Here is a 144179-nt window from a genome sequence, read left to right on the forward strand (position 1 = left end):
CCCATGGGAAATCCTTTTGCAAGACTTGTATAAAAATCCTTTTTTCTCTGTATTAAATGCTGTCCTTCACTGAAGACTCTACAGACATCAGAGTTGATGGCTGATACCCTCTAGAAGTCAGTACTTTGTGCTGCGGAGAATAATATTAATTGTTCTAATGAAAGGGGTTCTCCCCCCAGCCAGCTGTAATAATATGGTAGTGGTAGACGTAACTTTCATTTCCAGCTGAGTAGCTCATTTTTAGGAAGCCAAAGTGGATTAGACCATCAGTCATTGTTACATGGTTGAGGTACCCACAAAAATTCAGGTTTTGGGAAAATAAACTCTTCCTAAAACTTAGAGAAATCTCATGGAAACCTTCACAGGGAGGATGTTCGGTCAACTGGTCCTTTTCTCTGCTGATGCATCAGATAGGAGAGAGAGGTTTAGGTTCCTGGTTCAGAGTGAGGAGTAATGAAAACTGCTCTGAAGCAAATGGAAGAGGATCTTGAAACTGGGCTTCTCTTTTCAAATGTTTGCATTCCTCTGCTCCACTGCCTACTTCTGCAACAGGCAGAAAAACTAACAAATGATTCACTAAGTGTTAGAGACCCAAAAGTACAAAACAGTACTGATTTTCAGAGCGAACTTGTTAGTAGGTGTCTTTTGCTAATATATAAAACCTGAAGGAATTCAGGCTGTGTGAATGTTCAAGAATTCCCCTTCACCCCAGTGCCTCCCAGGGGAAATGCGGGGAAGCTCTAGAGTAAATGCTTAAATGGCTGGATTGCACCTAATACAAAATCTGAGTTGAATACTCCTAATAATATCTTAATAATAATCTTGATCTAATTGAACATGTGTTCAAACTGAAATTCAATTCTTGCCCATGCTTTAGTTCCTAAAATGACAGGCAAAATATATTAAAACATGTTTATCTGAGCTGCATACCTTAAGAAGCATTCATGGACATTGAGCTTTGGTATGGAGTGTCCTCTCAAATGAGAGTTCGGTTTCAAAAATGTTGCTGATGAAAAAAGGAAAAAGGAAAAAAGCTAATTCACTGCACTTTCACAGCTGCACTGAATGTGGCCTGGGAGTACTCACACCATGCTAAGTACTGGTGAGGAGCAGTGGTGAAAGTGGTGCCTGTGCACCGCAGTTACTGTGGTCTGGCAGATTCTGCTTTCCAGTCATATTGCTACAAAGCAGTATGTGGAAGAGTGGCTGTGCCTCTGCTCTCTGCTTCCTGCTGCAGTCCAGCTGAAAGTCAGGTTCTGGTCTACCTGGCATGATACCTCCCCAGCAACGTTTGCATGAATATATATATTTTTCTCTTTCCCACCCTCATTAAGCTGCTTTGGTCCTTAAAACATAATTTTTAGCCCAATGTTAGTCCTCTGTTTGGAAAAGCTAGATAATGCAGCAAAATGGCAACTCCAATAAATAATGCATTTTATATTATTAAAACTGTTTATAATCTGGAGTTCAGTGGGATATGTCTGTGAATCACAGAGAAAACAGTTTTGAAAAGCATCTTAGTTTTTTAACATGTAAGAAGCAGAGCTGCAAGACTGGAGACCAAAAAGGCTAGGTTTCACTTTTTCTCTAAAGTTATCATGTCTGAAAGAATTTATACTGAAATTGGAGTTGGCAGGAGGATTTAGGAAGAGGCAGACAAGTATTTCAGTAACTTGCCAATCTTCTGTAAAATGCTTCAATGTCTAGGTAGCCGGTCAGTTCCTCTTCATGGCTATATGGCTGAATGTTAAGATTATGTGCATGTTGAATACTATTGGGAATTACATTCTTCCAGCCTAATTAATTGTTACGTTCCAGTCTTGTGGCTAATACAATATATTTTATATTAATCCTTTTTTCTCCTCCTACTGCATATGTACGAATCAGAGTAGTTTCTAATATGAAGTCCATCACACTTTGCATAGTGCAGCTTTGCTTAGCAAGTTGCATTTTTTTATTATCTGTCCTGGAGGATCTGCTGTCTGGTTAAATTGAAATGAAAATAAATTTGGATATATTTGGAATGGAACATCTGGAGTTGCTGAATGTTTTAGATACTAAATGAGTTAGGTTCACTTTATTTTTAATAAATGCAGACTGGGAACATTTCAGTGACAAAGAAAATGAGACAGAACGAAAGGCAAAAATGAAGTAGGAGTAGTTTTCCCTCACAGAGTCCACTTTACAACACTGTGTTTCACTTACACAGCCTTCTCAGAGGATCAGCCTTCTCCAGTCTGTGTTAGTGACCAAAAGTAAAGGAGTAACTGAAGTATAACGGGGGGGGGATGCAATGGAAGAAAAATCCTCAACGTTTTTTGTGAAATAATAGATAGAGTAAGGTTTGTGGAAGAGCTAATATATTTTATTGGGTTGACAGATACAGAAAGAATTAAACCGCTAAGCTTTAATAATGCAAAATCTTCTTCAGTTCTGAAATAGAAGTGTCAATCTCCATCCTTAAGACCTTAATAACTACAACAGTACTACTGTAACAAATGCCTGGTGTTACTACAATATTTTAATTCATTTGTGTTTGAAAGGTCATAAGTAAAAAGCTGATAACGGAATGACTAGCTTTGTCCTTTTAATTTCTTTAAAGAGCTAGAACTTAACTAGTTAAACTTCACTTTCCAGTTTCACATGCCTCCCATCTTCTACAAGACTAGTTTTAATTTTGATGTTACAATTACATTCAATGCTCATTGTCATTACATAAAGATTTCGTATACTTCATTCTGTTTCGCCACCCATCCTTGGGTTCAGGAGCTGCTGCACCAGCTTCATGAGTTCTTTTGCCCTTCAACTAAAGCACATTACTATCCTCAAAAGAAAGGTATTTCTAAATATAGAAACCTAATTTAGATTCTGCTGTGACAACCAGTGGTCCATTTCTTTTTTATTACAGTGATGAGGTATTTATTTCTGAAGTCCACAGGTACGTTACTTAAGTGATCTTTTAGCCTGAAGGCACAGAAAAAGTTGCTAGTAAGGGGGAAGGCACAATTCTTGTAAACGTACTTGAGTCTGAGAGATCTTCCATAGCTAGAGTATCTCTGTTCCATCTCCCTACACTGGATATGTATTCTCTTCTATCATTAAATCCACTATTAAAGCCACCTAATACAAAGCGTCTTCTACTGAAATAAGCTCAAAATTGTGGATATATTTTTCTTTATCCCCTTTCTTTTCAAGATTAGCCCATTTACAGGGAAAGTCAGGTATAACTCAGATATAGAGGAACTTAACAGAGAACCTGTTTCAGAGACTGAATAGTTACTGGGAGAGAGAAATGAAACATCTCTATACAGGTATACCAGAGTGATTTTTTCAGGAGGACAGGTAGTTCTAAAAGGAGCTATGCTTCTTTCTCAAAAAGTTCTTACCTTTTATATTAATTGGAAAACATCCCTACTTCTTCTTTTTGTACCGTTGAGAACAGACCGGGGGTGGGGAGGTTATGTTTTTTGCTTTTTATAGTCTTTGTGATTCACAGCTGGGATTTTTGACCAGAAATGGGTCATTCATTTTATAGATTCTCCTGGAGTAATTCAACGTATGGTGTTACAGCACTATGAAATGGGGGGGAAGAAGCATCCTAGAGATTTAGTGCTTGCCCTGTTGTCTAGCTCCATTTGTGGGTCTTGGTCTGAAAGAGCTGTCTTTCAGAGAAACATAAAAACCTGTCAGTGAGACTTACTTTTTTTGTTCCCTCAATACATAGCTAATGTAAAGCTTTTTCTTGTTACTTTGGGGGTGGGGAAGGGAGTAAAGTTCTTAAAATTATTTTACAGATATGCGAATATAAAAACCAAAGGGAGGCTTCATTTTTAAACTTCTATTCATTGCTTGCTTTATATCTTGAATGAGCACAGCTTGAGGGTATCTTAAATAGGGGTAAAAAAAACCCCAAACTTCTGAATAGCCTAGATTGGATGCCATTATCTGATTTAGTGATAGTTTTGTATCAGTTCCACCTGGCTTGTTGGGCCAAAAAATAATAATTTAATTTTAAAAGTCAATTAAGTTATGTTACAAAAAATTGAACATGATAAGGAGAATTAAAAGAAAAAAATATTACAAGAGCTGTACTAAGTTGAAAGGCAAAAAACCCCCACCCAAAATCCATGTTCTTCATCCTCACATAAGCATGCGATATCTTGCGAATGGCAAAAATACTTAGTAGTGGTACAGTCCATGAGAGAGAGAACAGTGTCAAACAAAATGGCATATGGGGAGAATGCTAAGGGTGCCTGGGTGATTTCTGCTTTGACACTGTTGAGAACAGGTAGTACTTTTAGAAATAAAGAACTGCTCCTTCCAGTCGTTTTGGGGAGGGAGAGAAGGGTCCCAAAGGAGGGTTGTTTTCAGTGATGGAGAGAAGGTCATCATCATCATGGCTTGACTTCACGAACGAAGATTTGGGAAGGGTTTTACCCACGCTTACTACAAGTGCGCTGATGACTAAAAAGGCCAATGTGGGATAGGCAAATCCGGTTGCAAAAAGCACAGTGAAAGGTCTCCTTGGGTGGTATAGGAGGGGCGCGATTCTTTCTACGTTGTCTTTTCTCCTTGAGACTAATTCTGCATGTGTTCTCAAAGGAGACAACGGCATTATGTACGGTGTGTCTCCAGGTCTCCCGACTGGAGGCCAAGGTGGACCACTGGTGGTAGTCAATATGGCCAAGGCTGAGGTATTGTTTCAGGGAGTCCTTATATCTCTTCTTTGGGGCACTTCTCTTGTGGTAACCGGTGGTGAGTTCACCATAAACACAATCTTAGGGAGGTGGTGATCCTTCATCCTAGAGATGTGTCCTGCCCCGATTTCAGCAATAAGGCCTTGATACTGGTGACCCCTGCCTGTTCAAGGACAGTAACGTTTGACACATAGTCAGTCCAATGGATGTTTAGAATTGTATGGAGGCAGCTCTGATGGAAGCATTCGAGGAGTCGCAGGTGATGGTGGTAGGTAACCCATGATTCAGACCCATATAAAAGAGTAGACAGTACAATGGCCCTATAGACGGTAATCTTTGTACTTCAGGTGTTTATTGCACCAGACTTTTATGGAGTTTTCCAAAGGCTCTATACACCTTTGCTATTCTGTTGTCTATCTCTTTGTCGATAGTGCCATCCGAGGAAATAATGCTTCCCAGATAGCTGAACTGCTGAACTGACTTAAGCTCTGACTCGCCAATGGTAATGTGGGGATGATGATAATCTTCTTGTGGTACGAGTTGGTAGAGAACTTCTGTCTTCTTCAAGCTGACTTCCAGCCCAAAAAGCTCAGCCGCCTCCGCAAAGCAAGATGTTAAGCGCTGCAGAGCTGCTTCTGTGTGGGCGACAAGGGTGGCATCATCAGCAAAAAGCAGTTCACGGACAAGGTGATTTAGGGTCTTAGTGTGGGCCTTCAGTCGCCTTAGAGTGAATAGGCTCCCATCGGTAGGATATCGAATACAAATGCCATTTTGTTCATTGAGGTCTACCGTAGCCCTTTGGAGCATCATGCTGAAGAATATTGTGAATAAAGTTGGTGTGAGAACGCAACCTTGTTTCACACCATTGGTTATTGGGAAGGGCTCAGAGAGCGCATCATCATATCTGACTTGGCCTTGCTGATCCTCATGTAACAGAATAATCATTTTGAGGAACTTGGGGGGACAACCTAATCGTTCCAAGATCAGCTACAGGCCATTTCTGGTCACAGTGTGAAAAGCTTTGGTGAGGTCAACGAAAGTTACATAGAGCCCCTTATTCTGTTCTCTACACTTTTCTTGCAGTTGTCTGAGAACAAATACCGTGTCTGTGGTACTTCTGTTAGCTCTAAAACCACACTGACTTTCAGGTAGAAGTTCTTCTGTGATAGCGGGTACTAATCTGTTCAAAAGTATTCTTGCAAGAATTTTTCCAGCAATGGAGAGCAGAGTTATACCTCGGTAGCTTGAGCAGTCTGACTTTACACCTTTTTTCTTATACAGAGTGATGAAGATTGCGTCACGAAAATTTGATGGTAGTTTACCTTGTTCCCAACAGCGCACAACTAGCTCGTGAAATTTAGCATGAAGTGCTTGGCCTCTATGCTTCCAGATTTCGGGTGGGATTCCGTCGACCCCAGCTGCCTTGCCTGTTTTCACCTGCTGTATAGCCTTAAGAGTCTCTCCCATCGTAGGGGCTATATCCAATTCATTTTTCACTGGATGTTGTAAAACATGTTGGATTCCTTCGCCTTGGACTACACGGTTAGCACTAAAGAGTGTTTGAAAATGTTCAGACCAATGATTCAGGATGGAGATTTTATCTGTAAGAAGCATCTGGCCATCTGCACTAAGTAAGGGGCTTTGAACCTGAAATTTGGGTCCATGCACTGCTTTCAGGGCCTCATAGAATCCTCTGTGGTCACCCAAATCTGCACATAATTGAGTCTTTTCTGCTAGGTTGAGCCACCACTTGTTCTGGATGTCTCGAAGTTTTTGTTGGAGTTTACTACATGCAAGACGAAAGGCTGCTTTTCTTACATGGCAAAATGGCTGAGCGAGGTGTGCTTGATGGGCAGATCTCTTCTTTGTCAGCAATTCCTGGACCTCCTGATTGTTATTGTCAAACCAGTCTTTGTTTTTCTTTAAGGAAAACCCAAAGGATTCTACGGAGGACTGCAGGATGCTATTTTTAATATGTTGCCAAAGCGCTTCAGGAGAAGAACCTGTAAGTCTTCAAGCCTAGTTTGAAGGTTAGCCTGAAAGCTGTCCCTCACTGCAGCTATTTGAAGACTATTAACATTGAGCCTCCTCCTTGGAATGCCACCCTTCTTAGGTTTGGGCTTGAAGTGGAGGTTAAGTTTGCAATGCACAAGGCGGGTGCTCTGTTTGACATTCTGCACTAGGCATCACTCAGGTGGGACAGACAGTGCAAACATCTCTCTGGCGCACTAAGACATAATCAATAAGGTGCCAATGTTTAGATCGAGGATGCATCCAGGTTGTCTTCAGGCTGTCTTTCTGCTGGAAAATAGTGTTGGTGATGGTAAGCTGCTGCTCTGCACAAAACTCTAGCAAGAGACGACCATTATCATTGCAGCTACCAACACTGTGCTTGCCTAGTACTCCTTTCCAGTCTTCAAAGTTCTTACCTACGTAGGCATTGAAGTCACCGAGAATTATGATCTTACCATCTATAGGAACCTTTTGAGTGAGGCAACGCAGGTCGGAGTAGAATTTGTCTTTTTCTGCAGGGTCAGCTTGCAGAGTTGGAGCATATATGCTGAAAAGAACAACATGTTGCTTATTGCGTAGTGGAAGACGTAAGGAAGTAATACGATCGGAATGACCTGTCGGCAGATTTTCAAGTTTAGAGATGATGGAGTTTTTAATCATGAAGCCAGCTCCAGAAAGATGACTTTCCGTTTTGGATTTGCCTGACCAGTAGAGTGTATAGCTGGCACCATGTTCTTGAAGGCTACCTTCCTCATGAAGGCGAACTTCACTGAGAGCAGCAATATCGATGTTGAGTCATGACAGTTCATGGGCAACTAGCGCAGAACGGCGCTCAGGACGCCCACTGTTCACTGTATCAAGCACGGTTCTGATGTTCCAACTACCTTTGTAGGCAGGTGTATGCCTTTGTCTCTTTGTCTTTAATTGACCGCAACAGAAGATGCCCGTTGGCCACGGCTAGCCAACCAGGTGGAGTGGGAGATGAGCTTTGGTTAGGCCCCCTTTTCTAGACCTCTCTCCATATGGAGCAAGCAGTGCTCTCCTTGAAAAAAGGCTGCTTGGTCATTCAGGATGCTGCCGAACAAGCCTGTCATCTCCTGGGTCAGTCTTGAGCAACCAATGTGCTGAACCGCCTGCATGCAGGGCTGGGTCTGCGACTTCCAGTGCACCTTACCACCTGCCGTTACATACCTCGCCTGTCGCTACAGGGCTTTGCAAGTGTGGGTAAACCCTTCAGGCCTGCTTAGTGGATTTTTTAGGTGAGGCGCAGCGTGCACGGAACTGGCCCCACCCTTTACACCTGAGGTTTATCTGCCACGGCCTAGATAGCTAGAACAGTGACAGCAAAGTCCTCAGGTCGTAGGTTTGGTTAGAGTATCCTTCTCTTAGATGGATGGCCTTACAGGGCTAAACGAGCTCCATCTGCCCGGGTTTGACATTAGAGTTGTCCTTCTCCTAGGATGGTTGCCCGAAGGCTAGTGAGCCCATCCTGCCCATGGACACACTTTGTCTGACCCTTTCAGTTGAGACCTGTCTGGCATGGGAGACAATACCGGAGGCATTTGCCACCACCAGCATAGCTCCCAACCTCACAAGGGCACGCAAGCTCTTTCCCACGACAAGGGGGTGTCCATGAAAGAGGAGGTAGTGAGGTGCAAAGAAACCTGACTCCTCAGTTTATCATTTAGTACTCAAGCACTTCACAAGGTAGAGCTGCAGTTTTCACACCAGTTGGGTGGTTGGTTTTCTGGCCCAATTACAAACAAAGCAGTAAGTCGTCTTGGTAGGAAAACAGGAATGTTGCATGTGGTTTCTAGGTGTATTTCCAGCTTCCAAGGGAGACATATGGTGGTAGTACACAGAGCTTTCTATTCTTGTTTATCCATTGCCAGCTGTTGTGCCTGTTGGCTCCTTCCTGTCCTTCTGGTGTTTTTTTTTTTTTCCTGCCTCCTGCGCCTTCTCCTCAGTTTACATCTTCCTTTTCCTTTACTGCAGGGTGCTGGCAATGGGGGACACTTTCTGTTCTTATCAACGAGGCCGTGGCCCTCACTTGTGAAGAGCAGAAAGTAAACAGCCCTTTGCTTGCAAGCACTTTGGAGTTAAACATCTGTGAACTCTTTATCTTTTTTTTTTAATTATTGTTATTTATTTGAGGCTTCTAACTGTGCCAGATTTGGATAGATTTCCATGGGAATAGCCAAAGTAGACATATTTGACACATCAAGTTTGTTATAAAAGCCCTGAACTTTTAGTAGAGGTCAACAAAGCCAGCACAGGACCCTTTCCAGAGGGTTGGGAAGTAAATCTTGTTTCTTGAGGATCAGTAACTAGTGTTTGATTTGAATGTAATTTATGGACAGTATTTGAACTTCATTTTTAGACCAAATTGTGCTTCTAACCACAGCTGAACTTTCAAAAGTCAAGCAGTTGATTAGTTGTTACGTAACTGGTGAGTATATCAAGGGAGTTTAGCGTGCACCCTTTTTGAAGGGAAGGGCTTGAAAGAGATGAGATTTAGTAATCAAGAGAGCAGTGGCAGAAACCTGAAAATGACAGATTTCATAAAGATTACTAAATACAGTATGCATGAAATCACTAATACAGTTCAAAAGTGAAGAAGAAAAAAAAAAGTAGAAAAGGGGGAAGGTTCAAGATGTAACTGGTGATGTGGCTGGAACTTTAATCAGATCAAAGAATTAAGGCTCATGTGGCTTTGGAATTGCAGATTTCTTGGTGGACCTTTTGATGTTCCTGACTGGGAAAATAAGGAAGAATGAGAAAGCTGAGAAAGATCCTGAAGGGATTTGAGTGGGAGTGGGAAGGAAGGACTCAATCATTAGCCTGATTTTCTACTGTGGTGGATTACACATGTGCGTACCATACAGGAATAGACAGTTGTTCTGATGCTCTTCAGTGGCATTACGTTCCCTGGAGGAGAGAGCCCTGAGGAGATCACTCTTACAGCTAAGCTCTGCTCCCCAAGTACCTGTAAAAAATTGCCTGTAGAGAAGAAGGCTTGTTCAATGTCTGGGAACTTGAGTGTAAGGAAAAAACTTTGACCAACCTTTGCAACTTTGATTAAAGCTTTACCTCTGTCACGTAAACCTTTGTTTCTGTCTCAGCATATGAAGCAATGCCAGTGTGTAGAAGACTAGTAATAATTGAGAAGGAAAAGAGCTCCAAGATTAAGGAAAATGATTGTCAAGCATTGCAGCTAGGGAAAAGGTTTCACTGGATAATGGGATGTGGTTACTGAGAAACAACAGAAATGTTGTGTATGCATATTGAGAGCCTGGACAACAAAATGGAGAAATCCAAGCTTCTGATAGAGGTTGGGATATAAAACATTTGAGTATCAGAAGCACAGTAGAATGTTCTTAATAACTTGACTAGATGTAATTAAAGCATTTTATGCTGTTCAGAAATAACCAAACAAAAGCAAAAGTTGTGCAGTAGTAATTATATGGTAGGCTAGAAAAGAATATCTTGGTGTAAAAATGACAGACTGGCTCAAAATCAGTTTGGAGGAAGATGACAGAAGGAGTAAGAATCCTTTGTTAGCCTCAGGGTTAGACTCGAATAGGGATAGGGATCTCTGTAATGTTGTTAGATAAATAGTGCTTGTTATGAGATGGTTTACTTTCCCAGGTAGAGATTAGAAAAGAAATGATAGAGCCAAGGTATTCCTGGATGTGATTGCTGGCAAGTTTCTTCCTTAAACTATTCACTGAACCAACAGGAAATCAGAGTTGCTTCAGACTTCAATTTGAAAAGCAATGAGGATATTCTAGAAAATAATTTTGGATTGAGGATTCAGTTTAACTTTATGCTTAATCAGCTGCTGAAAGAGCTAGCTTCGCTCTTTCTGCCCCTGTCTAGCTGATCCTAGCAGTCGCACAGCCAAGGCATGAGTTACATCAGCAAGGTGACTCTAGAGAACATGAGTCAGTCTGGGTGGGCGGGTGAGCTCTGATGCATTAGGCTGGCAGAGGAGGAAGAGTTGAGTGCTTGGGGCTGGTGAGGCATTCAGGGCCTCCCCATTCAGTGGCAGTTTGCAGTTAATCACGTAAAGTGGAACTTCAAATTGCAGCCTTAGTTACCCTGAGCTGATTGAGTTTGAAATAGTGAGAAAAAGTATAGGAAAGTTGGTTTGGAATTTAGGTTTTGAATCTTAGTGGCAAATTTAAGTAAGCTGATCACAGGTTTAAGGAGCCAGAGGACTCTATTTTTTAAACTCACAGATACGTAAAACTTGTCTGGAAACTGAATCAAAAGTAAGTCAGCTCTGCAGACCAAAATGTATGAATAGCCAGCCTGAAGATAGACAGATAGTAAGATTAATGCAGGAATTCTGTAAGCAGTGTGTGTATGTGCGAGAAGACTTAATTCTGATTTCTTTGTTTCTAAATATTGAATTTGATCTTGCAAATGATGTGAAAACTAATAAAAAGAAGCTTTTGTATGCTGAGAAAGGTAGAGAATAACAATAATACACAACTAAAACGTTAAATATTTTTTACTTTATTTTCAATCAGGATGATAATAAGCTACAAAGGATAAGGGAAGATGTATAGTAAGAGAATGGAAATTGCTACAACCAGAAGGAACTTAAGGATTGTAAAATATTTAGACCAAGAGAAAATTCCATCTCAAAATTAGGAAAGAATTAGTGCTGATTGTAACTATTTTAGCTAATCTTTCCTTAAGGGTGGTACCTATGATTGGAGGAGGTACCTATGATTGGATTGCATTGCCAACATAAAGAGGGGGAAAGGAAGAATTATGCAACCAATTAAAGACTGTCAGTCTGCCCTCAAAATATGTAAAACTTTGGGAGGCATTCAAAAAATAAAATCAAGGACTTGGGAGATGAAAGCCAATGAAGTAAAACACAATATACCTACTTCAAAGAGCAAGTTTTTGTGACCTAATACATGTCTTTGAAAATAAGTATTTTCCTAGACAGCAAAGGCCAGTGTGTGGCCTTCAGGTCAGGCATCTGTCAAAACCTTTCCCAAGGTCTGCAGGCAGCTCTTCCCGTTCAGCTCCATCAGAGGAAACCTGCAGGCTGGGATTAATGTGGGTGGGGGATGCTGGTACCCCAGAGCTCTCAAGAGTGCCGTGATACTGCTGCCAGGGAACAAGGTCTTTAAACTCTTCCTTTTGCATTATTGGTACCTAAAGGACCAATGGCTTGTAGCTGTTGAGAGAAGCCATGAAGTAGGTGCTGTTGGGCAGAGAAGCTGGGCAGAGAGGCAGATGGCATAATAAAAGCAGACTTAAATGTGACATTAATTTGGACATGTGTTTCTCACTGCTGTTTTATTTGGGAGAGGTAAGTGACCCTGCGGATACTCTAGAATCATAAGACTGAAAAAGACCGTGAGATCATCTAATCTAAATTGAGACCGTTAAAATTTGTTGTTGGGTCTGCTATAGAGATGAAGAAATTATTCCTTGCAGCATTCTGTTTTCATAGCTGCAGACACACCCAGCTGTTTTCCCCTCCCAGTCTCTTCAGTGTGTATTCATCCATGGTATTTTCCAAAAGTGCTCATTTTATTGCTCCCTTTTGAGCATGTACCTGTCTTGAGGAACAATTTTCAAAATTCTGCTCACTTTAGACTACTCCAAATGAGGCTTTTGAATACTGAACACAGGTTGTACTAACATTCACACATCCCAGTTGCGTTTTTATAGCATGATACTAGTAACATAGCAGTTTATAAATTGAACCTAGCTTCTGTGTTTTTCTGTGGAATTTCTCCTTGGCCAGTTATTCACCATTCAGTATGTCTGCTGTTGACTTCCGCCTACGTGCAGTGTTTTGCATGTCTTTCTTTTCAGACCACTTACCCAGTTTGTCTTTTTGTCCTCGAATACGATTTGCAGTCTCACCAAGCTGGTTGGTTGTCAATTTAATAAATGTAGTCTCTGTTCTGTCATGCGGGTCACTAATGAAAATAGTGAGTAAGAGCAGACCCAGTGTAGGATGGCTTTGGAACTGCATTCTAGATATGTATTTTGACAGTGATCTGGTGATGATTTCTGAATATTTTGGGGCTTTTTTGTTTTGTGTAGTTCTTTTTTCCTTGATATGCATCCACATTAGTTTCATTTGGGTCTAATCTGTTTAACTTGTGTACATGAGTATCATAAGAGGAAGCGCCAAAAAACTTTTGAGTCAGGATATATAGACCTGCTTCTCAAGTCTGCTCTTCTATGTTATAAAGGAAATTTGCTTTGACATAATGTATTATTTTCAAATTCATTGTGGCTTTTACTCATCACCTTATTTTCTTTTAAGCCTTTACAAATAGACTGGTTATATCTACTGCGTGTTTCCTCCCCTTCCCCTTGATCATGGGCTATTCTAGTCATCCATCAGCACTTCAAAAATCTACATCATGGACCCACTTGAACAAAAAGGCTGGTTGGCTTTGTTCTGAGGCAAGAAAATGCAATTAAAAATTACAATTACTTTTGTAATGCATTCCACAGTATGTCAAGTGACGAACAATCAGAGGAAGATGGGGATTAGTGGTGTGAACAGTAAATTGGGTAGGAACTGTCTTATTTTAGCTATGTGGTGTTGAAATAGGTGGAGCAGTGTAGTGGTGAAATACATCTGTCTATCCATCATTTTGAGAATGACTTGCTTAGTACTTTCACTAAAATGTGTGGACTAATTGTTTAAATTTGATTAAATCTGTAGATGGTACAGAACAGGAGGAGCCCTTAACACAGAAGATGAGGGGGGTTTATGCAACTCAAATGCCCCTGAAAAATTAAGTAATAAAACTGGAACAGATCTCAACTCCATATGAAGTGGTGGATTTAGAAGCAGATGGCAAATGTAGACAAGAGCTTATAGAATCATAGAATCAACTAGGTTGGAAAAGACATTTAAGATCATAAAGTCCCACCTTTACCCCAGGACTGCTTTAGTAAATTGAACGCATGTAAAGGTTAGACACTAAAGCGTCCAGCCAGGTCACTAAACCATGTCACTTAAGGCTTCATCTACATGGTTTTTAAACGCTTCCAGGGACAGTGACTCTGCCACTTCCCTGGGCAGCCTCTTCCAATGCCTGATCACCCTCTCAGTGAATAAATTTTTTGTAATATCCAATCTAAACCTCCCCGGGCACAGTGTGGGGCCATTACTTCTTGTCCTATCACTTGTTACTTGGGAGAAGAGACCAACCACCTCCTTGCTCCATTCCTCATTTCAGGCAGTTGTAGAGGGTGATAAGGTTCCCCCTGAGCCTTCTCTTCTCCAAACTAAACACCCCCAGTTTACAGTGGAAGCACTGGCATGGAGAAGTTTCGGCCCTTCTGGCAAGTCAGAAAGAGGATTGTGCACCTGCTGTTTTACGTCAAGATGATCACAGGTATGACGCTGGGACACGCAAAATGTATCTTCCTGGAATAGAGGAGGCGTTCTAGAGTCCCCCTACAGCTGCCTCCAAGAGTGCTTTTAAACTGACACACATAATTCTGGTCAGCCATCCTGGAGAAAGACAAATTCAAACTGAACAGGATATGGGGGTTGATGATGAGGATAACCACAGTGCGGAAGTACAATCCAACATGAGAGACTAAGTGGGAGTAGGTAATGGAGGCTAGTAACATTGTCTTGTATGCTAGTATGGGAAAAATGAGGAGAAGTGTAATCAGTGCTATAAATAGCTCTTGGAGGTAAATATTGTCTGATATACTACACAAATAGATCCAGAAGATCCTGAATTCACTATACAGGCCTAGGGCACAAATTTGGAAGTGCAGGGGTGCATTTCTTCTTTCTAATATAACAGTAAGTTTGAACTTGGGGAAAGAAACGCATTTCACATCTAGTGGGAAACTTCTAAGTGGGGTATATTTGTGTCACCTTTCAGGGACCCTAGGAAAGAAGATGAACAAGATCTGAATAATTTTGGTTTTTATCTTTAAACTCATAGCTGTCATAGTTTGAAGATGAGTGAATTTATAAAAAGCAGAAAACTTTATGTCGGAGAGAAGTACTTTCAACACCATCTGTCCTGTGTTTTCCAGAAAGGAAAAAAATGTGTTTGTCCACCAAGGTTGCTACTGAACAAGCATGTAGGAAAGCAGATGTGAGAATCTAAAAATAACACTGCAGGGGGAATCCATTACGATATCTAGGTTAGTTTCTAATTCGTTTACTTGATAGACTGATGGTGTTTCAACATCATTTCAGCATTATCCTGATGCTGGGATATATTGACTAAAACCCCGTCTGTTCCATCAGACTTTTTATTATTAAGTGTGAACTTCTAACCTCGACTTCTTAGTGGCTTATGCCTGTGCGGTTTTTGTCTTTGAGAAGTTTTCCCAAACCTTTTGTACTACAGAGTCAGGAATCAAACCAATGTATTAGCAGCTGTATCTCCGTGTGGGATGTCTTGACAGTCACAATATGATTTTGAAACAATCATAGCAGGAAAATAGACTGCTCAAGAAGGTTAGAAGGTATTTCTGTATATAGTCTGAAACTAGATTGTATCTCTCCCTGTTTACAGGACACACAAAGGTGAGGTGAACAGTCTGGTATTTTTATTTGAGAAGTACACACTAGCATGTTGTCTCAGTAAGGTGGAGCTTTTTACAAAGATCATTAAAACGCAATGCAGTGATGATACTTAATATTTAAGTTTTAGTGTTTGGAAACAGGAAAATACTACTTCTAAGGTAAGATACTCTTATGCTTAAAGTGTACATGTTCAGGATATGAACAGGGTATATCACAAAACACAGAGAAATGTCCAAGTATGTCCTCACTCCCAACACGCTGGGACTAGGAGAGCACAGAAGCACTGAATCCAGAATGAGTAATCCTTTCCCTCCCTGAATAGCCTTTCCCTATTAAGGGAATCCAGAGATAGCCAGATAGAAAGCCTGCAGAACTGGCAGATGGGGTTCCTTATCTTTTGGAGACAGTGAACTCAGAGAAGGAGAAAGGAATAGAAGTTGTAGCCTTTGACTGTTCACCAAAAAAAGTCTCCCATTCTGAATATATTGCAAATTGTGCTTATTCCACAGCTCTTATTCCGCCTGACAAACAGTAAAGCACACTGCTATCAGTAAAAGGGAATAAATGTAAAGACTGGAGGAAGGCCTTGAGGAGTCTTTTACTTCTCAAAAATGGAATCCACATTTATGTGTAACAACTTCATTCATATGATAATTGAAGCAGGTATTTCCCTCTTTCAGCTTCCGAAGAAGGTGTTCTAAAATACTGCTCTCTGTTCTTGGGGTTTTTTTCCCAAGATTTTTGTACTTGACCTTTTGTATGGTTTTGAGACTTTTATTATGCTAGGTAGCTTCAAACAGCAGCTCCTATTCTTTTTCTCCTGATCCCAGCGCTGTTTCAAGAGCCAGTTCCACTCCCTGTAGAGACTTTCTACTTAACTGAGTTGTTACAGCCTACTCAAGTGACCATTTCATAGCATGATGTTAAGAATATGTTGCTTTCCCTGAGTGTGGTGTCAGGTATACGCAGAGCATTTGATACTACAAGAGTCGCTTGGATACTGTCGTAGGGCTGTGGGAATGGAAAATATCGGCACGGATGCATTCTCACCACTGCCATAACAGAGGAAGTGATGCCTGGCATGAGACTCCCTCGGAACCGCACCCTGTTTCTCCTCAGATGGAGCCAGTGGCTTGTTTCCAGGAGGCGGCCCTGGACTGCAGGGCCTGCCAGCAGCCTGAGCAATCAAGGAGCCTGAACTGTGGTGGGAAACCAAGCTTTCTGTGGTGAGGAGGCACCCGAGTTGTTCTGGAGGAGAGCAAATAGAAAAGCGCAAAATAAAATGCAATCCATTTAAGAGGAGGGAGGCTGACTAAGGTGGTGAATAAAATGCCTTAGACAAAGGAAAGAGAAGAGGGGAGTGGCAGTGAAGAACTGAGAAATAAACAGAAGAATTGGGGGGAAAAATAGTGTTTTGGAAATTAAAGTTAACAAGGATGTAGGGGGTGAGATGGAAAAAAGTGAGGCAGGTGACAGGTACTTATGCTCTGGGGAATACAACCAGAAAGGGATCTTGCAAAAGCTAGATCCGGGTGACTCTCAGGAAGTGAGACAAGCTTCAGTGAGGTAAATGGGAATGTAGTATGAGAGGGACAGGAAGTAGTGGGAGGTTGAAAGGTGGAGTCCTGTTCTTTAATGGACTTCAGTTAGTTGGAAGTATGTGAGGGAGGCAGTGTCAGGTGCTGAATCAGAAGAGCAGCAATTCAGTGGATGTAAGAAGCCTAAAGCTGATGTTCTCAGTCAGGTTGTTTTTCTGGAGTTGAGGCTGGGTAAATGAATTTTACATCCAGTCAGTTTGGGGAAAAGAATGCAAGAGTATTGTGAATGTTGGCAATAGGGTTGGAAGAAAAGAATAAAGCCAAGAAGCGAGTTGGAGGGAGTTTGGCATTATTGTGATGGAAACTAAGAAGGCTGAAGAAGTGTGAATACTGAAAAACATGGATGGCACCCAAGTTAAAAAGGGTTTGATGAATGTTGCAGAAGGAGTGTGGGTAAGAACATTATGAACTTGAAGCTGTTGTGCTTGCCTTGTGGAAGACAGAATCCAGTCCTAAGGTTAATGACTGTTGTAGCACATTGTTGCGACACTTGGAAACTCATATGAAAGTCCAGAATTCCATTGTGCAGTGAATTGCGGAACTAACACAAAATGAAAAGGGTTCCTTTCTCCACTGAGGTAAAATCTGAAAGTAAGTCAAGGGCAGGTGACACACAAAGACAGGCAGATGGGAAGTAGGAGGCATTGCTCATGAGGCTTCCATAAAGCATTGGCCAAGCCATTGTCAAGGTTTCAGAGGTCAGTACAGCAGAGCAGAGTTTTAAGGAAAAAATGGAAAGATGTCAGTGGATCAGTTTTACCAGTGTTGCCAGTAAGCTGTTCCTGAAATTGATAAATGAGCGACAGCAGGATTGGGAGCTGCTGTTTCTGAAACCGCAGTTTGATGTGACAGGACTGCTGAGGGACAGAGTGCAAAGAGTGGACACTGTAGGCTAGTGATGTTTGTGGCAGCATTTTGAATGGATCTGAACATGTATGCATTTATTAAGGCCAGAGTAAAGTAGCCTTCAGTAATCAGAACGCAGGATGAGTGTAGGGTGGTGCTCTGAACTGTGGGGATAAGTACAAACCCATATGTTTCGTAAGCTTTATAAGAAAGATCTGCAAACAGTTCATGTAACTTGGACCCAGAAGTGAGAGAGAGCAGCTCACACTTAAAGATGACACTGATATTACTGGACTTGAGTAAGTGGCAGGGTCACATCATTTTTGCTCAGCTAACGAAAGGAGAGGGCATAGGAAAATACATCTGTCATAGTGATGTTAGGCTTGAGATGACGGGCATGCACAAAGGGATGCCTGAGAGACTGCTCAATATTTTGTGTTTAAACATAAATCTGGAGTTAGAGCACTGTTCTGTAGGTTCTAAGTACAGGGATTTGTATCTGTAAATGGCATGCTGCAGAGGCTAAATAGAGAGAAAAATGTCAGTGGCAGGCTGCTAACAGAAGCTGAATTAGGGGAAGATGTAGAATGGGCTAGGAAGAAAATAAATTGTAAAATATACTGTTTGTATTACTGCAATTGTAAAATACACTGTTTAGGTAGCTGAAACCTGAAAGAATGACTTGAATTTGTACAAAGGATGGGCTGGTTTTTGGCTTTTGGTGGGTTATATTTTTTTTTGGGGGGGGGGGTGGTGCTGTTTGTTCTGTGTTTTTTTTTTTTTTTTTTTAAACAGAAGGATTGAAAGCAACTTCCTGTGAAATTGTCAGCATTCAAAATTTGTAGTTTCTGAAGTCTGCAGATCATTTAAGCACTAGCAGAAAACTCATGCAAAATAAGAGAACTCATGGAATACTACCGCCTACAGTGATGCATTATTTTTTATTTTTAGTGCCTACTTCTTTCTTTTACCATGATTATTGGTCTCCTGTTGCAGCAGGGACACCAATTCAGCCACGAAAGTAGTTCAAGTTTACTATCAGAGCTTATTCCCAGAGCTGTGAATTACAATACTGGTATGATGAAGTAGATGGGGATGAAGTAATGGAGAAAATTGCACAGTCACATTGATGCACGCAGCATTAAACCCCATGGTGCCTGCCCAGGAAAGGACAAAAGTTATTTTGAAACTTGACTGAAAATATTGCAAAGATAGAAACTATATTTTAAATTGGATTAATTTGAAATATACTTTAAGATCAGTTAGTGCTAATATGCAACTGTATTAATTGTACTGTTGCTCGTGTTCCTCCATATTGAACTCAGCTGCCCAATACTGTTGTCTTCAGCTTCTCAATTTAGAAAAATTACTAAAGATAGCCTGGTGAGGTTTTTACACGTCTGGAAGTGAGATTTATCCACCTCCATAACCAAAACATAGAGTTTAAATGAAGAATTTGCCCAATGAACCTAAAAATGACAGTTTATTTTACATGTTGCAGCCTTAGTAGTAATGGTTGTTTCACACACATTAATTCCTCCTTTGGACTTCGGCTTCTGCACTTAAGTACACCATTTGAACTCAGCTGGTTTGTACAAATATGTAATCAGAAAACTTATTTCTCCACTAATGTGAGACTGGTGTAGCTCTCCTCTTACACTGTATTATTTCTGCAGGAGTATCGCTATGAAACAGTTCTGCTTGCTAAGCAAATGTAGGGTGGCACACACAGGAAGAAGATAAGTAGAAAAATGCTAATTTAAATGATGAAGACCGGTTTAAATAACTTTCATTTGTTTTGAAGTTTAAATATTTACTCATTCGCAATATTTACATGTGCTCTTTCCTTGCCGGCAGTGTCACATAGATGGGTTCCTCGGGCGAGGTGCAGGGAAGTAGCGTGGTTTGCAGTTACACGGGTTTACTGCCGCCAAGAAACAAAAGGAGGGTTAGAGCAGAACTTTCACCACCACCCCCTTCCCAGCCGTGTGTGCTTCAGTTTCCTGATGTCCTTGTGGTGTTTCTGGCAGCAGCGCCGTGCCAGTAGTCTCCCCTACGGGCAGTGACTCAGGGCCTCGGTGCTGGCAGGCAGCCAGCCTGCAGGCACAAGGGCTGCAGCTGGCCCTGGCCCCAGCCAGCCCTGCTGGGCACCAGCAAACGCCTCTGTGTCAGAGCGCTTGGGTGAAAAACCTGCCCAGTGTTCTAAAAGGGAAAAAGAAGAGGAAAAAAGAGCAGCTTTCGCAGAACCATGCCAGCACAACCCGGCGTGCCTTCCGCCACAAAGCAAACAAAACCCCAACCGAATACCTCCAGCAGAGGAAGGCAAAGCCATATGCCACCTGGAATTTTTCATGCGGTTGCTAAAAATACAAAACCCACAGTATTGCCATCCTCGCATGCATGGCCTGAGCCTGGGCTGGGTGTGCTGCTGTGGCACACCAGAGGAATGCTTTGCTGTAGTTGAAGTTACAGTTGCGATTTTAGGAAGGGAATGTTTACATTTTCCCGTTGATATTCATGATTATCTGTAGTTCTCGCGATTATCTGCAAAATAGGGCACACTGTGTAATACATGTATCCTGTGGCAGCGAGCCAAGACAGTAATTGAAGGTCAGGGATTGTTTGCCGAGTGCAATTCAGTGTGCTGCCCGATTCCATAGGGGACTGGCAGTGCCAAAGAACAAAGGCAGCTCTGTTCTGCAAGCTTATAGTATGGCTGGTTTGACAGAGTTCAGGCCTGATTATGAGATGAAGCAAGCAGTAGTTGGATACAGTGCTAAAATAATGCGACTATTAAATAAGCCACTTTAAAGTGTAGTATTTTGCAAATGTCATAACAAGGCTTTGGTAGGAATATTTTACATAGGCTTTGGGACTCTTAAGGCTCTCATTTTTAAAGTTCTAGTTCAAAACTGAGTGTTAGTGCCTTTACATGGCAAATCTGTGTTTTTCTAAGAATGCACACATATATATTGTGGTAAATTTAGCAAGCCATAATGATGTAAACTTCCCTTTATGTTACCGTAGCATACTTACATTAGCAGTTGTACCAATAGCAACTTCATTATTTTTTTTATACTCTCTAAGGCGTTTCCCACTTAGCGGATTTTTACTGAAATTGACTTTAAGTGAAACCCTTGGAAACAGAGTTGCTGGGTTAGTATTCCACACATAGCTGCTGCCACTTGAGAGTTTTCAGCAAAATCCCTCTGTGGTAATGAATAGCTGGTGCTGCAGTGGGTATTAATATTCTTTGTTACTAAGTCGCAGTCTATTAATAAAGCTTTGTCCAAACGGGCAAACTTGCCTGTCCTCCAGACAGTCTTGTGATTTGTATTTTAACAGCGTCTGTCTTGGGTATTATTAAGGCTTGCCTGCTTTGACAGTTGCACTACATTCCACGCAGCTATCACAGCACCATTAGTTTAATAGTATATGCTGTGCTCTGTAATAGGCATAATTTCTCCATTTGCCCTTCCTGAAATAACTATTAGTATTTGGACTCTTACTTGAGAAAAATGGTAAAACAAGAAACAAAACCCCTGAAACCATGTGAGAGGTGTGTGAATTCGGTGGCAGTAGTAGCAAGGATGTCTTTGGGATGTTCAGTACTTCTTGGAGGTAATCTAAAATGTGCTTAAATTTAGATATTGATATATAATGTGTAAAATTTAGGTATTAAGTTAAATAAGAAGATCACACAAGTGCAGAATTAAGTTTGGAAAAGACACTTTATTTCTTGACTACTCAGTAAAGTCTGACTTGAGGGTATTTCCTTGTGTCAGCTCTTACTGGTAGGTCAGGTTTTCTTTCTTAGAGGTGCTGAGGCCGCTGAAGAACCGAGTCTGTGAAGGAGTCCCCCCTCACGCGACAGGCTGCCCTGCTGCTGTTTGGTGGCAGAGAATGGGCAGTACTTCGGCACAGTTTTCGAAGTAAAGGCAGTGCAAACTGTGGCCCAAACATGGGATAAGGATGCATTTTAGTTTCTGCTGCTCCATGACCTGTCTTGGTATTGGTGAAAGTGGACAAGGCATTATTCCCCCCTACCCCAGAGAAGAAGCAATTGGAAAGAAGTCAGGTCAAAGTGGTGTCACTAGGTGTTGAATTCTTTCTCTGGAGATGAGGAAATGCAGCCCAGCCGTGGCCGGGTGGGGGCAGGGGCTGTGTTTTAAAGGGAGCAGCGGGGGTTAGTGAGGCTTGTGCTCTGCTGGCAGGAGAAGGCAGCTTTTCTCTGGGTGGCCTTGAGGGCAAGAGGATTTGGTGAGGGGCTGTGCAGGGGTGTCGGAGACGAAAGTAGCAACTGTCCAGCCTGGCTGGTCAGGAATAGATGGAGACTGCTGAGGGCACCGCCGCCTCCCCGCAGCCTTGCAGCCATATAAGGCTGCTCAGCTGCCTCAGCTCGCCAGGCTTCAAGACCACTTAAAAGGGAAAATCAATACAACAAACAGCCTCTGCCAGTGTCCCTTCAGAACAAGACTCAGTTCTGCAGTTCCGTGGCTTGAGCGTAGGCTGAGAAGCATACGAAACCCATGTACAGCTAGCCTGGTTCCTGACCTGCTGTGTGCATGCAGTGTCACGACCTGTTGTGAAAGAAATCCAGTTGCTGGAGACAAGTCCATGGTGGATAGAGAACCTTGCAGTTCAACTTCAATTTTTAACTGTACTTAAGTATTTTATTATTTCAGGGCTCAGTATTTTATAGCATTCCAGTACACCTTTAAGCTTACATCATTTGGAATAATTCAAGATGAGAACAGAGGGGTAGTCATCTATTGATTCCCCATTATACTCATGCTTTCTTGGCAAACTACAGACTTTGTATTTTTTTTCTTTTCCATGAAGTAAAAAAATGTACAGCTGTTTATGTCTAAGGGTTCGGAGAAAAAAAAGCCTCTATTGCAACCCCCTCTTGAGAACTTTTTATTCGTTTTTTTTTCTTCTTCTGTCAATGTTTGTGTATGTGAGCTAAACTCAGGGAATGCTGTACAGGTGTTCTTCCTATATTTCTGTTTGGAGACCATTTTCTAACTAGATAGTGCACCGTGCACTTCCCTAACCTTAACACCCTCCCCAGCCCCGCCCCTGACAAGTCAGGTGAATTTATGTTTTTATCTAAACTGTAAACAAACAGTTGTTGCCACAATAACTTCTGGTCAACGATGGGAAAACATGTTTTATGTGGTATTTTTTTGATCATCAAGGATAAAATAGATGGTACTCTGAAAACTAGAAAATTGTGCTTGAGAACGTTTTGCATCAGTTGACGGGCTGTAATACTTGCTGATCAGGGCGAGGCGTGCTTTGCTGTTCGTGAAAGGCTTTTGGCTGAGCAGCCGTTGCGGGCTTTTAACCGTGCCTGGCGGCGAAGGGGGAGAGCGAGGCAGCCCTGGGCGCCCGGCTCGGCTCTGAGGTCAGCCCTGACGTTCCCTTTCCGTTTTGGTGTTTTGGTTTTTTTCGGAGGGGTGGGGGTGGAGGTGGCGGTGTGTGTGATACATGAATGCGGACAGATTCCTAGCCCTCGTTTGCTGACTTCAAAACGCTCACCCGAGGGAGGGATGGGGAAAGGCTTTCAAGGGGCAGCCCTGCCACGCTGCGGGCGCTTCGGGCCGTGAACTAGGCTGCAGGCTCCGCGCCCTGGCCGCGCTGCTGGAGGCGGGAGGCTGTCGGCCCCTGGGAGTCCCGGCCCCGCGCCCGGGCCACTGCCACACGTGGCCCGCGGCTCCGCCCCGCAGGACGTGGCTGCCCGCCCGCCCCCCTGCCTGCCGAGCGCCGCCCCTTCCCGCGGCGTGCTCCTCTCTCTCTGCTCCCGGCGGCTCGGCTCGGTGCGTTCCGGCTCCTCCCGCCCCGGCTGAGCGCTGCCATGGCCGGCCCTGCGCACCGCGCGACCGCACTTATGTAAGCGGCGGCAGCGCGCCATGACCCAGCAGCGGGGACGCGTCGGGGCCTCCGCAGCGGGCCCAGCTGCGCGGTAGCCCGCGCCGGCCCTACAAAGGGCGGAGGGCGAGCATTTCTCCTTCTCCTCCCCCGGCCCCGCCGTCCCCGCCCCCGGCGCGGCCGCCCGGTCAGACCCGGAAGCGGCGCGGCGAGAACCATTTTCCTTGTGAGTTCAAAGGCTGAGGCGGGCGCGGAGGTCCCGCGGGCCGTGCAGCCGAGCGAGGTGAGTACCGGGGGGGGCGGGAATAGGCTGGGGTCGGTGAATCCGCCGCCGTAACTTGGAGGCGGCGGGCGCCTCCGCGACTTCCTCCGCGCCTCCCCGCCCCCCGCCCCCGCGGACATATTTAACTTTTTGAGGGGTGCCCGTGGTCTTCATTTCTTCTCCAGGGCTGCTGGGGCGCAGCGGGGTGCGCCCCAGGCTCATGGGGCTGTCGAGTCCTTCCTCCCCCGCTCCCTTCACCGCGATGTGCGGAGGGGTGCACGTGACGGGCGGGCTTCCGCGGGCGCGCACGCGGCAGGCGGCGGCTTTGTGCTCAGCTCGGAGGCGGGTGAACGTGGGCCAGAGGCGCCGTGAGTACCGGACACGTCTCTGTCCCCGCCGGGGAGCTGGGCAGAGGTGGCCCGCGCTCTCGGGGAAAGCCAGCGGGGGGAGCGGAGATGAAGGAATCGATTTCCCGCTCCCATTGCCTGGCGAGGTTACATTTCTGCCGTCGGCAGCAGCTGTTCAACTTCAGGGGCTCGTTGTCCAGCCGTTAAAGGTGAGGCGGAGCGCGGCGCCGGACGGCGCCTCCGCCGGGCGTGTGTGTTGGGGGCCCGGCTTGTCGGGCCGTGCCGCCTTCCTGTGAGGCCGCTCACCCCCACCCCCGTTCCGCCGATTGCTGCGTGCGGGCTCCACCACCCCTTCTGGGGAAGGCCTGGGAGAGTCCCGCCCGGAGTAACGCCTTGGCTGGGAACGAGCTCTTCCGTAGGGAGTGCGAGAAAACTCGACGCTCGATTTTTATGTCAAATCTGCTTTGTCTTCCGCTCTTTTCCACTCGGTAATTCTGTCTTTGAGTACAAACCATGGCAACAAACAGGCCTTGGAAGGGAGCGCCAGATATTTTGAATCATTAAGTGTCATGATGAAAAGGTGCCAGTTTTTGCGCTATTGCAGACTATCCAGCGAGGCTAAAGAACAATATGTGGAAAAGTTTGCTGAATAGGAGGTAAAAAGTATGTTTACAGGATCTTGTCGGTTTATTTTTTGGTTTAAAGAGGAAAACCCATAAAATGTTATGGGGTGTAGCGTAAGACTAGCTTTCTTGAATACGCTTTTATATTTGTAGTTCGTTTTACGGCGTAAATTTCACTAGAGGCTTTTTTTTTTTTTTTTTTTTTCTTTTTTTTAATGGAGCAAAGGGGGCGGCTGTGCATAGGGAAATGCGCGGCTGGGGCGCGGGGTGCGCAGCCGAGCAGGCTGAAGGCTCCCTCCTGGGAGGCAGTGATACGTGCAGGGTGAGCCGGACGGCAGCTGCGGGCTTAGCTGTAACACGAGTACTTGCTGCAGTGAGCCTCGGGGGTGTCACGGCCTGGCAGCGCCAGCCTGCAGCAGCCACGGTGCGGTGGCCCCCGAAGCCCTGGCCGATGCCAAGGAACTGCCTGCTCAGGCTCACACGGCGCGGGCGGCTCACCACATCCCCAGCTGCTTCATCGCATTAGGCAGAGGTAAAAACGCACTGTGAGCTTGTTCAGTGCTGCTTCCTCGAGAAAGTGGGGCCTGTGGTTGCCATGGGGGTTTTGAAACAATAAATAAATAGATGAGTTGTGTTTCTGGGCGTTAGGAAAAGCAGTCCTTGAGTAATCTGCTCTATTTGCGAATATATGGTGAGTGCCATTGGATACCTTTGAGATTGTTTGCTGTGACATGATGGTACTTAATATTTTCTGAAAAATTGTTGAATTATTCAGAAGGTCCAAAACCAACTCTTCTTGGTCTCAGTGCTAGGCGCTTGTCATAGGCAGGTTGTTTCTTGTATGAGCTGTGATGGCAGTATCATGGGGATGTGGATGGCAATGGGGGCAAAGTAAGAAATGGTTTATTCAGTATTAGGGAACTTGGAGGCAAAGCAAAGTGTGTGTGTGTGTGTGTTCACAGAGCTGCCTTTGGCCAAGCAGGCAGATCTGGTGGAAAAAAAGTGGGATTTTTTCCAAGCAGCTGCTTAGAAGAGTGCTTAAGTCAGATGTCACTTAAAATTGGGTCCTTTGCTTAATTGTGGTCTTCAGGGAGTTGAGTTAATGTGGATGGTAAAAGGAAGCTTTATGCGAGTTTGAAAGGGAGATTTTTGTTTGAAGAGGTTCAGTTTTTCCTGGTTTCAGCCAGTAAGCTTTATTCTCCCAGGAGCTGTCTTCCACTTTTGGAATGGAAAGAGGGAGCGTCTTCCTCTGAAAGTCTGTAAGGAGCTTGTTGGACCTTCTTACATCTATTTTCATGTTGTTACATGCCTCATATGCTTGCCTTTAGTAGCTGACTCCTGCCTGTTGTGCTCTTAGTCTGTTTTTCTTTGTGCATATGTGATGTGTGGTGTGAAGTTTGGTCATGTCTTTCATATTAAAATTTTTCAAATCCCTCTCCTGTCCTTGGTGGCCTGCCTATCTCCTAGAGCTGATGGAGTCTGGACTTTGCTTTCCCAGAAAGGCCTGCTTTTATTAAAGGGTGGGGTTTTGTTGTTCTTTGATAGTAGAAATATTTTCTAATAGTGCCTGAAAAATCTGAACTTGTGTGCAGCTGAGCAGATATCCGCAGATGAGGAGGTGTGTGACATGGCAGTTTTGCTTTATTTATTTACATATTTTTCCTCTGTGCTTGTGGGATAGCCCGCATCCTCCACATGCATATTTTGGGGGCGTTGGCCTGTCTAGAGGCTTAGATCTATGAAAGCAAGTGAGAAGGCATTACGTTTCTCTTCTCAGAATAATCACACTCACGGATCTATATTTGGAACTAGTTCTTTTAATACCAGCAGTAAGATAAACCAATGGCTCATGCGTACCTTCATCTGTAGAGCTGTCTATTCAGACTGAATGATAACATGTCCTGTTGTTTGTAGTCAGAAACATGTTTCTTGACCTGAATAATAGCCCAGAAAGTTAGAAAGGGAAAAAGTAGAATGGTGCTTCTGAAGCTGTGGGGCAAGTTCAGAACCGAAAGACGCTACAACATCGACTTCTTTAAAGGAAAGGTTGTCTGCTTTTGGATTCATACACCCAGTGCTTGGCAATTTCATGATGCGAACTCCACCCTCTCAACTCAAACCATTAGCAATACAAGATCCATTGTAGAAAACTGATGCAAGAGCAAAGGCCCTTTCATAACTATTAGAGGTTAAATAATTATTCACTCTTTAGACTCTGTAGTTAGCATACTATCATAATCTCCTCCCCCCTCCAGTGCTTTCATCTAGTTACCCTATTGAGATGGCTGGCTGGCTGGCTGATAGAGTGTGGGGTTATTTTTTCCTTGCTTATGTGAGAAAAGGTAACAGCTGAAGTGAAACCTTGAATGAAATGGAAACAAGAATGCAGCACATTACATCTGAGCATTTGTAAAGTTGGATAGATTTGTTAAAGTATTACGTATCTCCAATGAAGTATTCTCTCATTTGTTTAGTAAGTGCCACAGCTGAAGCTCAAGAGATTTGGGTTAGATTTAGCCTAATTGCAAGGCAACACCTTTGTAAAATAGGTAATGAAGTCTGATAAAACCTTGAGTGCATTTCTGACAAGCTGCCTGCAGGCTGGCTGGGGGCAGGTCACTGCCGCTGCTGCCCTGCTTAGGTGGATTTTGTCAAGTTACGGGATTGCTTTGTGCCTCAGTTTCCCCACCTTTAAACAGGCAGTGTTGATCCTATCCTCTCCTTGTAAGTCCTTGGGGTCTGTTGCTGTGGGGAGTTGCATGTGAGCTAGTGATGTCCTTTTGCCGATAGCATCTTACATGTGTTGGTGTAGCATTTGCACAGTGCTTCATGGTGTTTGACCTGCCCTTTAAAATTCTCCTCTTTGCCTTTTCCTCCTGCATTTTAAATTTAGAATCTATCTCAAAGGGCTTTTTTCCTTTCCCGTTTTCCCTCATTACTGTTTTTTTGTTTCGTCCTGTAGAATAACTTTCCTCTATTTCGTCTGTCCCTCCATGTTTGTTTTCCCCCTTATATCCTGCATGTTCTTTCTGCTAGTCATTTCTTTTGTTCACCCGTGCCTTCCTCTTGCTGTTCTTGTGTGTCTTCAGAGCGGCTTTTTCTCTCCTCTCCATCCTCTGGGATTTCCTTTTCACCTGACTCATCCCCTCGGTAGATCCCCACTCAGTCACGTTCTCCTTGCGCTTCTGTTACAGGAAACCCAACCAGCAGGGGAGGGGCCCGCCTGTTCGTCCCCTGTCGGGGCAGACCCACTGAAGTCATGGCTCCCTTCCCACTCGCCTACCGCATCCCACAGCACTTGGGCGAGGCTGGGCGGGGGGGAGGAGGGTTTGGGCAAAGACTGCCTGCATGGGGGCGTCGAGGAGCCCGTTATTCCCTGCTCCACTTTCTCCATGCCGGGTTTTTGCAGCGGGGCCAGGAGGTTTCCTGCTTCCTCCCACGTGCTGGGGAGGCGGCGAGGGGCCAGTTGTCCAACTGGAACGTTGGCAGGAAACCTCTCGGCCCCGCTGCAAAAGCCCCTGGACCGAGCGCTGTCGCCTCCAGAGCGGTTGCGCCGGAGCAGCCGGTTGCTGCAGGGAGGCGCGGCAGCGGGGGCGGCACAGCAGTCAGAGCAGGGAAATGAGACGGGTGACTCCAGGCAAGGTGAACGATTTTAGAACAGGAAGGGGGGGAGCGTTTCACATCTGCAGTCTGCTTCCACTTCAGTGTCCTTACTGTAATTACCACTGCGCTAGCTAGTCCTGCAGGCAGAGAGAGAGCTAAGCTGCATGTTTAAGATCTAATCATGCTCCTGTACTTGGAGCTTCTGTGGTAAATGCTCTTGCTCAAGCACAATGAGGGAAAGGAAAATATATGGTGTAGTTCCCTTTTCTAGTTGGTTTTCCACCAACGGCACAAAAGAAAAACGACAAAACCCTAAACCTTCCTTTCTTATATAATTAGTAATTGTTATTCTGTTTTAACTTGTTTTGATGGAATAATTACATCAGTATTTATTTAGTCCTTGGGTTTTGATGTGCTGAGTTGTTTTTTTTTAAATCAGTTAATTTTAATTTTTTTTCCCTAATAGACATTCAAGCCTTTGGTTGGAAAAAGTGTATACAATTCAATTACTGCAGTAGAATTCCTTGTGGACAAACAGCTGGATTTTATAACTGATGATAGTGCCTTTCAGCCCTATCAGGTAAGAAATGTATTACTGTATAAGTACTTTACATTTGACTTAGTTAAAATCCATGTATTATTTTTAAGTGCGTTTTACGGTCAAATTCTGTTATGCGAATAATGTCCTATTGATTATTGGCAGAGGTTATTGCTCATTTTGTGGAATATTATATCCCATACTGTATCTGAATCTAGTGAATCTGATCGTGTCAAGGAGAACCGTGCAACTGATGTTATTGAACCACCTTGAAGTAGAATACCTGACTCCTTTAAAGATTAAGCAGTACCATTAGTTGTAGAGCAGATGAAAGATAGTATCCACCCTTCTGAAGCTGGGTTTTCATTTCTAGGTCTTTGCAGTAATAAAGTGGTATCTGACTTACTAGGGGTTTTTTGAGAATGAATAGCAGAAAACGTGAATTTTTACAAAGAAAGAAAAGGACCTTCTTTTCCTGTTGTTTCTAAGCATGCTAAAATTTCCAGTAGCCTTGATTTTTAATGCCTTTTTCATTAATTAGAAACATGCTAATATATTAGTGGGTGCATTTGAAGAGCAAGAGATTATTCCCCCCTCTCCCCCACCTCTTCAGAAGGAGGTCTAAAAATCTTTTTTCTGACATTAGAAAAACATTTGATACATTTGAGCTTGTGCGGAAACCGATTTCAACTTGAATAGCCATAAATTCTTTCTTATGGCTTGGATGGTACGCTGCGGTGGTACAGAAATAGTACTTCGAGACTTGGAATAACAGATGGCCCTGAATAAATGCTATGTAATTTTGTCCTGACACCCCTTCTTCCCTTCTGCTTCATGAAGATGTTGGTTCTTTCCCCAGTACCAAATATAGAGCTAGAAAAAGAGAAGTGACTGAGAGAGAATCCTGGGCAAAGGAGAGGGAGGTTCAGTTTGTGGAAGGGCTGGTGCTCTTGTGTGTCTCTGGTGGGGAAGCCAAATGAATTCAACGCTTTTTGTCAGAGTGAGGTTACATATTGTGGCTCTAGCTGCTCAAACAGCTTGGCTCTGCCGCAAAGGACAGTTCCCACTCTTGGACCCAACACTAGGTGCCTTCAGCCTTTTAAGCCAGCACAACCTTGCTTTTTAAAAACAGGGGTGGGAGAAAGCTTGTGATGTTAGTGAGCTGAGCTGGGGATTAGTCTGGGTGCAGCAAGTGCTGTGGCTTCCTCTAGGGAGGGGGTTAGGATTGATGCAACGCAGAATGGGATATCCTCCTTTAGCAGCAGTGACCTCTTAAATCAGCTGTGCTGTGAAGTGTAAATTCACCCTCAGAGTCCGGCCGCAATCTTCCAGATGCATTTTAAAAAGCGAATACTTGTGCTAGCGTCTGTCCTTTGCCTGAAATTTATCAAGACCATGTATCTTGATAAAATTTGTTCCAGTAACAGTAATCAATCTCTTCTTGGCAATCTCCTTTTGGTTCAATGCAAGATGAGCTGAGTAAAACAAATTGAATATATGAGAAGGTCTGCCTTTTGTAAAACAATCCTGTTGCTAGGCCTGGCTGGCAGTAACATAGGTGTGCTATATGCATTTTAGGCCCTCCACTTCAAGGAGTATTTACTGATGTAGTATGAGACATAGAAGCACCTTAATTTGGGAGGTGCCTACAAACTGAAGGTGTCATTTTTGAAAATGTGTCATGTGAACAACTGGCTTTATAATGTCTTGGTAAATAATACTGTATTTAACAGCATTAGCACTTCAGTTTTAAAGGAGGTGTTGACCAGATTCTGGTACAAAGCAGTAGCTTAAGAAAAATAGTTCCAGGTATAAGCCTGGCTTCCCTAACTCTTGGCCTCCATTTTTGACATGTTGAGAGCAACTTTGTGTGAAATGAGGTTGCATCCCGCTCTCATTGACCAAACAAGTACCTATTAATGCCTAAGATGGAGGCTAGTGTTCCTTATCAAATCAGTTTGGTGACAAGAGAGACCTAAATTGTCTGTTCGTTTTAACATTAGGAGGAGGTTGTTGACAGAGATTCCTTTAAAGTACTAAAGCATCCAAAATTTGCATCTTAACTGGATATTGCACACATATTGAATGTAGAAACAATAAAATTGAGCTCCCTGACGAATAGTGCGAATATTTCTTTATTTGAAGGGTTATAAGCAGTTTTAGAAATACCTCATATAGACATGTTTGCAATGCTAGCAGTGTCTCATTGCAAAGTTCTACAAGTTGATTTTACAGATAAGACCTTTACTGAGTGATAATGTCCTTAAGAGAACAGAAACTTTTTTAAACATGTTAACTGAATTATGTACCAGCAGTGTGTTAAATGGAAATACTAATTTGATCATTATAAGACTGTTTTCTCCTGAAAGATACCTGAAATGGGAGGATCATCTGCATTCATTTGTTTTGCTTGTTATTTTTTTGTTAATGCTGGAAATCATATTCCTAGCCTTCGCTCAATTAATGTAAGGTAGTTTTTGCATGTACCTTTTTTTCTTGAAAACTTTCCTTTTCTTTGCCAACAAAACAGGTCCTGGATAATTTTTTTGTAAACTTCTGTGAAAGTCTGCATTTCTAAAAAGAAAGAAGAATTTCGTTTTGCTCTCTTGTTTGGTCTGGAATACAGCTAACCTGCTTTAGAGCATAAGACAGAACTAAGGAACCATTCTTTGCAGAAATGAATTAACTTTGAGTGTTTCTAAATGTGTTTAGTTTTTGATGTAAGCTCTCATGGCTGCACATTTTCAATATGAAGTGATCTAAACACGTTTTTTTACTGCATTTTGCTGTTAGTGCCTAAAATTCCAGTACCTTTCTGCCAAGACAAACAAAGATGAATATGTGTGGGAAGATTCCATTTCACTTCAGATACAATTCTTAACTACTGAGTAAGTTTTCCATTGTTGCATATCCTTGTAATACTAGTAATGGGCAGCAGACGAGCATTTGGTATGAATTCTGCTCAGATGAGTTCTCGTCAAAAATGCAGTGCTGTTTAACATGACTATTGAGCTGAAGGGCTTCATGAATTAGGTGGTGCTATCATTAAAAGGTGACAGCTGCTCAAGGCAAAGAAAAGAGCACACTTGGCATCCTTCTAGTCTTGGCAGGAAAAACAAAGTTTGAATAGGCAAAGAACTAAATTACTGTCATTACCAGAAGTGGTTCTTCCAGAACAAGAGTAAAGAGACCTTGGCAGGACTCACTGGAGAATCCTGAACCATGGATTCCCATGCCATATCTGCTCTTTGCATAAACAAACATGTTTCAGTTGTTAAGAGATTGAACAACCTTCACAAGAGCTAGATGAATATCATTATTCAAAGTAGGGTATGGAGCTGCACTGTATGAGCCTTTTCCCATTTTTCATCGCAAGGTTTTCTATAGCAAGTATTAAACTTGTCAGTAAGTTTATTCTTTACAGATAAATTTTACCTGATTTTACTTTTCCTTACATGTGTACTGCTTTGAATCCCGCCCTTCTCTGTAAAAATTCCTTGGATCCTGTATGTGTGGTACCTGTAACACCAACCTACAATTTGTTTCCGGTAGCTTTTATCTCTGTTGCTTCATAGAGGATACAAATGGTGTTATTCTCACCCTGGAACTTGTGTATGACTGGAAGTGACTCATTCATGAATCTGGACTGGTCAGACCATTTAGTCATGTAGTTCTTTTTATGGTGGTGACAAGGGGATCTTGAGGGTAAAGGAGACAGGAACATTTGCCATAGTACTTTGCTTTGCAGTGAAATGAAAATTCTGTTCCTTTGCAGGCAATGATAGACAAAATTTACAACATGCTTTTTCTATGTCAGATTAGTATCTGTAGAAGATGTAGTCTTGAAATGGGATGTGTAAGTCAAATCCTTATATTTTTCTACTTTGCATTCACAATATATTATGCATATTTTGCCAGTAAAAATTGACCTGTAGTGGGGTTTGTAGTGGCTCTCGTTACAGACTGAAAATGAACACACTTTCAAATGCATCTGTTAATACAATATTTTAAGCAAAACTACAGGAAGCCTTCACAAATACAGCTGTGACCTAACTCAAATAATTAGAACTGAAATGGTTTCTGTAATAACAAGTTACTTGTACTATTATGACAGCTCTTGTGTTTGTTATGATCCATGTAAGTTAAGCAGCAGCAAAGCTGATCATACTTTAATTTGTTTAAGCATTGTAGTTTACTTGAAGGACTATAGATGGGGATGTAAAGTGTTAAAGATCAGCATATGGTACATGTGACCTCATCAGCGTGATGTTTTTGTCTGGGTGGTGTTTGTCAGTACCAGTCATGAGCACTGTTGGGCTGAAATGTGTGATTCTGCTGTTCCTGGCTGAAGCAGCCGGAGTCAACTGCATTATACTTTGAACAAGCAAATAAAGAATAACAAAGTGTTTTATGTTATGTTTTCCCATTATAAAATACACTTATGGAAAGTGTATTTATTTCCACTTTATGGAAAGACCCAGAGAGACTCTGCTTTCCTCAAGCAGTCAGTGAATTTCAGCTGTGTCTCTGGGTCAGGCAGAGCAGGGTGTGTGATGTGCATATATTTCCAAATATATAACCTAATACATACACACGCATTTATTTCATATTTGTGTGATAATATATTTCTAAAGGATTTGTGACCGTACAGCACTGGAACAAATGTGCACAGCTGAGACAGGGCAAAGAATTCAGATTTTGCTTCACAATCATGAAACTTCCTGCAAAGAGGGCTATTTGACCACTCAAGGAAGAAAGTGGAAGTGTCTCCGCAGTCTTCAAAAAGTCCTCCTGCATACTGGGTTTAAAAAAAAAAAAAAAAACAAAAAAACCCCCTGCTATGAATGAATCAGACCCATGTTTCAGTTCTTCTATATTCACATTCTCCTTTGGAACAACGTTTTTAAGACAAGGCCTATTGCCTTAGCATTTCAAAATGGTGAGGCCTGTCTGCCTACGTCTTTGCTGAAGGTTGCAGATGTAATGATAGGGCACTGAGAAATCCCCTGTGGGAGGTATTAGATGCAGGATATGTACTTTGCTCTCTTTCTAAACATGTATTGCATGTCTGAGATCTGACAGGTCAAATGTCTTAACACACCTTAACGTTGTCAAAGTAGTAATAATAAACTTTCTCACTAATCAGGAAATAGGCACCTCAGATTAACAATCTAATACTGTGCTAATCTTACTTGATCTGTTAGAAATTCAAGTTCTACATGCCATGAAGTAAGGATTGACAAAAGAGCAACTCTGATACTCTCATTTTCTGTTATGGGCAGATATTAGGCATTTCAGGCCTGTATGGTTTTGAGTTTCATGAGTTGTTTGCTCATGAAGAGCAAGTTGATTGTGTAGCAGGGCTTGTGTAGTAGTGACATGTGCCCATAAAAAAATACTCTTAAACATCTTGAAACAGAGAAATAATATTTCTCTGCCTGTACTTTGAGCACCCAATAATCATATCTGCACTTATCTTTTGGACTTCTCTTACTTTAAACTTAAGGCTTAAAAATAGCAACTGCAGCTGAAAATTGCTTTTCCTGTAAACTTGTACCTCCAGTGATCAGGCAGGCAGGAGCTTTTGGGTTGGTCCCACCCTTTGAGGTTGACAGAAGCAGCTCGGGAACTCCTGGTGAGGGCCAGCTGGCAGCCATGGCTGTCTTGTGCTCCTTTCCTGCTTTCATTTCTTCCACAGCTAACAGGGGTGCACACAACTTTCTGTATCTTTAACTCTTCTCAAAATCATATTTAAGAGCAGCCTGTTTTTTCCCATGTCTCTGGTGTCTGGACCACCCATAAGCAGTCCAGCTGGCTTCTCTGGCAGTGTCGTAGAGTGATGGTCTAAACAGCTTGTTACTGACACATCTATGTTTTAAGTGCATGGTTCCAGCATGGGGGGAAGCAAAAGGCTGAGTCCAGCTAGGAGTGGGTCAGGTGACTCATACCAGTTCTCACTCACAGCTACACATGTGGGACAGAAAGAGTTTCATTGGAATGCTCATGGAGAGAGGGAGGAGGGGTTGGCACCCTCCTTTTGTAAAAGTCAGGGGGAGATGTACATCATCTCTCCCAAGCCTGTATTTGTGTCTCCCTTTGAAAAAGAGCTGCTTCCCTGAAGACTTTATCTGTCTTTACTTTCAAAATAAGTGGAATAAAATTGTACCTTGATTTTTTTTTTTTTTTTTAAAGAAATAAAGGTGTTAGTTACTTTTTTTGGATCTCTCAACAAGGTTTGATGCAGGAGTGTAGTTCTTCCAGATCTGACAAGCCTGAGGGAAATCGGCAGCATGGAGGGAAGGCCATCAGTCAGCAGACGGGTGGCATAGCTGCTACAAATAGTATGGCTCTTCCAGGTAGTAGGAACTGCTGAGGGCTGTGGGAAGGTAGATGAGGAGGAAGAGAAATGAGTTGTGAGGTTCACTGGTGGTAAGTCAAATCCATGGGACAACAGGTTTCCTTCCACTCTTGTAGAGGAGCTTGCTTTACTCTTCCTGCAACTTTTTGAAAATCATGGTCATTTAAATGGTTTGACCACAATTCTACTGTAGGGGGTAATGTTAAAATAAATAATATAAAAGAGTTAGGCATTCAAAACAGAACAGACAGAACAAAACTTGTTTCTTCTTTGAAGGTGAAGATTGAATTCTTTTCACTGAAGTATGTTAATACTTCTCAAAAGCAGTCTTGGGATTACTGAACTGACAAACCCATCCAGGGTGAAACCCCACAGTCATTGTATGGGAGTGCTTACCCAGGAAAAGAGTAGGCCTTCCTGCATTTCAGGTAGGGGGCAAACTGAGTTTCATTGAAATGTGTTCTTAACAGAATTAAGCTTTAGCTTCAGGTGATAAACACAATAGCTTGTTTGATGAAGCGCTCATGGGTTTGTTTGCTTTTGTTCCTTCCTGTGATACAATATTCCTTTGTTCAGGGCTGCTACTCTATAAAATATTCGTACAAAATGGATTTTTGAAATGACACATAATAGAAGTACTAATTTGTAGTCTAGTGTATTGTGAGATCTGCTACACAAACTCGAGCAAGCTACAGTTTGTAGAGTAGAGGTTGAGAGCTGTAGCAGTTCCAGGTGTGCATATGGCATTCATTTTCCAGGCCAAACATCTGGGGAGACACTCAAGTAATTTTATCCAAACTTGAATTTTTTAAAATCAAAAGTATGAATCTTACTTTCTTAGACATTGGAATAACATTACTGATGAAAAGTGTAGTATATGTTTTGATACAGAGATCTTGGTGTACAGAGCATTTCCTGATCAATCTTACTTTCTTTTTAGGAGTATACTATGTAATTAAATTATTTAAAAGGTTTTTTGGCTACCATTGTTTGTAAATACTGATCCTTCCCCTTCAATCTAGCAGACATTTCCTGTCTTTTGAATGGAATTAAAATAAACTATTCCTGTTCTTCCCCTGTATCCCCCTCGTTTGTGTGTGTCTGCCAGCATTACAGGGAGTAGTATTTTAGTGTTTTTACTGAGCAAGTGAGTTTGGAGCATAGTAATTTCTGTGCATTACAAACTATTCTGTATTTTATTACTTTAACTGTGAATTGTAAGCATAGTTTAGAAATCATGTTTCAGCCATAGAGGCTGGGGTGTTTGCTCAGTGTGAATGTTTTCTTCCTTTTTGCTATCTTCTTTTCACCACTCTATGCCACTTTGGTATACAACAAATAAAGGCAGATTTCAGGATGCATAAGACTTGGTGGCTAATGCATGGTGCTTGACACGCTCAGGCTTCCCCCCTTCCAAGTGGTGTAGTTCAGTCTTGAATTATGTTTTCAATAGGAATTTGTTGGTTCTATGTGCTAGTAGATTTATCGATGGAAAAATATTGCTAAATAAGTGAGCATAGTGTCAATTTTAAACACTGAATGACTTTCCTAAGTTTACCCCAAGGAGCTTATTGCAGCAACAACTGAAATATCCCTGTTTCCTGATTAGCAGTGAATCTTTCCTCTTCACGAGACCATTATTCATCTATTCTATAAATGGCACAGCCACTGTTTTCTCTGGAGTTGTTGAGAACTGTGGTGTTAATCCAAATATGATATACATCCCAGCTGGGAAGACCTCTTGTTATTTATAGGGAAAATTCCTAAAATGGCTCCAGCAGGTCAGAACAGCGCTCTTAGCAGGAAAAAAAAAAAAAAGCACACAATGATGGCTGTGTTGCTTTTGATACTGTCTTGGAGGAGAGGCAGCATTTCCACGTTTGCCCAGTGATGGGCTCACTGTCATATGCGTAGTCAGACAGTTGGAGAGTCTCTTCACTGTATCCCTGAAACAGAGAAGTTGTTCTTCTGAAGAAAATTCTGCAAGAAAAATGTGCCAGTAGTTTTTCCAACCCAGATGTATTGCTTCTGTGCAGTGTTGCCTTAAATCCCATTTAGAAATAAACTTTGAAAAGTTCGTGCAAATACAGTGGTACTCGTTTAAACCATGAGAGAACCATGGTTTATTCTGAACTACTTTCATATTATTTGCATGTGGGCCAACAATCTAAGAAACATGTTTTCAAGCAAACCCTGGAAAACCACTTGAAAATAAAACATTAATGTAGTAGTAATTAAGTGAGCCAGACTCCACTGAAGCTGGCTTTCAAGAATGTTTTGAAGATATCTGATGTATTTTTTGCTCTTGACAAAAGAACTGGTTAAGATACTTTCATTGTTGGGAAGGATTTGTATTCTGCTTGTAATCCTTACGAGTTGTAGGGGCAAAGAAGCTGCACAGTTTTATGTTCCCAGAGCTCCTATTTCGTAAATAGGGTTGAGGATATTTGCAGAAGGGACTGGGTAGCTCCGTGGCTGCTGGTAATCTGAGTTGGTGGTAGTTCAGATTACAGAGCAGAGTCATTCACAAGAGTGAGATGCTGTGATGCACATTTCTAAGAGGTGGTGTTGATTCTAGGAGCTGTTGTCAGTCTGCCACGTATTGGATAGTGGTTTGCAATTTTCTTCTGCAGATTTGAATTGAGAGCTTTGCTCTTTAATACAGTAAGCTCTTAGTTATCAGTAGCCTTGTCAAAGAACACTGTTGCTGAGTAATGCAGCTGATAAAAGATTTGATGGAGGTAACTACCATGAGATAAGAGATGAGCTATCTGGTCTGTCGGGTTTTTTTGCGGTGGCAGTAAACAGCTTTCCAGCTCTGCTAGTTGAAGCTGCTGCAAGTAATTTTTGCTGTCCCTGATGAAAGAAGGATGGGTTCTGTAAAATGGTCAGTCTGAGCAAGAACTGATTTCTTGGCTTGATTTCTTGGGACGTTCGACTGCCCTTCTAGCAGCACAGTAGTTCAGACAACTGGTAATCAACAGAATGTACTTTTTTTGCTTAGATACCTCCATCCATTCAGCATGTCCTTCAGCTGCTGTGGTTTTGGGAGTTGTTGGATACCTTCTGAAAGCTGTTCACAATTCACAGGGTGTCTGGATTTCAGTTTAAAAGATATTTCTCCAATCTACTGAGCTACTCTTCTTGTTGGCATCAACTTCACTCTGCTAATTGCTTGCTTCAGGAAATGTCTGCACTTTGAGGTTTCTTTTTCCCATAGTGGCATTGAGTTGCTTGTTAAGTGACTCAAAGGCTTTTTCTAGTATCACCACGTGACTTGGAAGTTACTGACTGAGTGGGGTAGGGCCTGTACTCCTCCCTGTTTCTCCTAGGACCAGATAAAACAAAATGCAAAATTAGGACAAAGTTGCGTATTTCTGAGAAGATGGTGATAAATGTAAGGAACCTGCAGTGAGGAAGGGGAAGGAAATGTGATTCAGTGGAAAACAGAAAACCAAATGTATGGCTGTGTCATCAAAATGAGGTCACTTGACTTTCATTTGTTTGTATGTGGAGAATGTAAGTAATACAAATGTGCTCTTAAGTAGAAACTGACAGCCCACTAGGTTTGTCCGTAGGAGCTGCTTGTTTGGGAAGTCTTTAGATCAGATGTTAGAAGATATGTTTGGCACTCCAAGAGATTACGCTTTTCTGACCCAGATTGTCCCAGCCGCTTGAAGAGAGGGTGATGTAACCCATGAGCATATGGGTCATCTGTTTTTTTTCTCTTTAATCTCTATTTTCAAATGCAAACGTATTGTAGAAGTCAGCAAAGCAGGTTTTAGGTTGTTTTGTCACAATGTCTGCCTGGCCCAGGTTTGCTTCTTTAAGCCCCAAATCATGACTTGAAGAGGTGTATGCAGGCCTGCTCCCCTAATTCTCAAACATGATAATTAAAACTTTAAAATCAGCATCAACTCCTTAATTGTTGAACAGGGAAATGAGGAAGTAGGAGTGTGAGAGAAATATTAGGTATAGGGAGGAGTGGGGAACAAAATACAAATTGTTGATAGTTTTTCCTGAGAGATGTTAAGCTGAATGACAGCTGGAAAATCACTAAATTTTTAGTCTTCATCTTTTTTACCCTGTCGTTATACCTTTCTACTTACAGAAACAGTTGGAGCTATCATACACTGAAAATAACCTTTAATCTTAAGTGTTTGTGGTCCAAAATATCTATAAACATTTGGCCTTGTCAGAACAATGCATTAAGAGACCCTTGTTGGGAAGGGATTCATTATCCCTGTTGTCTGGCTTGGCCTCTGCGCCTAGGGAGAGCGTCTCTGCCCGCCCCTGCTTTTGCCTGTGTGGCGTGCCTCTGTGCACGTGTGAGCAGGGCTGACCTCAGCTCGACTTTGTTTCTGGTTTAGGGGTCAGGGTTGTGCCTTCAAGCTTGACTTAACTGGTTCAGATGTAGCCCAGCAGCTGCCGGGTTTGAATGAGGTAAATCGTGACTGTGCGCTCAGAACAGCAGAAAATAGGTCAAGTGTGGGTTGGGTTTACATAGAAAGCACTAGCGTTGCCTGGTAAGCCTAAGCCTCTTCTCTCAGCTCAGACAAAGCTGTTCAAGGTAACCTGGGAAGTTACGATCTCCCAAAAAACTTTCTAGCCTTCTGTAACCTCAGTGTTTCTGGCTGGTGTTGCAGGGGCACACTGTGGATCAGGTCACTGTTCGACCTGGAACAGTCCCCTCTGGAAAAGCATTTCTTTATGCACTTCTGTGGAGTTGCACAGCCCCACAGCCTTCAGTGCCTCACTGAACTCCTGCCCTACCAGCTGCAGTGGTGTGGTGGCAGGGGTAGCCTTTCACTTGTCAGAAAGGAATAAGGAATAAGGAATATGCTGTTTATTAGTGGTCTGTGTATGTGTCTGTGAAGCAATAGAAGATCTCTATATTTTAGTCTTGGCTAAATTTGGTGATTTTCCTGGAGGGTTTTGACGTGGTCTGTGTGGCATTGGCAGCACCTGCCCGTTGATACTTTTGAGGATGTCAGTTGCTGTCAATTTTTCTGTGTTTTAGTTAGATTCTCATCTTTTGCCACTGGAAAAAAAAAAAATAAAGGTGTTGTAGCATGGCAGAGATACACTGCCAATTAATGGATCTTGTTAAGATCTTTGGTATTCTGCCTATCCATATCTTATGTCAGTGTTCTGTTTCATGTGTTGTTTTGTTTTTTTTTCTCCTGCTCATTCTGATGTCAGGCAGGACAATATTAAGATTGAAGGTTTGTTGAAAAGGTATAATCAGTGAAAGAGATTATGGGTCAGTGGTACAATCAGATATGTCAGGTAACACAATCAGTGAAAAAGAAAAGAGGAAGAAAAAAGAAATAGATGGTTAGTTATCAAGGAATGAAAATAAGGAGAAAATTATACTGACCTTTTAAATGAGGGGTAAAAATCATTTACATGTTTCAGGCTGGGTGCAGGTAAGGTATTTAATTTTTCTTTTTCTGGCGGGAGTAAGTAGTCTTCTAAATGATGGCATTAGAGGTCTAGCGTGAATTCTGAGCAGTCTAGATTTCAAAACCAGTACTTTCTTCTGCCACTATTCACTGAAGACTGTTGTGACAGTCACTTGGCATGTGTTGATTTACCTTGTTCGTTGTTTTTCAGAGCGTAATTTGAAATTTTATTTCTATGCAACTGAAGTTCCATGCAGTTGTAAAAACGATTTGGTGGGAAAAAAAAGGGAAAAGGGGGTTCTCAGTTTTTTACAGAAACTGATATCAAGATATTAATGAAACAAGAAAACTGAAGGTTTTCTTCTTTTGATACCTTGATGTCTGAATTCTTCATTTGCACTGTTTTGAATTTAAATGTGGTCCCTCTACCGTTAAAGTACTGACAAAATGCCTGTTTCCTTGTGCAGCACATGCTGTGTAAGTACTGTAAACAGGACTGTCAAGTCACTTATGTACTAGTTTTCATGTAATTCATGTCCTAAATTATCAGAAAACCTCTAAGCAGCCAGAGGAAGCTATAGTTAATTAAGCCACACAGATGGTGAGGACTAATGTGGTATTGACCTTTGCGAGGACTGCAAAATCTACTTAGTCTTTCCCTGTAAAACACTAGCTGAAATGAGTTCCTACTGATACTAAAAAGATGTCCGTGATGCATTGAAGCCAAATGCAGAGACACCACGGCCAAGGAAGGCACTTTACCAAATAAATGCTTGCAGGTTCCTAATGTATGGCATGTGGTATGTGGAAGCTTGGTCTTGCAGGCTGTTATTTAAGCCTTGTTAGTGCCAAAAACTGCTCTTTTTCCAGGACCGGTTTTCCTGGAATGCATATTGTCGGTTCTCCACTGAAAATGTAGAGTTCACAGCTGACTGGAGTTTCTACACCCTCCTTTTAGCAGCATGCAGGCTGTGTGATGGGGGTGGGAGTGGCTACTCGAATCCTCTTCGTAGTTTTAGTTCTGTGTTCCACGGTTTCATCTCTTGATTTAATGAACTCACTGCCTCTCAAGTCTATGAAGAATGACTTGGAGAAGTATTTTAAAATACTGAGGAAACAACTTGTTTCATCAGTTCAAGTGTTGTTAGGAAGGTAGAGAGCTGTGGAAATCTGCAGGCCTCCACAGGCATGCCCAGCTGCCCAAAATGAAAAAGGAGCTTGTGGTCATTTCAGCCTTTCAGAAGTCTCTTTGTATGGTCTTTGGGCAACATGCAGGTTTGGCTCATCCAAGAATGCCTCTTAGTATCTTGGACAGTATTTTGTTTGTGGATGGGGCTTAACTAGGAGAATTCTGTGTGTATTTGGATTTTGACTTGTTTTTCTGTGGGCACTGTCTTAAAAATTCCAAGGCATTTTTAAGCATTATAAGTGATCTGCACTCGTTCACCTATGGCTTTGAATGATAAATTATGTTTGTCCTGATAAGCTCTCTGAAAACACTTCTCTGAACAAGGATTTCCACTTCCTTGTTAGAGCAGTTTGTTATCTTAACCTGATGGTATGGTCTGTGCTTTCCAACCTGCTCTGTCATTTTACACCAGTAGAAAGAACAGATATAAAAACTTAATTCTTCAGAAACAATTCTTCGGAAAAAAAAAATTCATTCTTTATCCTTCTTAGGAATTCCTAGGTGTTGAGTAAGTCCCCAGCAGGTGGGAATTACCACCTAGAGAGACATGCAGCTGACTCAAGTATTGTTTTGATAATGAAACTGAAAATCAACTCCAGTTCCTCTTCTGGTCTGTAAAGAAGGAAGAGTACAGCAAGGATCTAAAAAACTTGACATTGATTGGAAAGCTTCTGATAGTCACATTGTTTCATGTGACTGTCTTCCAGAAGGGCAGGAAGGATTATCTTGACCATATCTTTCCAGCCCATATTCCTTTTGTCTGTTTCCCACTGTTGCATATAGTAATTTGTGGAGCAAGGGGCACTGCCGTATGAAGTATGTAAAGAGATGCCTACAGTAAATTTGAAGAAGAAAATTGCAATCCCATTTAGTTGCATTCTGATTTGCATTCTATAAGGATTTCAAACCAGCATTAGCATCTTCCTGGAAGCAGTATTCCAGGACTTGTGGAAAAACTAGTCTAGGAGAGGGTACTGTACTCTACTTTTGTGAGTAGAACTACTTTCAAATGAGGAAAAAGACTAGAGGAAAATCCTACAGGGCATTTAATTCTTCTGTCTGTTAGTCTGCCAATCTTGATACGCTTTCTCCTTCTTCTTGGTTGAAGTAATTGCCAAGGTTCAAATCCGTAGACAGAGTTGTTGTTTCTTGAGCAATATAAACACAGGGTAAGGGAAAGGCCTGGGCATTGCAGTCATCTGTTTGACTTTAGTGCTAAGACAGGGGAGAAACTGCGAGTCATCAGCCTTGCTTCTTACCCCATCTCCCTGTTTTTGCCAAAGTTTGTGGTGTGTGCTAAACCATTGTGCAATTAATTTCCTGGATGTTAGGTGTTCAGATTTAAGATTAATTGTGGAAAAGGGTCAGTCATGGCACACACATTTTTTCATAGATATATGTAATATATACACAAAAAAACAGAGTTTCTCAGAGTTCAGGAACCTTTGGGTGTTTTTGGTATCTTGATGCTGAGCTTCAGTTGTCAGTTATGTTTTGCTTTGCTGTACTGATTTCTATTGAGCTACATATAGCATGTTCATGTCTAGAAGCAGAATACTTTTTATTTATTTATTTTAATTTTTTTTTGTTGTTGTTTGTGATTGATGGTAAATGTTGTATTTCATGTGTTTATTTAGAAAACCCTGGGTTCTCTTTGATACCCTCTACGTAATCATGGTCATACCTGCAGTTTGCGTATTGGATCTTCAACCTCACTTGTGCGTTTTATAGTTCATCTTTGAGTGACAGTAAGAGTAATAGGTCTGACTCCATGGTACCTAATCAATATGTATAGTCTTAAAATTAAAATACAAATTTTCTTCGATGGGACTGAAGGAACTAGTCAAAATGCACAAGATCTGCGTGTTAACTGCATTTCTAAGTCAGCCAGGCTTCCAGTCTGGCAGTGCTTCAGTCTGCTACTTAGATCTAATACATGTGAATCTGAGAGGGGAAATTTTTGGTACAGAAATCTCATATGGCTGCCATGGAAGAGAGTGCAAAAGAAGGACAGAAAAATGAACATCACATAGCTCCAGTTCCTGGATCTTTTGGGTTCCCTTGGCAAATCATTCTCTCTTTCCAGTGGTGGTATTGGTTCTGTATGTAGGATCAATGCAAAAATAGATTTGCACAGGAAAATAGAACCCTTTGTAGATTGCCTCATTGCTAGTCTGCCATCTTGGAGTAAATTTTAGTGTTGACCCTCATGTGCCTCTGATAATGCTAGCAACATACTTACGTGGTTGTTGTTTTTAACTTGGTGGTAGAGGTCTTGTTGATCTTTACTTCTACTTTGTTGTACTTTGCATGTATTAAAAAGATAATGTTGACCGTTTCTTTTGATTCCGATGCCATAACGCCTTCACAAGCATAAGGCGAGAGAGCAATTTTCTCTAATAACTGAAGCATTGATGCATTCTCCATAATGGAGCACAGCAAATCTTCAAGAGTCAGGAAGTGAATTTTGAATTTGAAATAGATGTCCTGTGATCAGTGGGTTAGCAGAAATAATCTCATCCAGATGAATAGAGAGAAATTGCTCATGTCACTTGAGAGCTTGTCAGCAGCGCACCATTCCCTGTGTTGCTTGTATCTTTGTATTCTGTGGCGGGAGCTCTTCATAATAATTGTGAAACATCAAGGAACTTGTTGGAGATCAAGGAAAGAAACTGCTTGATCTCAGCTGCAGTACTGATAAAACATTTTACATTTTGTATGTGGAGAACAAATCTGATTATTTTAGGTGTCTGAAGTTCTCTTGGTACAAATGAATGTTCCTGCAGCTCATGGATTTCCAAGGCCATCTTCTGCATAAGTTGTTGCCAGGCTGTGGTGCAGCTTTATTTCTCTGTTACAGCCTCAAAAGCAGAACTAGCAAGTTTGCTCTGAAATAGAGAAATAGATATTATAAGAGTCTAGAGATGAACAATGATTGAAGCTGTGCTTTCAAGGATATGAACCAGATTTTGTACCTAGTTTTTCCTCTTTACAAGGACAGTGCCATCAAACAGGTCTTAATTTCCCAGATGATGTCCTGCTTGAATAGTCAAAAAGAATCTTTTCCAGGAGAACTGTCAAAAAAGGTGTGTGTCTTATTTGAAATTGCTTAATTTATAAAGGCCTAAATTTTTGAAAATGTAGTAGTAGTGGTGTTTCAGAATATTTGTTTCTCTTAAAATGCAGCTCTCTTATGCGTTATCTTTGTGGGTTTTATATCTATGTTTATGCATAATATGTCCATATTAAGTTTTACAGATATGAAAAACAGGATTTTGTTTGTTTGGGTTTTTGGTTTTGTTTTTAAGATTAATTTAACCATTATTTAAGTAGTTCTTTCTGCATATCTGTAAACATTGAAGTCTTTGGAGGGCAATTTTACCTTCTAGTAAGACAGTATTTATGAAAATGTGATCCTATTAATAGCTTACAAGTCTGGCCACATGCGGGAGCTGACATACCGTGTTCCATGGAATAACTTCTAGCACTATGTTACACTTCAAAGTTTTTTCTAAAAATAACACAGGTATTTGTAGGCAATAAGTAAAATTAGCACCAAACTACTTAATATTGTACTCTAAAATACATCTAGGAAATTAAACAGAAATGTTACAAGTAAACATAACATATGGTTCTTTTTTTAATCTCTACTTTAGGACGACGTAGACAGTCTAAACCCAGTTCTCAGGGATAACCCGCAGTTACATGAGGAGGTAAAAGCCTGGGTAAAGGAGCAAAAGGTTCAGGAGATTTTTATGCAAGGTAATTATGTGGGATATTGTCTTATTTTTATACTGTGTTAGTTAGTTTAAGGCCATTAGTTCTGTGGGATTCGTCCCATAGCATCTGTGCTATAATGGAGAATATATTTCTTACTTGGAAGTTACCTTTTTTGAAGTATTTGTTAATACAAGAAAACAAGATCATGTAAGAAGCTGTGCGTGACTTCTTCACTGTTCCTAACTTGTTTGATATTTCAGTGATTACAATAAAAGCTGAATATCATTAGTCTGAAAGTAGGTATTTTATGAAGTTTGTTGTGAAAATGTATGAATGGCAACCACACGCCTTTTAGCATGTTTAAAACTGCTGTTTTCTGCTAGCATTACTATCATGTGTGATAACTTCTCAGATACCTGCCTGTACTTGTTCTGTCACAGATGAAGAATACTTTCAGATCCCCACCCCACACCCTCACCCCGATTGAAAAATGCCTTTCAAATAAGTTACAATTTTGGAACTTGATTCCAGTGCTGCAGGGTGGCAGCAAATGCAGACGTCATTTTTTACACTGTAGAGACAAGTTACATGAAAAACTAGTATGAATTAGAATAAATTATTTTGATTCAACCTTGCTGACAGTAGAAATACTGTATGCGTTCACAGTATATTCATTTACTTCCTGCAGAGCTGACAGGCAGCTCTACAGAGGCATTCCTAGAAAAGGGAGGCAGAAACTGTCCTCTGTGGGTCTGGGTTAAAATCCCCAGGCAAGCAGTAAAGCAAGTTTTAGGACAAAAAATTCTTGAACAGGCATTCCGTAAATTAAGATTAGGAGGGGAACAGCAAATAATGCAGTATTCTAAGGATGGTGCTAAGGTTTGCTTGCCGTCTGGTTTTTTTTTTGATGAAACTAAGATTAGAAGACCAAAGGAATATGGTAAGTATAATACTGAAGTTACAGTAAAAAACTTGTCTTCTGTGGAGTTTCTAATTTGACTAGATGCAATTATTATGAAGGGCCACAGAGAAAGGATGGTGAAAAAAGCAATGTGTGGAATTGTGTAAGCTGGTATGTTGGTGTTAATAACTTTATATTTTATCTCAGTATCCTCAGATACAACATGAGTTAATAGTCTGTTTATGAAATTTACATCAACTGGACTGAGAGGTGATGTGAAATCAAATTAGGGCTATATGAAAAGGAAACTGAAATTCAGCTTGCTTATTGTATTTTGTTATAATAACAATAATAAGATAATTATAAAAGCCTGTTTGTACACTGGTTGCAGAATCAATACTTGAGCAAAGCCCCAGAGTCATCTAAATGAAACTGCCAGCCATCATCCACAAAACTCATTTACATCCTGTCATTCCAGGAACTGTATTTTTGTCTTTGTATAGATGGTTCTATATCATTTCTCAAACAGATGTTTGAATGCTTAGAAATGCACAAATTAGGAATATTTTAGATGAAGAGATGAATCTAATCCGAACATGCTTTGCAGACTAGCTGTCTTGTCTAAGGAGAAGCTGTAGTTAAATCTGTTTGCTCACCTGTGTGACACAGTGTGGCCTGAGGAGAGATGTGCTTCCTCTGGCAGTGATGCGTCTTTCACTGCAGGGGCCTTTTCAGTGCCACCACCTCAGCCCCACAGGATGGTGGTCAGCCAGCAGAGCCTGCTGTCATGTTCTCCTGGGGCATAATCTGCCCTTCGGCATGGAGACTTTGTGTTTGGCACAAACCGGTCAGTGGCTTGCAGACAGCATTCTAGCAGTGCCAGCTGCTGTAATCTAGTGATGTTATCCTTCTCCCTTCCCTTCTCTGGTTTTCTTCACCTTCTCCGTTTTTATAGTTTTCCAGTTCCCTACAATTAAAGCGACATTTTCAGTTGTACCGTGTCTAGACGCATCTGTTAAGGTTGTCACTATATTCTCCTACTTCATCCTCTACAGTATTTTTAGGATCCAGCCTTTTGCTTGTTGTCTGGGATGCTGCAGACTTCATCTCATATCTTAGTATTTTCTACTTTGTGCAAAAAAGTTAAAAAGCAGTTTATCAAAAGAAAGAGGAGAGTTGGATACAAGCATTAACACTGAGTTCTGAATGTTTGAAAAGAATTAGAGGAGGGGCGTATTTGTCAAAACCAGTCCAATTTAAAAGAATGAGACTAAAGAAAAAACTTGGCCCTTGTAACCTTTTCTTTGGCCAGCAGTCACAGCAGCATGCTTTGCAGTAGAGATTGTAGGTTTGGCAGGGAAGTAGTTTACTCCTTGTTTTAAGAAAACAAACTCCTCCCAAACTTGGCCAAGTTGAATGCTTTTGGGACAAATAAAACCAGTTCAAGGAACATAGTAAGGTGTCTTTGATTTTTAACAATTAAAATCTTTGACTTTTTTCTCTTCTTGTTATATTTATTATCCCTGCCATCTCTGAGGCTGCATGTGCAATAATCCTCTTGGAACACTGAGTGTGCTTCAGCCCTGAATATATTTCCTCATAGTACTGCACAGGCTGTTTCAACAATGTGTAGCTGAGCATGATTCACCCTGGGACTGGGGACAAAGCCAGGCTTTTCCTGTAATGGCTGCTTGTGGCTGGGCTGGGCTGGACCTGAACTGTCCTGTGTTGTATGACCACAGTTTAATTTTTCCCCTTCTTTCTGACATCCCAGCAGCATGTAAGAAAAAAAAAAATCACCACTGCTTTTAAAGGTAGATAAAGTCTCTTATGAAAATAGATAGGATACCAGCTGGGATGAAGGGCAGACACAGATTAGAACAAGGAGTAAGAGGAAAGAAGCTGGCTCTGGGTCAGTGCAGAAGAGTAAGAAAAGCTGGAAGCTGATGAAGAAGGAAGGATGGAACTTATAAGCTGAGAAGACTGGGAAAGGACTTGGAAGCCAGTGGCCTGGAATTGTAAATGCTAAAATGAGACAAGAAGCTGGGGAGAGGCTGGTCCTGGTTATGCAAGAGACTGAAAATCATTGTGTAGTTAACAGTAGGGTACAAGAGAGGAGGAGCTGGGATAGAAAAATAGGAATGGGAAATTTGCACAAAGAGACACAGGCAGAATTTAGTGAGGCTGTCTGAATAAGGTAGAGCTTTGGGACAGCCGTGAAAAGTTCAAGACATGGAGAATGCGGGTGGGTCAGGCAGCCAGAAGTGTGGGAGCTGAGCTGGAGGTGTTTTGTGGGGGGCATGTGGAGTAAGGGTTGGAGAGAAGCCATCAGGAAATGCGTCCCCATGGGAACCCTGTCTGGTCCAAGATTAGGAATGTGAGACATAAGCTTGTAGATTCTTCCTCTTTTTCTGCCTGTACTTATTGGTGATTGGCAGTGCCTGTGCTGGCACATTTCTGACCCTTGTTTGTGCAGCTGGAGACATGCTCTGGGGATGAGTTAATGCCAGTAGCTTACACAGTTCAGCAGATCTCAAGGTTTCAGTTCAGTAGTGAATGATGTGGATGTGGGTGAAAGAAGGGTGCTACTGCATGTTGTTTCTGTGCCCAGCTGTTCCAAAACCTAGATAATCCCATGCAAAAGGTAGTTCAGAAGGCCATGCTGAAGTTCCAGAATTAAACCCTAAGACCAGTTGGAAACAGCTAAATCATTACCGCTTTTACACTTCTCTTGATCTCTCAAATACTGACATTAATAACAGTCATTATGATCACACACCTTTTCATGCAGGCAGTATAATGGACCCAGTCATGTGAATACGAATATTTTACTAGAGAAAGCTGTCACCTGTGAGGTCCCTGGCATGTTTGCTGCAGATGATTGAGCTTGTTCAATGTACTGGGCAGAAGAGGCTTTGGAAAAAATGGTCTTTAGGAAAGACAGGGGAATTCTGTCCTTGTCTGTGCAGTTGAGCAACTAAGCCCTCTTAAATCGTTCAAGTTAGGCTTTTTGTAGGTTGTCACTGACTGGTTTTGCTTCCGTTCCTGCGTGCCTGACCTGGGGTTTGATTGTGGAAGTAGTGAAACCCACGCAGTTGGAACTGATCTTGGTGGCATTGCTGCTTGCTCATACCAAATGCTATACAAATGCTTAAGTGTGATGAAATGTAGGGTTCTCGTGATCAAGTGAGTCACTGAACATGAGTAAAATTGTTGGATCTCAATTTCTGAGTCTTCAGACCAACTATCAAATAACTTGTTAATTATATAGTATATACTTACGTCCCCACTTTCAAGGGCTTTTGGAGGTGAATTAAACTGATCTTTGCAAAGGGACAGTGTATGGGATTTATTTGAAGTTGATGTACCTGAAAAGGGGAGCTGAAGTCTTCATAGTGTGTGTGGGTTTGAGTGTTCTGTGTGGCCATAGCAGGGATAGGATCGTTCCACTGCCTTTCTGACTGCTGTAATGGAGACAAGCTCTGTGGTCACTTATGGGAAAGACTTGGCAGATGCAGAGCCTAACCACCAAGATGTAAATCTTCTCGCCAGCAAAGCAACTGGGCATGTGACTGGCCTGTTAAATAGCCTCTGTATAACCTGCTACTGCCACAGTCTAGCCTTTCAGATTACTTTTCTGTGGTTGCTGTTAGTGGGTAAGACTTTTCCTATCATTTGTCATCATGGTTGCAGAAAGATTTAGCTAGATAAGAAAACTGTATGTTGAAAATGTTAGCAGAATTGTCCTTAAAGCATACATAAATGTACCATTTGCATTTCAAAATGTCTTCCTGAATGCAGGTAAAGTCCCCAGCCAGTCCTGCACCAGAATTACCTGTAGTTTGCTGCCCATGACATGCATGCTGTGTTTGCTATGAACCTAAACTCTGGGAAATCCATTTGTTTTTGTTTTTGTTTTTTTTTTTTTTTAATCTGAATTCCTCAATGGCTTTTTTATTTCTCCCCCTTCTAAAGGTCCGTACTCCTTAAATGGTTATAGGGTGAGAGTGTACAGACAGGATTCTGCCACGCAGTGGTTTACTGGTATCATTACTCATCATGATCTCTTCACCCGCACTATGGTTGTTATGAATGACCAGGTGAGTTTGGTATGTGATAACTTGGAAAACAAGCTTCAAGTAAACTACATGTTGTGAGTTCTCGGTATGGTTTTGTGGTACTCTGAAATCCACTGAGTTGTTCAGTTCCGTCAGGATAAGTCTATTACTGAGCTGAAACTACAGCATGACATTGCATTGGGCTAGCAGTTAAAACCATCCTGAAGTATCATGTTTGTGCAATGATGTGATTAATACCAGTCCTACAGTGTTACTTTTCTCTGTTGTTGCTATTAGGCTAGTGAAGTCTTTGAAGTGAAGCGGTCTAGATTTAAGAACTGGTCTTCCCTGTCAGCTCTGTTGAGAATTTCTTTTTTTAATGCTGAAGTCTTTTAGCGCTGCAATAGCAATTACTTCTTTCAAGCAACTGAAATACCCACTGTCTGCAATTTATTAAACTACGCATTTATGGTAATTTACTGTAGTGGGTTTTAGTTGTGTTTCTAAAGTTGCTGTTACAAAATGAATTAATACTGGTATTTTTAGTGGCAGAAATGAATTCTGTTTCAAAGGACCAGAGTAATTATTCAATGGTAATATAGAAAATGACCCATCTGCCTTAAAGTAACTGCCAAAATCACGTGTGACAATAAAAATTTAAGACTAGTCTAATGCTCGTACATTCTTTCCCATAATTTGCTCTAATTCATTTTCCCCAAATACTATTTTTTTCACTTAGTGACACATTGATCGAAGTTCTGGTTGGCATTTCCATTTTTCTGAAATATCCCTCACTAGTTAGCACTCTGCCAGACCTAGAGTTCTTCTTTATGTTCATTTTGGTTCCTTTCAGCATTTTTGCTTCTGTTGGAAGCATTATTTTCATGTGTTTCTGCAGTATTTTGATATATATATATACACACACAATATTTTATAGTATATTAATTTTATAAAATATTTGCATATTATAATTGCTGCTTAATGATTACTCAAGCTCAGTGTCTTAATTTCAAATCTGCAGGTTAGTGAAGGAGTGGAAGAAGTGGTGGTGGGGTGCTTTTTCGGGGGGGGGTTGGGGAAGAATGAATTTTTGCAGTTATGTTACCTTTGGTTTTACTCTATTCCCAGCCTTTTGTTGAGAGTTGTATGTCAGTTCGGCATGTCAGGATTAAGTGGGCTTTTCTGTGATTAGTCTTTAGCACACAAAATAGACTGGTGAACACTAATACAGAAAATACAGATTGGGCAGTGTCTGAACATCTGCTGATTACTATTCTTTTTTATTTTTTATTAAACCAGGTGTTAGAACCTCAGAATGTTGATCCTTCTATGGTTCAGATGACCTTTCTAGATGATGTTGTTCACTCTTTGTTGAAAGGTGAAAATATTGGCATCACTTCACGCCGACGGTCTCGTTCCAACCAGAACAGCAACACAGTCCACGTAGATACATTTATCTTTTTACCTAAGTATTTTTGTGTATTGCAAATACTAAAAATACATGTTAAAAGTTGCTAATTAAGATTGCATTAAGTCCATTAATCACGGAATTATTTTTAGGGTCATTATACACGTGCACAAGCAAATAGTCCCAGACCAGCAATGAATTCTCAAACTGCAGCACCAAAACAGAATTCTCACCAGCACCAGCAACAGAGGAATGCTCGGCCAAATAAGAGGAAAGGCTCTGATAGCAGCATGCCTGATGAAGAGAAGATGAAAGAAGATAGATATGATTATATAGGTCGAGGAGGTAAAAGCAGTTATTGAAAAGGGAGGGAGAGCTTCTTAAAACCATATTAAACTGAAATGTGATAGACATGTTTTTATCTTTCACAGAAAACCCCAAAACCAAAAATAAACACTTCCTTAGTAAAAGAAGAAAACCTGAAGAGGATGAAAAAAAACTAAATATGAAGAGGCTGAGGACAGACAATATCTCGGATTACTCTGAGAGCAGTGACTCAGAAATTTCAAATAAAAGATTAACAGATTCATCCTCAGAGCAAAATTCAGAAAATGAGTTAAAAAGCAAGAACACTTCAAAGATAAATGGAGAAGAAGGAAAATCCCAAACTATTGAGGGGGTAGAACAGACACTAACGGATAGGCAGTCTCCATGGGATGAAATACAGGAAGATAAAAACCATGAAGAGACAGAAAGACTGAAGTCATCCATCTTAGATCAGCAAGAAAAATCTTCACTCCATGCAGTAGAGCAGCCAACACCTTATGAGCAGAATGCCAAGGATCCACATGTTCAAGAGTGCAATGCTGAAAAACATCACACAGCGGAATTTAAGAATGAGCAGTTCTTACCCAGGCCTCCTACTCCAAAATGTGTTGTTGATGCTACTAATAAAAACAGCTCTGAAAAGGAAAACCAGGATGATGCTGCAAGTACCTTTGGTGTGCAAACTGTTCAGAAAATAGAATCTCACAGCAGCGATTTAAAACAACAGTTTGCAAATGCAAATTTCCTTGAAGCAAGAAAACAGGAAGCTGATCAAAGTTGGGCTAACAGTGTTGTTAAAACAGATTTGGTACAACCTGGAGTTGTAAAAACGCTATCAGTAAACGAACACTTAAATCCTGAAAAAGAAAAAGCTCAATATGGTTCGTTTATGTCTTCATTAAATGTAGCTTCTCTAGCAGAAGAGACTAAACTGCATAAACAAAATCCAATCCCTGATTCTGTGAAGTCAAAACCTAGTGCTACAGTTGATCATCCTAAAACAAAGTCACCTGATGTTAAGCCTAAATTCACCCAGTCTTCTGATACTGTGAAGTCTAAGGTTAGTTCCCAAAACAGCCATGCTACTGGATTAACAAGGTCAGCCAATAAAACTGATCATGATTTGCCTAGGTCTAGCTTTCATCCAGTTCCAGCTAGAGTTAGTGCTCTAGAAGCTACTAAAAGTCCTCTTATCATTGACAAGAATGAACATTTCACAGTGTACAGGGACCCCACTCTGATTGGACAAGAAACAGGAACTAATCACATTTCACCTTATTTGCATCAGCATAATTATCCTTTGCATTCCTCATCCCACCGAACCTGTTTAAATCCAAATGCTCATCATCCTGCATTAACTGGTTCATCCCATCTGCTAGCTGGGTCTTCAGCTCAGGCTCCCTTGTCCGCTATTAACACTCACCCCCTTAGTACTGCATCTCACCATTCTGTTCATCACCCTCATCTACTTCCTGCAGTGTTACCTGGAGTGCCTGCTGCCTCCTTGCTGGGTGGCCATCCACGACTAGAGACTGCTCATGCTAGCAGCTTAAGCCATTTGGCATTAGCACACCAGCAGCAGCAACAGATGTTACAACACCAGTCTCCACATCTTCTTGGACAAGCTCATCCTTCTGCTTCCTATAATCAGCTAGGGCTTTATCCAATTATTTGGCAGTATCCAAATGGAACACATGCTTACTCAGGACTTGGTCTGCCCTCCTCCAAATGGGTCCACCCAGAAACTCCTGTTAATGCAGAGGCTTCCTTGAGAAGGGTAAGTTGAGCTCATTTCTTAATGACATAATTGGCTGGGGCTGATGTCTCCCTACAGTGGTTTTCTAGGTACAGGTTCAGTAGTTTGTGTCACATTGAGTGCACAGTGATGGTGGGTTTTTTAAGTAGGCAGAGAACTAGGGATGGAAATCCACTAGTAACTACTGTCTTGCAGTGGATGTGAGACGTGAATAGGGAGTTCTTCCAGAGATTAATTTCCTAAGTGTTTTAAAGAAAGACAAAATATTTGGTTTTAGTGTATGACCAGGCAAGGTCAGCCAGCTGGTTTGGGACCTCAGGTCCACAGGGTAAATATTTGCTATGTCAAACTATGAAAGTCATTGTGTAAGCTAAATACTAGGAGGGGTAGAACAGTCATCTTCATAGTGAAGTTTTGTGTATGCTCACTAAATAATGGAGAAAGGCTGAAATGGAAAATACTAAATACAGTGGGAAGTTCTGAAGAGAAATACTAGCATTCATAAATATTTCTTGTGCTGTTACACCCATTTCTCTTGTCTTTACACTTACCTGTGTACCTTCTCTTAGCATATTTTTTTCCCCTCTTCTGTTCTTGGTGACACACATCCCTACCTTCCTGTCTGCTTTCTGCTCTTCTGTATTCAAGTCAGGGTGATTCCTCTGTCTGTATGCTGGGTATAACCACTCAAGTCTCAGACGAAATGGTTTGTGTTTTTCAGCCTAGTGCCCAGTGTGGCAGCAGAGTGGTGTTCTGCAGGCAGACATGGCCTTTACAGAAAAACTTTGCTAGCTCCTGGAGGCTTGGCATTGTCATTGCAGGCACTTAGAGAAACAGTGTAAGATGAAGCATCTGTAGTGCAGACAGAAACTTCGGAGGGCTTTACTGCCAGCTCCAACCAAACCTCCACTGAGCATGTGCATACTGATCTTCAGAGGCTTACAACTTGGCCTAATTTGGGCAGATTCTCACAGGACCACAAAAGGCATGTCGTTGACAGTTGTTCTTCTGCCAGATTGTAAGCCTTTGTGTCAAAGCTTGAAGTTCCTGAATGGTTATAAAGATTTTTTCTTTTTCATCATGGCGAAAGCTATTCTTCCCCAGCCTCATTCTTTAGAAAAGCCATACCATTGTGGCTAAGTCTTTCCCAGTCAGTCAGTTTGAGTTGGCCTTGTAATATGAAGTCAGTTTGATCTAAAATGTGATAAAGTCACATGCAGCAGAGAAGAAAAGCCTAAGAGAAAACTATAGGTGGATTTATCTTTTCATCTTGCTGCCTGCTCTACCCCATGCTGAAGTCCATTTTAAAGAAGTTAGGATTGACTGTTTTCACTTTGGCTGCCTGAAGTATGCAGCCCTGCATACCGAAGCACGTAGCTTTTTAATTATGTTGATATGTGGCAGTTGTCTTGTGGTGGCTTGTCTTCTCGCTCTCACACTGAAGGCCTTTTTTAAATATGTCTTAGAAACCCATAATGGGCGTTTCCAAAGTTGGTTTGCATGGATGCCACAACTGCAGAAAGGAATATGTGCTTCAGCTGCAACAGCAGTAGCAGCCATGAGGGGTGAGCCATGTCTGTGTGCTGAAGGAAGCATGCCCCCAAGCCCACCTTTTCCTCCCATCCACAGGTGGCTGTGGCAGCTCCAGTCTTTGGGCTGGGCTATAGATGGTTGCACATGGGGTCACAAGCTGTTTGGGCAATGCTTGGAGCTCAAGCAGCTGTTCCCTAGCTCCTCTACGGAGAAGGTGATGGGCCTCTATTGTATAATACTTTAACACAGCTTACAGGCTATTCGTGGGAACTCGCCACAGCGTGGGAACTCCTGGTCTAGGAAACGTGTGCACTAAAACTGCAAGTGCAAACCCAGGTGGTTGCTTTGAATATTCAGAAGTATAGAAATCAGAATTTCAGAGTTGTAGCACCTGCGTGTCTATTCTGTGGTGTGTGCGCGTGTCATGAGAGCTCTTGGCTCCCCTCCTGCTGCAGCAGCTCTCAACTGGGAGTCGTCAAGACTGGGGAGGAGAGAGATGGACTTGTGGGGAGCAGAGGAGGGGAAGAAGTTCTGGGCAGTGCCAGGTGTTAGGGGTGGAACAGCACTTTGTGGCGCATGAGAGCTCCACTCACTCTTGTCCCAGCTTCTTCTTGGCTTGTCCCTAGCACCTGAGCACCACTCCAACGGGGTAGGTACCCTGCCTCTTCACTCCTCCGTGCATGTTTCTTGTGAGCAGGTCTCAAGAGGGGAGATACAGAAAGCTGCTCTTACCTTTTCTGCAGAGTTGTTACACAAGTTTCTGAGCAGATAGAGAAATAGAAACCTACCCGAGTTGTCAATTACAAAACAGTTTCATAAATTAAAACTATCATATTGTGTGTAAAGGAGAAGGTCAGTATTGCCCACCTTTTGAGTATTTAGGTACACAGCAGAAAATAGTGTACTGTGTGTTTGCAGTGCTGCAAAGTATGGCAGGCATGTACATTTATGGTTTTAATAGTGTGCTGCTACTGAAATTATGCTAAATAAAAATGTGTGGCAAAGTAAAGCAGATTAATTAGGATTATTATACTTAAATCATTTGTTTGGAGGGAGGAGAGGAATTATCCAGGGAAGAGATAGTTCTGTCCCGTATCATTGAGATTTGTTATAAAGCTGGAGATGAAATTGTTTTCCAGAAATACTACTAAACCATGTTTGTCTTTCGAAAGAAGTACTTCTTGAAATTCACTGAAGAGCTAATGGTCTGTTTGCCAGTAACTGAAGTCAAGTGCCATCTGACTACCACTGGTTTTCTAATTTTGATGGGCTTGAGGTGCCATTCAAGAATTAACTATTCGTGCTGAATACTGAAACAGTTCTAAGAATACTTCTGAAATTTGTTAACTATTTTCTGTGTCACAAGTCCAGCAGAAGTGTAGTCAGATGTTCCAGTCGATCAAAAAGTGACTTAAAATGTTAAATTTTATTTATTGTGCATGATTTGATGCTGAAATACATTACTTCCCTGTGGTCATTGATAGGACTTAATACAGTAACTCTTGTGGTCCCATGATCATTTTGAAATCTGATTCTAGTTTTTTTGTTTGGTTGGTGTTAACAGAGTTCTCCCAGCCCATGGTTACACCAGCCCACCCCAGTGACCTCAGCTGACAGCCTTGGTTTACTGAGTCACATTCCTGTGCGACCATCCAGTGCAGATCCTCTTCGGCCTCTCAAACTGACAGCGCATTCTAGCCCACCATTGTCCAAAAGTATCGTAGAGCATCACAAAGAGTAAGTTTGCTATTCAGTTCTGTGTGAGAGGGTACATTTCAGCAGCTGATGTTGTCTTCTAGCTGCCCCTTAGTTTATTTGTGGGTGACTCTTGATAGCTTCTCAGTGTGCTGCAAAATAGACTGCCCTGTTGACTTGAAATGGTACTTGAGTTCATGAGTCATCTGAAGACTTGAAAATTGCACCTAGTATAAGGAGAAGTTTATTTTGTGTTAATAGATAACTTTGTTCAGAGCATGGGAAGAAACGGTCTTTGTTTAGTATGTTGCACTGCATTCAGACTAACCTGTGTCTGCTTAACCTTTTTAAAACAGAGAACTGGAGAGGAAAGCATTTATTGAACCATTACGTTCTGTTACAACTGCACCAGTAAAAACAGAGTTAGAGCAAAGCAGAACACAGACAGCAAAGGAGAGCCATGTGCACAGGCATTTTGCAGATGCAATGTTGAACCAGCTGCCAAGGCCACCACAAGAGACTGGGGAGCGACTGAGCAAATACAAAGAAGAACACAGAAGGATACTACAAGAAAGTATTGAAGTTGCTCCTTTTACAGCTAAAATAAAAGCACTTGAGGGAGAGAGAGAGAACTACTCCAGGGTAACGTCCTCCTTATCTTCAAGTCCCAAAAGCCATTCAGTAAAGTATGACAAAGATGCTGAACGCTCTGTGTCAGAACTGTATAAAATGAAGCATTCGGTTCCACAGAGTTTGCCACAGAGTAACTATTTCACCACCTTGTCTAACAGTGTTGTAAATGAACCGCCAAGATCCTACCCATCAAAGGAAGCTTCAAGTGCATATGTTGATAAGCAAAGTAATTGTCCTTCAACAGCAGCTAGTCCCCAGACCCTCCCCTCTTACATTTCTTCCCTTTCAAAACCCCCACCTTTAATTAAGCACCAACCAGAAAGTGAAGGCTCTGTGAGCAAGATACCCGAGCAGCTTTCACAGTCAATGCAGTCTCACTCTATAAATTCTTTTAGAAGTGACAGCAGGAGCCCTACTCAGTTGTCAGTCTCTTCTTCAAATACACTCCGGAGTATGCCTGCCTTGCATAGAGCCCCTGTGTTTCACCCACCTGTGCATCAGAACCTGGAGAAGAAGGAAAGTAGCTATAGCAGTCTTTCACCTCCAACCCTAACCCCTGTTCAACCCGTTAATGCTGGTGGTAGCAAAATACAGGAGTTGCAGAAACCACCAACTTTAGTACCTGAGCCTAAGGAAGCTCAAACTGTTTACAAGGGTGCTTCTGAACAGAATTTGTCAGAAATATGGAAGTCAAATAATGCCCTGAAGAATGAAAAAGTGGATTGGCATGTTGAAAGAATGAGTGGAAAATCACAGTCCGCTACAGCATCTGTTATTGTGCGTCCTCCTTCTAGCACGAAATACGAGAGTGTACCAGTAATGCAGTCTGCTTCCAAAGATCGAGTTAGTGAGAGATCGTCAGCTGTGACAAATCAAGCAGATTGCCTGAAAACAGCGGAAGCCAGGGAGACTGGAAGAATAATTCTGCCAAATATGAACTCAGACAGTGCTCGCACACAGTATGAAAAGAAATTTCCAGCTGTCTCGCAAGGCAACATTCCTCATGCTGTCACCCCTACCACAACTATGATCTGCAGTACCAAAACGGATGTCACCACATCAGCAGCAACAGCTACCAGCGTGTCAAGCTGGGGTAGTTCAGAAGTGACTTACTCCTTATCGAACACGGTTTTGGCCTGTGCACCGCTGGAGTGTACTGCCTCGAGAGCAGCAAGTCAGGCGGTGGCACAGACCCAGGAATGCAAGGTCAGCACTCCACCTCTGGTTACACCCACTGCTGGCAAGACGGGCAGCACTGCTCAACCCAGCTCAGGATTCTCCACCTCCACCGACTTTGTTCATTTGAAAAAGCATAAGGCAGCGTTGGCTGCAGCTCAGTTTAAAAGTAGTAACACCAGTGAGACTGAGTCCAACTCTGTGAAAAATCAGACATTTTCAACCTCTCTCTCCCTAGACAGTGCTATCGTCTGTAATACAATAAACAAAGCGAACTCTGTAGGCAGTGGGCAGACTTCCCAGACGAGTCAGCCAAACTACCACACTAAACTGAAAAAGGCTTGGCTAACAAGGCATTCTGAGGAAGATAAAAACACTAATAAAAAAGAGAATTCAGGGAACAGTGTTTCAGAAATTATTAAGCCATGTACTGTCAATTTAATAGCCTCTACATCAAATGATTTGCAAAATAACATAGATAGCAAAATCTTGGCAGATAAGTTTGCTAAGGAAGATAAGCACCCTAGGAGAAAAGCAAAACGAGCTTATGAGTCTGGCTCTGAAAGTGGAGACTCTGATGAAAGTGAGAGCAAGTCAGAGCAAAGGACTAAACGGCAGCCCAAGCCAACTTACAAGAAGAAACAAAATGATTTGCAGAAAAAAAAAGGTGATACAGAAGAAGAAGTAAAACCGAATGGTGTTCTTAGCAGGAGCGCCAAAGAAAAAAGCAAGCTGAAGTTACAGAGCGGCGGTAACAGCAGTGAGTATATTAAGCTGATTTGAAAGAGACATGCTAATGTGAAGTCTTAACAGTGTTTGTTATACATTATAGCTGGGAAAAAAGTTAAGAAGCATGCTTGTGTGAATGCGTAAGTCCAGATTTATCTGTCTCGAGGCCATTTGAAATATCCTGGTTTAAGAAATTCAGCGTTTTGTATATATGGGTTAACAAACTGGTTCTTGGCCTACAGTTCAGTAAATTGGTTTATGCTGTCCCTCAGAATTGAACAGACTGGTGCATATGGTTGTGCCACTACCATTGAGATACATATATGTGGTGGTTTGTTGAGGTTTTTTTAAGATCTGATGTGTTTATTTTTGGAGCACTACTGGAGGCAAAGATTCTCTATTGTTGAACTTTAATACATCCTTTGATCAGGAAGCCAGAGGCAGTTCCTTGAGAGCCTGATGCCACTCTGTTATGGTTTGGTTAATTTCATGAAAGATTTGAGGGAGAACCATTGCACGCTTTTAACTAGTATGTGTATTACATTGTGTTAACATCCTTCTTGTTTAAGCAATAAATAAATTTAGGGAAATACGTTCAATTTAAATGTAATACTGTAGCATGTAGCAGATTGTAACTAGATTTGTCTGAAAAGAGAAACTGGTCTGCCAGCATGAGAGATTTTATTTTAAGAACTTAGATTATTTTTTTATCCCGATTTATTCTTCTCCAAGGACTATTCTCTTGTCTTTGTTCTTTTGAGAATGTCTACCATTAAATTACTTTTCACAGGAATTTTGAAGTACAAGTAGTAAGAAAAGGAGTACTGGTTCCTCTAATCGCATTCTCTGGCTTTTCACTGCCTAGTTTATAGTAACTTTTCTGGTATTTGAGAGTACTTTATCCCTAAGTTGTACTGGGTGCTGGAAGTGTTGCAGTCTGTCTGAGATATTCTGGCTTAGGTCCAGTGATAGTACTATTACTTTTCCTCCTCCCAGCTAAAGGGAAGATCAAGGAGAACATGGCTATAAGATCTTTCTCAATTCCAGTTCTAAAACTAAACTAAATACATACATGTAGCATGTTAGGTCTTTGCCCTTTGCATTGTTGCAAAAGATTTTTTTTTTTGTGGGTTTATTGTAGAAGGATTGCGTAACTAAGTTCAGGGAAGGCAATAACTTCTTGTTTTGGCTAGCAGTACCTGACTATAGAAGTGATGTATGATAAAACGTTATGGAACTATTTCATGGAACTTAGGTTGGGAAATGGGTGGGAATGTTGCGAGTCACGCAGCCTGTGTCCTGCACATTAACTGTTTGGGCCGTGGCAGCAGTACGCATATGCTTACCATCCTTTTAAATCTTAACAGACAGGGGGTCTTTCTGTCTATCCTACTTGACCCATTAAATATTTGAACGTAGATACTCCTGTCAGTTTATCTTGGGGGACCTTTGCTGTAATTTCTGAGAGCTGATCAGAGATTTTCTTACTAAAAAGACCTTCCACAAAGATTCATACAAAACATAGTCATCCTCGGGGAGCTTTCAGGAAAGAGTGGGTCCTCACTGGATGGCTGCCTGAGCTCCCTATAGGTGGCTGAAGATAACTGTGCTTCAGGATCTGGAGCTTGATGGCAGTTTCACAGTGTGGGTGGTATCTGGGTACTGCCAGGGTTGAGAACTGCTTTGTCCTGATGCTGTTTCAGAAAGCCCTGGGAGCCTGTGTGTTAGCCAGAGTGCTCAGAGCTCCAGGCTGCAAGGCTCCCTCCTGCAAAGTAAGGCATTTTACAGTCCTGGAAGCCCTGGGGATCTTCCAAGTTCCTGCCCACAGAGCTTGAAGTCTAGCAGCTTCCAGATGACACCCAGAGTCTCTGGTTCCAAGGCAGAAAACTTGGTTTTGGACTAGCAAACCTGCACTTTGGCCTTTTCTATCCTCAAGTTTTAATCCAGTTACAGTGACACTCCTTGGATGAGTTTGGAGTGCATTTTGTAGGCCATGAACTGAGGCATAGGCAGACTGTCATTTTGCAAAGTTTGGACAAGTCATCTCTGGTAAAATACAGATCTGGACCCAGGTACCAAGTCCAAAGTTAACACCCTGACCTCTCTATCATTCTACATCAGATCTCTGTTTACAGGACATGAACTTTCAAGAGCAGTAGTAAATGAAATGACAGATACTTTGTCTATCTGCAGATAAAACTGTACTTTTAAAAGTCATTAAAATGAAAATCTGGTTAAAAACCAACAGGGTTCAGTTTCAAAGTGTGTATGTGAAAACTACACATATTACTCAATAGATTTGCTACTTGTGTTAACTCAGCGTCAGATCTGCTGACTTTCGTATTAAAAATGGAATTGTACTGATTAGCCTTGCAAAGCTAACAAACTTGACAGTAAATGGATTCTGTTCTTCCTAAAGCTGGATACTTTACGTTAAGTTCAGATGGGTACATGTTAATAGAGTGTTCATCTGTAATCATACCTGTAACCCTCAGAAAAAAAAATTTTGAAGAATTGGGATTTTTTTTTAAGCTTCCATCCATTAACTTGTTGCCTTTTTTGCATACATGTTCACTTTAAATAGAATTCAAACCTTTCTTGTCTTGGGGTGTTGTATTTCTTCATTTATTTATTTGTAAGAAGGAAATTCTGAATATGATTTTAGTGGAGTATGTGGTGAACAATACGCTAATATAAGAGAAAATAGAGTGTCCTGGGTATTTCTGGTAGCTCATCAGGTAGTTAAATGTGCTCCTGCCTAATTGGTAGCTATGCTTTTAAACTTTGGCACTGACAAACAGACAAATGGAAGTAATAATGGAATATGTTATGCAGGTAACAAATATACTTTCAAAAATGTTGAATATTGACTGATCTGACTGGGTTCTGTGAATAAGGGCTGCCAGTGTCTCACATGAAACTCTTCTTACTTTTGCAGCTGGTATACCTCGCTCAGTGTTAAAAGATTGGCGCAAAGTAAAGAAGCTGAAGCAGACAGGAGAGTCCTTTTTGCAGGATGATTCTTGCTCTGAAATAGGACCAAATTTGCAAAAGTGCAGAGAATGTAGGTTAATAAGAAGTAAGAAAGGAGAAGAACCATCTCACTCACCAGTATTTTGTAGATTTTACTACTTTCGGCGGTAAGTACTGCTATTTTCCTGATAATGTGGTGTTTTAACTGTTAAAAATAATACTGGCAAAGGACTTGCATGCTTGAAAGCTTGTCTGATTTTTCTGGCTCAGTCTGTCTGATAAAAGACACTGTCTAATTTAAGAATATTTATATCTGTATTTCTTCTTTTGTGGATTGACTTCATTACAGTTTAAAGCTTTATAGCAAAGACATCAGAACATCTGCCCAGTGTACCTTAGGCAAGCAGAAAATACAGCACATCATCATTACACAGGTGTCTGACATTTGAAGTGGGATTTTCAAAAGGCATGCTTCAGTTATTCTGGACAAGTTGTACAACCACTGAGTTGCACTCACCTGTAATTGTTCTGATGCCAGTATATGGTGGGAGTGCTGCTCAGGGTTTTCTGGGAGTTTTCTGAGGACAGAGGAGTTGTGACCTCCTTTTTTCAACATTAATGGCTAATCAAGGGGAACTTGCAAGTCAGGAAGAAAATGTCCCAGGATGCAGCATCACGTGCATGGTGCACGCAGCACAGCTATCAAGACAGAAAAAAACAGCTTTAATTTGCACATGGGCTGTGTTATCACTATATATCCATCTCATTTTGGACAGGCAGTTGTTCCCAAGACTGGGGTTAATATTTTGTAGTGAAGCTTTAGGTACAAGACTTGGTATGGTAGTCCAGGAATCATTTCAAGTTTGGACTTGGAATACCTTCTGTGTAAGAATATTTGCTTCCTAATATGGCAATATTGGAGTTTTGAGGTTTTCAACCCTGTGTAAAGGAGAGAACATGAGTGATGAAAGTTTTGCCAATGTTTTAAAACACAGTTATGGAATTTAAAAATTTGAATGTTTTGAATCTATTGTGGTAAATTTTATAGCAGTTTAATTATTTCCATTGTATTTAGACAACAGGACTTGAATTGTAAACAAAAATTGTATAGCAGTTGGAAATTGTACCAGAAAAATTCTCATTTCTTTTTGTTCATTAAATATATAAGTATCATATTTTGTACTTAGTTCTGAATTCTGGACTATTTTACTGTCATGGCTGTAAAATTCCTTGACTATTATCATAATTGCATATGAATAGTGAAGTATCCTGTATTATGCAAGATGGAATAATTGTCAGTGCTTAAAAATAGGCTAAGTATAGCCAGGGTTAGTGGAATGGTACCAGGTAGGATAAAGAAAAGCCTTCAGTTATTTTAAAGATCAGGAACTAGTGGATGCAAAAAGCATTATCTTGTATTAGTGATTTGTTCTGTTTAGGAAGACTTAAAGTGTTGAACTCCTGTTTTCTGAGCATGAGAGCAGGAGGACAAAAGAACTATTAAGTATGAGTCAGACAGAGTGATTGCTGTCACAGACACTCCAAAAATTAAAGATGGGGAATAGATAGAACCAAAATTTGGCAAAAAAAAAAAAAAAAAAAGAGAAGAGAGAGAGAGAAAAATAAGATAATTTTCCTATCTGCAATTTTAAAGCAGTAGTAAATGTTACAGAGAGAGAGAATTATAAGCAAACTGAATGCAAGATGTGCCTATGAAATTAGTTCTAGTTTTCATGCTGTCTTACTCTTAATTTTAAAACCATTTTTGGCAATAGGATTTATTTTTAAATAAAAAATATGGCAGGATGCTAAAAAGGTAAACTTACTTGTGTTAAGACATAAGCAGTAAGGTAAATTAGCAAGTAAACTGTAAGTCACAGGATGTAATGAAGATGCAGTTGAACTACCTGTTTTCATTTTTAGGTTATCTTTTAGTAAGAATGGAGTGGTTAGGATAGATGGTTTCTCCTCTCCTGATCAATATGATGATGAAGCACTGAGTTTATGGACACATGAAAACTATGAAGATGATGAACTGGACCTAGAAACTTCTAAATACATTCTGGATATCATAGGTGATAAATTTTGTCAGTTAGTAACTTCTGAGAAAACAGCCATGTCCTGGGTGAAAAAAGACGGTAAGTCAGTCTCAAGTGCTCTTAAATGTTCTGCAGTTCTACTCAACTGTTTGCGTTCATTGTGACCTACTCCTTCCTTTTGAGTAGTTCACTTCACTGGACTGTCACATGGGATTTTCCTAGGCTATTTTGTAAGAGAGTATGTTGGTAAGGGGAGGGATCGTCCTCAGTGGGCCAGCCTATTTCCCCCTCCCTGTGGTGACAGCTGTGCTGGTCCAGGACTGGGGCCAGGCTGCTGTTGGGTTTGGAGCAGCCTTGGTTCCCAGCTTGGCCTCCAGCTCTCCAGCCAGAGCAGCGAGCTCCAAGCCAAGGCCCACAGTGAGCCAGGTACTGACTGCTGCCAACAGACAATGTGTTTCTGACGTGTCTCCTTCCCAAAACAAAGGAGAATAATGTGACAGCATGGGTCTCACAGAACATGTGCTAACACTGTCAACCTCCTCCTCACCAAAGCCACAGTTAGTCTATCCTTCTGGTCCATAGCAGATGGGCACAGGTTGGAAACAGGCTGATGGCTCTACTAATTCCAAGCAATAAGAGGAGGAGGTGGGGCAGAAAAGCAGAAGTACTAGCCACGTCTCCAGGACAGACGCTCTCTCTGCTCTTGCAGACCTTTAACTGTCCAGACTCACTAGTTTGGCTGCCCTTGAGTTTAAACATGGCCCATAGGCAGTCAGGTGAAAAACCTAGCTTTCCTCATTGCATGGGGTAAAAGTATATGTTAGAGAACTTTGTCATACTTGCAGCCCACTCATGTTAAGCAGGAATATTCTTTCTATGTTACTTTAGTCTGTGCTTTTTGAATGCTTTAATTTCTTTACAGTGTATCGATAGTAGATTTGATGGAGATGTTGTGTAATGTAACTGAGGGGGTAGATGTTGATGATCTGTTTATGAAGGATCACTTTCCTCCCCTCGCATCCATTTGCATCTGAGGGGAAGATAACGAATGTTTCGTCTATAAAGACTATTCGTACTGTGCTTTGCATTTAAATTTCAGTCATTTTATTCTGCTTATTTTGTATTTCAGCCAAAATTGCATGGAAAAGGGCAGTGAGAGGAGTCCGTGAGATGTGTGATGCATGTGAAGCCACATTATTTAACATTCATTGGGTCTGCCAGAAATGTGGATTTGTGGTCTGCCTAGATTGTTACAAGGCAAAGGAAAGAAAAAGTTCTAGAGGTCAGTTCTTTATGAACTAGAGTATTGTATAGGCTGTTTATTTTCATTTGTTGTAGAGCTGCCGATCCACCAGTGTAACTGACTTTCTGTTAGGTGTTAAATTACTGCTTGTGTGTTTCAGTTCTCTTCGCCTCCTTTTTTGTGGGTCAACGTAGAATCAGTTGTTCAGAAAGCAACTGCTGTGGGGGCTATTTTAGGTCTTTGTCTGCTTTTCAGCCTTTTTGTGTGTATTGTCTTGAATTGCTTGTGCCTTGCCCCTCAAGGTTAAATCATGTTCTTCAGCTGTGAATCTGGCTCTCCATTATACCTCCCTGCTTCATAGTAACTCACTGCTGTTAAGACTTGCCCTGATTTGAGCACTTTTCCGAGTCTGCCCTTCAGAAGTACATAGTTTGTCATATTGGCTTAACAGCCTGCTTTTTATTATAAAAAGAGAAAGAAGAATACTTCACATAGTATTTAAATGAGTATTAGTGGAGGCTTCATGGTCCAGCAGCCTACACACATACTCTGCTTATCCTCTGCTTAAATGGAAATGTCTAGTTTAGACTGTAGTGAAGTATAAGAAGGTTAATTTGCAAACCTATGACTTTTGAGTGACCAAGCCTGTTTGTAATTGAAAGGAGGAATGGCTTGGAATCTTCAGCTGGTCTTTCAGCCCTTGACTATGACATTGGTGCTCAGGCTGCTTGTTGGAAAGGACTGCTTTCCCCTGTGTGGCAGGCATTGTGCCCTGGCATAGTCCTGCGCCAGGAACCAATTCAAGTATAATGCTGTTTTGAAAAGCATTTCCATGTTTGCCATAGCAGCATAATGTCACAGATGTGAAATGTTAGTAAAATAAAGTTTAACATTTAGATGGCAAATCTTTGATAAATAAACTCATCCATTTTGTCCTGGCTGGCAGTGAGAGGCTTCCTACAGTGCAGTTATAGGATGTTCCCAGAGACTTCCATCGAAGCCTGAAGCTTCTAGGGAGCTAATGTCGGTGTTTTCCAAAACCAAGAACAGTTGTTAATGCTTTAAGGCTGAAGACTGTTTCAGCAACTCTTAACTGGCTTAAGTCTGTGAGTGCGTGTATGTGTGCATCCATGTGATGTGGCTTGGGATATATACTGAACATTATTTACTGTGGTGGGAGTATGCAGTCAAGAGGTTTTTTATAGCGTACATGTTAACCAGCCAGGAAAATTTTAGTAAAATGTCTTAAAAGCTTAAAAAAGCGGTATGCAGAAGCAGGCTTCTTTTCGATTTTCTAACAGGGAAGACTTGCTGCTTACTGTTCATCACATTACATGCAAAAGCAGAAGTATGATAGCTTCCCTCTCTGTGGCTTTATTTCTAATGATGCTGTAGGATTCATGTGAACTGTCTCTCTCTTTTGGCAGTCTCTTACAAAGTTCAGAACCACCCACCCATTTCTATATAATAGCACCTTACATTACACCATTTTTCCTGGAACCGATACTTGTTTTTACAGTTGCTAAATGTAACAGAGAATACACTGTTTTTTCCCTGCTTCAGCAGAAATGTTAGAGGTTTGAATATTTCATATTCAGATACTTACCAATGATTTCTCTCATTACTACATGGATGAATATGCATTCATTGTTATCTTCACACAGTTCGTGGCACCATCAAGTGGAATGCCTTGTTATGGCGTTTCAGTGATAATATATGTTAAGTAGGTATATGCTGTTTTGGTTTTTTATTTGATTTATGTTTGTGACCAGTCATATGTTTCAATGTTTTAAGAGTTTCAAAACCTACAGAATAGCTAACAAATCTAATACAAACCAGAAAAGAACGTTTGGTACGTTACGCATCTATTGCAGTGGAAGAAAATAATGCTTTAACTGTGCTAAATGCTTCCTGTAGTGTACTTCTTAGTTTACATTGCTACAGCTGAGCAAATTAATAAAAAGGTTTGAAGAGTCTCTTGAAAAACTAACGATTCAGTGGATAGGGGACTGGGGATTGGGAGAGAAACTGTGTTTCTGTTTCTGCCCCAAAATCACATAGCAGATTGGTGACCAGTGGCTTGGCCAGACACTTTTTTCTGTCATTCTTCCTCTGGTCTTATCTTTACATTCCATATTTTTCTGGTAGAGCCGTCTTCCTGAAACTTCGTAGGAAGTCTCTCTCTCCTACCAGTTAGGCCCTCTCTGCTGCCACAAACACTTTTTAACTTGTGCTTTCCTAGTTGCTTTAATCTGACATGAATCTGTGATGCAAATTCTGTCTCCTTTGTGCCACCATTAACACTGGTGCAGCTGCATGGTAGGCTAAATCAGAGAATTGATTCAGTTTAAAAGTCCATCTTTTTTGCTTGTTTGGCCCTCTGGTTGAAGACATTCACTTTCAGTTGGAGCATGGATTATGTCAAATTAAATGAAGTATACAGTAGCAGCCTAATTGAGTCTCTTTCCTGTATTAGAATTCATCAAGGGAGTCTCACTGCCTCAGCAGCAACTGTAAAGGACTTCAGCTTATGCTAAATTGGCAATGCATTAAGTGTAATGAATGGAATATACTTTGAAGCTGAGGTTATTCACAAGGATCTGTGCTACAGATGCAGCTATTTCAGATTTCAGTATTGCTAAAACTCTGTTTTTGTTGTGAAAAGTAGCTGTTGTATGCAAATCTTTGTTACGCAAGGTATAAGGACAGAAGATTTACAGTATGTATAGAAAACTGTTTCTAACTAAAAACTGAAAAATGTTAGTGCTGTCTTGTGTAACACTAAAGAAAAACAACTGGCAATGCTGTTTTGCAGATAAGGAGTTATATGCTTGGATGAAGTGTGTGAAGGGACAGCCTCATGATCACAAACACCTGATGCCAACACAGATTATTCCAGGCTCTGGTAAGACCACCTGCAAACAAGCAGGATGTGGTTTTTCCCAGGCCTTTTCTGTGAAGAAAGGCCAGAGTTGTTTCTTGAAACTTCCCATTTTCCATTTAAAAATCTGCAAATTCTGTCAAGTCATTGCAGGAAGGCAAGTGACTCTGAGCAGTTACCAGCAAGGGGCACTGATTGTGAAGAGAGAAAGAGTGCGCTGACATATACCTGAAGGGATTTTGGAAATAGGCAGTGAAGAAATGCAGGGTGTTTGTTGGGACTGTTTTGTACCTTTTCAGAGCAGAAGAAAAGACCAAGAATGTACTTAATAAATCGGACCTTGGCTGTTAAATGAAAATCTTAAAATAGTATTGCCAAGGAGCATTATGTGGCAACAGATTTTTGGCAATCTGCTTTTCACTGCTTTTTGTCCCGCTCACCCACCCACCAAAAAGGAAAGATTCATGTGTGGTTTTTGTTGGACATCTAATTGAACATCTTAAAATGCAATGAAGCAGCTTATGATAAATGAGAAACTAAGAAACAAAAGAAACAAAAAAAAGAAACTACATGCAGCTAAATTCAGAATTTTTCTTACAGCCAAGTAAGTTTTATGAAGAACTGAAGGTAGGTGTAGTTGTTTTTAGTGCAGCTTCACTTGTGATCTCTGTCAGCATTGATGCACAGAATAGAAAATTCAAATGTGCTCTTAAACTTGTTAAGTGAATTCCCAAGCTATTTTAAGCTGGAAATACAGACCCAGTCTTTTTTTTTTTTTTAATGGGTTTCTGCGTGTTAGTGCAGGAAGAAATGAAGGTTGGTTAGATTCCATAATAAATTCAAATTGTGACATTCCCCTGAACAGGTTCCAGACTGAAACTGTTTTAAATTGTGAAGTGAACCACTTACCTGGAAACAGCACAGGGAAGACTGCCTACGTAACCTCAGTTTTCTTCTTCTGTGCATACCCATTACCAAACAGCCTTAAATTGCATAATCACATACTAATTTCTTTGTCAAAACATGGCTCACTTCAGTCTGTAGTTTGACAGTTTCATTAAATGAAGCAATGATGCACCCATTGAACAATGAGGAGTAAATAATGAGTGACTGACTTGCTTGGTGTGCACCATGCAATAGGAATGCAGAGTGAAGGTTAGATTATTCAGAAGAGTAGTGTGCAATTATTTAATGAAAGACCTTGTCTCTTTCTGCACAACCTTTAAGGTAAACTGGACAGTACTTTTATGATATTTTTGAGTGTTAAATTCAGCAATTCTACAAGTCTGTATTTTAAAAAGGTTTAGAGATGGCATTTTGGCATCATGGTGTGTACTGTAAAGAGGGTGACAAAATGACTGAGAGCTGCTGATGGTTTTCTTCTTGTCTTCTAGTTTTGACAGATCTTTTGGATGCTATGCACAATATTAGAGAAAAATTTGAAATCAAATCCCATTGTCAGTGTACCAGCAAGCAGAGCACACAAGCTGGCAAGCTTCCTGCGATGAATGGTGTGTCTCAGGTGAGTCTAAAATATGTGTATACATTGCAGTTTATTCAGGTGTTCCTATTCTTGTGGATTTTTGGTTTTGAGTGACAGAAATTGTATTTTAATTTGCATATATGATGGTTAAATACTAGCACCTTGTCTTTGAAATATGTTAAGGGAAAGTTACATATTTAAAAATAAATTTGTTCCTTACAGGTTTTGCAGAATGTCCTAAACCACAGTAATAAAATTTCTCTGTGCATGCCTGAGTCTCAACAGCAGAATACTCCTCAAAAGTCTGAGACAAATGGTAATGCAAGTCCAAGGAGTGATGTAAGCACAGACAGCAAGTTAACACCACCTGAATCGCAGTCACCACTGCATTGGTTAGCTGATCTTGCAGAGCAGAAAGCCAGAGAAGAAAAGAAAGGTATATGTTTGAAACTCTCATGTCATATATCCATGACTTTAGGGGCACCAGTGATAGATAATTGAATTAGGAAAAAAAATCACAGTTTTCTGTTCAACAGAAGAAGAGATGATGTTCTTTTCCCCCTTAATTTTAATCTTGAAACTGCAATGCCTTCTCCTGGTGACGTCAGAGTCATCTTACCAGAAGAACCACTATTGGAATGCTTGTGTGATGTGGCAGTATTTTCCAGCTACAGGATCTCTCATTTGTGACAGATACTCAGCTGCATGTCTGAAATGCTGAGGGTGGCGTTTTCAGGGTCACACTGTTTCACTGTATTTTGAAGGATCTAGTTCATTCTCTGGTATGTTTTCAGGTGAATGAAGTGCTAGTGCTACAGTATATTACCACCACCACTATAATATACAGGATACTGGTGGTGTTACTATGCCTGCATGGTAATACAACAGTGTAAACTTCAAATGATAATTTTTGTTTTAGAGAACAAAGAATGTCCTTCTGGAAAACATTCAAAGGAAGAGAAAGACCAGGATAATTTGGAGTCCCAAAACTGTAAAAGCTCTCCTCCTGCATCCCAGAACAATGAGCAGGGCTCAACGTTACGGGATTTATTAACTACAACAGCAGGCAAACTCCGTCTAGGTTCTACAGATGCTGGTATTGCTTTTGCTCCAGTTTACTCTACAGGAACAACAGTAAGTGTTGACAAGATGCATGATTTTTATATCAGGATTTGCAAGTCTCTGTCATTTATTTTGGTACATTGTAGTTAAAATAATAGCTGTATTGCTTTAAAAGCTCATTTATAATTAAAACATTGTGTGTGTGTGCACACTTGGCATTAATATTTATATTTGTTACATATAGTGATAATGGATTCATACAACATCTGTGAAGTTAGGTAAAGCCTTAACCTGTGAAGTAAAGGAAGATTCCTATATATTGAGCTTTGTAATAACTGTATATTTCTAACTTTTTCTGTGTAAGGATGCATGCAGTTTTCTACAAAGGAAGTAGATAACTGCAGAGTTCTAATTGGTAATGAAATGTTGTTATTCTACTGCCAAAGGAAGTGCATTAACTTTATTTGTTTTTACATTGTTTAATCATACATTTGTTTGCTATGATAGAGTGGCAAGAGTGGAAGGACTATGCCAAACATTCTTGATGACATAATTGCTTCAGTAGTAGAAAACAAGATTCCACCAAATAGAGCACCAAAGATAAATGTAAAATCTGAAATAAAAGATGAGCCAAAGGATGATAAAAAATGTATTCAGGATGACTGCAGTAAACGGTACAGTGACATTCAGTATTCATGGATCTGTGATAAACATGTTTTGTGGCTCAGAGACCATAAAAACAGCAACAACTGGAAGCTCTTCAAAGAGTGCTGGAAACAAGGAAGGGTAGGTATTGAGTCATTTGGTCTATGAAATGACCTCAGTATAAACTCTGGGAGAGCTGTGTTTAAAGGATAAAGTTTGCCTAACTCCATGTCTGAAAATGTATTGTTAGCATTGGGCAAAGGCTTGTCGGGTGTAGCCTGTATATGGACCTTATGTAGTTTAAACTTCAGTTAACTGCTGGTAATGAGAAATTACTGTTATGGAGATTGAAAATGCAAAAATATGTGTGTATAACATCATGGGTATGGTTGTTTTTTGAGGAAGTGTTAACAGATCAGCAGGGTCTTCAGTGTGTGTTTCAGCTGTATTTGTATTCCAGGTTAGTTGAAGGATAAGAATTAATTTTTAAATTCTATTTAATTTTTACAGCCTGTTCTAGTGTCCGGTATGCATAAGAAAATGAACTTCAGCCTGTGGAAAGCTGAGTCCATTAGTCTAGATTTTGGAAACCAGCAAGCTGATATCTTGAATTGCAAAGACAGTATTATTTCAAACACCAACGTCAAGGAGTTCTGGGATGGTTTTGAAGATGTTTCAAGTACGTTACTTTGAATGTATTTTATTCTGTTGATTCTGAACACAGTGTTAGAAATAGTTAAAAACATCCTTTGTGGATCTGGAGGCTTCAAAGAAACTTTAAAAAAAGTTTTAAAGAAGATTTGAAGAGAAAGATCTAGGTAGTCTGTTTCCAGAGAACGTGACGGAAACGTTGATTTTGGTCCTTTGCAGAAGTGAAAGGTGGATTAATATACTAGTTAGGTCCAACTAAAATGTCATTGTGCCTTGAGTAGTTGAGTTTGTTATGTATCATTCTCAAGTCTCAAAATTAATTAGCTCGCATTTCACGGAGAACTGAAACACCTACAAGTGAATTAGTTTCGAGTAATTTCTATGTTACTTGCAGAACGGCAGAAAATAAAAAATGGGGAGACAGCTCTACTAAAACTGAAAGATTGGCCTTCTGGTGAAGATTTCAAGGCTATGATGCCAGCAAGGTATTTGAGTTTAATATTAGATACTCTTAAATCAACCTCCATGTTGGTTTTTTTTTCTCTCTATGTAATGACAGAAATTCAATTACTTTCTTCTTTCTTTTCTCCTCCAGATATGAGGACTTACTAAAAAGTTTACCCTTGCCTGAATATTGTAGTCCAGAAGGAAAACTAAACTTGGCTTCTCATCTGCCAGGATTTTTTGTCCGTCCAGATTTGGGACCCAGACTATGCAGTGCATACGGTGAGTATGCCCTAGAATTGTTGCAGTTTACCTCTTCCCTGAAAAGTGTAGAATGTTACTATGCTTGATAGAAATCTGAGCTTACTTGGAGATAATAATTCACTGACTGTAGGAGAAATACTTGAGTGACTTGCATATTAACCGTACATGCACCTCAGACATGAGAGTTTTATTTGTTTCTAAATTTCTTTCTATCTTTCTTGTGCTGTTACTGTCTTCTGAAGCATATGAATTGTTAGCCTGTCTTTAGTAATGCTGTATGGCAAAATACTTCCTGAAGTGCTACTGTACTCATGATTCTGATCATACGTAAATCTCAGTGTATTTTTCATAATTTGCATTTGTATTGTGTGCCGTACACTCAGGAACCTGTTTCGAAAAGATTGTTTCTCTCAGACCTTTTCCAGCTGCTCCTTCTTTTCCAAACACATTTGTTCAGTTCTGTTTCACAAATTGTTGCAATAGGACAATAAATTAGTTGTAATTTGTGATGTGATGGATTTGATTTAAAAAGTTCTCCAGATGTCCTTTAAATAAACATACTAACAATAGTGATCAAGGCATGGGTCTGAAGAACTGACTCATTGGTGATACTTCCATGTAATACTGCTGCAAGGCAAGCAGAACAAGGTTCTGAACAAGGTTCTGAAATGTTCTTTTGACTTAAGCGTGTATGTTTTCACCTCTTAGAACTGGAATTTATTTTCCTCTTTGCTTGGGGATTTCTTCGGATTAAGAGCTCTGATTGCAGCCAGGCATAAAAGTGACAAATTTGAATTGATTCAATAACCATGTGTATTCACTGTACTTATATTCTGCCCTGAACAACTTGAAAGGCTGGGAAGGAATGCAGTCATCAGGGAATGTCATTGACTGTTCTGCTGAAATGTGCTTTGTTCGGACACAACTGCTATGTAGGGACAGTTAACCTGGGCTAAAAGATATCTCAAGGTCTCTGCTAAAAGTAGCAAGTGAAACAGAAGCATGTTTGTATATTTCAGTATTTTCACATTAAATCCTGCCTGTACATAAGATGCTTTTCTGTGATGTTTATTGTACTTTTAGAAATCTTTTCTCAGTTGTTGTTGCGTATTTCTATTTGAAGGTGAATATACAATATAACAAATCTTAATTTTACCCTGTTACATAGGTGTGGCTGCTACTAAAGACCATGATATAGGAACCACAAATCTGCATATTGAAGTTTCTGATGTCGTGAACATCCTTGTTTATGTTGGCATAGCAAAAGGAAATGGAGTACTTTCCAAATCAGGTAAACACACACTTTGTAAGAGGTGTAGGTGGACTGAATGATCTGCCACTTTTAAAATTGATGCTGTTCTTCTGAAGTAGATGAAAGATATGTCCATAAGTACTTAAACCTGAAAGTTTCTTTCTTTCAAGAATTTGCACACACATTAATTTTTCATAAAATACACTGCAGTTCATGAATTATGATACGGCATTTCAAACTCCTTTCACTTTTTTTTGCCATTACCTATAATTGATGTACTATTCCTGTACTAGTACTGGCAGAGCTAATGAAAGTGCAAGATGAAGAATTTTCTCTGGAAGCTGTGGTAGTTCTAACAGTTATGTCAGGATGATGTATTTGCCAGAGCTTGTGTTTATTCTGCTGCCTCTGGATGCACTGTGTTTGCTCTATTGGATTTGGACTGTAATGTAATTTTTCAGCACCAGAGAGCTGAAATTGGTATATGTTGCTTGTCTGTATGAGGTTTATTGCTTATGTGAAACAGTCTTTAAATCACTAAAATAGCTTTGTTTCTCTCCCCTTATTCTTTCATCCTCTTATTCCATAATTAGCAAATGTAGATTTTGGGTGTGACTAATACAGCTGCAGTAAGGTTTGCTGTGTTTAATTTGCTTTGTTTTCAATTGTGTGTGCACTGAGTTAATTGCAGCCAAACTTGAGCATACTGGGAGAGCTCTGGCCTCTTGACTAGCTGCTGCAGAGCAGCACGTAAAACACTGCTTTTGCTGACTGTAGGAAGATGCCTTTTTCATCTGTAATTTTTTGGTGCCAGCCTTGCTTGTTTATTTCAGGTGGGGAAAATGTGTTTGTCAAATCAAAAATATGTAAAAAAGTTACCTTAAAAATAATTTTTTTTTTTTTTTTAACTTTTTGGCATTCATATTCTGTACGAACACCAAACCTGGGAGCTTCTGTTGTATTGAGGAAACTTTGATCTGCTCAATCTCACATAAAAAATTTGAAAAGAAGGTGTTTAGTTCAAGTTCTTGCTCTGTCTCACTTAAACAGAACATTTTTGTTGAATCATAGGAGTTTTGAAGAAGTTGGAAGAGGAAGATTTGGATGATCTTTTAAGGAAGCGGTTGAAAGATTCAAGTGAATTACCTGGTGCTTTATGGCACATTTATGCTGGCAAAGATGCTGACAAGATAAGGGAGTTCCTGCAAAAGGTTAGATTCATAATATGTATTTTCTAAGTAACTGGTAAATCAAAGAGGGCTGGCAAAAACTACAAACCCCTGTGCTTAGGGAAAGGAGGAAAGGAAGCAAAATGTTTTCTAGCACTTAAATTATAATTGACCTGCCACATCATCAACAAATAAATGGTATAACATGGTACATATTCACTTCTCAAGAGTTACAGGTAGCCTGCAAACTCTGGAGGCTCAGGAGATCAAAGAACATGCCTTGGCTCTTAGCGAAGATGGAAACGGTGGGGGATAATGCACCCAAGGGCAGCAGACTTGTTCAGCGTTAGCTACAGTGCAGATCTTCCTTTGGCAGCCTTCCTTAGAACCACAGCAGAACCTTTCAGGTCATTACCATGTAGGACGAATATCCATTGATGGCATTAAATTTAGCGATACCATCATAGAAGCTGTTTTCTGTACCCTGTCTTCAGCATGCTTTCATGTTCTAGAAGGCAGTCCTGATGGACGAGAGAAATACTAAAATATCACTGAAGTGGTCCCACAAGGAAAAGAAGTCTTCACTGTCTTCTGCTGTGGGAAAAAAAATCAGATACATTTTAATGGGCTAGACCAAAGGGGTCCATAAACAAGCCAGAGGCCAAAGGTCTCTACTGTGAGCAGGAAGAGCCCGAGAAATTTAGCACTAAAAATTCTCTTGGACAATGAGGCACTGTTTCAGTCCCAGGGCAGCTGTCCTCTGGTAACTCGATCATTTCTCTTTGGCAAGCTGAACTGGGGGGAAAATTGAGCATTAGTAAATAAAATAAAGCTAATTCCAGGAGATGATGAATTACACAGCGAGGCTTTTCTGTTCATTCACAAAGTACATGCTCATAAAGTAGATGGTGGCTCTTCTTTTTTTTTTTTTCTTTTTCCCCTTTGGAAAAGAGAGTTGTGAACCGAATCATAAATGCAATGGAATAGGTGGACAGATGGGGGTACTATTCAGAGTTTCTTTCAGAGCAATTAGGGGATACTGTGGAACTCTTTGAGAGCAGCAGGTTCAAAGCCGAAGCACTTAAGATGCTATATAGTACAAAGTTTGTCATTTGCTGCCACTTGTATTTGTGGTGTGGTGTTTTTGAAATAGTGAATTGGAGATTAGTTGATGACTAGACCTTTGGACCACTTCACCTGCTGATAAGAGAAAATCTCAGTATCTTATTAGTACAGAAGAAAGGTGATAACACAACAGTTTCAAGCTCTGCATCATAATAAGTATATTTAATATAAATATGCATAAAAATATAAGATAATTGGCCCCTGTGTCATGACAGGTGGATTAGTGATGTGGTTTTTATCTTCAGTCACTAGGACTGGCAATTAGCAGTAGATTAAGGGTAATATTTGTTCCTCTGTGGTTAGCTTGATGACAAATGGTTGTTGCAGTTAAGTCTACGGCTGTCAGCAAGTTGTTGTGTTTTTTTTGTTTTTTTTTTTTTTTTTAATGTCCGTTTTTTTTTTTATGGATTCCTTGACGGGATGGTAGGAAAATAGCTTCTTGTCACAGAGTGGTTGAGATTGAAAGGGGACCTCTTGAAGTCCTTTAGTCCAGCCCCTTTCTCAAGCAGAGTTGCCCAGCACCATATGACCCTTAGTTCTGTCCGCTGGGCTTTTTTTCCCTGAGCTGGTGTTGTGTGTCAGTGTCAAAACTGAAGGTTGTGAGCTTGAGGAATTGACAGCATAGGAACTCTTGAGGTCAGATTTTATTTTCTTTATGGAAGAAGTCACACAAAGCATGTTGCTTATTAATAGATTGTTGTGCCGAGTTCTTCAGAGTTTTACACTTTAGAATGGAAGTCCTGTAGATGTCTTCAGCTTAGTGGGACTTCCCAGTCTTTTGAGGTTCCTTTGAATCCCTAACTAAAGTCTCATTTGGGTATTGGGAACACAGTAGTTAAGTGTTGCTTCGTGAAGTTAGGTATGCTTACAACTCATCAGCAAAAAAGTTCAGCTTCTTCTGAAAGCAACTTGGGATCTTTTCTCTACTTACAGATAGCAAAAGAGCAAGGCCTAGACCTTTTACCAGAGCATGATCCAATACGTGATCAGAGTTGGTATGTGAACAAAAAGCTTCGCCAAAGACTGCTTGAAGAATATGGAGTGAAAACGTGTACGGTTATTCAGTTTCTTGGTGATGCTATTATTCTACCAGCAGGAGCACTGCATCAGGTAACGTACATTTGTTTAAAGGCACAGGATTAAATAACCATAAATACAATAAAATAACTTTTTTCAAGGACATAACTACACCTGTACTGAAATTAGATTTTATTTTCTTACTGGTTAGTGTATAGGTATTTATAATAAGGTACATCTGTTTGCATAGATGACCAGCCAGTACTAACCTAGAGCAACTTGAGTACTTGAAATTATATTGTTCCTTTTTTCCTTTAAAATGAAAAATGAGCACACTATTACTCACCACTTTTTTCCACATTTCATTAGCAGATTTCTAAATAAACTGGTATAGTTAGGGCAAAGTCAGGTTAGTATTTTTTTTAATTCTAAACTGAAAGTTAACCTAAACACAGGGGAAGCAGGGAGAGCAACCCAAGCAGATAAAAATATCTGGATATCATGTGTCATTGTTTCTGCCTTCATCCATAGGAGAATTGTAGAAACAGGATGTAACGAGATGTTTCTGTAACAGGATTTGGAGGTTGTTTTCGCACTCCACATTAAGTTACTTTTTACACAAAAGGTACATCAATCACCAGGAGTCATCGCTGACCCTTCAGCTTTCCTCACCTTCAGAAAGTGTGATACCACCTTTGCAGCAGCCGGGAGGGTTTGATTCTTAGTTACGTAAGAAGAAGTACTGCCAGTAGGGCAGTTCTCAAGAAGCAGTATGAATATGTGGCAAGCTTCATCCTCCCCTAGCACATAGGGTTTGTTTACTTCATTTTAGAATCATAGAATCATAGAATAGTTAGGGTTGGAAAGGACCTTAAGATCATCTAGTTCCAACCCCCCTGCCATGGACAGGGGCACCTCCCACTAAACTATGCCACTCAAGGCCTCATCCAACCTGACCTTGAACACCACCAGGGATGGAGCATTCACAACCTCCCTGGGCAACCCATTCCAGTGCCTCACCACCCTAACAGTAAAGAATTTCTTCCTTATATCCAATCTAAACTTCCCCTGGTTAAGTTTCAACCCGTTACCCCTTGTTATGTCACTACAGTCCCTAAGGAAGAGTCCATCCCCAGCATCCTTGTAGGCCCCCTTCAGATACTGGAAGGCTGCTATGAGGTCTCCACGCCTTCTCTTCTCCAGGCTGAGCAGCCCCAACTTTCTCAGCCTATCTTCACTCCCCTGATCATCCTCGTGAACCTCCTCTGGACTTGTTCCAACAGTTCCATGTCCTTTTTATGTTGAGGATGCCAGAACTGTACCGAATACTCCAAGTGAGGTCTCACGAGAGCAGAGTAGAGGGGCAGGATCACCTCCTTCGACCTGCTGGTCATGCTCCTCTTGATCTATTTTTTACTCATAGTCTGCAGACTGCTTGGTGAAAAGAGGAAGAAAATATGATTGTTCAGATATGATTTGGAGGCAGTTCTAGATTTATTTCTTTCTTCACTCCATGAGCCCTTCCCTGTTTCAACAGGAAATAGAGCCTGCTTTCTTGCTGTCTTGCCAGCTTTCAAGCACCACTAATTAGGTAGCTGACTATCAAGGAATGAGGAGCATCCCCACCCTGTAGTAGGAGCTGTAAACCATCTTGCTGTTAAAGATTTATCGTTGATCTCCACCTGGGTTCAAGGAGGGCCAGGCCTTTCTGAAGAAGATGCTGCTTGGTTTCGATCTGCAGATAAGCTTCCATCTGCTGTCTTTTCTGAGCAGAGAGGAAGCGATGGCTTATCATGTCACCATGACCAGAGCAGTAGGGTTTTCTCTGGGAAAAAAAATTACAGGGTTGTAGTAATGACAGGTGTTACGTCCCTCACTGTCTGCTGGCTGTGTCAGTTGTTGGGGCATTGAAAGCAACAGATACCTTAGAAAACTAGACTTCTTTGTCATTGCAGTGAGTCTTTAGATGGTTTCACATGGTCGTATGTTAACCCTGGGTGATCTGTTTGGAGTTGTTTTCTGGCAAAAGAAAGAAAAAAAAAACGAAAATAAAAAAAAAACCCAAAACAACCCAGGTGACCAGGTCTTGGTTTGTTGTAGATTGCCTTTCCCTGTACCATGTCTCCAGGGCATGACATGGCTTCACAAAGAACGTTTGGCATTGATGTTATTCTTGGCTGCTCTTAGGCTAAATCAGTTAGGACACCCAGAGTCATGTGTTTTGTCCTCTAGCAGCCTTACTCTGTTCTCTTGAAACACGGGAGATATCCCAGATACAAGAGTGAAAAAGGAGCCCACAGAAAATAACAAACATACTGGGAAATCCGTTTGTGTAGCATGTGGCATATAAAGGTATAAAGAAGGTAAAACATGAAGTAGGAAGACCGTTCCAGGCTTTCCTGCAGTTCATAGGTTTAAGAACCAAAAATAAGATCACTCCTATCTTTATCTCTTTGGCTTTAAACTCCAGGTTGCTTTTGAAGTGGTAATATTCTAGCTTCTGGCACCAAAGGAATAATAACATGGTGGTTTTAAATGTTAGTGGGTGAAGCTGAGACCCTTTTCATCTTCAGTAAGAAGTTCCTGTGAATCTGCCACGTAGGAGGAAATGAAAGCATCGTGTTCTTTCATGTACTTGTATAGTACTTTCTATATAGAGATGCATAAATACTGACCTTAAGGATCAGCACCAGCACTTCGTATATACAAAGCACATTTAAACACTTAAAAATAAGTCTGCACAAGAATGCATTCCAGGTTAAGTTTACATGTTAAGTGTTTCAGATTTACATGCACGTCATGAATATTTAATAATTAAAATTGGATGAGAGTTGATACTAAATTTGGTGGTAAGTTAACATTTTTATTTTTACTTGCTTGTCGTTAATGTTGTGGAGCAGAGAAAATTAGGCTGAGGGATGGAATTAGGGAGCCCAGCAGCCTGTGGTCACTGCATACTGGAGCTCAGACACTTCCATCCTGGAGCCAGTTAAGATTGTTGTCACACTGCTGCTTCTGACGTGCTGGTCTAGAATTTTATTGCTCTCACATGGAGGAGATTGTGTGCATTTCTTAGATAGATACACTGATTTATTTTTTTTTCTTCAGCTGCTATGGATTCATGCCTTTTAAAGTAACTTGTTCGTAGTATTTTATGGTAGCGTAAAGCATTCCTCTTGCTTCCCAGGTTTCCCCTTCTTCCCTGTGTACTTCCAGACAGCAGTCACATGCCCTGTGTGATCATTTCAACAGGCAAACTGTTGCAGTGGTGGAGTGGGAGGAGAGCCTCTCCTGTGAGCTGTGATAGTCAGAGTAGCCTTGTCAGTACCTCTTGTGGAAAGAAGTGCTCTCTGGGGGGAAACCAGAAATAGATGCAGCATTGGACTGGTTTCCTCTGCAGATGCTTCCCTGAATGTACTCTGCCTGGTGCACTGGAAGATTTTCTCCCCTTTCTAGTTGGCTGTACAAGTAGGGGAGTTCAGCTTTACATCTGGGCCTTGTTCTCTCTCTGGCGCTTGTAACAGCAAACCCTTAGCTCTGCTTGGAAACGTACCCAGCTAAAAAAAGGGGTTTTTTTTACTGTTACTCTGAACTATTTGCTCTTTCTCCTGCTCCACTCTGGGTCATCCCATATCACAGTTGTCCTCTAGGGATGCCTTTTCTGATTTTAATTTGGTGACTCTAAATCTGCAAAGTATTTTAGTGATAAATTAAAAGCTAGAGGTACTTGAGTTGGTGATTGAAATGTGTTGTTCAGGCTACATGTGAAACCTGTTCATAGTAGAACAGGTTATTACAATGTTGTAGTGGTATTATCTTGACTTAACAGCAGGATTATGTATTGTAAAATAACATGCTGGAGGTAACGTGACCTCCTGGTGATGTTGTGATAAGGATGTAGGATAAAGGTCTGGGAGTTGCATATGCAGAGCTGCTGGGCTGAGCATGATCCCAGAGCTAAGCCATGCAGGAAATGGCTGATATCAGTGTGTTAAGGACAGGAGGGAGACAGCTGCAGCTCCTCACCGCACAGCCATGAGGATGATGTCCCTTTCCTCCCTGCCCACTCACCTTTCCCTGTCCTGGCCCAAGTTTGAGGCTGTTCCAGCTCTCCACTGCTGGAACACTTCTGTGTGGGATGGGCTGGGGAGAAGCTGTTACTTCTGTTCAGCTGGAACTGGCACAATCGTGAGAGTGCTGTAATCCTCACCCTACAAACCTCAGGGGAATCATTGCTAAACATACTTATTTGTGTGTGTCATTGTATCAGCTTGTATTATAACTATTATAAATAGAAGTGCCTGTGGGCTGTCAGCTCGGCATTCCCATGTTAAGTACCAGACCGGCTGGGTAAAATCTGTCTTCGCTGCAAAGACTTGCACACTGGTAAGACAGGCCCTGGAAGGGAAGGAGGTTTATAGCACAGCAAAATGAAAGAGGACAGCAAATATTGCACACTCTGCAGTGGGGGGGTGGGAATTGGTAAAACCTTGTCTCAGTCAGGAGAAAGTCAAGAGAGTGGTGTGGGATTTGCTGGGGGTAGAAAGGAAAACTAGGGCGGGTGGAGACTTGAAGCAGGCAAGAAGCCTGAGAGGGAGGAGTGGGCTGGAGCTGGCTGCACAGGGCAGGGGTGTTTCAGCCAAGCTCTAGGAAATCCTCCGAGCGCTGGCGCTTCTGCTGCTGTTCTCCTGCTCCTGGCTTCCTGCCCTTGGGTTGTGTGGCACTAGCAAACCCTCTTCCTCTCAGGAAGCATTTCTGTTGTGATTGATTCACAGGGGGGAATGGCTCTGCTTTGTCCTTGATGACTGCAAGGCCGCAGAAACTCCATATGCAACACTTGTGTAGAGCTAGGGATTACCTCTGGGATATCACCTGTAATGGGGCAGATTACCTTTTAAATGCAGACTCAGTGTTTTTGAAGAGGAAAGTGTGTTTCAAATGAAGTGCTGCATGCTCAGCTGTGTAGACCCCAGTGGTTTTCTGAAGGTGTCCTGGGTTCAACAGTAGCAGTCATTTTTTCTCCTTCTTAGTAGCTGGTGCAGTGCTGTGGTTTTGACTTTCGGCCTGGGGACAGTACTGATAAAACCGATGTTTTCAGCTACTGGTCACAATGTTTGGTCTGACCAAGGACTTTGTGAGTCTCATGCTCTGCCAGGGAGGAGGGAAAGCCAGGAGGAAGCAGGGACAGGACACCTGACCCAAACTAGCCAAAGAGGTATTCCATACCACAGCACGTCATGCCCGGGGATATAACTGGGAGTTACCCGGAAGGGCACTCTCTGTTCGGTTGGGCTCGTTTGGCAGATGGTATCGTATTCTCTTCCCTTGTTATTTCCCTTATCACTGTTATTATTGATGGTAGCAGCAGTGATTTGTGTTATACCTTAGTTACTGGACTGTTCTTATATCAACCCGTGGGAGTTACATTCTTTTGAGTCTCCTCCCCATCCCTCCCGGGGAGGGGTGGGGTTGGGGGGAGTAGAAACTGCATGGCTGACTTGCCGACTGGCTTAAACCACGACAGAAGGTCAGGTATCACAATAGAAATTCTTGAGTATGCACTAAAAAAATCCAGCATTTGCTAGGCTCAAGCTTAAAATAGACAGATCTTCACCAGTGCTGAGCAGGGTGGGACTGTGCGTTTGCTGGGATGGCAAGGTCTCTCCAGCCTCTGTAAGAGGCAGAATTGATGTTGCACAATTTCATGAGCAGTTGTTAGAATTCGGGGAGATAAGGTTTTTGACGTGTAATTTGTAAGTGTTTAGGGATGAAAACCTGATGCTGTACATTTCTGAAGAGGACAAACAGGAGTTGGTAGTGAGGTCACAACCAAGAAGTGGCTTTTTCTTTCCCCTGTCCTCCAGGTATGACCTGTGTGGCTTGAGGTGGTGTCCATTTCTCTCAGTGGTTGCCTCTTACCAGTAAGAAAGTGTGCTTATAGAAAACAAAACCTGCTCCTTCCCCCCTTATGAACCTGCCCTCTGTTCAAATACTTTATTTTTAATTTCCAATGGCAGTTCCTTCTCAGCAGACATGGCAGTTGTGTCTGGCAGAGTGCAGGCTTCCAGCATGCCTCCGTGGCCCGAGGAGCTAGGTCCTGCAGGGCAAGGCTGCTGTGGAGTCAGTCTGTGCAGTGTTTTGGGCATGGCTGTGCAGTAGTACATGGCAGCAGTGCCTGTGCAGCTGGTAAAAGGGTGGAATACAACACATCAGAGTATGTTGAATGAATGTCGGAGCTGACTACAGGAAGAAGTGCCGAAGCACAGGCAGATGTGCATTGTTCAGAGTGTACCTTTTGCCAGAAACTAGCTTATCTCAGATGAATACACTTAATTGCTCTTTACATAAGATGTATAGAGACACCCTTCAGTCTGATAAGCCTGTGGTTTAAGAGATCTCAAGGCCCACTCTTATCCTGGGTATCTCTGCCAAAGAATAACTCCAAAGTTCTAATTATCAGTCTCTTTCTCTTGTTATTTTGGATAGGTGCAAAATTTTCACAGCTGCGTTCAAGTAACTGAAGACTTTGTGTCTCCAGAACATCTTGTACAGTCGTTTCACTTAACGCAGGAGCTGAGGCTGTCAAAGGAAGAAATCAATTACGATGATAAACTGCAGGTAGGAAATGAATTCTGCTCTGGAAGCTGTTGGGAATGCAGGGCATGCTCAGGCTCATTGAAATGCGGAGCAGTGCGTGGAGCTACTTCCTTGCTGCTGTTCACACAGAATAACAATGAGCAGCAGCATGAATGCAGGGGTGTAAATGACTCTCCCTTGAGCTGCTGATTTTATTTATGCTGTGTTATGTTTTGAAATTTGTAAGAAGGTGTTTCCTTTAGCAATGGCTTGATGTAGCCTTCCTGGTTTTTCCATCCACTATGATAAGGGCTCAGTCCTAAATGTAGTCACTTTGCAGAGTTCCTTCATGGAAGGCCGTACTAAAATCTGTCTAATGTTCTTGCAGGTTAAAAATATCTTGTATCATGCAGTTAAGGAAATGGTGAGAGCTTTGAAGATTCACGAAGGTGAACTGGAAGACATGGATGAAAACTGAGCGCATTCTGCTTTTTTGTGGTAACATCAGCTGGAGGTTATTTTCTCTAATAGGTGAACAGTATGCACACTAATTCAAGCTTCACAAACCATCAGTGCCAAGAAAAAATAGTCATCGTATTTACTTGTTACTGACACTGCAATGGTATAGCTTCATATCACAGCCACTGTGATTACATGTTAGACTTGCAAACGATTCAGCAGCGTTCTGCTGTCCTGTATTATAATGTACATGAAGTTTGTGAAATGTTAAAGATTTAAGATGATGTATTTATTTTTGGAAAAAAACCCACAAAATTCTATGCTATATTGTTGATCAGATGTAAATGTGACTTGTACAGTTTGCTAAAATAATTCAGATATTTTTCACTACATTGAGACAGTTACTGTGACAGTAGGACACAAACACCAGCTATTGCCTGCATTTGGGATCTTGCTGAGTCCGCACAGCAGTCATGTCATAATCTGAAAATTACTGCCAAATAATTGTAAACTTTGTAAAATATAAAGTATATAAAGTAGATATTAAATACAAACACTTCAGTATTTTATTGAAGCTATTCAGTGTACAATTAAACGTTTTCAAAAGGTGTAATTTATTTAAAAAATTGTCTCATTTTGGTAAAATTTATGTGAACTTTTAAAGCTAAATATTAAACTTAATATGCTATGTAAATATATACATATATACATTCAATGATGTATTTTTTTAAAACATTGGCTTGCTTTAATTTGTTAAAAGTGCAAGTGTTACACATGCTTTGTACATTGAAGTTGAAAAGGGTTTTACATTTTCCATTAAAATGACTTTATCAAACCTTGTCTCCTGGTACTCCCTATTTACGTTTGTGTCCCGTGTGTGACAGCATGAGTCGCTCGCTCCCAGTGCCGCATGTCCTGTAGGAACGCTCGCAGTGTGCTGCCCTGGTTCTGTGCACCGCGCTGCCCTCTCCGGGTTTGAGGCGAAACTGCGAGGGAAAGTGCTGAGCACTGCTCCGTAAGGATAAGACAAACGTCATTTACGTTCTGCCTTTAATAACCCAGTGTTTACTTTGCGTGAAGGGGGAAAGGAGTTTCTATAGAACAATTTTTTACAGCATCTTGGCTTTTCACAGTTGAAGTAATACCACAAAGTAATGCATGGGGCTTTTTAAATTGCATCTGGTTTAATAATGCTAAATGTGAGAGCATAGTTCCGGCTCTTGGAGTTAGCTTGAAAATTTGAAATATACATGGATTTAAATTATTAGAACTACGCAAATGTTTAGATTTGATACCAAATGTTAGGTGCAGCCATTAGCTTGTGATGTGTCCAAAAGCGTGTAGTCACCTGGTGACTGCTTCCACTCTGACAAGATCTGAGTGGGTTCTGGGTCACAAAAAACCCAAAACAACCCAACAAAACCCCTCCTATCTAAGAAACAGTGAAACACAAAAGTAATTGCTGGTTCCAAATGTGAAGTTCTTTTTAGTTTGTTTGAAAACATGGGATTTATTTGCAGTTGTAAAGAAACACTTTGGGGTTAATGTTGCTGTGCTTGGCAGTTGATTCTCAACTTTGTAACTGGTTCCATGCAGCATCTTCCTTTAGGCTGTGTGTGGCACAGGGTTGGAGCATTGGCTGACAATGCAAAAGCTGCCAATGTATGTTTGCTGAATGACAAGTGGGCTTCAGTTGCCATGTACCTTTTGTTTGTTTTCAGTTCAGGATTTGTAAACGAATGAATTTTTCTCAACTGCTGTCTCTTTCCCGCTGAACTGAGTTTTAGTGAGGTGCTTTTTAACATCTGTGAAATTTCTTGAGGCTGCTGTACTTGCATTCCTGCCACAGATGGTTGTATACCCCCTTGTTCTTTTGCACAAAGAGCAGTTGTGCAGGCCCAGGCCATATCTGTCATCACAGCTGCCTCCTTGTGCTGGAGCATCTTTGTAGCTGAAGGGAATGGGTTGGTTTCCCCTGGGGTACACCGCGGGAGAATCATGTTGCAGTGTCTTGTCCTGGCCAAAACCTGGGGCTCCAAGCTCTGCCTCTTCTCAAAGGCGTGCAGGTACTTCACTGCCAGTGACTGAATAGGAGGCAGCATGCACTGCTTCCAGGGTGGAGCTTTGGCACCATCCTTGTGGCTCCCGTAGGGCACAGGCAGCTACCCATCCCCCATCACCGGTGAGATTGAAGAGGTTCTTCCCTTCTCAGGTGGTAGCTGAAGGAGTCACTGAGCAGAGAATAATTCAGATTTCCAAGTGTGAGTTCTTCCTTTGTGACCTTTTTCCTGCCACCTTTGCTGATGAATCCTTAAGTGTATGTCAGAGTTGTTAATTGCAAAAGCATGTGGGTGAAATGTGAAGCAGCTTGAATCCTCACGAAGAAAAGCCTCAGGGATTGCAGGGATTTTAAGACAAAGTGTCTCATTTTGGAGAAGCAAAACTGATGGGCTCAAGCAGCGTGGCTCAGTGTGTTACACTGTCGCTCAGGTAAGTAGATCTTTCACTGCTTTCGCAGCAAAGATGAATTAATGTATTAGTTCAAAGTGCATGAATAGAAGTTGTCCGTAGTCACTATAGAGTTTTAACTATCCATTTGTCCAGTAGAGTTTATAGTAAATAATACGGTAGTTACATCAGATGAACAGTTTTAAAGTGTTGTGGTTCATGGGTATGTCTGGTGGATTTGCAATGCATGGAAGCAAAACCTGATGGGTTCTGCAGATCGCCTTGGGAATTGCTGCTCTTCTGTATGGGGTGGCTTCATAAGCTGCCTGCCTCCGTGACGGTGTTTCCCAGTAACTGACAGGAGGGGAAGAAGCCAAAAGCGAGTGAACAAGGAAAACGTGGCACAAGCTGAGTGTGATGGGGAGTGCTGTAAAGCGGTTATTGCATCAACTTGGAAAGACTGCGTGCTGCAGACATTAGCAGCCCACAAGGAGTTACAGGGAGCAGCTACTCCAAGTGCTACTAAGAGAGGACAAACATTCTGGGGTTTTTAAGTATGTAGTGTAGCAAACTCCGCTTACTCAGTATCTGGTTCCATCACAATGAAGCAAAGCTCCCCACTCCACTACAGGAAATCAGAGCAGGAAGTGGGGCTGGTGTTGTGCTCACTGCCTGCACGACTGAGATTTTCATTGCTCATGTCTGAGACTAAAGAGGAGTTTGTGGGGAGGTGTTTTGTTTTCAGGTTAGTTTTCCCTTTAACCATTTCAATGCCCTGTGAGGTGTTACTGGACATGTTTTTCCCATTTTTCTTTCTTAAAGACTCTGTAGGAGGTTTCCTGGTCTACAGTCTCAACTGTTTTATTGTAGTCAAGAGGATTTGATGGGATCAGCTGAAGCTGTCTGAAGTGCAGGAACACTGTCAACTGTTAGAACAAGAATATGACATACAGCATCATATTTTGCCACCTCCCTATTGAGACCAAGCTGTCTTCATCTGCTACGCTGTCCGTGAAGCTGGTTTTGTCCATCCTTTGAAAGCTCATTTCTCAAAGGCACCAAAACTGCAAGCCCTGCCCTTCACCACCACTTCCCTTGCCCCTTTCCACCTCATCGTCATCATCTCCATACACTGCACTGCCATTCAGTAAACGACCTAACAGTTTTCTTCCTATTGTAACTGCAGAGATAACTAACAAAGAGTAAGTGAACGGCACAGAATAAAGCGGGGCTGCAAGGACCTGGAGAATTTCAGCATGGATGGGTGGTGGTGTATATGGTTTAGCTGAAACAGATGTTACCGAATTGCTGGAATTGCCGGCAGTGAAACCGTGATCCCCGTTACGCAGGTCAGAGGTGTAGGGGTTTATAACAGTCTGGTTTAAAAATCTATTTACTCTTCCAGCTTCACGGAAGTTGCTCAGATCTGTGTGTGTAAACTGAACCCCATCTGATCAGCTCTACGTTCTCATGCTCTCTGACCTTTTCGGTAGGTGGTAGTTCTGTTGTACTCTCTCCCGTGACATCCTGTCGAGCCCTCTCACAGCTGACAGCCTTCCCTGCCCTAGGCCCATCACTGGGAATTTTCCTTCCTTCCTTCTTCCATAGCCACCATCACCATGTTCTGCTGCTTTCCTGAGCAGGATGTTTGTGGTCTCCCCCCATCTGCAATGGACAAGCAGCCTCTCCCTGTGGAGACTCCCAGACGGAGGCTTTGCTATGCTCTTCCCTCCTAACCCCCAGCTCTGCCTCAACAAAGCTCCTGCTTTCCGCTGCCTGGCTTGCACTTTGTTAGCCCGGGTGCTGCTTTCCCTTCCCCGCCTTTGTGTTCCCATGATACATGTGCCCCAGGAGGGCAGGGGAGCACGCGGTGGCGTGGGGGCTCCTCTGATGGGGCCTCCACCACCATGTCCCTTTCTTTCCATCTCAGCAGGCAGCTGAGGAAACTCTGACCAAGGAGCAAATGATCTGCAGCCTCAGCCATGCACACAGACCAACCTCTGCACGCCTTGCATTTGTTCTCATAGGTTTGAAAAGGAAGTGATGATCTATATATAGCAAGTAGGAAAATCTTGCCTCACAGCAAATTGAAGACATGTTTTACCTGGTGTGTTGCATGCAAACAGTTGCATTTTAAACACGGGCCTTTCTAAAGCTAAGTGGAAGACTGAAGGATTTTTACTCTTACGTTTCAAAGTGAACATTTCTGGTATCTTCCGATCATACCAATATGATGTAGTCTTGACACAGATGCCTGTTTCTTTTTCCAGTTCCTGAGCATGTGGTTTCATCCTAGCTCTGTGCTTCCTTAGTGGAATTGCACGGTTTAGTAGCTCTGAGGCAGGAAATCCTGTATTTTCACAGCTCTAAGGATTTTGTGCTGTTTGATCTCAGTAATACCTGAACTCCTGCAGCAAATGAGCCTGAGGGAGCACTTACGATTACAAGACACAAAGCCTGGGTAAGTTTAGGTTACTTCTGGTAAAACGAACATGGGAGAGAAGGAGGTGGAAGACATGACAGCTGTAGCTCTGAGTCCGGGGGGAGCAATGAACTTCTCTTTGTACAGCTGAACTCCACAGGCCATATACTCATGCAGAAAGGTCTGGCAAATGGTGCCCAGCCTACATTTGATTTGTAGCAGCCATGCTACCACTCTGGTTACTTTTGAACAGTTGGACTGGTTGATTTTGTTTTCTGCTGTATTTTTAGTCTAGTTCAGCGAGGGATTTTGTCAGCTGTTGTTGGCTGTACTTGCTTTTTTCTGTCTGTTTTGCTAGTGAGCCTGCTTTTGTGGGAGCATGGAACAGCCCAGGGTGTGGAAGGGGCCTTGAAAGGTCACCTGGCCCAGTGTCCAGTGGGAAGGGTGGCCTGGGTGTGAGATGTAGCCCCTACCACTGAAAGCAGGTCAACAGGAATTGCAGATGGCTGAAGAGCTGCTGCTGCTGCCAGGACACGAGGAAGTTCAGGGCCAGAGCTCCTGAAAATGGACATGCTCTCAGGGGACAAAGTCACAAGATCCCCTTTTCCCTTTATATGAAACCAAAACGCAAACCCCAACACTTGTGTATTTTGGCTTTAGCTGCCATTGCAAGCAGCAATGGGTGGTGCAGTCTGCAGGTTTTATTCTCAAGAGACTCTGCACATTGCTTCTCTGTTGCCTTTCTTTGGTTTCTCCTTCTGCAGAGATACAGTCAGAGGCTGGGTAATTACAATCTCTTTTTGCCAAGTGTATGTTGGCTATATTTGACAGGGATAGTATTTCTGTGTTCAAGACAAGAGTGGCCTCTGTGGTAAAGTGACCTCTATGAATAGCAGTCAGTGTCTGGGCACATGTTTAAAATTGGCCCTCGGTGAGACACTTTGAACTAACCTCAGATGCTTTTGAGTTCTGTCAGGTACAAACCAGCGCAGCTGAGGCTGCCCGCCCGTGCCGGCTGCGGTTGCCCGGTACCGCGCCGCTGCGTTGCCGCGGTACTCCCCGCAGGACGGTGCACTCTATCGCGGGGCGCTCACTGCTCGGTGGCTCTCGGAGGCCCGAGGACAGGCCGCCGCTGTGGCACTGCGGAGCGGGGCTCTCCAGCTCCGGCAGAAGCCGCGCACTGCTCCTGCGCTCCGCTAGGTGGCGCCTGAGCCCGGCCCAGGCTTCGGCCCGGCCGGCGGGAGGCAGAAGGGTAAGACACGCAGGCGGTGGAGGCAGGGGAGTTAAACCGGAAGTCTCCATCATTTCCCGAGGCCAAAACTCGAACGAGTTGAATGACGATAATAATTTAAAACAGTTCTAAAATGTTAAGGCATAAACTAACCTCTAACAGACACTGGAGAAGCGTTTCCTTGCGTTTGTCGCTATGCATCAATAAAACTTGTCCTCTAGTGGCGAGGATTCTCTATACAACCTTTGATTCTTCAGACTGTGTAAGCGTTTAGCTCTGAATTCAGACTGGAGAATTCCTTACCGTGAAAAACTAAAATATTTCCTCTTATTTCATACACTTAGCTTTTTCCCTGGAATGTGAGGAATTTCATAAGGAAAAGTAACTTTATTCAATGCAGAGATGGATGCTGTATCCCTTGCCCTTTCTTCCCCACCTGCTCTATTTGGCGCAGGTAAGATGGCAGAAGTCACAGGGACACTTGCTGACAATAATTTCAGTCTTGCATTTTTTGTTTCAAACATATCTCAAATGTTGTTTTCTGTAAAAGTAGTTCTGTGACACTCTAAGGATCTTTTCTCTTTATGGATATTTGAAATATGTAATTAACATTATTATTATTATACATGTTCAGGGAAAACACCTGGAGACAGGAAGGAGCAGGAATTTACCCTGGATAATCCATTATTCAATGAATTCTCGGCTATAGGATGTTGCTGCTGAAAGAGGTGACCCTACCTGCTCTCACCCACCTTTCTCTCTGCAGGCCTCATGACTGTGCTGCTGCATAGGAGGGAAGGAGGCAAAAGGCTGGCAATGCTAAGGCTGTCAGCAGCAGCAGCACCTGTGCAGTGCACCAGGTCGCAGTTGGACTCTTCACTGGTATTACCTGCTCCAGCTCTGGGACACTTACACAGAAACGCCCAGCTTTCCACTTCAGCTTCCTGGGGCTCATGTAATGCCAGCAAGGCTCACACTGCATCTCAGTGCTCCTGTCCTATCAAAGGGAATGTTTCAGCCATTCTCCTTTCTGGCTCACTCACGGGACTGGAACTCTCGAGCTAAGCCACACAACCTAGAGGTGGGTTTCAGCAGCAGTTGTGTTGAGTAGGCAGGACTGCAAGAACAAACACACATTTGTGTTGCAGGAGAGAGAAAAGTTGTAACGTTTTTCAAAAGCGGCCCTGTGGAGTTTTGCCCCTGCTTGGCTGTCTTCCTACAGGGAGGCAGCTTCCCTGTGATCTGCTGTTCTGCTTATGCAGCTGTATATGATGAAATAGTTCAGTCTTAAAAACAGGAGGTAGCGCTTACCATTCCCCTACCTGCCCTCCAAAGAATCCTGACCCTTCAGCAGAGGTAGCCAAGCTAAAAATTTGATTCTTCTCCTCTAGTTGCTATTTGCAGACAGCTGAAATGTCTGTCTGTAGCTTACAGCCCTTGCCAGTGACATGAGATAGGTGCTTAAATAATTTTATTTCCTTCTTGTGAGCACATACCGTTTTCTTTGCTTTACTTACACAAATAGGAGCACTATTCACTAACTGCTGTCTTGTTACCTGCAACAGCCAGCCAGGCAGGTGACAGTGGAGAAGTTAACTTACCTTTTTGTGGGAGCAGCGAGAGCTGGGGCTGACCTGGAACAGGTCACCTCATCACAGCTGTTCTGTGGGGCCATGTGCTGAACTATTCCAACTGAAAAATAACTTTCTTTTCCTCAACAAAATGAGTTCCCTCATACAATTCAGCACAAGGGACCTCCTCTAATGAACCTGTCTTACCTTTATTTCCAGAGCTTTTTTCTAGACTCCAGTCCCTACTCTTCTTCAAGCAAGCACAGGAGACATCAGCTGTACAGAGGTAAGAGGAGAATTTGCACAGCACTAGGGAGCAAAAGGAAAATTGCTGCATTTCCAAGTTTCTTCTGGAAGAAAAAGGTACTCTTGGAAAGCAAGCGTACCTTGTAACAGCACAAAAGTAACTTAAAATTATTTAGTTTTCAACACTCAACACTTTTCATTAACTGCTAAAGTTAACTAATGCCTCCACTACACATTGCTCCCCTGTCTCCACTTGGGAAAGCCTGGGTTCAGGTAACACTCCAGCACATGGTTAGGACTGATGAAGCTCAGGGGCAGGCATGACCTGACCCACGCTGAGAGGGGGCTGACTGTGAGGAGGGCTCAGGAACCAAAGCCCCAAGTGGAAGTGCACAGCTCTCGTGGCACCATACATTCAGCTCCAGGGAGCCTGTCCCCAAGCAAAACCAAGTGCTGCTTCCTCCACTTCAGCCCTCTGTAGGTGTTAGAAGCCAGGCATTGGCCAAGTCATGTCACATATAGGCAAGGCCCTCTGAATTCATCCCAGCTTTCCTGAATTTGCTGGATGATGAACACAGTTGTTCAGCAGTAGGTGCGTACTAACACGGTTAGTGTAAAATCTTAATTTGTTACTTATACTTTGCAACACTTTTACAGATTTAACACACAGTGTCAAAACACCTTGGTTTTTATTTTCATATCCTTTTTGAATCAGGTTAAGCTGTAAACAATTTCTTTTTCAATCAAATACTGCCAGCTAGAATTACTCCCATTCATGCATCGCTGAAAACAAAAAGGGTATTTTTCTTTAAGTATGTTTTTCTTTTTTTAAACAATGTCACTGTATACAGAAACCAATACTTAGATTCAATGCACCCTGATTAGTTATGTAAACAGATAACCCCAAAAAAACTCATCAACAGAACTAGTAAGTTGGTTCCTTCATAGAATGGAAATTAACATCTTTCCTGACTTCAGATTAACATGGTCAGGAGTATAGAGCGTGGCACATAAATCCATCTAGGAGGTGTATAAATTGCACGGTACTTGAATTAGCAAAGTTATGCATAATGAAATGCACAGTTTAAATTCATGCTAGAAAGCATTTTTTCAATATGTGGCAGCTGACTGCCAACCATAACAGTTAAGTTCTGCACCATCATTTATGGCATTATAGATAACTATTACATATAGCATACTTTAAAATCCTGAAGGATTTTGTTACTTGAAACATTCTCCAGGCAGTCATTTGGTTTGAAACAATGGGAGAAAGACTAAAGATCTTGCCACCTTATACCGATTATGGTACCTTTGACTTTATGAAGTAGATCAGATATGATGTGTATTTCACAGTAACAAAGTTGCTTTAATGCCTTTTCTCCAACAGCAGGATTGCGTTAGATGTTTCTGCCCTCAGATATCACAACTGTCCTGGTGGTTTTCCCTTTTCTTGAGTAAGTACATTGAGTACTTTTCCTGGCTTTTAACTATTCATCAGCCCTTTCAGTATATCTTCGGAGAGTTCCAGCAGAGGGAGTTCAGGGGATGGGATGTCCAGGGGGGGAAGGTTGGGTATTGGAATGTCCTTTGCTTTCCCAGCAGTTGAGGCAAACTTCTGCCAAGTTGCAGCTGAAGAAGTAGCTTCTGAGTGTTGCTGCAGACCCCACAACTCTGACTTCTCGACAAAGTCAGCATCTACATCCAGCTCCTTGTCTACTGGAGATTTCTGGAGTCTCGCTCTTTCTGCTTTTAACTGCTTATTCTCTCTCCTTAATCTCTCATTTTCAGCTACAAGAAATTCTATGTGCCGCTTCAAATCTGCAATTTTGGTTGCCTGCTCTTCTATTATTGTTTTGTCGTCTTTTGGAGCTTTGCTCCCAATACATGCTTCCACTGGCTCCTTTCTTTTCTGAAGCAGAAACAAGAGTGTATCTGGGTCCCTGTCAAAGACACCCTGAATATCATGTGGATGTTTCTCTGTGGAAGGACTGTATTTCTGAGTAACAGGAACCAGTACGTTTTGATCATCAGAGTCTTCAGCAGATGGTTTATAAGAAGTCTGAAGGTGTGCAGCTATTTCCTTGTCAGCATTCTGCTGGGCTTTCAGCTTTTCCTCCCTCTTTGCCCTTTTCCACCTCTCCTGGAGGAGCAGTAACTGTTTCATGTGACTATCCCTTTGTAATTCCAGTGACAGCTGAGCCTGAGTAAGAACAAGATTAAACAATTTAATTGGTGATCCCTAATCCCACCCAAATATTCACACACTTAAAGTTACACACATATAAATATTTATATAAATAGCATCACAGCATGCCCAAGGGAGGGGAGGAGCTTTTGTTATTCAGATATTAAATCCAATTAGAAGTGCTTGCTGCTTGCACTATGCAACAGATTCAGATGTGTCACCCAAATTTAGCGTAACTACTGGAATCGTGAAGGAGTTAACATATGGTCTTTTGTTTGCTTGGGTTTTGTTAAGTCACTGACCAGGCTACATTACCTCTGAGAGAAGGCACTAGCTGTTTAACTGACCTATGACCAACACCAGGAAAGGAGTCACTTGGCATGCACAGCCACGCTTTAGTTAAATAATACAAAGTATGTGTATGCTTCTGTGATGGTCTCTGTGTAGACATTAATAACACCCAACACTAAGCAGAAAAGTGCTCCAAGGCCAGATATAGTCCCAAATGATTCAGCCATAGTTAATGAAGGGGGTGGCATGGTGGTTAGTAACTCACAGGAACCACCTGGGTAAGAGGCTTCTATTTTTCTATAATAATGACCTTTTGGATGAAAGACAGGTGTCTGATCTTCAAGGGTCATTTGCTTTGATAATACTGGCTAAACTAAAAGCCTACTGCTAAGAGAGTACTAAGCAGACTACACTTCTGAATTTACAGATAGATTTGTGTAATCAATAATGAAAGGTGTAGGGCTTTTGTTCTGGAGGTCCCCAAGTCAGGATGAATAAATCCAAAATTACAGACTGTAGCTGAGATGCTCAGCTTTGTGCCTCAGCAGAACAGCCTAAGTACCTCACAGCAAAAGTTAAATATGAAACTAGTTTTATCACCTACTTGAGGATGCCTTGCAAGCTAGAAACCATTGTTGGAGAACCCGTAGATGGGTTAGTAGTTCTCTTGTCCCTGCTCCACATAAACTTGGAAAAACTCCCAAGGAAGGCTAGCATCACTGCACTTCCAAAACTCTTGGTGCAGCTGACACAAGTTCAGGCAACTATGCAGAGGCTAATGCCCAAGAGGGGTATGATCAGTCATGGCACAGTATGACACACAAGCATACAGCAGAGCTATGGCCAATTCTGGCATCTGCTGCATTTTGGTCTCACCTGCTCTGACTGGGTCAGCTTCATAGCATCTGTAAGGTATGCTGCAGAAGAGAAAATTGATAAACACTTAGGAGAGGGTTACAAAACCTGAATGTTTCTATAAAAGCTAAGAAAAGGCCTCAGACCTTCAGTATTCTGAATCCCCACATAAAAGCAGCAGTCCAGAGGCAAAGTATTTCCCAAGTTACAGTGGCTGGAAACACCTGATGTTTTTCAAAAGTCTGAAAAAATTACTGTAAGATCATGTAACAAGCACCACACCCTTCCCATGGCATCCTGTTAGCTCAGATTGTTTCAATTTGTTTTTCAGGGGAGGACAGCAGCCATTTCCAAAAAGTCCCAGAACAACAACTTTCCCCTGAAGAGAAGAAACACAGCCAAGTACCAGACTTCTAACATACAACCATTTAAAGACAAAATGGGGTAAGTAAAACCCCCTCGCCCATGGCAAGTCAGTATTACGAAGTCATGCCTTTTGACAAAGAGGTATATAGTCTGTAGTTCTCCACTTCTTTCATCAACTTCCTCTCCAAACCAGAAAATGTGCCGGCTTAAAGTCAGAGCAGCACTTACCTTGCTAGTGCTGAAAATGACAGAATAAAGAATTCTTAACCAAATACAGAAGGATGTAAAATAGTGGCACAGAGTCATCAGATAAAGAAAAGCAAGAAACATTCAACACATTTCTGGGTTTTGTCTTGGCGTATGGAGTGAAGGAAACAAGAGAAATCTGCGTGTTACAATGTAAGTGCTATCCCTCATTGCTCTGACTATTCATAAATACTAAAGAAACTATCAGTTTCTCATTTTATGGGGTTTTCTAATATTTATGAATGCAAAGTGAGAACGCCTGGTATCTAGGTTACCATGTTTGGAGCAGCCACTTATTTTGTCTCCACACAAGCTCTGACACTGGAAATGTCCTACTTGTTGCACCAATTAAGACCTCTTCTTTCTTCTTCTGCCAAGCAGTAGTTGCACTGTCACAGAGCTGACAGACTCCAACACAAATAATTAAGCATGACTAGTTCAATGGACAGGTAAATGCACAAAGTCTCACTTAGGAGAGGCTGTCAATCACAGTGCCAAGGCCTGCAATGCAATTTGCTGTTTCGTTCAAGTTCTGGGAAAGCTGAGCTCATCACCTCTTCTCAGCTGTATTGATTCAGACATTAGGAAAGGAAAGTAAGTACTCTGCAAGCAAACATTTGTCTAAGTATTTCCTTTATCAACAGAGAAAGCAGGTGACTTTGGCTATGAAAGCAGTGAAGAAAATATAGAGTGTAAAGTGAAGCTGGCTTACACCAGGTTCCCAACTGCATGTTGGCTTCATCTTTGGTCAAGAACTGCCTTCACAGTTTTTTAACCACACCAATCAAAACAACTTTGGAAACATGTGACTTTAGCCATTCATATTAGGAAAAATGTTTCCAAAACGGTGCTTGATCTGGACTAAAAACCAAATTAACATTTTAAGAATAAAACTTCTGCAAGTAACTAGATCTTTTACTTTCATGAAGCATGCAAATATAGAAACTGATTTTAAGATATGGAATGAAAGAAATTCCTACTCACCAGCAGCTTTTTTGTGACACGAAATTGCTTCTTCATATTTCCCTGCTGCTAACAAACGGTCTGCTTTTCTGCTCTGCTGGTGAGCCTTAAAATAAAAAGAGCATTACACCAATGAGTTACTTGACAAATAGTTATACCTGTTTTAAAAAATAATCAGTACATCTAAAAAACCTGTACTGATTCCATTTCTCAGGCTTTTAGGCTCAGATCTCCCACTCCCTTCTAAGCTTTATTTTTGATTTCTTCTTTAATACTACCTTACAAAACACTGTACTGCACAGGTAACACCTGAAGCTTGTTAATGCAGCAAAGATGGTGTGTACACAACAAAATCCTTTTTAAGCTGTTCCTCAGAAAGCACATGTTCTTCTTTGTAGGCAGGCATTTACTGTAGTCATGTAAAAAGACCAGTAAGCCACAAGAAGTTATGAGCAGCTGCAAGTATTTAAAACCAATTTATCTGTCAGAATGCAATATATTTGACATATGTTATAGCTTACAGCTGGTTTGATATTTTCGGCTGCCCTGTGCCCAAGAGGCTTTACCTGCTGGGTGAAGAAACTGCAAAAGATCTTTGGTTTTTTTGTTTGCAGCTTACACCAATTAACGGAAGCAGCACAGCTATACTTAAAGATATCAAAGTTATGCTGTTGCAAGTATTTGCATATGTTCAGTGAGAAACAGCACTGCTTAACCTGCACTGCAACACTCATAAAAATGAGTGGTTTTGTCATTACTAAAATACATGAATTTTATGGTACTTCCTCCAACACAAGCTGTGTAATACAAAAGGCTACAATCACTAACTGGCAAGACTGTAAGTAACAGAGTATTTATGAGTGTTTTACTACATATTCACTTTGACGTAAAAAGACATCAGGTACTAGGCACTGACTCTGTGAAACAACTCAAGACACTTCTGAATCTGAAGGAAATGCTTGCCTGTTTCTTTAAAATTACTGTTTCCCAAGAAAGCCTTTATCAAATCCGTACTGACGGAACCTGTAGGGGAAACAGAGCTGAAAGCCTGAAACCTGCCTCTGTAATTCCATCTCTGACACATACAAATTCTGTTCCTCCCCTTCACCCCAAAACATATCAGACTTCAGATGTTTGGTGAATATAAATCACCGATTCACATTACACATGTTCTAGGATCAGCGTAAAAATAAGCACATTTGTCTGTATCCAAAGATGCCAGAACAGCTGTTCTTAAGCAATCTCTAGCAGTTATATCATTGCATTTAGACCCTTGGCTTTTCTAAACTCACTTCATATGCTAATATGAAATGTTATTAAAAAAACCCCATGACTTCTTGATTCTTCACAACAAATATTCTGGTTATATTCTTCTTCCTTACCTTCATTTAATCCTCACAGCACTGTCAGCATTCCCTGCTGCTTCTGCTCTGAGTCTTAATAACCTCAGAAGAGGAAGTGTTTTTCTATTGGAAAACCATCTATTTTATTTATTTTTTCTATGGACTCCTACAATTGATATATGCCAGAAAGATAAACTTCTTTCCCACAGGAATGAACTAACAGTATCAGCTCATATAGAGCCATCTCCTTGGTTATTCCTGGCAGCTCATCCAGTTACAAATTAGCTATGTCATAGACATAAAAACACCTGAGCTAGCTCCTTACAAAACAAGTTTTCAGTAAATTAGTACTGATACAGCTACTTCTGCAAACTGCATGGGCAGGTCTAAAAAACAACAGAAGAGGAAACAGGGTAGCTAGAAACAGAAGAGCTAATGAAGCAAGTCAACAAGCCAGGGGCCTGGTTCCATTTATTATGGTTCCATTATTCTATGATTCTATGATTAGTTTCTGCATAGAAGAATTTGGGTCTGATTGTTTTCAAAGGTTATTTTCATATGTTGTAAACTCCTGGAGCATGATCTTACTCAAATAACTTAAGCACATGCAGAACATTTGAGGACAGTCAGTTGCTACTTGATTGAGCAATTAAATTATTTCCATTCTCAGTTAACTCCCAGTGAAGCTGAAGGGAGTTTGAAGTTGGACTAGACTGTGAATAAACTTAGGAAAACAACAGTCCAGAGTTGCTAACAAAACAAAAAGCTAGGATCCTCTGTTTACAGGATCAAAATGCCTTTCTTGCTGTTACATCAAAATATATAGATGTTAGGCCATCTTATTCTGATCCAGAGTGACAGACCTCCTCAGTGGAAACAACAGGAACCACAGCTGAGAAAAATCAGTTTCAGGACAGCCGTTGTGAGAGAGCAGCTTGTGAGTGAGAAAGGTGTTTTGCACTCAGTCATGGGGGAGGAATTCCTCATTTTGTATGTCTTCCTGCCAGCTTGACGAGGAAATATTTGCTCATTTATTCTACCCTGAGAGTGTTTGTTCCAATTAGTTCATTGTGGAGGGACCAAGGAATTTCTGCAATTTTCATGGTAGATTATTCATCACCAGCATTTTGAAGAAATTAGTGGTACTGTTTCCTAGCAGCAAGTGATGAAGCTGCAACAGAAGTACTTGGGTGCTTAATAGCCATGTATCATGAATAAGCTTCTACATCTTGTCTAGTCTGCTGGTTTACTCTTAGTGCTCAGTTACACTTAGCAACACAGCATCCATTGTTAGTAAATCTATTTTGAACTCAGAGTGGCCTGCATCTCATTATAAAATTGGCAATGGAAGAACTGGTCCTATATTATAAAGTGAAGAAAATGGCTGTCAAGTTTATCCCTGGTCTGATGTCATGCTAGAGGAAGGTGTTTACACCAACAATTCTGGAGCTGCTATGCTAGTTCCCAACAGATTCAAGCAGGGCTGCTTTGACTTTGGTCTTGCTGCTGTGATGATGATAGAAACAGCTGCTGCATAACTGCAGTGGGTTTACATATCTGATTTCTCTTTGCTCTTCCAGTTGCAGTGCTGGAAATAAATGTAGGATGTGGTGTAAGAATAATTATAATTGATTAACAAGCTATGGAATTGAAGGGGGGAAGTAGGTTGACAATTACTTCCAGATGTCCCTCCCAGTCCAGATGAGCAGGAATTCCCAGTAGGCAAATGGACAGGTATAACAATTTGACTCTAGTAAGAGGAAGCAGATATGAGGCATGACCAAGCTAAAAAGCTTCCTCAGCTTGCTCCAATGTATTTGGTTCATAAGGAATTACTGCATGCCTTATTCGAACCACTGTGGATCAGCTACAGAAAGCAGGTAAGCTAGAGAACTTTCCTCAAACTTTCCAACTGTAGCTGAGATGTTAAAGGATGACACCTGCATCTTTAAGTTTGTACCTCCATTACAGATAAGTGCTCCTGTTTGATTTTTCCACCTAACTAGTCCAAATCATTGCCTGTGTAATCTCTGAGCCACAGAATCAAGCCATCCTCTAAAACAGCAAAGCAGGTCTCCTCTTTGCCTGGAGCTTCTTTAGCAGCCCAAAAATTAACACTCAACTTCTTCTTTTTCCAATATAAACTAGACAATGATATTGCTGCAAGTCATGAGAAATGAAGCTGTAAGACCCACTTACCAGATCTCTTACCACTCCCTCAAACTCAATAATAAAAAATGATAGGGTTTTTTTCTAGAGATAATGTGCCATTACAACTTAAAGGATTACAACCATATGATCCTATCTTAGGTTGGGGGAATCCAAAAAAAAAAAAAGCAGCTGCTGCTTTTCCCCTATGATTCCAGTTGATAGCTAGCTATTATAGAAAGGGGAGCAACAGAAAAACCACACTCAATCCTACAGTATTTTCAAAAGGTAAATGTAGTTCTACTCATTTTCAAATAGGGTACACCTACTACCCTTTTTTTAAGACCAGTAATTTGCAACAGTCCTCCTGTAGCTGAGCCAGACAATCTTGGGTATGTTCTGTTTTAGTTTGTTCTCCTAATGGGAAGTGCAAATACAAAGCCTTGTACAAGATGTTAAGCTTACAGCCTTCTCGTTCACTGCAAGAGACTCTAGGAAGTGATATATTTTAATATGATTATGAAGCACAGATTACAATGCCTTACTAAAAAAGTTAGAAATGAAGGCAGGAAAACCCAGCTGCTACATGATGGGGCCTGACGAAAGCTAACTGCAGAGAAGTTCTGCCCACTAGAACAGTTTGTAAATGTTTTAAATGAAACTACTGTTTGCTGCTAACATAATCTATTTTATGCTATGGACTGTGTATACCAGTTATCCTTCTCAGAAAGGATCAATATCTATGCTCTGCTAATGCTGAAAGCAAAGATTAAGGTTTTTTTTTTTTTGAATGATGAGGGATCTATCTGGGGATTTATTTCCTTAAGGGTACAGGGCTGTTTTCCTAAGAATGTATTTTGAAGAAAGGAAGAGTCAGAAAGTGCACACTGCATTGGTTCCATATTGTACAAGAGTTTTAAGTATATTCCTCACACATATTTACAGCAGCAGGCCACAAAGGGTAGGATAAGGTGGTGTACCATTGTTCCCCCCACCCCACAACCACTTCTCTCACTGCTATACCTACAGAAAACTTTTCTAAGCCCATTCTTAGTAGGAAATAGTGAACTTAGAAAGGTTTGCATGCATATGTCTACATATGTATTGAAAAATTGGATTAGGAGAGAATACAACTGATCAACTTGGCCATAATTTTTTAAATAAGTGCAATAATGATGAATAAAACTCTGGATGACTATGGAAAACAGTGTCTTTACAGGCAGTTACAGTAAAAGCATAAATAATAAAGAGTTGTACTGTTACTTATGCTAAATAATAGGAATATATTTGCCACTAAGGCTAAAGAAATGGTAATGTATAGTTTTCTCAACAGAAGCAAGCCCCCTTAAAAATACTCTTTGTATTCTGTAGAGGAAGACAGAGTTGACTGAAGGAGAAACAAAAAATGGCAGAACCTGTTGTGGCTGCTCAACCAAGACCACTAGCCACATGTTAGCTCAATTTTTTGTCTTTGAAAGCCAGACAGAATAATGACTCAACTGTAAATTACAGGTTGGTGTGACTATAAAGCAAAACAAATATGTGAAACTCTCACGAGAATGTATTCTCAATATTAACAGATTCCTCACTCACTTTGTATTGAACTGTAGAGATGCTGAAGTTCAGCTCTCTTGTAAGCAATAGTAACATAATTTAAATATATGGGAAGACAACCAACCAGTTGTTTAGCCAGCCAGTATTAATTCACTGACTAGCTCTGACTATGCATGTGTTCCTAACCTACACCAAATTTAAGATAAAATGGTGAGTCTGAGTTCTTTACCATGCAAATGCAATTAACAGATGTGATAGGAAACCAACTTGCATTCATCCTGCTCAGGTTAGGTGGAGTCTTCAAAACCTTATATAGGCATAGCTGCAGCTCTTTCCCTGATCACCTGCAACTTCTTTAAGGTGTGGTATCCTTTTACCTATTGCATAGTCAAATCAATCTCATTCTCTTCCTTTTCATCCATTTAATATGATAAAAACACTAAATACTTCAACTTGCTTGCCAGAGCCATTTTGTATACCTACAGTTCTCAGCTGCTTTTGCAATGCCCTTCTTGTCCCCATATACAGTGCTGCGGCTGGTACTACACAAGTCTTGCTAAATGGAAGTTATAAGCTAAATGAGAACAGTTCCACTGCCTTGATTGTTTTTGTTTACTATTTCAGCTTTCATATGTAGCCCTAAACCCCATGGCTCAAGCTGTTCCAGCAGCTGAGCTCAGTAGAGACAACTGAATCATCACATCAAATGGTCTAGTAAACAACCTATTCCAGAAGCAACAATTTCAAACAAGTGGGGCAGAAAGGCTTCAGTTAAGGCTTCAGTTGGGTCTTTAAATTGTTAGGCACGCTTACTCAGAGCTGAACTGCGTGGTTTGACAATATGCGTGTGATGCCAGTGTGACGCAGCAGAAAGGCACTGCTGGTAGGTACCCAAACAGCACAGATACCAGTGAGGAGATAATGCTTCTGTCAACCACCCAGAGCTTAGCTAATTATGTTACTGACTGGGAGCTATTGCAAGCTGTTATATGTGCAACATGGAACAGTTTTGTGTTGTGCTTCAGTAGTGGTTATATGACTGAACACAACATTGTAAAGCTTTTCCAAAGAAGATATAACTGATCTGGCTGTTCAACTGAGTATCTGACACATCACCTCAGCATCTCCAGTCGCTTTACTCAGCAGGTATGCTGCTGCCTCTGTGGGTTCACAGCGTACATTTCTCTTAGCTGAAATGAATGGTCCCATATAGCTCATGTTGATGGTTGTTACTGGGAAAACCAAGACAAGGCTTCCACTACCGCAGTAAAAACAGACTTTGTGTTAGGCATGTCTATATAACCATACTTCCACTTTCACTACCTGCACTTTTGTTTTCTCTAGTTTGAGTTTAGAATTCAGCGCATCTGCCTCTCTTTTTTTTTCCATTTTATTTTGAAAAAACATGTAGAACCGCTTTCAGGTTAAGCTCTATATTTTTTTTTAAAAAAGAAAAAGAAAAATCGAAGAAAACAAACTGGATTCAGTGGATGTTTCTGTAGATTAACATAATATTCCTGGCTTTGAATACATATTAAATCCTTTGGTGTCTAGTAAACTAACATAGATTCTATTATCTCTTCCTCCTCTCCCATATTACATATTTATTCTGCTTGTTATTTTGTCCTCATGTGGACATAGTATTCACCTAACTTTTAAACTCTTGGCTTGATTGGCTTGCACTGGAATGGTTGCTACCAATGTCTTAGAGTATTAATTTTAAAAGCTTCCGCTATATGAGATTCTTGCAATATACATTTTGTTGTGTTATTCTCACTCCAGCCACTGGGCCGTGCTTTCTGTTTTTCACCAAAACAGCTCTTCAAGCTGGTTCCCTTACAGTTCAAGAAGCTCGTAGGCAATATATATTCACCAGATTTTGGACTGCATTTTATTATAAACCATACAAAGTGCTATTACTTTATAGTAAGAATAAAACATAGAGGTGGTACAGCTCCTTAGCAAACACTCTATAGGAAGATACCGAGGTATTAAAGCAGAATCTGCAGAGTTACAATGTCCTGCATTAAGACTTTGTTCATCAAGCAAGTTTCCTTTCTAGTCTCTTCTTGAGATTGATACCATTTCCCTCATATTTTTACTGTGTTACTTCCAAAATTCTGATGGTCAGCAGTGTACTGTTGTGCTTCTTAACTTACACCTTTCGCTCCTATACCTAAGACTTACGAAATTTACCTCCACGTTTCTGCAGAATAAATTTTAATCTGTTAAAATGTTGCAATATTGCAGTTTATGGCACTGGACTGTGTGAAACAATTGTTCATCTGGACTAGATATCTACTATATGGTTGTTGCAGGTGAAGGGACTGCACTCAGTCCATACCTGTTTTAAGTTTCACAGCACAACCTAAATATTTTTATTTGTAAAGTTGAAGAACTGGTTTCCTTATTAGTAAAAGCATAAGGATCAGGGCCGTAAACCATTCCTTCAAGATTAGATGATGTTTCTCATGTGTAAAGCATATAGTACCCTAAAGGGGGAGAAGGAAAGAAGAAAGAGCAAAGGGAAGAGACAAAATAAATGCTCAGGTATCAGAGCTGCCCCAAAACACTTTCCCATGGCTCTAACAACTCAGCCCATGCCAACAGATTTTGGAAAAGTTGTTTCAATTTATTCCTAAATGAAGTATCACTGGTTCAGTAGAAAAATCAAATCAGCATTTAGTACTGTAGAAAAAGTCCTAGAAAGGTTAAAAGAAGGAAGGATGGGTTTAGACTCAGCATGATTATAATAACTTAAAAGGGGGGGGGGGGGGGGAGAACAAACCCAAAACAAAATGAAACAAACACAAAAAAACCCACAAAACCAAACAAAAAAAAGAAACCAAACAAAAAAAAGAAACCAAACAAAAAAAAGAAACCAAACAAAAAAAAGAAACCAAACAAAAAACCTAATACAAATTTAAGCCCAAATTCTAAAAAGGTAAGTCTGTTCTCATTGAAGTCATTAGACCTGAAGCTTAATGATTTAAACTTCCAGTAAACAAAATCCACTGCAGTTACAGATTATTATTATTTTTAAAGAGATCTGTAAAGCAAATCAGTATTTGTCTAGTGCTATCTACAGAAGTAAATCAGTGGATTAGGGAAAGCAAAATGTAACTAAGCTTAAGAAAAAAAAAAAACATAGTGTAAGGCATTAATTAAGACCCAGATGCATAAAGATAAAATATTATTTTGCTGGAAACATATCTTTCAGAAGGTAGAAAAAGAATGCAATTGAAATCAACAGAATACAACAAGGTACAGCATGCCACCTGTAATTAGGAAGGCTAAGCAAATAGTCAAATATATAAGAAATAACTGAAACTGAAAGCCACCAGTACAAGTCATTAAGTGCAGCTGGTGTGATACATGTTGACAGAGAAGCTGACAGAGAAACAGAGACATTAGGATACTGCAAAACTACTAAGGAATATTTTTTTTTTTGTCTTTTTTTCTGTCATATCAGCTTCCCAGAAATTTAGGACAGTATTTGTGCTTTCCAGTAATTAAGCCTAGATGCCCAAATACACAACTAATGAACAACTTTTACAGGACAAAGCAGCATCAAAGAACTGTAGCAAATTCTACTAAAACACCTTAACTAAAAAAAAAAAAAAAATCATTTTCACAAAAGTTAGCAAGCCATGATATACTAAAAGGAGGAAAATGTGTTGTACTTAAGCCACCGACAGCAGATAAATCAGCCCAATGATTAGTGTACCCAAAACCACTTTGCAGTTTAGGCTTTTGGTTGGTTGGTTTTTTCTCCTCATCAGAATAATGGTTTGGCATTTTTGGAAAAAAGTTGTGCTCTTCCAATCCACAAGAACTACACTTAGGTCAAGAGAAGAGATTTACAGGACAAGTACATGAAATGCAAGACACTGGATAGTATTAAAAACTTATATGAACATTCTTATATTGGAGGTTGGCACCTTCCCTGAATGCTGTTGCAAATCTGAAACTCGGCTGCAGAGAGGGGCTGTGAATAGGAGAGTTTTGCAAAATTCTAATTACTTTTGTTCATGTCCTTGTAAAAATGTAGGCATGTTCTAACTACAGTACTGTACCCATTCAAGCTCTCGTTCATGAAGAATTTTCATGGTTTTCACACAATCTGAAAAGACGGGTCATTTTTCTATAAAAGATGATTCAAGACTATATTGTGCAGCAGTTTTAAGGAAAGTTTTTTGTATTTCAGGGTACTCCTTAAAAGGCAGTAGGAATGTATGCACAGGCAACTCCATAATTTTCTGTACCAATGTATTATAAAGCAACTTTTTTCCTGTATTATCCGTTATGCAGAAGTGTCTTGATCTTATTGTAAGCCTGGTGCTAGACTGGTTTAGTAACTGCACATTCCTACGATGGTCAGAGGATCATCAACTAGGCTTCAGTCATAGTCTTGTCACTCCTATACCCCTTAGTAAGGGGTCTCAGGAGAAAGCACTACTAACTGGTGATAACTATACTGCCACAAAGTTGCTACTTTCAGCCACTAACTACAGAATATTCAGTTACCATCTTCTCCTTAGAAGCTCATGCACTAGATATACTTTTAAAAAGGCTTTTACAATACAGACATACTCAGAGTGGTTCTGCACTATCAGCTCAGATCCAAATAGACAATCTTCCTGCTACACTTTCAGGCCTAATTTCATGGGTTCCGCAATGTCAAATTTACAAGCCTTTTTGAAACTGGAAAGTACAATCCAGAAATACCTGACTCTGTATGGAGCACGTAAAAATTTATCAGGGCTGGCGCAAACAAGCTTTGATTAAAAACTGACACAAGTCTCTGAGATTCGCATGACAATGGCTAAACACTTTCTGGATTGAGCTAATTCCTGGAAGCATGGCAGCTGTATTCCTGTACTCCTGACTAATTGGCCTGCTGGACCAAAGCTAGTTTTTTAAAGGAATGCTCTGTGTGTTACCACATCTGAGGCATAGTCAAGAAACAGCTTTAATAAAACCCCTAAGGCAGCAGAGAATTAACTGTCCTTTATCCTAGATCTTCTTTATTTGACAGGAACCTACTCATTTAAGCTGCTTTAAAATCTGTGAATATGCATTTTTCAGATATTTATGTTTCAGTTGAAGTTCCTTAGAGATTTGGTTTAAGCAGAGTAATTGCAGCTTTAAGGCTTTAAAGCATTTCATCTTCTGAAATTTAGAGGCATCTAGTCAGTAGTGTGCCCTGGGGGTCTCTAAAATTTTTTAAGCTCACATAGACATGGCCTGTGTCACCTAAACGTTTCCTTCCAGAACTTCCCTTGCCCTTTGTGCTTGCAACTTGGCCCAGACTTAACACACACTCCCCACACCCCCTCCGATCCAAACATGCCCCTACACGCACCCTGCGCTGCCTCCTCTCCCGCGCTGCCTATGTTATCCTAGGCACGCAGCTGCCAGGCCCCAGCCGCGCGCCCCACAGGAGCACTGTCCAGCGTTCCGCGGTCTGGCCGTCGCTTCTCCCCGCCTCTCAGCCACTGGACCGGGCTGCGGCGAGCCCAGCACCCCGCCGATCTCCGAAACCGCCTCAAGTCCGGGACAGACGCTCGTCCCCACTCGCCTCCGGGCAGGCCAGGGCCTGGTGCCGCTGTGGCAGGGCCTGGCAAAAGCCCTGAACAGGTGCTCCGGGAACTGGAGGGGGGCAGGGAGGGCCCTATTTACTGCTCAAGTCGCGCTTCTCCGCTCGGTTACTTAGCGGTGGGAGGTCAGGGGTGTAACCCTCTGCCCGTCACGGCCACTGACTGGCCTTCGCCCCAGGGCCGGGACCGGCAGCAGGACCGGCTGACAGGTAGCCCTCCCCCCGCCCCCGCGCGCTCACCAGGTTGAGGGGTCCCTCCATCACTTCCATGGACGGCGGGGGCTGCGGGCACATGGGCGCGGAGGCGGCCTGCTTGCCGCTCCCGGTGCCGCCGGCCCCCACCGCCCGGTCCGGCTGCCGGCGCCGCTGCTCCTGCGTCCCCGCCCCGGCGGGTTGTAAACACGGCGGCCGCTTCCGCCCGGCCCGCACCAGACGGCGACTCGCGAGACGCTTAGAGTCGCGCGAGACTCGGGCAGTGTTGCCAGGGCAACAGGCGCCGCTCCTCGCCCCGCCCCTCCAACGGCCGCCTGTCCGCAGGAAGGTGCGCGCCGCCGGCGGCGCTCCGGGTGCCCTGTGAGGGGAGGTGGTGGCGGGGTCTCGGTGTGAGGCACCGGGTGAGCGGCCTCCTAAAGGTGGAGAGAAAGAGCGCGCGGCCTGGCACGGCCGCAACCCGGACCAGGGTCCCGCGCCCCCAGCACGCATCCGTGATTTTTCCCCCTTTTTTCCTCCCTTTTTATTTATCGCTGCGCGAGGCACAGGTCTTGGGCCTGTAGGTGCGGGGAGTTCTTTGAGGAAAAAAGACTGAAAGGGAAACAAAGGCAATTAAAAAAAGAGAGTAGAGGATGGGAGGGCAGGGGGGAGGGGAAAGATGAGACACCTGGAAAACAAGAAATAAAAAAGGTAACTAGCAACAAGTAAATAAACTCCAGGATTCCTTTTGTACCCTTTGTAGATGTGATCCTCGGACATGAGTGGCATCTGTGGGTCTCTGAAGGAGTCTGTGTGGCCTGACTTGCTGTAGCTCTTGGCTATCCCTGTGCTATGGGGACTAGCTTTGCAGCACAGGAGTGCTGGGGGGAGTTTTCCTTCCAACATATGTGGTTAGACAAGATAATCTATTCAGGCAAGGAAGCTTTCAAAAGATACTCTGCTAGTTCCTGTTTTCATTTGCAAGAGTTTATCTGTCACTTGGTTTAATTATGTATTACTATGTCAGATCCTATATAGTCCGGAGTAGTTTTGATCTAGAGCCTGCCGATTGAATAGTAGATAGATGAAGATGTCCTTTATCAGTCGTTGAAGGTATAGGTTAGCCAGGGTGGAGAAAGGCTACTTGGTGCTTCTCTGCCGGTACTTACACTCAGACATATGATAATATTTAATTGTTTTGCTGAACCAAACCATTGTGTTTTCCTTCCTTTTAGTTAACGGACACACACTCGTGAAGAGAGAACATTTATCTGTCGTCTGTAGTAGTACAGCTCCCATCTTGACTCAGTGACTCAGTCACAGTTCCTCTTCACAAGTCCTTCTCTAACTTTTAGCCCTGTGCTGCCTGGCCTTTTTCTCTCTTTATGGTAATGCTACAATAGCAGAAAGTCTGGCAAAGGTATTTACATCTGAGCACAAAACTTGGTTGTTCAACGGTTAATGAAGTTATACTGAGTTAATGTGTCACTATGTACTGACTCTCTTGCATCTGTACATGAGATCTTACACACTTAGATCATTGATTATCCTTTTTCATACTGCATTAACCAGCGGCAAATTTTGGTGATCTTGCTAAATATTATGCTATCTAGATATTACATTACACTGGCAATTAAATTGCATACTGTCATGCTGTTATTTCTAGCTACTTTACTAACCTTTTTTCACCTTTGGTGACTGAACTGCATAGTCTTCATTTATTTAAACTGTATCGTTGATCTGTTTGCATTGAATTTTTAATTTTGCATTAAATATTTGCCTTTTGACACATAGCTGCATAGCTGACTTTTGCTATGTGCTCATCAGTTCTCCATAAATCATACCAATTTGCTAAAAAAGACCATTAGGTCAAACATTTTTGCAGAAATAAGACAAACTAGTTCTAAGAAATGTTTTCCATTACTCCTGGAAAGAGTATTTAGGCTCAGGAAAGATAATTTAATTTATTGATTTATAAGAGGGACTTTAATATTTATTTCTAGACACATTATGTTTAGCGGAAAAGAGAGTAAGATTCTGGGCCAATTTACCACATGTGGAATGGGATCTAAATGAGTGAGGAATATTGTATCAACAGAACACAGGCTTTAGGATCGGTGTTGCTGAGTCAAGGCAATGTGTTACAGGGTGCCTATTGTTCATGTGACCAGAAGTGATCATTACTGTTCTTCCATCCAGGGGGCTGTAAGTCCCCTGGGACCTGGTGATGCCTCTTCTCATCCAGGGACTGTTAACAGATACTTAAATGGGGCACTTCCCTTGACTTGTGTCAATGCTTTGTTTCTTATATCTAAATCTGTTAAAAAATTGAAGGCAAATAAGAAGAAACATGAGAAGACAAGGGGTAATGGATTTAAACTTAAACAGGAGAAGTTTCAGGTTGGATATAAGGAAGAAGTTCTTTACTGTGAGAGTGATGGGGCACTGAAACAGGTTCCCCAAAGAGGTGGTAAATTCTCCATCCCTGGCAGTGTTCAAGGCCAGGCTGGACGGAATCTTAGATGACATGGTCTAGTGTAAGGCGTCCCTGCCCATGGCAGGGGGGTTGGAACTGGATGATCTTAAGGTCCTTTCCAACCCTGACTAGTCTATGATTATATGACAAAATTACTTTTCAAAACCTCATGTTTTAAAAGCTGCCAGTGATATGCAGGATTTGTTTCAGAACCATCAATGTTGCCATTTGTGACACTGTATTCAAGTTATTCAGTTTCTAATGTGATTCTCCCCCCCTCCCAGTAGTACTTTCTGGCTGTGGTAAAATGAAAAAATCATTGTACGCCGGTCCTTCAGGAAGCACAATGTCGCCAAGTCCTGAAGCAGCTGTGTAAAGTGAGTAAACCCCATAACTGTGTAACTGTGTAACATAAGTTGCAATGTGGTATAGTGATGTTATCACTAGTTCAAACTCTAAATTTGTATAGACATTTTCCTTTACTTGGAGAATAGTATTGGGACACTTTGTAGGTTTTTTCCAAAATTCCAAGATCCTGGAGTGCTGTATGTTACATATTCATTCCAGGTGGTGTGATAACCTCCATTGCACTGAACTGAAAATGGCTGCCATTTTCTACCAGTGTTCACAGAGTTGATCTAAGAAATTTAAATTTGCCCTCCAGAGAAAACAGAACCATAGTAAATAGTATACTACATTATCTGTAAATTCATCAATGAAAACAGGATGATTATGTCTTTTCATTACCACCCTTTCTGTGTTTTGCATGTTTTGCTCCTCCCTGGGGACTGCATGGGAATAACATGTTGACTGTATAAGTATAAATTAAATGTTTGTCTGAAAGAAGAGCTATTAAAATGTAATTCTGGGCAGGATGTGCCTGTCAGCAGGAAGCTTCCTAAAATACCCTGTGTTTTAAGAGTGGAATTTTAGAGTAGGAGGGAAGTGTAGAATTGCTATTTACCTGTCTGATGCTGCTTTTGACACACATGATGAGCCAGCTTCATTTGACTGTCACCTCCTTAGGAGGCAGAATTCCTCAGCCCACACTTTGCTTAGCATTGACTACTTCTTTATTTACTCTTTGTGCCTTTGCATTTTATCTGGACTGTGCATTTTCAGTTAAGCTCCAGTTAAAGACAGGCTTCTCAGTCACGGCATTGTAGGAGGGCCCACAGAGCCTCCCACACAGTGCCTTCCTCAAAGAGAGATGGGGATGTCTGTTTCTTTGAAGAAGCACTTTTGAAACAAAAGGGATTCCCCTATGCCTCTGACAATTTCCCACCACACATGTACAGAGCCATCGGATCGATGGGCTTCCTTCCATTTGTCAGATTTTTCAGAATAACTGGATTTCAGGATCTCCTCATAGATGGGCCATGTCTCTTTGGGTTGCCTCTGAGGAATGCCTGAGAAGGGCTGTAAGCAAGGCAGTGGATGAGGGAGGGCTTTGATAACTGGCACTGGAGGAACCTCATTCAGAGAGCTGGAAGGTTCAGGGCAATGAAATCTTGGAGAAGGTGTAACCTAAATGAAAACCTTTCCATGCTGCCTTTTCCCCTTCTTTTGTGTCTGTCTGGATTTTGACTTCTTAAGGTCTTCTGTGACCTTTTCCTGTATAATTACATATGGTCAGCAAACAGAACGGAAAAACAAAAGAGCAAGTCATTAAAATGAGTGAAAAACTTGCAATTAGAATGCCTTGGCATGAAATTTTTTTTCTGAAAGAACTTCAGCACAGCTTAGAAATCAGCAACCACAGTTTGGCGCTATTCTTAGCTACCAGAGCAACTGATAGAATTAGAAACCAGTCAGATTTGCAGGGAAGAAAAAACTGATGGGTTAAAAACCAAGAACAGATCCAAGACCACATCTGAAAAAATTTCCAGTCATCTGTACGTAGACCATTTATTGAGAAAGATAAGAAAAACTAAATTTTCATAATCCTGATTACATGCAGAGGATTGACCCAGATGCATGATTTTAGCTGTATTTATTATATTTAAACACAATGTATGCCTTCACATGTGTTTACTAAAAAGGGGAACCACAACCATTTACATTAAATGTATTTTAAAATATTACTGTTGAAAAAAAGAAGCTATTTGATTCCTGCATATTAAGAAGTAATGTATATGACTGTGGTGCTCTAGAATTAATTAGGTCTCTTATTTTAGTTTTAGAATCAAGAAGATATTTTCTCATTGCTTGCAGAATAAAATAGCTAAAACCTCTGCTTAGATCTGAAAGTTTTGCCCACAGCAATCAAGCTAATATTTTTATAGCTTGTTCGCTCTGTAAGCTTTCTGCTGATTTCATTAGGCTTTAGATCAGGTTCCAAGTAACTAATTATATTTATAGTGTGATTTCTTTGCTTAGTACAACTAATTAAGGTGAAGGAGTTGGGGAATGGTGAAAGGCCGAGTAGTATTCCTTTGTATTACTTTATCCAGGTGCAAGATACCAAAAAAACGTTTGTCATTGTATTCATATGCTCTCAGTATTAAGCTGAGCAGAAACTTCCCTATTTTTGGTATTTTGAGAAGGCATAATGATGAACTTCTTCATTTGTATTGACTAAGGCTGATGTATTTCTGACAGCAAAAATGAGGGTCAGAAGGAGCTGGCCATTTGAAAGTGGTGGTGAGAAGTCAAATTTGGGATTGTGAGGATGTCCGTGTTTTTCGCTCATGCTCCATTGCCCCAAGCTTCTTCCTAACATTTCTTAATACATGTTCTCTCTTACAGCACTCCTGTAAAGCCACCACCCTCCCTTTCATCACTTTCCCACCCTTGCCACAAATCCCCTCTCACCTATAACCCACAGACCTGCCATTGTTTCCCCAACTCAGATCTGCTGCTCCACTCATGCTCATCTTTGAAAGGGCCAGTGCTGCGTCATTGCTTCTGTTACTGCCTTCCTAAATGCTACCACAGGCAGCTGAACAATGCTTCTCTCAGCTGGTCCTATCCACAAACATAAAAGACCTTTCAGCTTTGGTTTCTGGGAATTTAAGAATCTTGGACAAAAGTAGGTTTGTTTAGCAGCTTTACTTTCCTAAAGGATATGAAGGTACTGTTCTTGCATCACTAGCACAGATTTCTGTCTCTTTTTCTAAACTGGCTCTCAGACCCTAACTCCACAGCAGTGTTTCTCTGTCTGGACAGAACACTACTCCCTTTCTTGCTCATAAAAATCACTTCTTTTTTGAGATCTAATGAACATCACCTATCATGACCTCTCAGGCAAAGAAAATCTGGTTTGTTTTGGATTTCCTCTCTTAGACTGAAATGCAAAGAAATATGGCCACTTCAAGTTGACTTTTATCAAGAGAGAGGCCGGGTATTTGGCGCAACCCTGTAGACTATAAGGCTATGTTGGGTCTTTAAAAGCTGGACCTTGATTTTAACAAAGGATTCTAGTGGAAGCCAGCAGTTTTTTTGAGGCCTGAGCCGTAACATCACAGTCTGTGATCTTAGGTTTACTGAGCACCTTGAGTTAACTTTTTTTTTTCTGGTATGTTTCCATTCCCGAGAAAAGCAAGAGCTGCAAGACTGACTTATAATATACTCATTCAATTAATCAAGTGAGAGTGAATCAAACCTTTCCAGGCAATTTTGTTTGAAGTGCCTGCACTCTTCTCTGCATCGCATGAGGTGCCAACACCAGTGGGAGTTTGCCTGAGGTAAGAGCTGTGGGTTTGGATGCCTTCTTCCATTTTTATTAGGTCTTACACTCACAGGAATTTTGTGCTTTTTAATCTTGTAACTATACAAAACTTATCTCGGTATGGAGGAAGATAACTTAGTGATTTGCTTTAATTATTCTCATAACTGTTGACATTATGAGCAAGTCTCACTAAAAAATTTCAAACCCATTTTTACAGCAAGAAGGTATTTAACTGAAATCCTTGTGCCACAGATCTAACCAATATGAAACAAGTAGCTCAGCAGAACTACCAAAATGCATCAATACTCACAGCTCTTTCCCAGTTCATCCCTGTTGGTCATTAACTTCATTGTATCCATTTTAACATTTTAATTTCCTTTTCTCTACCCCTTTATTATCTGTATGCTTTCCCTTAAAATACTTAATATGGAATGACTTCTAGCAAAAAGCAAGTGGTCAAAAAAAATTCCAGCTAAGCATGTTAAATATTTATTGCTCTTAATATTCAGAGTATAGCTGCAGAATTGAGTAGTATTTATTTGTGAAGTGCACTAGTACTGAGATTTCCCTTGCTGGTAAGCATGACCACGTAATACAAGGCAGTCTTACACCCCTTACAATCTTTCAAGACAAAAAAAGGGACTGAAAGTGAAACCAGGAGGCAAACAGACTGGAAAGGTCTCATGAAAAGTGCTATGCAATGAACTACATTTTTGAATGCCATTAATTAAGCAGTTAAGCAGGACTTGTACACTACTTACCTACTCAAAATAAGATCCAGTGACATTTATTATTTTGGCATCAGAGTCTATCAAAAAGATGGTCATGTGACAAGACTGGTTTAATTTCTGTTTTTAAGGCACAAACAAATGAAAGAAGAAAGTCCTTTAGTCTGTACCATTGGACTGAAATTCTATGCAAGCATAGTCGTGGACTATAATACTGAAAGTTTAGAGTTAACTCCTGAGAATATCTATTTCTAGGAGCTCTAAACTCCTTGGAATAAGGTTTTTTTTCAGTGCCTGTTATTGCTTGAATTATTTTGTTGTAGTCTTTTAGGGGATGCTCCCTCTTATATTCGTATTCAGGGTTCATCTTTTAGCTTCTGAGAGGTCATCTAACTCTTGTAAGATGGAATTTATTTTCTGGGTAAATAACTTGTTGGATATAAACAAAAGAATAGTGCTTCAATTTATAAGTTGAATCTTTCAGTTATGGGGGCAGGGAGAAGGGGAGATGAATGTCCAAGGCAGGCATAGGACAACATAAATACCATCTGACTTCTCAATAGAACAGGAAATGTAAGTAGATAAATACAATTAGCTCTCAGTTTCAAATATAGCGGTAAAAAGCCAGTTCAATGTTTTATTTCCTTGCTGCCAGTTAAAAATGAAATATAGAATTATTGACAGATATGAGTTCCAAATTTTCAGATGAACAGGTTTAAATCTGAAAAAGAAAGCTGCTGCCTGCAGCAGTGGAGGCCCATTATCTTTTTTTTCAGGATGAAGCCATCTTCCATTTGCAGATCTAGGCTGCAAACTTTAACCCCAATCTGTCTCCCTGTCTACCTTCTGCAAAGTGACAATAGTGTAACTGAGTTAAAAATGACCAGACCAAGTGTACCCCATGTGTGTGACACCCTGCTTCTCAGATCATAACAAGGTTTTAAATAAATTGGGCAAATTTTTCCCAACTGCAGTGAGGGATAATGTGGGTTTTTTCACTACTCAGGCCATCATCTTTTGGCAAAGGCCCTTCTGCAGAGTATATGATACTCCACGCTTTTTAAAAAATTAGACAGCTTGCAGTAGGAGAAAACAAAACATTCATATCAGTTACAGACACTGGAATACTTTTGATGGATCTAATATTCAGCCTTTGGCTGGAAGGCAATTTTAAAAGAACCAACTAGTTAAACTTGAGATACTTCTATTTCCTCATAAGATTTACTTTTCTTCCTTAATCTGTAACTCTCCATAGTGAGTTTCTCTAACCATCAATATGACAGTACAGCAATATTGCCTCATCAGTCATGATTTACTTAATGTTTTCTGAATTTAGTAATATTTGATTAAAATTTAATGTGAACATATCATATCATGCCACATATATTATTGCATCCATTAATCAGGTAGCCATAATAATGAAATGTCGGAAGATTGGATGAAAAAGGAGCTGAAGTCTTTGATATATGTTTGGCATGGTTTTGTGAGTGATTAACGAAAAGATACCCAGTCAATTGTGTAAAGCTTCATTAATATACATTTACAATCATCTATGTACTGTATCATCAGATATTTTTAACCTTAGTTAAACTTGATTTTTTAATTTACTGAACGACACTAAATATTAATAATCCTGAAAAATATATAGTATTCTAGTAACTCTCATGATGCCAGAATGATTCATAATGTGTCTTAACGCTTTTTTAACAAAATATGTACTAAAAATATTGTCAGAGTTAATAGATCAGTTTTGTTATAGGTGGAATAACAAATGCTTTATGCATGGCTTTATAAACCTCAAATTACACAATTGTATTAAAATAAATGTAATGCGTATTTCTATCTATTTTTTTAATATGCAAAATTTTTATATGAGCTAATCCAGCAAAGCATTTACTCCAGTTTGGTAGAGGAGGTATGGAAGACAGTAAGACTTGAGTTCGTATTTGTAAGTAAGTATTTCATGAAACATACAAAGACTTTCCAGAATTGAAGAAACCCCTTTAAATCCTTAGGCTTCAGCTCGTGAAGTAACGTAGGGACATGTTCTCCAGGTAGACTTTGAGAGATGTTTGATTGTTTTCTTGATGTTTGTGGCAAGAAGCAACTAAGGCATAGATGCTACAGCCTGGATCTGTGTAGGAAATTCTTTATTGTGTGATGGATCTGAGTGGAGCTGTTTGTAGTGACAGGAGTCCACATGTGGATCTTCAGCCATGTGTGTACTTGCGCTCAGAGCTGAATGCAAAACAGATCAGAACACATGTGCTTCATTTGTAACAAGCTGAATGTTCCCAATGACTTCTGGTACAGCTCACTCACTGGGCCACTCACTGTGCCATGAAGTGCACTCACAGTGTGTTCTGGAGTCCCATGTTGAGAAGCTGCAGCTGTTGTGTGTTTGTTATTTACTTCATATATTCTCTCACTTTTTGTGAGAATTTAATTTGTTTAGCTTTCATTTTATTGATTACTCTGAACCATGGAGAACACTATAAATTTTTTGCTGCAGCTGCAGGTAGATAAGTACATTTTTGCATTATAACAAATTCAAAAACCAGACCTCTTCAATATGCCATGTGTTTTTTTAACATGGCTTGTGATTCTGAAGTGTATTTGGTTGGAAGCTGTGCGCTGATCTCTAAACTGAAATATTACCACTTTGGAAGGCTGCTTGGAGATCATTGTGTTGTGTTAATCTATATAAGCACTACACAGTGTATCAGCATCCAGTCTACATTTTTATCCCACAATGTCTTGTCTTCAGCTGATTCAAGGGCCATTTCTTCAGTAGTGTCTAGTGGGCAGAAGATGATAGCAGTCATAGTCTACTTGGATAACAGCTTAGTTCTGAGCAAGGTGAATGAGCATACCCATCAATCTACTGAGGCATTAAAAACACTCAGGCCAGGATCTATGAATCTTCTAGACTAAATTCGGCCAAAATAAGCTCATGCAGCTCCATCTGGCACCTATTCTGTTAAGAAAGGTGAAACTATGGATTGAAGGAAAAATGATGAGGCTTGTCAATACTGATTTTGTCCAAATGTATTTGTAAAGAATCTCACTAAACATTAGCCTCTTTTCCCCTCTAACCTGCTTAGTTGGAGACTGGCAGAGAGATAAATAAAATAATGATATTTCCACCTATAAATAAAATGATCCACCTGTGCCAACAGTACTTTTAATACATTGCTTATATTAAAAAAAAAATAGATAGATGTGAGTGCACAAGCACTATATATTGTTGCACCACTTAGTTCACACACTACCTTTAGCACCAATAGTTCTCAGCATGTCTTGAATGTGCAGACTGGTGATGAAATAAAATGCATTGTGTACTTTCTTTACACAGCCATGAGAAAGAATTAAGAAGACACAGAATGCAGAATTCTTTCCTGGGCTTAGGTGGACTTCTGAAAATGAATTTGCTTCTGAGCTTCTGTCAGTTAGACTAACCATAACTCTTTTTCTGTGGCTGTTAATCCTGCCTGTGAGACAGTAGGGATAGTCATTTTCTTTGTAGCTGAAGGCAGGAACAGCATCATAACAAATAATGACTTTAGGATAAGCCTAAATGGATGAACTGCAATTGCAGTTGTCCTTCAAAATTAAGAACGAGAGGACAAAAATGCAGAAAATATGATCTAAACTAATACTACTTTCAGCTTTTGTGAAATGCTCTCTAGCCTAGGACATGTAAAGGCTTGCAAATGCTAAGGCAATGGGTGTTGAAACATTTGCTTTAAACAGTTACTTATTCACATTTTTACAAGTGGTGAAATCAGAATCACTGGATACACATGTCCCTTGTTCAGCTAGCAAGAACAGAACAGTGGGTTGTACCCCAGGGACCTGTGCTTTGACTTTTAGACAGTGCAATTCATCACTATAATAGCACGCTACATCTAACATGCATTTCCAGTCTTTTCTGTAAAGCAAGCTCTTTTCCTTCACATTCACAGATCTGGGATAGGATAAAATCCAAATCAGAGATCTGGTGACTTTAAACAGTGTTTTATTTTTTCATCTTCATTATATCTGGACAAATGGTGTCAAGCATAGGCATGGAAAGCCATGGATGGGAACTCCTAAGAGGCAAGAAAGATTCTATTTTGCTCAATTTTTGATGGAAGGAGTGAGAAGAAGTCATCTTTGGGAATGTGGCAATTGCTGCAGAGCACTTAAAAGTTATTTCCACTTAGTAACATCTGTTTTTCAGGAGAGAAAAATGCTGAGATTATGCTACAGCTTGGAGCTCTAGCATGTTGATGAGGTAGAAGAAGTCCAAATAAATTAACCGTTGTCAGACTGATTCCAGTGATTGGGATTTTAAGCGTTTGGGAAAATGTGGTCTCATTTATCTGGAAAACTGTAGCCTGTTTTGGCAAGAAGAAAAGTGAGCAGATAAGATCCTGTTTCTCATGTCATTCGAGTGTTTGAAATCTTGCCTTCTGCTGAGATGGAAAGGAACTTTCTGCAAAATTGAAAGTGTTTGTTACATCTATCTAAAATGTATGTCCCTTTTTTTGTTGTAAGAATCTTTGCATGGATTCAGTCTGCTCTTCTGGGCTAGGGAGGTCTGCATTTTATGAGTCAAAGGGGATTTCTTTTAGGGTTCCTTTAGGGGTTCTGACAGTTCCTTGTTTTTATGTTGCCAGATTAAGTAAATAATTTGTGTGGGGCTTGAGGAAAAAGAGCAATGTGAATTTACCAGTGCTAATGTTCTTGTCCTTTCTCTCTGTAGCAGTCTCTGATACGAGGAATGAAGTGTTGCAAGTACTTTTAGTTATTCCTTAATTTTGTGGATGCAAAAAAGAGGGGGGGGGATTGTTCATGGCAGACTGCAGCTTGCAAGTTGAGAATGATTTGCTTATGTTCATACTTCATACATTTATGTTCAGATCCAATGTCTCTCTGCTGGGCCTATGAGAAAGATGGGGAAATGGCTCTTACACTAAGCTTTGGATGTGAAGATAAACTTTATTCTGGTTGTAATTTCCATTTTTGTAGACTTGTACATTAAAGTTTTCAGCACCATATTTGAGAACCAAATGATGCTTTAAGCACAGGTGATTTGTTCTCCTCGCCTTTGCAGCTAACTGGGAGAGGAGCTGCATGCAGCATAGGTTCTTCTGTACAGCATAGGCTTTAGATAGGTGCTGTATGGCTCTAGTTTGTTTATTTGGAAATGAGGGTGCTGCTGTGTGTAAATCACGGAAACCAAGGTAATGAGAGGCTACTTAGCAGAGGGCCATTTAGTTGAGATAACTTGTAGATGACCATTTGTGCCGCACATTGAGAACCATCCATTGAGAAATTTCTGGCTTTTCTGTACAAACACACAGCCACTCAGTAGAGGTCCCTTTGTGCAGCAGTGAGCCAAGTTACAGTACCTGCATTTCAAATGACAAAGGAATCTTGCTGTCAGACTCTCTCTGCTGAGCTGCTGATACAAAGGACTGTGGGAGGCGAGTAGGAACACCGAAGCGTCTTCAATTGTTATCAGATAGCTGTTCATGGAAAGGTCTTCCCAGAGTTTGCAGCATAGAAAGCACAACCCACACATCATTGTTATTCATTTGTTCAGTTTAAGAGGCTTGTTTTTCACAGATGTGCTCTTCCTGTTTGGCATTTGTAACTGAGGATTGTTGTTAGTTGAAGAAAAAGTGTCATCCAACTATGACTAGGGATTTTCAGCTGATTCATGAGCACCTTTGTTAACTACAGCATAAAACCGAATATGGCTGTGAAATGTGAGTTAAGCTGTATTTCTATCCCAATATATTATACTACTATAGAAGGGTGAAAAAGAAATCTTAATTAAGAGTTATGCAGAAATTTTCTACCCATTTTTATCTCAAATAAAATTAGTAAAGCAATTAGAAGATGGGGGTAATTGCTATGTATTAGCCTTTCTTATTCATAGAGACATATATATATGGATTTTAAAATAATTAACAAAAATTGCTGTACATGGCAAGTAAAGTAAGCAATCAGTATGCTTGAGTAAAGCTTTCATGTCAGAAAATTGGCCAGACATGCTAAGCAAGGATGGTAAAACTTGGGAGAAGGGGAGGTAATGAATTATCTCAGAATAATGGGACCAGAGCCATTCATGTATGTATAGCTGATAATTTGTGGAGCTCACATTAATGTGAATCTTGAAAGTTAAATCTAAGTTAATGCTATAGCCAAGTAGTATGATCACAGATAAGCAGCTATTTATTTTTGTTCCAGGGAATAATGATCGGATATGAGTTATTTATGTCCAAGTTTTCTTCAGCATATACATGTCATCCCATTTCTAGCTTTAATAAAAGCATCTACATTTTTTAAAAAAAAGTAATAAAAGTGCTATAAAAATGCGTTAAAAAAGTAATTTAAAAATAGTTGTTCATGCCAAAGTGTAACTGTGAAAACAGTTCTGAATTGTCAGGTCTGATCTGACAAAGCTGCTTCCTTTTGGCAGATGAATTAAATGTGCTTTCTGACAGTCTCAGTCACATCTGTATCTGGCTGGGTACTTCATTTCTAGGACTTCACACTTTTCTGATACAATCTTGGGCATGAATCTGGCTAGTTTAGAGAAGGCTACCCTTGCTTAGGCTTCCTTAGATCACAGTGACTTTTTATATGGTAAGGACATTTTTTTAATCCATAAAAATTATCCTAAAAATTGATAACCACAGAGAAAGTGCTCATAATTAAACAAAAAATGCCAAGTGACAGCATTTGCCAATACAGCAAACTCTTGAGTGCAATTTTGCAGTAGGGAACCAAGCATACTTCCTTTGGAAATCATTTTACTAAATTAAGTGTAAAATAATTATTCTGAATTATTTAATTAACTTTTCAATCTTAAGGTTTTACTTTATTTTTGCAAGATTCTTTTTAAACTAATATCAAATACCTAATACCCTGTACCTGGGCATTGTCAACACATTGTAGAGAAACATCCAAATGGGAATCAGCTTTATTCAGTCTGTAAATTACTGCTGTATTTAACATTGAGTGTTCTGGTATTCTTGGAAATCTTGCTTTTCAGTGAAGTTATCACTAAGAAGCCAGCAAATCAGTTTTAGTGGTATTGGTATATGTGTTAAGTTGTAAAGAATGAGTGGAAGAAGGAAAAGACATCTCGACGGTGTTACTTCTGCAAAGAAAATATATACACCTTATCATATTGTAGAATGAAGCACCACAGTGACTTTTCTGGTGCTGTGCAAATTGTGGTTGTTCCTCAGCACATCCAATTTCTGTTCTGAGACATTTTTAAGATTTCACTGTTAAATCCAGACATACTGCACAGGTTGCTCTTCTTCAGGACTCTGAAGATGACTTGGCTAAGGCAGAGATTTACAGGGGCAGAGGTTATAATCTTCCTCACACTGCCCCCAGTTAATGACATCCTGTCTGTCCTGGGACAGAAGAGCACTGGCAGTGTGCCCTTAGTTCCAGTCAGTCCTTCTGTTACACAGTATATGGTATAGTTGCTATGCTTCTTTCCCAAATGTCCACAGCATGTGTCTGAATCTTATCCTGGTGTAGTGTAGGGAAACAGTCTAGGTGTGCTTTCATGCCTTGAGCTCAACAACCCGGGATGGCCATGGGACTCATCACTCTTAGAACAAAATATGAGACCTCTCTCTGCATCAGCTTTTCTGTCGTGGTTTAAGCCAGTCGGCAAGTCAGCCACGCAGTTTCTACTCCCCCCCCGCCTCCCGGAGGGATAGGGAGGAGAATCGAAAGAATGTAACTCCCACGGGTTGAGATAAAAACAGTCCAGTAACTAAGGTATAACACAAATCACTACTGCCACCACCAATAATAATAATGATAAGGGATATAACAAGGGAAGAGAATACGATACCATCTGCTGAAAACGAGTCCAACTGAGCAGCGTGTGCCCTTCCAGGTAACTCCCAGTTCTATATCCTGGGCATGATGTGCTGTGGTATGGAATACCTCTTTGGCTAGTTTGGGTCAGGTGTCCTGTCTCTGCTTCCTCCCGGCTTCCCCTCCTCCCTGGCAGAGCATGAGACTCACAAAGTCCTTGCTCAGACCAAACATCAGTGTTATCAACTCTGTTCCCAGGCCGAAAGTCAAAAACACAGTGCTGCACCAGCTACTAAGAAGGAGAAAAAATGACTGCTACTGCTAAACCAGGACACTTTTCTCACAAGGACTTTCCCAAATGTGCAGAGCAACAAGGAGCCCCAGAGCAGCCTGTCTCCTTATCCTTTTCCAAAGTCATCTCCTTAAAGGATGGTTTTGCAATGGGGACTGATTGTTGTTTGATCTTGGCAAGCCTCAGTTTCACATTAAACCACATGCCTTGGGGCCACCACGGTAGCTCTTGTGACTGGGAGTATTAGTGCATAAATGGATTCCTGCACAGTATCTGTTCTGTAGTTAAACACCTTAAATAACCCTTGGAAATTATTCTGGCTGTATTCAAAACCGGTAGCCTAGCAACTGAGGGTTTTTTTTTTTCTCAAACAGTGAAGGAAGTGAATTCTAATCCTCTTGAGGGTGCTGTTTATTAAAATTTCCACCATGAAAATTACAGACTATCTTCCTCTTTCCCAGAACAATTTGGAACTAGTTGCAACAGAAACATTTCATTTCGTTAAGATGTTAGAAATAGATGTTAGAGATAGAAAACAAAGAAAGCTTTCTTTTTTTTCCAGAAAACTAGAAAATATATAAGCATGAGGTTTATTAGTTGTGTCTATTAAATAATGGCTTTATATAATGAGGTTGGATAGGTGAAGATACAGGCTGTTTGAGTGCTCTATATAATGGGTCAAGAATGAGAATTAGCGTGCCTTGTAAATGTGTTGCAGACACTTTATCAAGATTAAATGGGACTGCCTGAAGAGCAGTGTGGTGGCAAACAGTTGATGCTCTTTAGCCCATTCTGGACTGCTGTTTCCTGTAGTTGGTGAGGCTGCCTTCCATTGGACGTGATCTGCTTATAGCCCATGTTACTGGAGTTGGAGAACTAAATGAAGATCAATTGGCATTTTAAATGTAACCATCTTAGATGCCCACTTAAAAAAGGGCAACTATATAGATTTTCTTTTTTTTGGGGGGGGGTCATGCTGAAGATATGTATTCTTTCTTGCTCTTTGTTAACATAAAATGTCTTGTTAATATAAAGCATCTCTGCACAGTGTAGGCATTTAAGTCTCAATCCTTTAAAGGACTTCATCTTGGTCATAGTATCCTTGACTTCAAAAATGCTTCTGACTTCAGGGGGAGTACAGAGAAAACTGCAATTAAATCACATTCTTTGTGCTTTATTGTGCTGCACCTTGAGAGGCTTCCCGTGCAGACAAATATGTACTTGGCTATGTATCTTGAAATTTGTCATTTTGCACCTAAGTTGATGATATTGAGTCATTTTTAATATATGTGCAAGGTATTGAGAATTGTATTCTGTTAATGACTCCTTTAATGTCTGAGACATGGAAGCCAAGTAGAAGTCCCTTTATATTTTCGCATGTTTTAGACTTTGGTGCTCCTGGAATGTCGTATAATTGGATCAGTTAATCACTGTTTTTAATACCCACCTTCTTTTCTACAGTGTTTTATTGGTGTTCCCTATTGCAGATATTATCCATCAATGCTCATTTTACTCACCATATTGCTTCCTTTCCCTTACATTGTACCTATTGGCAATAGGTTATTCAGAGATTGCTTGAGGAGAGGAGATGCCGGAAAAAAGTGGCGAGACAAAGATGTAGCGACAACAGAAATTCAAATGCTCAGTGGTCCATGTTGACCACTTTTTAAGTGGAGACAATTTCATTAATCATACCTACAGTAAATATGCTAAATATCAGTAATAGGTTAATATTATAAAATTGTACTTACTCTGTTGATAGCTGAGCCATGTGCAAACTATAGTAATAATCTTGTTACTCTGAGAGCTTCTAGGGTGCCCCTTTTTCCTCCACAACACTAACAATATGCATCCAATGTGTCAACCCAGACAAGTTTTAGATAATCGTGTCAGCAAGGGTAAAATAAGAGTAACTATGGCCCTGAAATAAATGTGCAGACACATGCAGGTACACAACTATAACATGGGATATAGTAGCACCCACAGCCTACTAGTCATTGATCTCCAGATGATGGCAGACCCTGTCCAGACCCAAATACTCACACCTGTGTCAGGTCAATGCACAAATTCAGTGGTTCACTGTGAGAGCTTGGCAGTTTCTGGTCTGGGAAGTAAGGAGAGGCACCAGAGGGGTCGTGGAGAGTTTCTCCCAAACCCTGCTGAAATATTTAGTCATGACACCACGCTTCCATGTGTGTGTGCCATAAACATGTAGGGTGTAAAGTATTGGAGGCTCTGGCTCTCCTCTAGCAAAATACCTATGCCAGTCTCATTGTATCTCATGTTCTGAGCCCAAGACCTCACAGTGCATTTCTCAAACTCACCACCTGAAGGTGTGTAGTTCGTACTGGATAAGTTCCTAGAGTGGCCTATCTTGCAGGTCAGGCCATAGAGCAGGACAGAGTTTTATGACATGATGCTGTGGCTGAGGCCAGAGTACTGTTCACCTGTGTGCAGTATCCAAATGAACCATGTGAGGGAATACGCTTCCCAGCTCCAGCTGAGCAGAGTGGTCCCTTTTACTGTGTGACCTGCTGCAGATCAGAGCAGAAGACACATGAAGGATCTGTGTTAGCTGGTGCTTAACTTTAAGTGCTTGTGTAGTTACTAACGTTAGTGTTGAAGCTCCTCAGTGTTTCAAGCCTGCAATGCTTCACCCCTTGCAAGCCTCTACCCAGGGAAAAATTATTCTTAATCCTCCCATGTCCAAATTCCAGATTTAAGTGGAATGAATTGCAAAATAGCATGCAAATGTTTTCCAGGCTTAAAACAGTTTTTTGCAATGGAACCTTAAAATTATTATAAAGTAAGCATTATAAACTAGCAAATTATTTTAAAATAGTTTACAACACAAGAAATCCAGAAGTAGTGCATTGTCTCCTGCTTCAGAATCAGGAAATGAATTGGGGATCATGGTTTCCAAAAGGCTTTGCTCTTTGTGTTCCACTTGGAATGGGAAGAAACTGGTATAAGGCATCATCACTTGAAGAACAAGATGAGAAACACCCACCACTCCAGTCAGCAGGACAAGGGTGCTAGCTGTGTCTCACCAAGACGGAAGAAGTATCTCCTGTCTCCCTTGGCAATATTTTATGCTAGTTACCTGGAACAGGCCTTTTCATTCGAATATCGCCATAGCCATGCTCTAGATGAGGGTGTAAGATTAAAGGAGAAATATTGTTCTGCCATCTCAAGAGTAAATCTGTCATCTGCATGGCTTGTCTTCATAATAAAAGTGTAAGTGAAATTTTCTAAATTCATTTTAGTAATTAGAGGTTTATCTAAGTGAAGGCAGACATTTTAAATAATGATTTTGCTTTTTAAAGCTGGGAAGGGGGAAAAAAGAATATGCTAATGGCCAAATCAATGGAATTTTTGTGTAAAAAAGGTGTGAAGGATTTGATGGTCCAGCCTCATCAATGTTACAAAGTATGGGGCAGGTACCTGTATTAGAAGCAAACAGCATCAACTCAGTATAGGACAAGTCATACTTAAAAGGGAGGTGATGTGGTGTAAATGTGACAGAGAACCACATGCTCTTCTAAAATGTTTGAACTTTAGAAGAATCCATTAAGCTGTATTACACAGTTACAGAGCAAAGTGAACTCCATTACTGAAAAGTATGCTTTGCTGTTTATCCCTGTAATGACACAAGTCAGCTTTGGATTTACCATATAAATACTGCTTAAGAAAGATTTTAAAACCATGTGCAATTTAATAAAAATGTTTTGTGTAAATCCACACACTGAATTAAAAAAGGAAAGGATTGTGTCCTTGAAGAGGCTGTGAAGAACAGAAAACTTCACAAATTCTTGTGTTTAACATTACTTTTTAATATCCTTGCATTAAAAATGAATGATTACTTTTTAATATTACTTATAACCAACTATCCCCTACCGTATAGATACATTTCTTGTATGATTTTATTATATGCTCAATAATAGTACCTATAAGCTCAGATTTCTTTTGAATATAAATGATTAGAAACAATATCTACCCTAAAGCATCTTTAATGTCATTATAGATGGGTAGGAGTAAATTAAGCGGTATTTAGCCACCAAAGTCTTTAATTTCATTGCATTTGTGTAGGAGTTAGACATTATGAGGTCCAATTAAAAAAGTCACTAATGTTTTTACATCTGAGTAGGAGTAAATTAAACAAAATCACTCCTGAGCTGCTAATATCATTTTAATTGAATGTCATTCAGTTTCTAACGGCTGTTATAACACAGTAGATAATGAGTCAAGCTCAACAAATCATCTGAGCTCCAGGTACCATGGCTGCTAGGGTTGAAGGTAGAGTTTAGGGATGGACAGGGAAACTGTTGCAAGTTAGGAAGCTAACAGGAATGATAGCAGACCTGACATCTCTTGGTTGATGAGACCTGTGTTCATCTAAAAATATCACCCTAACAAGAGCTAATCTGGCAAGGCTGCAAGCCAGGTCATTATTTCTAGTGTTCAGACATTAAAGAAAAAAAAAAGGGGGTGGGGGTGGGGAGGGAAGCATTTATCCAGAAGATGCGATTTACAGAGTGAACGCTAGAAAGGCTAATTCCATTTATTCACACCTCATGAATAATTCATTGTTTGATTTAATGTTAATCTTGATGATGAGACAATGGTGAAACAATACTAGACAATATATAGACTTAAATATGTGAAAAATAAAAAATCATATCCTATCACAGGCATTATTATTTTTTGATCTATAACAGATAATATTGCATTTTCCTCATACCTGGAAATCTTTTCAGTTTGGTAAACAGCAAATTTAAGACAAGCTGTTGCATTTCATATAGTGACTGTTAAAGAGCCTAGAGTGAAAAATACCCTTCATTGAAACTTAAATGACTATAAAACAATAGATATTTTCACCTACCAGCAGTGCAACCCATTACAGAATGCTAGGCTTGCATCAGGAAAAACTGCATGGTTTTAAAGCTGTTTTTAATTTGTAAGCATCAGATCTTTTCTGACATTGCTCTATGTGTACATGCTTGACGACTAAGAGCAAATATTCCTTTAAAATATGCATTTAATGTAAGACCTGAGAGACCAGGGGTCTTCTGACTGAAGCTTCACATCTTGTTCCAAACTCAAGTTACGTGTTGGCTTCATTTATAGTCACACACTTTCATTTGCCCTATGCAATCAAATGCTCTTGTGTCTTTGCAGAAAATGGTGAGGGCAAAGAAGTCATTATGGTCTATGTGTGTACATGTATCTGAAGCTGCTTCTGGCTCATATTATGTGTTCAGAAAGTCCCATCAACTATCTCTTGGCTATGTAATCAAAATCATATGGAGGGAAATTTGTAGTTCTGACTTTCTTATATGTGGGGCAACTGGTCAAGGTCCACTTTAGTAAAAACTTTAGACCTGCCTGTCCTTTTACCTCTGCAAGACTCAATGAGTCTCCTTCGAAGGATGTGAGACCTATTGCTTTTTCATCCTTCACGGTTAGGGAGAAAGTCAGTACTGCTGGACAGCGGAAGCAACTGCAGACTACAAAATGTCTTTCCTAGGGCTTGAAGATACCCAGTTATAAAAGGATGGGGTTGCATGTAGCCACAGCAGACCCCTCTTTTTCAGGGCTTCTCCTGCAGCCCCTGTCCCTAGATACCAGGATGTACCAAGGCAGCACAGTGGCTAGTGCAGTCACAGGAGAGATGTCCTGTGGCTTTCCAGGAGGGAGCCCTCCCTGTTCTCCATTGTAAAGGTTTGTTACTTAGTCCAGGTAAATTCCAGCAATGTGCTTTTGTCTATAGATTGTACCCCAGTGTTTGGAGAGAGCTGTCTGTGTTGCTATTCTAGTAATGAAAACGTGCTGGAACTGATCCTGTGCCAATGGATGATTCTGAAAATTGTCCAGGCTCTGAGAGCAGCATGGCTCTGTTGAGGTAACTGCAGAATTTCAGTCGTAGGGTAAGAAAGTTACAATTCTATCTTGCTGGACAAAATTTCCCAGTGCTGAGGCAGTGCCTTTTCCACTGCTTCAAATATGATGCTTTGACAAAAATGACCATTGTCAAATTCCGCTTCTTCGTAAGTATTTATCTTATTTAATTGTGAGATTCTCCATTGAGTCTTTCAATTATAACCTGCAATGTGTCAGTTTGTAATTCTGGTATCTTTTACCTTTCTTGCAATAAATGTCTGACTGGACATTCTGCACAACTTGAAATAAGTGGATAAAGAAAAAAGTAACTGTCAGCAGATATAAAGAAGGAGGCAATCCTCTAGTCTCTAGTGAATCTCTCAAATGGAAGGCTAGAGTTTGGGTCAGTTACAGAAAGAGAATTGGAGGTAGAAATGTTCATTTAGGTAGGTTCTGCTTTTAGAACTAATTTTCAAATGAACAAATATGAGCAGGATTTCCTGCTCAGAATTCAAGTCTGGCTACTTTTCGCATTCAGCTTCCATGATGCAGAACACCAAGGAGCCCCAGTCCTGAATTTTAGTTCAGTATTCCCAGCAGGCAAGAAAGCAAGCTCTGTGAATTAAGACTCAAGGCTTTTATGCAGGGTGTGTGAAGAAAAGTTTGAGATTATGTGTGGGCTAAGCTCTCTGTGTAGATGTATTGTTGCAAACATGCTCTGGGACATTCCAAATTATATTGTTACTTGAGGGAACAGTGATGAAATGTTTTAATGCAGTCTTTTGTTTTTTCTGTGTAAATTACACCTGAATATGTTACAGCTTGTTTTGACTAATATGTTACATAGGTTGGTTGTGTTAGTGTCTCTGAAGTTCCAGTCACAGCACTGCAAAAATAATTACTAAAAAACCCTTACAGCATCTACTCAGGGAACACTGATGACTCCCGAGGAACTTAATGACTTCTATCATGTTAAGATTTACTAAGTAGGTAGGATTTTAGTTACTGAAATGCAAGGATACAGATCTCACTTTGTAATACTGCTTAATGCCATGTCTGTGGCTAAGTGGCAATTTGTGATACAATTTGCATCTGTACACAGCATTCTTCCAGTTACTTTCTGTGTCTGTCAACCATAGAAAAACAAAACTTCTTCAAAGGGTCTAAGAACTACTTACACAGTATTAAAATATTAGACCTGGATCTTACTTTCCTGAGGAAAAAAAAAAAAAAAAATCATTGCAGTCTTCTATTGCCACTCTTCTCATTCTTCCATACTTTCAATATCCCAGAGTCTAAGTGGTTTGTGAATTGCACTTAAGAAGCACTATAGAATCATAGAATAGTTAGGGTTGGAAAAGACTTTAAGATAATCTAGTTCCAACCCCCCTGCCATGGGCAGGGACACCTTCCACTAGACTAGATGGCTCCAGGCCCTGTCCAACCAGGATGAGTTCCCAGGCAAAGAACAAATGTCTCTTACACACACAAGTATTGCATGGCTGATACTTCTGTTTGCAAAGAGAGCAGTTTGGTTCAGTGAAAACAGTTGTCATGGAGTAGTAGAAGCTACAAGTGATAAATGTTTTCAATTAATTTTCAATTAATTTTTTTTCTCATGTCAATCCTGATCTGAGCACTTGCTTCCCTGAATTGCTTTGGTTGGAAAGGTAAAGCTCTTTAGCTGTTCAAGTATCCACTGTCTCTGTTTAGAAGTCCTTTTGGAGGCTTTTATCTTAAGCTTAGAAAGGTTGATCAAAACCATCTTTCCTTTCAAATGGGCCACTTTCAATAGAAATGTATATATTTCTTAAAAATTTCTAGGTGTAGTTATTATTAAGCATGTCTTATGTAAATTTAGTTTACTAATGAATTAGCCTTTTGTCTCACGTTGCTCTTACACTCAAGCACTTAAGTTTCCTATCTCAGAAATGTTTATATCCTTCATACCTGAAAAGTCAGATTTTGCTCACTGCCTGTTAGTTCGGAACTGAGGAACGCTTTTCCCTATGACTGCAACATGTATTCTCAGCCTGTAGCATGCAGATACATCTGAAGTATGTGGGCACAAAATCAGGTAGTAGAGCTCCTGAAAATGCATCTGATTTCAAACAAGGAACTTTAATTTTTTCTGTAATTGTAAGTTATGGAATAGTTTGATGGGAAGAGTTATGTTTACAGTGTGTTCTTGGTTCTTGCTTTGAAGTGTGGCAGTAAATGTAAAAATCAAACTACTCATTGAATTAATCACAGTTGAATCTAGCTTGACCTTTTGCAAATGACAGTACATTCAGTGCTAGCTGAAGGCAGGAATGGTGATCTTGAGAGAGCTGTTTGTTCACAAAGTTAGAAGGAAATCACAGAGCTGGCTCTTTATGCCCTTTGCCCTGGCCTGCAGAAAGCTGAAACAATGAGGTACCGGGGACTCTATGCCTAAGGCACCTCGATGTAAACTGGTGTGCTGGAGTTGGTGAATTACTCATTGCAGGTTTTTTACTATTCCGACAGGTGAAAAAAATCCTTACAGGTTATGATATCCATGCCATCTGCTGCAGGCATTCACTTTGTATATATTTCGGAGTACTTACAGCTGGAGTCATATTAGACCAGCCTGAGTTTCACCTGGGTGTCTGTGCTTGTGAAGTATTTGGATTAGAGAGAAATCTGGACTATTAAAGGTCTTTATATGAAGGACCTAGAGCTAGTACTTTTAAGGTGAAGGAACTGCTAATCCCTTTCCCCCGTGCTCTGTGGTCCTTGTTCCAGTCTGTTTGGGGGTGCTGTCTGTGACCCATTGTCCTGAGTCTCAAAGAAAAAAAATGGTGCGACTTCGTCTATGCAAGTGGGTAGCAGTTGTAAGTAGCACCCTGTCTTTCTTTTGGGGTACTCTGGGGAACACACATGTACCACTTGGATCTTAGATTTGAGCCGAGACAGGCAAATTCTCTGCATATGTAGTTGAAGAAGAATGCCCTTGGAGTATAATTTACTGCATGTAAGTCAGATGCTTAAAATTAAACAGTCTATATGTGTCTTGGTAGCCTTCTTCTCTCTGTATTTTTTATACTAACCTGAAAACCTGGATGATAGGAATCTAATGCTTCCTGAGCCTGTGGGCTCTGTTGGCAAGACTGGCTAGATGATCCACTGCATGGATACTCACATACAAATGTGCTATGTTGCCTTTCATCAGCTCTGCTAGGGAGCAAGAGGATGGAGACTTGTGAAGTCTGCTGCCTCAGCAACTCTGTCTTTCCCAGACACACAGTCATTAGAAGTATGGTTCAGATAGCACTGTTTTGCTTACCATTGTTCAGGACACAACGAAGAAAAGTTTTGCCTATAGTTTGCTACGTGATATTTTCCTTGGCAGTCGGGAGTCTGTGATCAGCCTAGAGAATTTTACATGACTTAGTGGTGACTGTTTATTTGGATCTCTAAATCTATAGAAAAGAAAAACTTTTTGTGCTTTTTCTGTAGTGATCTTCTACAAGTTGCTTATTTGTATCCCTTTAGATAAAAACTATAAAATTATCTTTTAAACTTGAACAAAGCAGAGTACAGTGTGGAGTAGTGCATTCTGCGTACAAGATTAAACTCCAAATTATTTCATCAAAATAAATAGTATATCAGAGATTTAAATAGTGCTTTTTCTAAAGTAGATGACAAGCTAGAGCTTCAGATTAGTTTAACAACTTGCATAGAAAAGTAAGTACCTATACTTGTAGCTATTTCTCTCACAGGATCTCCAAATGCACAGTCTATATACCTATGTGATAAACTTGAATAGATGCTGGCAAAGGGACATCACAGCACAAATACCTTTTTCTTTTTTATGAGCTTTAGATACACTCATTCTTCTGCAAACTGATAAAAGCTGAGTTCAGGCAGCAAACAACTCAAATGTAGTTGTCAGAATGGGTTTCCAAATATAGTTTTCCCATGTACAATACACGAGACTTAAGTGTTCTGGCATCCAGGTGGAATACGTCTGTGGTTCCCTGGTACAAACCCAGTACAATACATTGCTTTTAACATCTTGTTCTGAATATCCTGAATATGTTTAGAAAATGTTGGTGTCAGCTGGCAGATTGCTGGTGAGGATGAATACATGAGGCTGCCGCTCTGTCAATGTCATTACAACCTCACCATTCCTTGATCCATTCTTCTTGTCCCTGTAATTCCAGAGAGAAGCTTTGCCTGCACCTTCTGTTGCCTTGAGTTTCCAAGGCCCACCATTCTTTATCCAATCTCACCTTTGATGATTTTTGTTGTAGCACTTTATAATTTTCTATTTTTTTTAATTAAATTCAGGCAATTGGTTTCATTTTTTCCTCCCTAGCTAATTGCTTTTACGTTAGTCTCACTAATCCATAAGTGCCAGTAGTCTCTGAGATACTGTATCTCATTTAATTTCCAAAGAAGCAGAAGAGAGCTAAAACAAGAAAATGTCACAGCATAAACAGACAACAGAAGGGAAGAAAAAACTAGATAAAACAGTTTCTTATCCTCCTACTTTACATTCATTCACTCAGCGATATCACATGTAACATCAGAGCATTATCATGTCTTAAAACTTACTAATCGCAAGGAGAGTGATAAATAGATCCCCCTTAATTTGCACAATTGCCAAAAAAGGTCTCATTGTTTATTAGTGGAAGCAGTCAATATTATTTCATATTTTTTTCCCCAGAAAATGAGAGTATGATATGAAAGCTGCCTTTTTTTTTTTCCTTAGAAAGGATAATCTTATCACAGTGTTTGTTTAAAAAATACAAAAGAAGCTTGAAGCTCTGGATTTATTTCTTTGGATATTTTTAAAATTAAAAGTTACATTTTTAGTCCAAGTGAGTTTTCACTTAGGAATTTAAATTGATTTTAAAAAATCAAAGTGAAATGTTAAAAAAAATATTGAAGGATTTTGATTGACTTAATCTGTGTTGTATCTGGGTCTCCATTTGTGGAAAGTTTCATCTTTTTATTCTGATTCCATTATTTCCTAAAAATAGAGGGCTTATTGAAGAAACTTAAGTATTATCATTTCAGCCATTGAGAGAAAGAGCTAATACTCAGATTTGAAATTATATTATCCCATTTACTTGAACAGGTATCAAAAACCCCAGGATTTTGCACAAGTTCTAGTTCATAGGAGTGCTTGGTGATAAGAGTAAAAAACCCTTAGGTTATGTATGTGGGGAGTTTCAGGGAGAAGAGAGAAAAGAATAGGAAGATAATTGCGCTTTTCAGAGGCACAAGCTCCTTCCAGCCAGTGCCACATTCAAATTTCTGCTTTTTCCAAAGGTATTTCTATTAGCAGCCCAGATTAGCTCCAAATTTTCAGAGCGGATTTGGATTTGCTTTTGCTTTGGATAAGTGGGATAAGCCTTATTATTTACTACTGGTTAAGTGAAAGACTGATCTGTTTTATCCATCTCATAGTTAGCCCAACCCTGAAGTTATTTGATAGCTTAAAGGAAAAAACATAACAAATGAAAATCAAAATTTTGGAGAGTAACACTTATGGAACTTTGACAAAAACACTAGAGCTTCAGATTTCAATCCTTGCCTTTTGTAAATTAATACTAGTACCAAATATTTTTACAGTTAAAAGTTATTACCAAATTATTGTGCACCTTGAGAAATAACACGATATTTTTTCTATGTCAGAGACTTGCTTAGGAAAATTTCTATTTAAAATAAAACAAACCAGACTCAAGTATATCCTAATGCCTTAGGATACAGTTAAAGAAAGAAACAAAATGACTCGCTGTCAAAATCTATAGCACTATATTGACTTAAGCAGAACTTTGCAATGGGAAATTCTCTTTTCAAGATATCACATGCTGTAATTTAGTAATTTTGAAACATAGGCTTTGGAACTTGTGCATATACTTTTCCAATTTATTCCAAAGATTTATGTTGTATCATGCTATTTAGCTGCAGGTATCTTTGTTGTCCTAGTTTCAGCTGGGACAGAGTTGATTTTCTTCCTAGTAGCTGGTGCAGTGCTGTGTTTTCGACTTTAGTCTGGAAACAGTGCTGATAACACACCAATGTTTTAGGTGTTGCTGAGCAGCACCTACCCTGACCAAGGACTTTTCAGTCTCTCATGCTCTGCCAGTGAGGAGGGGCACGGGAAGCAGGGAGGGAGCAGAGACAGGACACCTGACACAAACTAGTCAAAGGGGTATTCCATACCACAGCACGTCATGCTCAGTATATAAACTGGGGGAATTACCCGAAAGAGAACAATTGCTGCTCAGGTTGGGGTGGGTATTGGTCAGCAGGTGGTAAGCAGTTGTATTGTGCATCACTTTTGTTTACTGGTTTCTTTTCCTTTCTGCTTTTAGTTTTATATTCTCTTCCCTTGTTATTGCCATTATTATTACTAGTAGTATTATATTGTACTTTCGTTATTAAACTGTTTTCATCTCAACCCATGGTGTTTACATTCTTTCTGTTCTTCTTGCCATCTCGCTCAGGGAGAGGCGTAGGGGAGTGAGGGTGAGTGAGTGGTACTTTGTTGCTATCTGGGTTTAAACCACAACATGTGTTAACCTGATATGCGTAGGTTAATATTTAAAATATCATTACTTCAGCTATTATGTATTGTAATTGTCCCTCAGGAGTGATATGAGGGACAATTACATATGCTCATATATGAGCCTATATGAGCAACACTTGCAACACTTTAAATTGTTTAAAAAGATCTTGAGCCTCAGGCCTTAGGAACAAAAATCCAGATTGGTGCAAGCACAGACCCACCATTAGTGAAGGAGTAGTTTGTATATGAACTATTATAGGAGCTTGACCCCTACAGATTGATGGACCTTGACAATATCCACCTGGGGGTGTTAAGAGAGCTGGCTGATACCACTGGGAGGCTAATCTCTGTAATCTTTGAGAAGTTGTGGAGACTGGGGACATCCCAGAAGACTAGAAAGCAGCTAAAGTCACCCCCTTCTACAAGAAGAGCTTAAAGGAGGATCTGGGAATTTACAGGCCCATTGGTCTTCAGTCCCTGGAAAAGTTATGGAATGATTCCTCCTGGGAGTTTTCACAAGTCAAATGAAGCACGGCACTGTGAAAAGCCAGCATGGATTGACCAAGAGCAAACCATACTTGACAAACCTGATCCCGTCAATGTCAATGTCAAAGTAACCTGCTTGGCTGATATGAGGAGCACAGTGGACATTGTCTACCTGGATTTCTACAAGGCTTTCAGTATGGTTTCCCACAGCCTCCTCCTAGGGAAACTACGTTATGGTCTAGATAGAGTGATCTGTGTGGTGTGGGGGGGAACTGGCTGACAGGCTGCACCTGGAGGGTGATGGTAAATAGCTTCTTTTCGAACTGGTGACCTGTCACTAGTGAGGTCCTAGGGATCCATATTGAGCCCAAAGCTGTTTAATATCTTCATAAGTGATCTGGAAGATGGGACCAGCTATACCCTGAATAAGTTTACCAATGACACTAAACTGAGTGGGGAAGCGGATGCTTCCAATAGTAGAGCCATCCTGCAGGAAGAGCTGGATAGACATCGGCCTCATGAAGTTTTACAAGGACGAGTGCAAGGTCTTGCACCTGGGTAAGCACAATCCAGGACTGCAGCACAGGCTGGGATCTACCTGGCTGGGGAGCAGCTCTCTGCAAAAGGACATGGGGGTCCTGATGGACAACAAACTCAGTATGAGTGAGCAGTGTGCTACTGCAGCAAAGAAAGCCAACAAGGTGCTGGGTTACGTCGATAAGGGCATCACCAGCAGAGATAAAGAAGTCATTATCCCACTATTCTTGGTGCTTGCCAGGCCATGCCTGGAATACTGTGTTCAGGTTGGGTCCCCAGTCCACAAAAAAGATGTGGACAGGTTGGAGAGGGTCCTGAGAAGGGCCACAAAGATGATCAAAGGACTGGGAAGCCTGACCTATGAGGAAAAGCTGCAAGAACTGGGTTTGTTTAGACTTGAGAAAAGAAGGCTCAGGGGTGAACTTATCACCATGTTCCTATATTTAAAGGGTGGCAACAGACAAGATGGAGATTCCACTTTTACAAGGAGTCCCATGGAAAAGATGAGGGGTAATGGTTACAAGTAATTCCCAGGGAGATTCTGGTTGGACACAAGTGGAAAATGTTTGAGAACAATGATCCATTGGAATAATCCCCCCAGGGAAGTGGTGGATTCCTCAGCATTGGGCACTTGTAAGATTCAGCTGGGCAGGATGCTGGCTATCTTGTCTAGACTCTGCTTTTGCCAAGAAAGGTTGAACTGGATGATCCTTGAGATCACCTCACAACCTGGTATTCTATGATTCTAAAATTGTGTTTTTTTGTTTAGAGCATGTCTTGCAGTTTAGTGGTTTCTGACAAGCAATATGAAAAAATGCTAAATTGAAAAAGGCAATAATATATGGAAGCTCACAAATATGAGTGTCAGTGGCAGCAATTCATTCATTCTTGTTTGCTACCCAGCCACCTCTCATTATGTTATTCTTCATGTCTTAAAGTCGACCAGTTCCAGGAACAAATCAATACTAGGGAAATCCTTTTGTCTTCTTCTAAGGCATAACATGTAAAGAAAGCTCTGTCAATATGTCTTTTAGTAACATGTAATGGAAATGCCTGAATTTCCCTTCATGTTCTATAATTAATTGAGCTCCTTGCCACCCACAATGTATAGCTGTTCCCCTCTATAATTCTCTTTTGGCTTAATTGTCATTTATTTTTCTGTTCTATTTGTCTTTTTTTTTTTTTTTTTTTTTTTTATGGTGTTGGATGTGCTTTGTACTTAGTTTTATCTTTCTGTGCTTTTGCTTCTAAATGTCAGCATAATTTTTCTGCCTTATAATATTGGAGAAGTTATAACCATCAATCAGCCCAATAGAAGAGCAGAAAAGATTAGATACCATTTATCTGTATTGGTTGCCCATTGTAATGACCCAGTGGACAACATGAACAGATAATCTGTTGCTTTGATGGAAACTAATTATTCTTAAGAGTGACAATGTCGAAATAGCTTTTGTGACATTGTTTTTAAAAATGATGACTACCTAGTCATTTCAAGCGTAAGACTGCAGTTCTAAGCTGTTCCTCAATGATCTCCCTATATAAGCAGCAGGAAACCTAATTTTTTTTTTTTTTTTTTTTTTTTTTAAGGAAAGAACCCTATTGCAGAGACAGAAATATCTGCCATCCCATGTAAAATGCCTATTAAATTTAATACAGAAAATGCACTAGCTGCCAATAAGCAAAAGTGCACTGCCATCTTATTTCTGTTGCGTGTAGTTGATCTTGTTGTTCTGTAAATATGAAGCCTGTTATATTTTGACAGCTAATGGTTCTGCTAGTGTACTGTGCTGGCATTTCACCTCTTGAAAAGAAAGTTTCCTGAAGCTAAAATGTATGTCTAATCAAATGATGGAATTAAAAGCAAGTGATACAGTTAAAAATAGCTGCTTCCATCCTTTCCAGGCACATGTAAATCACACAACTTTCATTCTGTGTCAGTTAAAGGACTGGGGGGGGGGGGAAGGGGGAGGCAAAAAATAACTGTGCGTTGCAAAAACTTTCAAGAATCTTCTTAAAAATTGCCTCTGCGAGGGCTTGGTAAATGGCAGGATTCTTCAGTGTGTCCTGAAATTCAGTACACTCAAGTTATTGTTAACTAGTGAGACAAGAGGGAAGAGTTCAGGGAATGGGGTCTCCTCATTTGTACAGGTAGCCTACCTGTGACCTTAGATCCTTCCGTAGTTACAGTGCTGTGTGTGCTATGTAATGAATAGGAAGTGCTTGCGTGGCAGGTGCCATGCCAGAAGGCAGTAGTTTCTTGTGTGTCTTACAGCTGTTACTAAGCACTAAGTGTGTGAAACTGATGGCTCGTGGGAAAAATTGAATAGGTGGAATGCTCTTCAATAGGTTTGCTTTCAGTGGACACACTGGATACGAGCTGCGACAGCTGAAGGGCTGGTGCTGCTGCTTCTCACAGAGGTGTGTGATGGGCAGCTGAACATGGCAGTGTTTTCATCCCTGCTGTCTGGTGAGTTACTGACACATCTGAGAGGAAACATAGCAATATCTCCATCTTCCTAAACAAATAAAGGGAGATATTAAGTTGAGAAAATTAAGCTGACTCCGTTTAGGTAGATGAGTACCTTTTCAGTGTTGTTATTTGATTTCTCTGGTCAATAGGAGTGAGATGTCTGGAGGCAGTACCTGACATGGCCTGGTTAAAACACCACGCTGGCCATTTTCATGGTCAGCTCTGAGCTCTGACATAAATTAATCTCTCTTGGGCTGTTATAAATCAAGATGTCAGCTCCACCATGCTCTAAACCGAAGTAAATAGGATCATGAGAAGTGGATCTCTGCCCAGCACTAAGTGCCAATCACCACCAGAGGTCTGTGCTTTTCTGTGATCTCAGTGAGCCTAACCACAAATTGAAATGGTTGAAGAAATTTGAAGGCTTTGTGGCAATAACAGGGCTTGATTCCTGTGCCCTTCTCTGCAATGCTTCCTTGAAGGATGGAAAAAGAAAGCTCAGAGGTCAGGAGAACGGGCTTACTAATTTGAACAGTTAAAACTGGCGCATATTGTGAATATACTGTAATAGCCAGCACTGAATTAAAGCTGTTTTCACAGGCACTAATGAAAGTTGGTTATTTATATAGTTATTTGGAGTCAGGAGCAAAGGATAGGTATAAAAGTCTAGACTGTTAACTAACTGATAACCAAAATAACCTAAATGCATAACCTAAGCTCATAAAGAAAACTAAATACCATACAACAGAGCTCCCAGAAATCCTCTTGAAACATCTGAGAATTAAATTGTGGTGGTAATTCAAGATGGAAAGAGGCAATAGTGCAAAAGATTCTAAGTGATTTTGCAGTGAACACAGGACATACATATTTTAAGACACACACATTCTTCAGCATGGTTTCTGCAGCTAGTTCAGAGCAGTCTGCCTCTACCTTTTTTCCTACAAGTGTCTCTTTTTCCCTCTGTAAAAGCAACATAAACCTATGGACTAATGAATTTTTCTGGTTGCCAAGAACTGTTTTTACAGCAGTTTTTCAACAAGGTATGCTTTAAACCTGCATACGTATTTCATTAGAAATACGTTCAGTGAAGACATCTCTATACTCATTTCACATGTGCTTGTGTGTGTATGTATTTTTTAAAAGTCTCATAGAAGTTCCGCCATCTCTATGTTTTTCTCATTCTTAAACTGGTGGTAGAGCTTGCTGTGATCAGCCCTTTTTAAAATACACAAAGCAATCTGTCATCTACACAACATTTCAGATCTTTCTGAAGTGTCTATCTTAGCATCACTAGAAGAAAAAAAACCTGATGTTAAGAACTGCAAGGTTAATGGTTAAGCAACAGTGTCTGGTCCCCATCCATGGGACATCTTGTAGAACAATCAAGCCCTGCTCTGTCATAGTCCTAAGCAGTGATTGCTTCTGCATCCTATGAGGCATGAGGCAGTAGGGATGAAGATGGAACACCTCAGCAGCTAATTAAACAAGGCAACTTACAACTGAAGTACATGCCTGGCTAAATAGGCTGGAGTGCAGAGTCTGTCAAGCTGATCTGTCTTTAAGTGCTTTGCACCCTTCACTGTACCTGGTTGAACATTAACATCCCAAATTTGCTGATTTTTACCAATATCCTGCCACATGCAGAGAACTAGCTGAAAGGAAGCTGGTATTTTTTGTAATGTAGTTCCTTGAAGCATTATCCTAAAAAAGACATCAATCTTCACTGTTGCAAAGAAACAGCACAAGATGTTTTAAACATTTTGAAGGGAAAATGCACTGTCTGTACTTTCCTGTTTCTCTTCTACTTTTTCTTCACTCACTGGGATGTATGTTTTTGTAAGAATTTAGAAAAGAAATATCTAAAGAAAATGAAGGAACAGTAACAAAGCAAATTGTCTCTCTTCCCTGCCTGTTCACAAATTTTCTAACCTTGTCTGTGGCTGACCCTTTTAAATTACCTGTACATTTCAAAGATCACCAAAACTTCTTTCTGAAGAGCCAAGTGAAGAGAGCTATGCAAAATAACAAGTGAGAATAAATACAGAGGGAAAGCTTTTCCTCAAAGGATTTTATCTTCATCTCCTGATCCTGTTTGGATCAAAAGAAGTACATATGTAAAATCTAAAGAAAATAAGCAAAATATTTGTTCAAAACAGACATTGAAAAAGAACTGGGGTGTGTGGGGGGGTGATAAAAAATACAGATGTAGAAGTATGAATGTGAAGAAAAATAGCATTAACAAGCTGCAGCTAGTGAGGTTGTGTATAATGATTGAGAGGGAATGGCAGAGATCATAGACTGGTATTCAAAAAAATCTGTGGAAAAGTCTGTGCTGTAATAGAAAGATGTCAGTGTAGAGAAAATATATTTAGCAAATTTGGCAACAGTTACTAGTGTCTGGGCAGAGCTGAAAATTAAAAATTCCTTTCTGTAGGAAAAGTTGTACCTTTAACATTGCATGACCTCAAATTTATGTGTTGTCCTTGGACAAAGGACTGTGCAAAGCAGTTGGGGTATACAATGTTGGGGTCTAAGACTTCTAGATGATTTCATAAACTCAATTCTTGTTAAGAGTTAAGACTCCTCAGAATTACTGGAGAGTTTAAAAGGTTTGGGGTGAGAATCCAGTTGATGTGGGAGAACTTTCATGAGAATTAGCACTGACTGTATCAGTGAAAGGGAAAGAATGGTTTCAAATGGAGAAGTTTGACCAGCTATTGTGAGTGATGTGAATTTCAACTGATAAAAACAGTTACTGTGAAACATGAAGATGCTTGTGCAGTTAGCTGGTGATAACATGCAGGACAGCTGTCATGAGGAAGCATTTGATATGCTGGAGGAATGGAACAAATATGGCAGCATGAAAATATGAAATTGAAGATATACACGCTTAGATTCAGGAGCTCTTCCAGGGTATGTAGCGGCGTTCTTGGGAAGTGCTGGCAGTCCTGTAACACTGTAATTAAAGGCAGATGAAATTTCTGAAAGTTCATAAGTGAGACTGGGAACCAAACCCTGTCTTTAAAATGGGTTTAGGCCACAGAAGGAGTAGTGTCTGAGCTGGCCCTGGGATGTCATATGCAGAATATACAGCTAGTCCTTGAGCAATGACTATGCTCCAAGACATACTTTAAAAGCTACACTACAGTTCATGCTCTCACTTTTCTCTGCCCCCCTCTTGTAAAGCAGCTTAAACAGGAAAGCTAGAAAATGCCCATAGTACTAAGGAGGTGGGGTGAAGAACGCTTCTCGGTACAGTTTCATGTATTTGGCAACTGCAAGCTTATTGCATAGAAATGCACGTTATTACACGTAATTAATCCACCTGTGGTGCTAAGAAGGAGTATTGTACAGAAGAAAAAGTCTCTGCTTTGCTTGTTACAGAAAGACACTTTGAGCAAGTCCTTTTCTGGGCACTTTGACAAGATCCCAGTTTTGTAATGATAAAAGCTCCTGGATGGTGGTTTCAGCCCCCAGAAAATTACTTTGTGTTTGTATAAATGTCTCTGTCCTTAAATGTCTGGGTTGTTTTTTTTTTTTTTCTTTTTTCAAAGCTAAGATATTTCTAAAGCTGCATCTGATGACAGACATTTTATAGAAAATCATAGGGAAAACTGAATTTTACTAAACCATTGGCCAAGTACACTATAAAAATACTGACATAGGCTAACGTCTGGAAGTGCAGATGCATCGTTGCAGTAGCTCTCATCTTAATTGTCTGTTTTCTGTTAAATCAGTGAGAAAATGCAAATTGCCATCATTGGAATGAGATCGGACTTAATTTATATTCTGAGTAGCTGAAGTGGTTTGTGAATGTTTTCCCCTTCAAAAAAAAAGCCTTTTGAGATATAAAAAATATTCACAGTAGTTTTCAGATACGTGGAGATACTCCTGCTTTAAGTGAAGTAATTCAAAATAGAAAATGCTCTAACTGAACCTGAAGCTAAAATAAAAGCATCTGAGACTTGATCAAACTTGAGATCAAACAAAGCTAATCACAAGATAAGTGGAAGAAGATGTGCTTCTATTGACATTATTTGAATTTTGATACTTGCTTCATGCATTGCAAACCTGGCACAAGATTGACAATCTTTCTTTCTTCAGTGAAAAGCACCTTTCAAATCAGGTGATCTATCAACCATGTTTTCAAAGACAGTAAGGTGCTTAATGGCCATGTATCTCCTGATGGGTGTGAAGATTTACCTGATAATTCTGCATTAGTGTAAGTAACTGCCCAAACCACAATGTATGGTGAATGTATCCCAAAGGCTTAACCTTATATCAGTTGCATTTCAACTTCAGAGAGAGCATTTTGTGCATAAGGAGAGAAAAAGTGATACCCCAGTTGTACACTGGAGCTCAGTTTTGGTCTGAGTACTGAATGTGCAGAGTCTGGCTAACAGCAGTCAAAGTTTTCTCTTTAGATTGATATTTGCTGAAATGCCTAAACTAACCCTGAACTGATGAAGTTAGA

At 40.8% G+C, this 144179-nt stretch overlaps 2 protein-coding genes across 9 annotated transcripts; one reads left to right on the forward strand and one right to left on the reverse strand.

The window, feature by feature from the left end:
• The first annotated feature begins 23653 nt into the window (after positions 1-23653).
• Positions 23654-85890, forward strand: JMJD1C (jumonji domain containing 1C). Of its 5 annotated transcripts, none has more exons than XM_080620330.1 (25): positions 23655-23865; positions 28884-28997; positions 45564-45669; positions 50504-50628; positions 51886-52029; positions 52147-52339; positions 52405-54098; positions 57175-57347; positions 57662-59874; positions 62782-62983; positions 64740-64954; positions 65985-66137; positions 68914-69003; positions 70374-70501; positions 70685-70898; positions 71382-71596; positions 72032-72310; positions 72680-72848; positions 73215-73305; positions 73416-73546; positions 74697-74819; positions 75852-75991; positions 78008-78184; positions 84578-84709; positions 85056-85890. In XM_080620330.1, the coding sequence occupies exons 3-25, from the start codon at positions 45663-45665 to the stop codon at positions 85143-85145; spliced, it is 7098 nt and encodes a 2365-aa protein (XP_080476456.1). In that variant the 5' UTR covers positions 23655-23865; positions 28884-28997; positions 45564-45662; the 3' UTR covers positions 85146-85890. The 5 variants fall into 5 exon arrangements, with proteins under 5 accessions (XP_080476460.1, XP_080476456.1, XP_080476458.1 ...); XM_080620332.1 differs by having other exon boundaries at positions 52426-54098; XM_080620331.1 differs by lacking the exon at positions 23655-23865 and adding an exon at positions 24311-24400.
• A 7826-nt stretch (positions 85891-93716) lies between these two features.
• On the reverse strand, positions 93717-109015 carry NRBF2 (nuclear receptor binding factor 2). 4 transcript variants are annotated; one of them, XM_080621316.1, is made up of 5 exons: positions 108835-108976; positions 108361-108647; positions 97972-98056; positions 96397-96437; positions 93717-95244 (listed from the first exon to the last, which is right to left on the reverse strand). In XM_080621316.1, the coding sequence occupies exons 4-5, from the start codon at positions 96418-96420 to the stop codon at positions 94528-94530; spliced, it is 741 nt and encodes a 246-aa protein (XP_080477442.1). In that variant the 5' UTR covers positions 96421-96437; positions 97972-98056; positions 108361-108647; positions 108835-108976; the 3' UTR covers positions 93717-94527. The 4 variants fall into 4 exon arrangements, with proteins under 4 accessions (XP_080477442.1, XP_080477439.1, XP_080477441.1 ...); XM_080621313.1 differs by lacking the exon at positions 108361-108647 and having other exon boundaries at positions 108835-109015; XM_080621315.1 differs by lacking the exon at positions 96397-96437.
• Positions 109016-144179: the final 35164 nt, after the last annotated feature.

Source organism: Psittacula echo (assembly GCF_963264785.1).
Source record: "Psittacula echo genome assembly, chromosome: 6".
Lineage (NCBI taxonomy): Eukaryota > Metazoa > Chordata > Aves > Psittaciformes > Psittacidae > Psittacula > Psittacula echo.

Bases quoted from the DNA above. Each gene is read 5' to 3' on its own strand.
- JMJD1C (XM_080620330.1), top strand. The intron at 52,030-52,146 runs GTAGATACATTT...AATTATTTTTAG, and splicing joins AGAACAGCAACACAGTCCAC to GGTCATTATACACGTGCACA. The intron at 57,348-57,661 runs GTAAGTTTGCTA...TTTTTAAAACAG, and splicing joins ATCGTAGAGCATCACAAAGA to AGAACTGGAGAGGAAAGCAT.
- NRBF2 (XM_080621313.1), bottom strand. From the start codon at position 108,888: ATGTGCCCGCAGCCCCCGCCGTCCATGGAAGTGATGGAGGGACCCCTC. The intron at 96,438-97,971 runs GTGAGTAGGAAT...TCTCTTCTGCAG, and splicing joins GTGTCACAAAAAAGCTGCTG to CATACCTTACAGATGCTATG. The intron at 95,245-96,396 runs GTGAGACCAAAA...GTTCTTACTCAG, and splicing joins AGCTGACCCAGTCAGAGCAG to GCTCAGCTGTCACTGGAATT.